At 38.2% G+C, this 144,179-nt stretch overlaps 6 protein-coding genes across 9 annotated transcripts; 3 read left to right on the top strand and 3 right to left on the bottom strand.

The window, feature by feature from the left end:
* The first annotated feature begins 41,320 nt into the window (after positions 1 to 41,320).
* Positions 41,321 to 54,378, top strand: LOC135617456 (26S proteasome regulatory subunit S10B homolog B-like). The gene is made up of 10 exons (XM_065117670.1): positions 41,321 to 41,522; positions 43,461 to 43,580; positions 50,644 to 50,780; positions 50,934 to 51,095; positions 51,206 to 51,292; positions 51,366 to 51,452; positions 51,648 to 51,785; positions 52,662 to 52,853; positions 52,978 to 53,076; positions 53,883 to 54,378. The coding sequence occupies exons 1-10, from the start codon at positions 41,420 to 41,422 to the stop codon at positions 53,955 to 53,957; spliced, it is 1,200 nt and encodes a 399-aa protein (XP_064973742.1). The 5' UTR covers positions 41,321 to 41,419; the 3' UTR covers positions 53,958 to 54,378.
* Positions 54,379 to 54,754: 376 nt separating this feature from the next.
* Positions 54,755 to 58,104, bottom strand: LOC103992091 (nucleolar GTP-binding protein 1). The gene is made up of 2 exons (XM_009411680.3): positions 58,025 to 58,104; positions 54,755 to 57,267 (listed from the first exon to the last, which is right to left on the bottom strand). Exon 2 carries the CDS (start codon positions 57,213 to 57,215, stop codon positions 55,173 to 55,175), a length of 2,043 nt encoding a protein of 680 aa, XP_009409955.2. The 5' UTR covers positions 57,216 to 57,267; positions 58,025 to 58,104; the 3' UTR covers positions 54,755 to 55,172.
* A 2,476-nt stretch (positions 58,105 to 60,580) lies between these two features.
* LOC135616174 (S-type anion channel SLAH1-like) lies at positions 60,581 to 62,500 on the bottom strand. The gene is made up of 2 exons (XM_065115359.1): positions 61,536 to 62,500; positions 60,581 to 60,952 (listed from the first exon to the last, which is right to left on the bottom strand). Exons 1-2 carry the CDS (start codon positions 62,397 to 62,399, stop codon positions 60,662 to 60,664), a joined length of 1,155 nt encoding a protein of 384 aa, XP_064971431.1. The 5' UTR covers positions 62,400 to 62,500; the 3' UTR covers positions 60,581 to 60,661.
* Positions 62,501 to 67,050: 4,550 nt separating this feature from the next.
* Positions 67,051 to 89,207, top strand: LOC103992092 (uncharacterized). Of its 2 annotated transcripts, none has more exons than XM_065117669.1 (5): positions 67,051 to 67,245; positions 70,201 to 70,400; positions 72,083 to 72,543; positions 72,941 to 73,001; positions 88,394 to 89,207. In XM_065117669.1, exons 1-4 carry the CDS (start codon positions 67,056 to 67,058, stop codon positions 72,981 to 72,983), a joined length of 894 nt encoding a protein of 297 aa, XP_064973741.1. In that variant the 5' UTR covers positions 67,051 to 67,055; the 3' UTR covers positions 72,984 to 73,001; positions 88,394 to 89,207. The 2 variants fall into 2 exon arrangements, with proteins under 2 accessions (XP_064973741.1, XP_009409957.2); XM_009411682.3 differs by lacking the exon at positions 88,394 to 89,207 and adding an exon at positions 86,776 to 86,873.
* LOC103992094 (putative D-cysteine desulfhydrase 2, mitochondrial) lies at positions 86,774 to 98,307 on the top strand. The gene is made up of 7 exons (XM_009411684.3): positions 86,774 to 86,873; positions 91,135 to 91,569; positions 91,647 to 91,689; positions 91,756 to 92,118; positions 94,158 to 94,287; positions 95,245 to 95,406; positions 97,869 to 98,307. Exons 2-7 carry the CDS (start codon positions 91,231 to 91,233, stop codon positions 98,113 to 98,115), a joined length of 1,284 nt encoding a protein of 427 aa, XP_009409959.2. The 5' UTR covers positions 86,774 to 86,873; positions 91,135 to 91,230; the 3' UTR covers positions 98,116 to 98,307.
* Positions 98,308 to 98,734: 427 nt separating this feature from the next.
* Positions 98,735 to 106,238, bottom strand: LOC103992095 (condensin complex subunit 2). 3 transcript variants are annotated; one of them, XR_010488749.1, is made up of 14 exons: positions 105,890 to 106,238; positions 105,602 to 105,703; positions 105,387 to 105,504; positions 104,647 to 104,720; positions 104,516 to 104,576; positions 104,235 to 104,435; positions 103,841 to 104,130; positions 103,628 to 103,772; positions 103,293 to 103,546; positions 103,178 to 103,208; positions 101,894 to 102,033; positions 101,072 to 101,182; positions 98,880 to 99,288; positions 98,735 to 98,836 (listed from the first exon to the last, which is right to left on the bottom strand). XR_010488749.1 is itself a non-coding variant. In XM_065117667.1 (13 exons), exons 1-13 carry the CDS (start codon positions 106,175 to 106,177, stop codon positions 99,079 to 99,081), a joined length of 2,019 nt encoding a protein of 672 aa, XP_064973739.1. In that variant the 5' UTR covers positions 106,178 to 106,238; the 3' UTR covers positions 98,759 to 99,078. The 3 variants fall into 3 exon arrangements, 2 of the variants coding, with proteins under 2 accessions (XP_064973739.1, XP_009409960.2); XM_065117667.1 differs by having other exon boundaries at positions 98,759 to 99,282; XM_009411685.3 differs by having other exon boundaries at positions 98,761 to 99,288.
* Positions 106,239 to 144,179: the final 37,941 nt, after the last annotated feature.

Here is a 144,179-nt window from a genome sequence, read left to right as displayed (position 1 = left end):
TCACTTGACTCATCGACTACGGACGTACTAGGCCACTACGCCGTAGTCCCCAGACGATACAGGGGAATCCAATCCATTGGACCTGTCTGTCCTCAGTTACCATGTACCTATAGTCCCTCATCCATCTAATATCCCAGAGACCGTATATCGAGCATGGTGCTGTCAGACCCATACGGTTTCTACTCGAGTCTCGCTCTAATCGGATTCTCCTGGAGAACTCTTTCTCTCTCAACCCGAATGACCCTGGCCAGGGATTTGTCTGAGCAAGAACACATGGGATATTCCTCTCATGACGCCGAGAGTGGATGATCCTCTATCGACACTCAATAGCCCTCGTAAGGTCGACTACCACTCCCAATGACCAGCTGTACTAGATCTGGGAATAGCCAAACCTATAAGTCTGGTATCAAAGAGTGGAGCACTCATACAGGACATCCTTGGTGTCTCAAGTCTAAGGACCAGATACACCACTAGGACTACGGAATCGTTGTCTAACAATAAGGCATCATCAACCATCCAGCATTCCGTAAGCGGATCAATCAGTGAACTCATTCTCCAATGAGCACCTGTACTGTATCCCTAGTGTCCCTACACGAGCAGCTATGAGACCAGCTGCATCCATCATATGGACGGGTATACAACACACTAGTCTATCCGGTTATCACGATGTCCCTCTCGAGTAACCTATGACCGGGATTATTTAGGATATGTGTTTAAAGGTGAATCGATCTCATTATCGTGATCTCATCACGATCCGATTCCCATTGCACAAATCTAAGGACATCACAATATATATATACATTTATGCAATAGTTATAAAGTGATATACGCCAAAATATTATAAGCAAAAAGATTATGTATCAAGTCACACGTGCCATCACTCACGTGATTGGCTTGCTGGGCACCTATGACTAGCAAGTAAGTGGTGTATTAATCTTTCCATAGTTTTTCACGAACTTACGATAGTAGCCTGTTAAACCCAAAAAGCCACGTAGCAATTTTATGTTCCTCGGGGTAGGCCAGTTTTGCATTGCTTCAATTTTGAAGGGGTCCACTATCACACCTTCCTCTGATATGATATGCCCAAGATATTCCACCTTTTGTTGAAGAAAGCAAAATTTCGTAGTGGTTGTTGTGTGTTTAAAAGGTGGTTTTCGGTATGTCTTCTTCGCACACTCATATTTGATGATACCCGGATCAAAGGTCCAGCTTTGTGAAGATTTGTGCTCCCTTTCATCTAGCAATTCATCTGCTATTGGAATAAGGTATTTGTCCTTGATGGTTATGCCATTGAGAGCTCGATAATCAACGCATATTCGCCATGTTTCGTCCTTCTTGCGTACAAGTAGCACCGGTGAAGAGTAGAGGTTGCAACTTGGCCGAATAACTCCTGTTTCGAGCATCTCTTTTATAATCATTTCTATTTCATCCTTCTGGAGATGCAGATATTGATATGGTCGAGTATTTGCTGGAGGTTTGCCTGAAAGAATCATTATATAATGATCATGCCGACGGGTAAGAGGTAGGTTGTACGGTTCGTCAAATATATCTGAAAATTCAGCAAGCAAAGGAAGTAGGTTTGGATCTTCAAATTCTATTGGCTCTCCCTTAGTTTGCTGCTCAAGTTGTACCAAAATTCTACTGCATACTTTATGCAAAACCTTCTCCATTTGTTGTGTGCAAATCGTCGTTACGTCGCCCCCACGTTTCTCGTTCAGTATCACCTGTTTCTTCTTACTGTAAAATTTCATAATTAGTTGCATAAAATTCCAAGAAATATCACCTAATGTCGTCAACCATTTAATTATGAGCATGGCCTCATGATCATCAAGAGGGAGAAGGAAGAAATATGCAATTATCTCTTGGTAAGGCCTCATGATTAGCAACAGTTTCACTTGCGGGCGCTTATGAACATACTTCAAAATCCATCCATCGGCAACCTTAACGTCAAACCTGTTGCAATTCTCGATAGGTAAGGCCATCTGGATAGTAACCTTACTGTTTAGAAAGTTATTAGTGTTGCCCGTGTCGATGAGAACAGTGATCGGTTGTTGTTTGAGAAGGCCTCCAACTTTCATCGTTTACGGGTTTGAGTAGCCGGCTAGTGTATGTACCGTAACTTCGATCGGTTGTGGCTCTTCTTTTGCATCTTCTTCTTCATGTTCAAGACTCGCTTCTGGATGTTCAATGACCTCTTCTTCTATTGGTTCAATCATAAGAAGTCTCCCTTTACTACAGCGATGCTCACGGCTCCACGGCTCGTCACAATGCCAACATAACCCCTTCGCATATCGCTCCCGAAGCTCTTCTCTTATTAACCTCTTTGGTGTAGGGACTTGGTCGATAGTAGGGGGGTCTGAGGGCTTCAATATTACTGGTTGAGGAGCGACCCTAGTCCTCTGAGCTTCATGGTTCAATTGCTCCTCTTGATGTTGTGCGAATGAGATGGCTGCCATAAGCGTATATGGTTGTTGCGCTTTAACTTCTCCTCGGATCTCCGGCTTTAAGCCCTCAATGAAGGTCCTCAATAGCTATTTTTGAGACCAATCATGAGTTTGATTAGATAACCTTTCAAACCTGGTTTGGTACTCCTGAATGGTAGAGGTTTGTCGGATCTTTGCTAGTTGTCCGTCAATATTCTCGTAATCGGTTGGTTTGAAGCGGATCAGTAGTCCTTCTTTGAATTATCGCCATGAAAAGACTCCATAAGTATGTACAAACTAGTCAAACCACTGTATAGCATCCCCTTCAAGATGTATAGTTGCAATTTTCACCATAGTTGCATCTACGGTTTTATGGTACCGAAAATATCGCTCCGCGCGCGAGATCCAACCAATCGAGCATCCTTCTTCCCATCTAGGGAAGTCCACTCTTATGCATGGATAGTTGGGGTTGGTCATAGAGCTTCCCCTCTCTTGGAAGTCATATCTTTGGGCTTGGTGCGATTGGGCAAAGCTCTCTCCTTGATGTGATTTCTTCGGGCTTAGTGGTCGGCCCAATCTGAGTTCGGTAAAGAGCGTCCGAATCTTATCCTCCATTCGTGCCTCGAAGCTTCAAATTTAGCATTGATTACGTCCTTAGATGCCATAGTATATGTCGCTAAACCTGTGATGTTAAGATCTCTCTTTTGTTGTCGGGTTAAAGGCATGTATTGGTTGAGAGAGGTGATGGTCAAAAGGGTTGGTAGATTGGTGGATGTAGGCTACGGTTTAGGCTTATTTTGTGGCTATTTTGGGTTCTGTTTGAGGGTGTGGTTTGGTGGAGTTTTAGGGCTGTAGATGAAAGTTTTGGATCTGTGATAGATGGTAGCAAAGGTTTGATAGAAATAAGTGGAAGTTGCAGCAAATATGTGCTGTCTTGTAAGAGTAGAATTGTCGTCGAAGAAACAACGGTTTCTCGACATAATTTCCACCAAAAACTTGAGAGAATTGAGGAGAGAATTGATAGAAAAATCATATTTTATATGATAGCAAGGATATCTAATTTAATCAAGAAAATTTTGGTAGTATAACAGCAAGGAAATTGGTGCAAGTTGCGATTGCAGAATTCTCGTCGAGAAATTTCAGCGGGTTACGACAAAAATTTGCAGCAACACAAAATCATTTTTAGAGATGAATTTCTTAATAGATCAATCTTAGATGGAAGCCAAGATGATCTATGAAGTGTATAAGAAATTTCATTTAAAAAAGATTGCAAATAGATGGGTTAAGGCAACAATATGCGGCTGAAATTTTCTGCAGCACAGATTTTTAAGTATAGTATATTGGACGTAAAAGATCAGTGGTTTATATTAAGAATTTTTTTGATGAAACAAAAGGGAATTCCACTGCTACGAAGTGTTAAAGCTATCATAAAAATTTCATAGAGATTTGGATAGAAACAACATAGTATAAAGATAAAACAAACAGTGCTATGAGGTTGAAATTTTATAGTGCAGATTTTCAAGTATAGCAGATTAGACGTAAAATATCAATGGTTTATATTGAGAATTTTTTGACAAAACCAAAGAAAATTTGCTGTTAGGAAATGTTAAAGATATCATAAAAATTTCATAGAGATTTGGATAGAAAAAACACAATAGCAAGATCAAATAGACGGTGCTATACGGTTGGAATTCTGTAATGTATCTTTCGTCGTAGAGATGAAAACTTTATGACGAAAAGTTTATGCAGCAATATAGGAATAATTTTTTTGGGATTTTCAAATAAGGATAACTAAATTACAGCAGCAGTAAGGTAGAAAACCATATGATGAAGGCAGCTAGTCTCATAGTTGCTCATATGGCCTTACCTATCGAGAATTGCAACAGGTTTGACGTTAAGGTTGCCGATGGATGGATTTTGAAGTATGATCATAAGCGCCCGCAAGTGAAACTGTTGCTAATCATGAGGCCTTACCAAGAGATAATTGCATATTTCTTCCTTCTCCCTCTTGATGATCATGAGGCCATGCTCATAATTAAATGGTTGACGACATTAGGTGATATTTCTTGGAATTTTATGCAACTAATTATGAAATTTTACAGTAAGAAGAAACAGGTGATACTGAACGGGAAACGTGGGGGCGACGTAACGACGATTTGCACACAACAAATGGAGAAGGTTTTGCATAAAGTATGCAGTAGAATTTTGGTACAACTTGAGTAGCAAACTAAGGGAGAGCCAATAGAATTTGAAGATCTAAACCTACTTCCTTTGCTTGCTGAATTTTCAGATATATTTGACGAACCGCACAACCTACCTCTTACCTATCCGCATGATCATTATATAATGATTCTTTCAGGAAAATCTCCAGTAAATACTCAGCCATATCAGTATCTACATCTCTAGAAGGATAAAATAGAATGGATTGTAAAAGAGATGCTCGAAACAGGAGTTATTCGGCCAAGTTGCAACCTCTACTCTTCATCGGTGCTACTTGTACGCAAGAAGGACGGAACATGGCGAATATGCGTTGATTACCGAGCTCTCAAATGCATAACCATCAAGGATAAATACCCTATTCCAGTAGTAGATGAATTGCTAGATGAAAGGGAGCACAAATCTTCATAAAGCTGGACCTTCGGTCCGGGTATTATCAAATACGAGTGTACGAAGAAGTCATACCGAAAATCGCCTTTTGGGCATATCATATCAGAGGAAGGTGTGATGGTGGACCCCTTCAAAATTGAAGTAATGTAAAACTAGCCTACCCCAAGGAACATAAAATTGCTACATGGCTTTCTGGGTTTAACAAGCTACTACCGTAAGTTCGTGAAAAACTATAGAAAGATCAGTGCACCACTTACTTCCTTACTGGAAAAATATGTCTTCCAATGGTTGTGACAGAGCCTCCACTACCTTCAACAAACTTAAGGCAGCCATAACGACGACGCCGGTGCTAGCGCTACCAGATTTCAACCGACCCTTCATCATTGAGGCCGATGCATCTGGAGACAGAATGGGAGACGTTCTCATGCAAGATGATCAATCACTCACATACATTAGCAAGGCATTGTCTCCCTCCTATCAAAACATGTTAACATATGATAAGGAGATGCTCGCCATTGTGCACGCAGCAACGAGGTGAAGATCGTACTTGATCAGGCGATGCTTTCAAATCAAGACCAACCATAAAAGCCTAAAATATCTCTTAGAGCAGAAGATATCTTCCCCCGAGCAGCAAAAATGGGTAACAAAGGTTCTTGGATATGATTATTAAATAACTTACAAAAAGGGGAAAGAGAATGTTGTTGTAGATGCGCTTTTACGGCTACCTAAGCAAACTGAATTTTTGGCCATTTCACTTTTGACTAGTGACTTCCTTGAAGATATTAAGATGTAATGACAAGAAGATTCGGAGACCAGTAAGATCATAAAAAAAATTGGAGGAAGCACCAAGCTCTGTGGCTCATTACAATTTGGACTCAAAAGAATTACACTATAAGGGATGCATTATGCTTGTGACAAATTCTACTTACGGTTAGGATCAAGAGCACTAAGAGGGGGGGGGGGGGTGAAATAGTGCAGCGGAAAACCTTCTGCGATTAAAATCGAAAACTGCTTTCGTTCGATAGAAGTAATTTTGGTAAGAATGCCGATTCGTAAATCACTTCAACTTTTGACTAGGAGAGATGCAGCAAAGATATGAATGTAGTTTGCAGTTATGATGGAAATCAAAATATAAGCGCAAACTGAAATACGACGTTCGTACGATAAAAGTGATTTCGGTATAAAAGCTGATTCGTAAACCACTTTAACTTGAGATAAGGCGAGATGCAGTTAAAGCAAAGATATAAAGTCAGTTTGCAGTTATAATGGAAATCAGAACGTAAGCGCAAACTGAAATATGACGTTCGTACGATAAAACTGATTTACGTCTTAAACCTCGATTCGGAAAGCATTGAACTTTGAAACACGTTCGTAAAGACACAGAAGGCAGTAAGCTATTGAGGAGGTTTGCAGTAAAGATAAGATGCTCAAAGTAAATGCAAACCGAGATTTAGAGTGGTTCGGTCAATCTTGACCTACTCCACTTATGGCTTCCTCCACCGACGAGGTCACCGACGTCAACTAGAGGCCTTCCTTCAATAGGCGAAGGTCAACCACCCTTTTACAGTTTCACTCCTTTTGACGGGCTTAGGAGACAACCCTTATAGAATTTTCTCTCCTCTCTTTACAACTCAGAACTTGGAAGAACAGAGGGAGAAGAACTTTTAGCCTTTACAACAATTTTGAGCTCTAAGAATCATAGAAAAAGATCAAGATTTCGGTGTAAGTTCATACACTTTCAGTGCTGAGTGGGTGGGGTATTTATAGGCCCCAACCCAGTTCAAATTTGGAGCTCAAAACTGTCAATTCCCGAAATTTCGGGATCAGGCGGTTGCACCTCCTGACTGGAGCGGTTGCACCGCCTGGCAGAGCTCGAAGACTGAGCCTCTGGGCGGTGCTACCTCCTGTCAGGGGTGGTTGCACCTCCTAATAGAGCTCGAAGACCGAGCTCAAGCGGTTGCACCTCCTGACTGAGGCGGTTGCACTGCCTGGCAGAGCTCGAAGACCGAGCTTATGCGATGCCACTTCCTGTCAGGGGAGGTTGCACCGCCCAGTCTCGCTTGAGCCCCAGGCGGTGCCACCGCCTGGCTAGAGCGGTTGCACCTCCCAGTCTCGCTCGGAGACTGAGCCCAGGCGGTGCAACCTCCTGCCTTGGGCAGTTCAACCGCTTGGCAGAAATCAGGGTCCGAATGGGTTGATCTATTCGGCCCAATTTGGGTTTTTCAGGGCCCCAATTGCCCCAAGATTAAGTTAATGGGATCACCTCCCATCTCCAACTTAATCAATGTGCTAACTACGATTTTTCCTAAGACATTTACTACAACTTGCTCCGGTGCGTCAATCACTTCTTCCGGCGAGCTTCCGGCGAACTTCCGTTGATCATCCGATGAACCCTCGGTGATGCTCCTGCGGACTTCCGGCAAACTCCTGGACTTGCGACGATTCACTTGGCGAGTTCCGACGAGCTTCTTTGGCAAGCTTATGGACTTCTCGGATTTGTTCCCGTAGAACTTCCGACGACTGTCCGAACTTCCGTCGAACTCTCAAACTCCCAACGTGATAATTGTCTTGACTCCGGCGCAACTCCTGCTGCATGTCTCACTTTTATCGTAGTTAATCCTGCACACTTATCTCAACATATAGATTAGATAACAAATGACAATTGACTTTATCATCAAAATCCGAGATTCAACAATCTCCCCCTTTTTGATGATGACAATCAATTGATAATGGAGTTAACCTTAACTCCCCCTATCTATATGTCATACTTGAGATAAGCCATTCTTGAATTCAAAACCTAAGAATTCAAGAGACATATTGATAAGTTAAAATCATTTGAACTTATCAATACTCCCATAATGATTCCCATCATGATGTATCTCTCTGAAGATGATGTCAAGGCTTGACATTCATTTTCAAATATAACCAAGTTTGAATGATGGTAATAGTAGCAATTCATCATATTGTAAGATATCAACATGTAAAGCTGTGAAGTAAGATTTTGATATCATTATATGATGTACACATGTCAAATATTTTAGCAAGTATTGCATTTCTTCACATGGTAAGATATCAACTCAAGGCATAATGCAAATTAATGCATGGCATTTGTTCATATATCTCTTGGTGATGCAAACATGGCATAATCATAGCATCAGTGTTTATAGCATCAATTCATATATTTCTCCCCCTTTGTCATCAAGTATTGCATTTCTTCACATGGTAAGATATCAACTCAAGGCATAATGCAAATTAATGCATGGCATCTGTTCATATATCTCTTGGTGATGCAAGCATGGCATAATCATAGCATCAGTGTTTATAGCATCAATTCATATATTTCTCCCCCTTTGTCATCAACAAAAAGCATGGTAGTTGTGATACCAGCAAATTATCAAGCATATAAAGGAAGGCATAATACGTAGATTGCGTTGAATACTTCTTCCTTTTTTTTTTTGTTATAATCCTTTTTGCATGAAGGAGGAAAGCCATTTGTGATACCAGCTATTTGTGAGTTTACTTTGAGTCAAAATATGTGTGTGAAACAGCTTTTTGCAAGTAAAAATACTATCATCCATATTTCAAGATGGAATTCATAAGTAGGAATCATTTCATCAAATCCATTTCAGAAAAGAAATATTTTTCATAAGAGTGTATGAGAGAATTCGATTTTTAGCATTCCAATTGTTAAGCGAATCCGAAAAATGAAATGAACTCTTTCATGCATTTGGACAAGACTATGCTATAGATTTTCAAATACAAGACAAAACATTTTTGTATTCAACACATAATTTCCAACATGTTATTTAGGCATGTAATGGCAATCAAGTGATTTGAGCATTTAATAAAGTCCAAAAAATAATTTTAACTAGTTTATGTATTCGGACACATCAACATTCCTAATTCTCTTCAAATTGTTCTTCACTTAGAGGTAAAAATATCAGCTAGTTGATGTTTAGTGTTAATATCATGGCAATGTCATGACTTATCAACTGTATTGGTATATCACTTTCTCAAATTATATTTATCATGGAAATCAAGGCACAAGGTTTTCAAAACATTTAGTTTCAATGTAAAATCTGAGATAAACAATGAGAGATGTTTGTAACTCTGCATATGCTCAAGAAAATATATATCAGGTAACTATATCAAGGATCAAGGAAAAGCCCATCATGGTGAGTAACATAAGGAATTTACAATAACATCAGATGATTATGTTCATACAAGCTCATTCATGAGGTGGAAAATTAAAGTGCCTAAACAAAGAGTCAAATTGTCGATGAATTTGTTGTAGCTCAGATAGGATTTGATCTTATCGATGTTCAAGTCGTTCTTGTCTTTGTTTGAATCGGTCCATCCGAATCCCAATATCTTCGACAGATGATATATGAGTTTGCTCAAATGGATGTGTTTCCTCAAAGGGACAGATCGGAGGAGATTGGGTACCCCTAAAGACTGGTGTTTCCGGTTCTAGTTCAGGTTGAGGGGGATCGGTTCTTCTTGGCATTCTAACCCAATTACCGTTTCTATAAAAACATCTTAATAGGTGAAGTAGATTTTTATTTATTATGCTAAACCTATCTACTTTTATTACTTCTTCTTCCGGTGGTATTAGAATATCGTAGGCTTTCATTATTCTAGTGATTATACCACCATATGGGAGCATCATGTCTTTCTTAGATAGTTCTAACATGTTTTGTTGGATAAGATAACCAAGACAGATGTCATGTCCTTTCATGATCAAATACATAGTTCCTAATTCTAATTGGCTTACTTCATCATGATGGTATTGTTTAGGGAGAATGATGCTTGTTAGGATATGATGAAGTACCTTAGTGTTTAGAGGCAGTAGATGTTCACTACTTTTAGGAACAAATGCTAAGTTGGGATTGGCAAAAATTGTTCCTAAGGCTTCAACATATGTTGTTCCATAACTCATAAGGAGTTTTGGTGAGTAAGGGTCTTACCAGAACTCTATTCAAAATATAGCATGCGGCGTTTACAGCTTCGACCCAAAAATATTTGGGTAGGCTATGTTCATTCAACATGGTTCTTGCCATTTCTTGTAAATTTCGATTTTTTCTTTCTACTGTTAGGATCAAGAGTGCAAAGAGGGGGGGGGGGTGAATTAGTGCAGCGGAAATTTTTCAGCGATTAAAACGAAAGCTGGGTGTTAGAACCCTTGCAGATTCTAAACTTGGGGTTGATCTCTTTAGGGGATCGGCTTCCTTGGAACTCTATAGGGGTTCCTCCCTCCAAGTTGCTACTCAAAGGCTGCAGAAAAGATTCATCTATTGCTTAAGAAAAGAGAAGGAATACATGGCTATTTATAGGGCTTCTAATTCCTAACTCCTAATAGGACTCCTACTTAAGACTCTTACTTCTAACCAACTCCTAATAGGACTCCTACTCAAGACTCCTATTCCCTTACAACTCCTAATTCTTCTCTAAGAAAAAACCTCCTACATGAATGCCCCTCACAATTAGGACTCTCCTAGCTAGAGTCCTAACAGAATGTCCCTCTCAATTAGGACTCTCCTAGCTAGAGTCCTAACATTTTTACATGAATGTCCCTCTCAATTAGGACTCTCCAAGCTAGAGTCCTAACACTGCGTTCGTTCGATAAAAATGATATCGATGTGAAAGCCGATTCTAAGATTACTTTAACTTGAGATTAAGCGAGAAGATGTTAAAGTAGATCTACGAAGGCAGTTTGCAGTTTATGATGGAAAGCAGAATACAAGCGCAAACTGAAATGCGACGTTCGTACGATAAAAGTCGATTTACATCTAAACGCAAATTTAGAAAGTTCTGAACTTAGAAACTTGTTCGTAAGATCGCAGAAGGCAGTAAACAGTTATGATTGAAATCAAAACGTAAACGTAAACTGAAATATGATGATCGTACGAAAAACGATTTACGTCTAAACGCAGATTCGGAAAGTTCTGAACTTAGAAACTTGTTCGTAAAATCACAGAAGGCAGTAAGCTATTGAGAAGTTTGCAGTGAAGGTAAAATGCTCAAAAGAAATACAAACCGAGATTTAGAGTGGTTCGGTCAATCTAAACCTACTCCACTTTTGGCTTCCTCCACCAACGAGGTCACCAACGTCAACTAGAGGCCTTCCTTCAATAGGCGAAAGCCAACCACCCTTTTACAGATTCACTCCTTTTGACGGGCTTAGGAGACAACCCTTACATAAGTTTTCTCTCATCTCTTTACAACTCAACCTTTGAAGAACAGAAGGAGAAGAACTTTTGGCCTTTACAACAGTTTTGAGCTCTAAGAATCACAGAAAGATATCAAGATTTTGAGTGTAAGTTGCTTCCTTTCAGTGCTGAATGGGTGGGGTATTTATAGGCCCCAACCCAGTTCAAATTTGGAGCTCAAAACTGTCAATTCCCGAAATTCCGGGATCAGGCGGTTGCACCTCCTGACTGGGGCGGTTGCACCGCCTGGCAAAGCTCGAAGACTGAGCCTCTGGGTAGTGCCACCTCTGTCAGGGGCGGTTGCACCTCTCTGCCAGAGCTCAAAGACCGAGCTCAGGCGGTTGCACCTCCTAACTAGGGCGGTTGCACCGCCTGGCAGAGCTCGAAACTTGAGCTCAGGCGGTGCCACCTCTTGTCATGAGAGGTTGCACCGCCCAGTCTCACTCGGAGACTGAGCCCAGGCAGTTGCACCTCCTGGCTGGGGCAGTTGCACCGCCCAGTCTCCCTGGGAGACTTAGCCCAGGCGGTGCTACCTCCTGGCTTGGGCGGTTGCACCTCCCACAGCAACCAGGGTCCGAATGGGTTGATTCATTCGGCTCAATTTAGGTTTTTCAGGGGCCCAATTGCCCCAAGATTAAGCTAATGGGATCACCTCCCATTTTCAACTTAATCATTAGTGCTAACTACGATAAATCCTACGACAATTTCTGCAGCTTGCTCCGGTGCGTCAATCGCTTCTTCCGGCGAGTTTTCGGTGAACTTCCGTTGATCATCCGATGAACCCTCGGTGATGCTCCTACGGACTTCCGGCAAACTCCTGGACTTGTGACGATCCACTTGGCGAGTTCCGACGAGCTTCTTTGGCAAGCTTCTGGACTTCTCGGATTTGTTCCCGCAGAACCTCCGACGACTGTCCGAACTTCCGTCGAGCTCTCGAACTCCCAACGTGATCATTGTCATGACTCCGGTGTAACTCCTGCTGCATGTCTTACTTTCATTGTAGTTAATCCTGCACACTTATCTTAACACATAGATTAGACAACAAATGACAATTGACTTCATCATCAAAATCCGAGATTCAACATCTACTACTCCATTTTGTTGAGGATTTCTTGGAGTAGAGAAATTATGGTTGTATCCATTGAGTTCACAAAATTCTTGGAAATCATGGTTTTGAAATTCTCCACCGTGATCACTTCTAATTGACAAAATCATAGACCCCTTCTCATTTTGAACAAGTTTACAAAACTTGGTAAAATATCTAAAGCATTCATTTTTCTATTTTAAGAAGTAAGTCCATATATATCTGCTATAGTCATCCACAATAACGAAGGTATATTTGCTACCTCCTAGGCTTGATGTAGAGATTGGTTCGAACAAGTCCATATGGATCAATTGTAAGGGCCTAGAGGTGCTTATTTGATTCTTAGATTTGAAACTACCCTTAATTTGTTTACCTAATTGGCAAGCATCACATACAATATCTTTGATGAACTTGATATGAGCAATTCCTCTTACAAGTTCTTTAAATGATATTTGAGTGATTTGTTTCATGCTAGCATGACCTAATCTTCTATGCCATAGCCAAGCATGCTCATTCAAAACCGAAAAACACATTTCATTACACAAATCATTGATGTCAATAGTGTATACGTTATTTTGCTTTAATGCAATCATAAACATGTTTTTGTGTGGTTTTTCAATAATGCAAGAATTAGATTCGAATCTGACAATGTATCCTTTATCACATAGTTGACTAATGCTCAAGAGGTTATGTTTTAAACCATTAACTAACAAAACATCTTCAATAAAGAAGTTGGATTTGTTACCTATGGTTCCTTTGCCAATGATTTTACCCTTGTTGTCTCCGAAGGTGACATAGCCTTCGTCTATGCTAGTGAGCTTAGAGAATTGAGATGGATCTCCGGTCATATGTCTTGAGCATCCACTATCAAGGTACCATCTCTTGCTCCTAGCTTGCGATGGTATAGGTTTCTACAAGAAAGGATGATTTTTAGGAACCCATTTGCTTTTGGGTGCCTCAAAAATAGATCTACATTGTTTATCATGTTGCATAGAATTTATTATGGTTCCTTTAGGAACCCAAATTAATTTGTTTGGACTAATTTTCTTGAATGGACAATAATACGTTTTGTGTCCAAATTTGCAACAAAAGTTGCATTTGCTTTGGTGTCGAACATGTAAGATGGGGTCTTTTATGAAGGTGGTTGGATTTTGGTGAGGATTTCTCACAAATCCAATTCCACTTCTTTTGGGAATGTGACCCTTGTTTGCAAGGATCATGTTCAGTGACTTGCTACCAACCTCGAATTTCTTCAAGGTATCCTTAAGTAGCAAGTTTTCCTTTTGGAGAGTTTCTAGATCATGGCATTTTGTGCATGAACTTAAACTATCATGATATTCAGTTTTTAACTTATCAAAATTACAAGTAAGACTATCATGCTCCTTTTTTAGCAATTTATATTTTCTACTAATAATCTCGCATTCATCAAATAAGTCACGGAAGGCATCTAATAATTCATCAAATGATAAATCTGCATCTATTAAATTTGTTACCTCCTCTCCGATAGCCATTAAGGTGTAGTGAGCAACTTACTCGGTGTTGGACTCCTCTTCTTGGGACGCACTCGAGTCATCCCATGTTGCTTTGAGAGCCTTCTTCTTTGATGTTCTCTTTTTGGCTTGGGGACAATCACTCTTGCAGTATCCCGACTTTTTGCACTCATAGCAAATAACTTGGTCCTTCTTGGGTTTAAGTTTATTTTTTGCATCATTCTTAAACTTGTTTCTTTTAATGAATTTTTTAAATTTTCTTGTTAGAAGTGTCAAGTCATCATCACAGTCCTCATCACTTGAGTTTTCTCTCAAGTGGCCTTCTGAAATTTTAAGTGTCATATCCTTCCTATTCTTTGGAAGGATGTCTTCTTGCTCTTCATGAGCTTTGCAAGTCATCTCGTAAGTCATCAATGACCCGATTAGTTCTTCAAGAGGGAAGTTGCTTAGATCTTTCGCCTCTTGAATAGCAATGACTTTAGGATCCCAACTCTTAGGAAGGGATCTTAGAATCTTATTTACGAGCTCAAAATTCGAAAAAAAATTTCCGAGTCCTTTTAGACCGTTGACGACATCCATGAAATGGGTAAACATGTCGCCAATGGTTTCACTCGGTTTCATCCGGAAAAGTTCGAAAGAATGTAACAGAAGATTGATTTTTGACTCTTTCACTCTACTTGTGCCTTCATGAGTCACTTCTAGTGTGTGCCAAATATCAAATGCGGTTTCACAAGTCGAAACACGGTTAAACTCGTTTTTATCAAGTGCACAAAATAAGGCATTCATAGCCTTTGCATTAAGAGCGAAAACCTTCTTCTCCAATTCATTACAATCGATCACTGGAAGAGAAGGCTTCGAAAATCCGTTTTCGACAAGATTCCAAAGTTCAAAATCCATAGAAATAAGAAAGATCCTCATTCGGGTCTTCCAATAGGTGTAGTCCGTCCCACTGAACATGGGTGGACGTGTAATAGAATGGCCCTCTTGGTTTTCGGCGTATGCCATCTCTCTTGGGTTTTAATCCGTTAGAAAGTTAACCCCGCTCTGATACCAATTGTTAGGATCAAGAGCACTAAAAGGGGGGGGGGGGTGAATTAGTGCAGCGAAAAACCTTCTGCGATTAAAATCGAAAACTGCTTTCGTTCGATAGAAGTAATTTTGGTAACAAAAGCCGATTCGTAAATCACATCAACTTTTGACTAGGAGAGATACAGCAAAGATATGAACGCAGTTTGCAGTTATGATGGAAATCAGAATATAAGCGCAAACTGAAATACGACGTTCGTATGATAATAGCGATTTCGGTATAAAAGCTGATTCGTAAACCACTTTAACTTGAGATAAGGCGAGATGTAGTTAAAGCAAAGATATAAAGTCAGTTTGTAGTTATAATGGAAATCATAACGTAAGCGCAAACTGAAATACGACGTTCGTACGATAAAACTGATTTGCGTCTTAAACCTCGATTCGGAAAGCACTGAACTTTGAAACACATTCGTAAAAACACAGAAGGCAGTAAGCTATTGAGGAGGTTTGTAGTAAAGATAAGATGCTCAAAGTAAATGCAAACCGAGATTTAGAGTGGTTCGGTCAATCTTGACCTACTCCACTTTTGGCTTCCTCCACCGACGAGGTCACCGACGTCAACTAGAGGCCTTCCTTCAATAGGCGAAGGCTAACCACCCTTTTACAGTTTCACTCCTTTTGACGGGCTTAGGAGACAACCCTTACAGAATTTTCTCTCCTCTCTTTACAACTCAGAACTTGAAAGAACATAGGGAGAAGAACTTTTGGCCTTTACAACAATTTTGAGCTCTAAGAATCATAGAAAAAGATCAAGATTTTGGTGTAAGTTCATACACTTTCAGTGCTGAGTGGGTGGGGTATTTATAGGCTCCAACCTAATTCAAATTTGGAGCTCAAAACTGTCAATTCCTGGAATTCCGGGATCAGGCGGTTGCACCTCCTGACTGGAGCGGTTGCACCGCCTGGCAGAGCTCGAAGACCGAGCCTCTGGGCGGTGCTACCTCCTGTCAGGGGTGGTTGCACCTCCTGACTGAGGTGGTTGCACCGCCTGGCAGAGCTCGAAGACCGAGCTCAGGCGGTGCCACCTCCTGTCAGGGGAGGTTGCACCGCCCAGTCTCGCTCGGAGACTGAGCCCCAGGCGGTGCCACCGCCTGGCTGGAGCGGTTGCACCTCCCAGTCTTGCTCGGAGACTGAGCCCAGGCAGTGCAACCTCCTGCCTTGGGCGGTTCAACCGCCTGGCAGAAATCAGGGTTCGAATGGGTTAATCCATTCGGCCTAATTTGGGTTTTTCAGGGGCCCAATTGCCCCAAGATTAAGTTAATGGGATCACCTCCCATCTCCAACTTAATCAATGTGCTAACTACGATTTTTCCTAAGACATTTACTGCAACTTGCTCCGGTGCGTCAATCGCTTCTTCCGGCGAGCTTCCGGCGAACTTCCGTCGATCATCCGATGAACCCTCGGTGATGCTCCTGCGGACTTCCGGCAAACTCCTGGACTTGCGACGATTCACTTGACGAGTTCCGATGAGCTTCTTTGGCAAGCTTATGGACTTCTCAGATTTGTTCCCGTAGAACTTCCGACGACTGTCCGAACTTCCGTCGAACTCTCGAACTCCCAACGTGATGATTGTCTTGACTCCGGCGCAACTCCTGCTGCATGTCTCACTTTCATCATAGTTAATCCTGCGCACTTATCTCAACATATAGATTAGATAACAAATGACAATTGACTTCATCATCAAAATCCGAGATTCAACACTTACATCTTCACAAGCATATTTTGGACAAAGTTATTCTATATGCAGGGTATTAAATTGAAAAGAAGTATGGCATATCACCCACAAACCGATGGCCAAACGAAAGTTGTAAATAGGTGCTTGGAGACAGCTCAAAGCCACCCACAAAATAAGACTACACAAGGAGAACTCCAGACCCAGCCAAGTGCCATTATTGATCGACGGATCGTAACTCGACGATGACGACCCACTAATGAAGTGCTAATACAGTGGGCGAACCTACCAATAGAAGATGCCACTTGGGAGAACTATGACGACTTGAAGATCAAATTCCCAGAATTCATGAATCATTAGCCTCGAGGACAAGGCTGATTTGAAGAGGGCGGTTCTATTAAGACTTTAGCTTGGAGAGTCCTAATTGAGAGGGACATTCATGTAAAACCTACCTAAGTTGACCCCTATTAAAGATGTGAAGAGGCTGGCTAGGGTTAGGAGGTTGTTTCTTAGAGAAGAATAAGGAGTTGTAAAGGAATAGAAGTCTTGAGTATGAGTCCTATTAGGAGTTGGTTAGAAGTAGGAGTCTTGAGTATGAGTCCTATTAGGAGTTAGGGTTTAGAAGCCCTATAAATAGTTATATATTCCTCCTCTTTTCATAAGCAATACATGAATCTTTTCTAAAGCCTTTGAGCAGCAACTTGGAGGGAGGAACCCCTATAGAGTTCCAATGAGGCCGATCCCCTAAAGAGATCAACCCCAAGTTTAGAATCTGCAAGGGTTCTAACATAAACCAAGCATCTTCTTAGACCTATCTGTAGGGAAATCTACGGGATGACATCATATACGCAACAAAAGAACATAAAACAAAATCCCCAAATTTTCCAAAGATGTGTTTGTCGTCATACGAACATTGGTGCGCAAAATCCATGAAACTTAAAACTGCGTATATTAAAGATTGTGTTACCTAGGAAGATCATATATCCTTGAATCCATGCAAATTTGTAGATGAGGGTGAAGGAGGTTAAGCGTCCTCCTCTCTAGCGGTGATCCACATAGTAGGACTGCGACGATGCTTGTCAAAACTCTAGGCCTGCTATTTAAGGAGGAGAAGGGGAGAGGAGAATAGGAGATGACAACCTAAAGAGGCTCTAGCCTATAAACCATTAGTTTTCTCCTATTTATAGAGGTCCCCTATCAACTTAACTATAATGGATCCTGCCCTATTGGGTATTGGATTTTCATCCAATTACCCAAGCCTCTTAGATTAGTGGATCTCTATCCAATAATCTCTCATTGGCTCTTATTAGATCTCATTTATATGATCCAATAATTCAAGGGCTTATTAGATATCCAATAAGATAGGGACTCCGGCGGATCTCATATTCAAACCTCTACTCAACGTAGCGCCTACCATATATGTGTGATTCTCTAGGCCCAATATCGAGCTGGTCGTGAGACATACCTATCAAAACTTCTTTTGGTATCTCTATAATAATTTACTCGGCTTATCGACTATGGACGTACTAGGCCACTATGATGCAGTCCTCAGACAATACAGGGGAATCCAATCCATTGGACCTATCTGTCCTTAGTTACCATATACTTATAGTCCCTCATCCATCTAATATCCCAGAGACCGTATACCGAGCATAGTGTTGTTAGACCCATACGGTATCTACTCGAGTCTCGCTCTAATCGGATTCTCCCGGGAACTCTTTTTATCTCAATCCGAATTGACTCTAGCCAAAGATTTATCTTAGCAAGAACACATAGGATATTTCTTTTATGACACTAAGAGCGGATGATCCTCTATCGATACTCAATAATCCTTATAAGGTTGATTACCACTCCTGATGACCGGTTGTGCTAGATCCGGAACTTCCATACTTATAAGTTCGGTATCAAGGAGTGGAGTACTTATACAAGATATCCTTGGTGTCTTAAATCTAAGGACTAGATATACCACTGGGACTACAGAATTGCTATCTAACAATAAGGCATCATCAACCATCTAGCATTCCGTGAGTGGATCAATCAGTGAACTCATTCTCCAATGAGCACCTGCATTGTATCCCTAGTGTCCCCACATGAGCAACTATGAGACCAGCTGCATCCATCATATGGATGGGTATATAGCACATCAGTTTGTCCGGTTATCTCGATGTCCCTCTCGAGTAACTTATGACTGGGATTATTTAGGATCTGTGTTTAAATGTGAATAAGTCTCATTATCGTGATCTCATCATGATCTGATTCTCATTGCACATATCCATGAACATCATAATATATTCAAGAAAAAGGTAATATAAAGTGATAAAATATCAAATAATAATAATAAGCAAAAAGACTGCGTGTCAAGTCACACGTGTCATCACTCACGTGATTGGCTTACAGAGTACCTATGACTAGTAATTTCTCACTTGACCTAAAGCTAATCATTTATATGTATGATCCCCATTAGACTCTTGTGACGCTCAAAGACTATTTAAGACAATAGCTTTGTTAGTGGATTTGCAATATTATCTTCGGATGGAACTCTTTCCACTACTACATCTCCTCAAGCCACGATCTCTCTAATAAGCTGGAACCTCCTCATAACACTTCTGATGAGACATAGGTTCCTTCGCTTGGGCAATTGCCTCATTATTGTTGCAATATAAAGGAATTGGCTCCTAGCTGCCCGGCACAACTCCCAGATCTGTGATAAACTTCTTCATCAAGACTCCCTCCTTTGCTACCTCTGCTATAGCAATGTCCCCCATCTCTGTGGTCGAGTCTGTAGGGAAATATAGGGGCGACATCACATGTGCAGCGGAAGAACATAAAACAAAAACCCTAAATTTTCTAATATGTGTTCGTTGTCGTGCGTAGATTGGTGTGCAAGACACGCGACACAAAAAACCACATGCGAGACAGCTATGTTACCAAGGGAGATCGTATATCCCTGAATCCCTATAGATCTGTTGGAGAGGATGAAGGAGGTCAAGCGTCCTCTTCTCAAGTGGTGATCTATATAGTAGGGCTGTAACGACACTCCTCAAATCTCCATGCCTACTATCTGAGGAGGAGAAGGGGAGAGGAGAATAGGATGTGGCAACCAAAAAGCCCTAACTTATGAGCCTTTAGTTCCCTCTTATTTATAGAAGTACCCTGTTAACCCTAATGGATCCTACCCTATTGGGTACTGGATCTCTATCCAATTATGCAAGCATCTTAGATTAGTGGGTATCTACCCAATAATCTCTTATTAGCTCTTATTGGATCTCATTCATAAGATCCAATAATTCAAGGGCGTAATGGATATCCATTAATATATGGGCTCCAACGATTATCTCATATTCAAACCTCTGCTCGTCGCAATGCCTACCATATGTGTGTGACTCTCTAGGCCCAATATCAAGCTGGCCGTGAGTCATACATGTCAAAACTCCTTCTGGCTCAGTGAATTATTATCTCCATAATAATTAACTTGACTCATCGATTGCAGATGTACTAGGCCACTACGCCGCAGTCCCCAAATGATACAGGAGAATCCAATCCTTTGGACATATCTGTCCTCAGTTATCATGTACCTATAGTCCCTCATCCATCCAATATCATAGAGATAATATACCGGGCATGGTGTTGTTAGGCCCATACGGTTTCTCCTCAAGTCTCTCTCTAATCGGATTCTCCCGGAGAACTCTTTCTCTCTCAATCTGAATGACTTTGGCTAAGGATTTGTTTGAGTAAGAACACATAAGATATTACTCTCGTGATACCGAGAGCAAATGATCCTCTATCGACACTCAATAGCCCTCGTAAGGTTAGTTGCCACTCTCAATAACTGATTGTATTAGATTTGAAACTTCCAAATCTGTAAGTCTCATATCAAAGAGTGGAGTACTCTTATAGGACATCCTTGGTATCTCAAGTCTAAGGATCAAATACATTACTGGAACTATGAAATCGATGTCTGACAACAAGGCACCATCAACTATCCAATATTTCATAAGTGGATCAATCAATGAGCTCATTCTCCATTGAGCACCTGCACTATATCCTTAGTGTCCCCATACGAGCAACTATGAGGCCAACTACCTCCATCATTTGGATGGGTATACAGCACACCAATCTGTCCGGTTATCTCAATGTCCCTCTCGAGTAACCTATGACCAGGATTATTTAAGGTCTGTGTTTAAAGATGAATCGATCTCATTATCGTGATCTTATCACCATCTAATTCCCATTGCACAAATCCATGGACACTACAATATATATACGTATATATGCAACAAATAATATAAAATAATAAAATACTAAAATATAATAAGAAAAAGAATGCATATCTTGTCACACGTGTCATCACTCACGTGATTGGCTTGCAGGAAACCTATGACTAGTAGAGTCAGCAATAGTATCTTGCTTGAAACTCTTTTAGCATATTGCTCCTCCATTCAGGGTGTACATATATCCCAAATTCAATTTGTTATCATTGACATCGGACTGAAAACTCGAGTCCGTGTAGCCTTCAACCCTAAGGCTACTACCTCCATAAAGATCCTTAATCTTTCGCAAGTACTTAAGGATACACTTTACTGCTTTCTAGTGCTCCAAGCCTGGATCTGCATGATACATGCTTGTGACACTCAGAGTAAGTGCTATATCAGGCCTTGTATATAGCATGGCATATATGATAGACCCTTACGTTGAGGCACACGATATCCTATCTATGTTTGCCCTTTCTTCAGGAGTCTTCGAGGACATACTCTTAGAAAGTAATATCTCATGTTTCATTAGTATGAGACATCTCTTGAAATTTTTCAAGCCAAACCTTTTGACAATGGTGTCTATGTACCTGGATTGGGATATGTCAAACATCCTCTTGGAGAACTATCTAGATAACCAATATATAGGATGCTTCCCCTAAGTCCTTCATAGAGAAGTGTTTAAATAACTAAGTATTTACTATAGATAACATTCCTACATTATTCTCAATGATCAAGATGTCACCCACATATAATACCAAGAAGGTGATAGCACTCCTACTTACCTTCCTTTATACATAAAGCTCATATTTATTCTTAACGAAGTCATAAGATCTGATTACCTCATCAAATCTTATGTTCCAACTTTGGGAAGCTTGCTTTAGTCCATAAATGGACCTAAGCAACCTTCACGCCTTATCTGGGTAGTTCTTGGTTACAAATCCCTCATGCTATATCATATACACCTCCTCCTCGAGGTTGCCATTGAGGAATGCAGTTTTCATATCCATCTACTAGATCTCGTAATCATAGTGTGTTATAATAGCCAATAGAATTCAGATTGATTTTAACATGGCTAGGGTGAGAAGGTTTCATCATAGTCAATACCTTGCCTTTGACAATACCCTTTAGCCACTAGCCTTACTTTATAGGCCTCTACCTTTCCATCTACTCCAATCATCTTATTGAAGATCCACTTGCAATCGATGGATACAATACCCTCATGTACTTCAACTATGATCGAAACCTTGTTAGAGTACATGGAATACATCTCAATATTCATGGCTTTTTACCACTTCCCAGAGTCTATACTCGTAATAGCCTCCTCATAGGTTTGAGGATCAATATCTTCAACATCTTCTCCTCTAATATGTCCCACATATCTCTCAAGAAGATGGGATACTTTGTTGAACTTACGTAAAGTCAGAACTTGTGTGCTAGGTACCTGAACAGACTCGGGTTGTGGAGTGGTGCTTGAGCTAGGTTCTCTAACCTCGCTCAACTCTATCACGCTCTCATTGTCTCCACCAAGAATGTATTCCTTCTTAAGGAACACCACTTTCTTGGCTACAAAGACCTTTTCATCCTTAAGATGATAGAAATAATCCCCATAAATTTTCTTAGGGTATACCACGAACTTACACTACTCCGTCCTCGATTCCAACTTATCAGGATTGTGTCTTTTAACGTGGGCTGGGCAACCCCAAATCTTAACAACCTTAAGATCATGCTTCTTCCATTTCCATATCTCATATGGTGTAGACACTACCGATTTAGTTGAAACTCTATTCAGAAGGTAAGCTGCGGTCTCTAGGGTATATCCCCATAATGAGATTGGTAGGTCAGCGAAACTCATCATAGACTGTACCATATCTAATAGTGTATGATTCCTCCTTTCATATACATTAATGAGCTAAGGTGTATAAGGAGGTGTCCATTGGGATAGAATCTCATGGTCCTTGAGGAATTGGGTGAACTCTGTACTCAAGTACTCACAGCCTCGATCTAATCGAAGAGTCTAGATACTCTTTCCAGTCTGGTTCTCCCTTAGAAAACTTCTAACTCTAGGAGGAAGAGATTCTAAATCCTAAGAGAGTTTCCAACTTTTTCTCAAGTATTCTTTTCTCCTTTTTCAACTCAATTTCATACTTTTCCATGTAGGAATAACTGGGTATTTATAGACCTCAAATGGCTTCAAAATTAGAGCAAAAAAAGGTCTCATCTCGGGTTTCCCGGGTCCTGACGGTACCATCGCCTACAGCACTGACACTAGGCGGTACCATCGCCCAATCTGATAGTACCATCGACTAGACTAGTGGTACCACTACATGACACTGGGTGGTACTACCGCCTAACACAGTCTCGGAGATTGTGTCTTAGAGATTGAGCCTCTAGCAGTGCCATCGCCTGGACCGACAGTGCCACCGCTTGGATCGGCAGTGCCACGGCCTGACCCAACTTTTGGGTCACTGAATGTTCTTTCTCTTGGCCCAAAACAACCCCACTTTAAGCCTAGTTGACCCCTAATTGAGTTAGAATGGTTACACCCGAAACCAACTTAATTATGACCTAAACTAACTCAATCTAGATAAATAATTACAAGCATAAATCCTATATTATCCGGCATATCAATGGTTCATCTAGCGCTTCGTCCGATCCTTCGGTGCATCGTCCTCTTCTTTGACGTATTGCCCAATCAGCATGTTGACTCATACAATTTTTGATCTCTTTGGTGCAATGTATAATCCTTTGGCCCGATGCCCGAACTCACGGCACGAAGTCTTCTGCCGATACATCGACCAATCCTCCGGCCCGACGTCCAATCTTCTGACATGTTCCACTCCGACCTAATGTCTGATTCCTCCTATTTTAATTGATTTGCCTTTTCTAATTAACGTTAGTCCTGCATCACTCAAAACATGGATTAGATCGTAACTTTATCAATTGGTTTCACCATCAAAATCTAAGATTCAACAATCTCCTCCTTTTTTATGATGACAACCAATTGATGATGGAGTTTAAACAAAACTCTCCCTATCAATATGCCATATTGATAGAAACATAAATTCAGAAATGAATTATGAATCCAAGCAACATGTCATCATAAAATCATGCATAATCAAAATTTCAATACATCATTCCATGCATGATAGTCATCGTAACTTCTCCCCCTTTGTCATCAACAAAAAGGAGAAGTGCAACTAGCAAGTTTTGAAGATATAATTTCAAATCAATACATTATAAATATAATTTCATGTTTTTGAAATATCATTGCATATATCATCATGCAAGCTAGCAAGTTTTTCATATATGAAAGTTAGCAAAACTTTTGCATCTTTTAAGATGTGCAAGATAGTATATTTTATTTTCTTTGTGATGTTCAAGCTAGCAAGTTTTTTGAAAAAGAATGCAAGATTTCATAATTTTAGAGCATGTAAGCTAGCAAATTTTATATCATTTTAGAACATGCAAGTTAGCAAGTTTGCTTTTCTTTGTGATGTGCAAGCTAACATGATTTGTTTCTTCTTTAATTGTGCAAGATGGTAAATTTTGGTTCTCTTTTGAGATATGCAAGCTTAGAAATTTAGCATATTTTTCATCACTTTAGAACATGCAAGCTAGTGAGTTCTTTCTTCTCTTTTGAGAAGTGCAAGCTATCAATTTTTTCTTCCTTTACAATATTCAAGCTAGCATTTTTTCTTTTCTTTGCAATGGGTAAGCTACCAATACTTTCTCCCCCTATGTTATTGTCAAAAAGAAGGGAAGAATACAACGTTATAATTATTTTCCGTTTACATCAATTTTCAAATCATGATAAAGATGAATAACAAAGATAAATTTACATTAATATTTTAATCATAAAAAAATGAAAGATCAAGTCATGAATACCAAAAGACCATGTATCATTTTTGATAAATCTCTTCTTTTGTAAATAGAAGGAATGATAGGAAATTATCTTGAAAGAAAAATTCAAGTCATAAAAAAACAAGAGTAATCAAGATAATGATAAAAAATATATATAAGAAGAATTTATGCATTTTAGAGATTTAAGTTTATCATTCAAGCTAGCACTTTTTAGTCCGCTTTTGCAATGTGCAGCTAACAATTTCCTTCTTCTTTTATAACAATGATTCAATCATATCAATAGATATACAAATCATAAATACAAGGAAATTGTATATAATAAAATTCAAATTATAAACATCAAGAAGTCTAGTGATATATCGTGGTTAATTTAAATACATCTCCCATTTTTAATGAATACCAAGAAGAATCGTAGGAGGATATTATGGAAAATCTTGATTCATAATAAACTTTTTAGTTATAATCAAAAAAATAATCATGATTCATTTGGATGAATATTCTCTTAAAAGAGTAAATCATACAAGAATCAAGAAAAATATTTCATATAAAATACATCTCATGTCACAAACATCGATAAATAATTCGATTAGATATGTTATCTCATTATTAAAACGAATCATACGAAAAGAAATCCAAAATCATCATCAAAATCACTTTTTTGAAAATTCAATGAAAGTAATATAGATAGATTCCTATAAGATTAAAAATAGCTTAAGTTCTTTTAGTTCTTAATCTTATGATTGATTTCATGCTCTAGTCTTTCATACAAAGGCCATGCATCATCATTTATAATCGAAAAGTAATATGGAAATCATTAAGATATATATTATTACTTCTTAAAACATACATAGAATTAATCTTATTAGGTGTACAAGCATTAGATTTAAATCTAACATTTTGTTCATTTATCACAAGACATGTAATTTTTATGATCAATTTTTTTAATAATTTATATATAATTTTTTAAACTAATTTAAAAATAACTCATGAAATATATCAAGTAATTTCAAAATAAGGTAAAGGAGTTTTGGTTGAGTCACTTACCTCATTCTCTAAAGCCACCAAAGCATGGTTCACAACCTTGTCTTCGGATGCACTTGTTTCATCCTCCACTATTGTCTTAAGTGCTTTCTTCTTCTTTTGTGCGAACACCTTCTTCTTTAGTTGCGGACATTCGCTTTTGAAGTGCCCCAACCGATTGCATTCATAGCAAATTGTTTTGTCCTTTTTAAGTTCGTTTTTATTCTTTAGTTATTGTTTCATGAACTTTTTAAATTTTATAATGAGAAGCTCAAAGTCATCATCACCATCACTTGAGTTATCACTCTAAGTGATATCTATTGTTCGAAGTGCTAAATCCTTCTTGTTCTTTGGAAGGTAGTTCTTGTTGAATCTCGGATTTTGATGATGAAGTCAATTGTAAATTGTTTGATCTAATCTATATGTTAAGAAAAGTGTGCAGGATTAACTACGATAGCAGTAAAACATAAAGCAGGGTTTGTACCGGAGTCAAGATTGAGATCTTATTGGGAGTTCAAGAGTTCGACGGAAGTCCGGACATTCGTCGGAAGTTCTACCGGAACCAACCGAGAAGTCTAGGAGCTTGCCAAAGAAACTTGTCGGAACTCACCAAGAAGATCGTCGTAAAGTCCAGAAGCTTGCTGGGAGTTCGCTTGAACGTTACTAAGAGTTCGTCGGATGTTCGTCGGAAGTACGCCGGAAGCTCGCTAGAAGAACAATTGACGTACCAGAACAAGCAGTATTATAATTATGTCTTAGTTATCATAGTTAAAGCATAAATTAAGTTAGGATTGGGAGGTGATCCCACTAACTTAATTAGGGGCCAATTAGGCCCTTAATAAGGCTAAATTGGGCCGAATTGAGCACCCAATTCAGCCCCTTAAAACATGGCCGGCAGTGGCATCACCTGGAAAGTAGTGCCCCATGTTTTCTGGGCGGTGGTACCACCGGCAGTAATGCTACCAGTAGTGGTACCACCCCTGTTCAGTGGTGGTACCACCCAGAGTCATATCAGCGGTGGTAGTACCGCCCAATAACGGCGGTGGTATCGCTAGTACCCCAGATTCCGAGGATGTGACACTTTTTAGCTCCAATTTTGAAGCCATTGAAGCTTATAAAAACCCCACCCTTTTCTGCATAAAAGGGCATGAAAGTATTAGCTTAATCTTGAAGTCTTAAGTCATAAAAGTGTTGTAAAATTTAGAGTTCTCCTCCTTCATCTCTTAGCCTTGTAACCATCCAAGAAAGAGGAGTGAGACTTGTAAGGGTTATCTCCTAAACCCGGGAAAAGGAGAAAGTATTGTAAAAAGGTGTTCGGTCTTCACATATTGAAGGAAGGCCTTTAGTGGATGCCAGTGACCTCGTCGAAGGAGGAATCCGAAAGTGGATGTAGGTCACATTGACCGAACCACTCTAAAACTCGGTTTACATTTACTTTAAGCAATTTACTTTTATAGCAAACTGCCTCTCCTCCTTACTGTGCTTTTACTACACCTACATACGCTTTCAAGTAAACACCTTCCAAGATCGGCTTTAATCGTACGAAGACTTTACGAAACCGATGCTTTTCATTTGTGTAATTTACATTATTGCAAATCTCCTTAATCTTCTCTTGCACTTTTACGAAAACTTTCAAGTTCAAATTCTCTTCGAAACGGATTGAATCAAAACCATTTTCGTCGGAATCGATTTTAATCGAAACAAGTCTTTTGAAATAGTGAAAGTTTTCCGCTGCACTAATTCACCCCCCTCTTAATGCCGCTCTTGATCCTAACAATTCTCATGTTCATTTTGTACCATACAACTCATTTCATGGGTCATTAAAGATCCGATAAGTTCTTCAAGTGGAAACTTGTTTAAATCTTTTGCCTCTTGTATTGCAGTTACTTTAGAATCCCAATTTTTAGAAATAGATCATAAAACTTTATTAACAAGTTCAAGATTCGAAAAACATTTGCCAAGATCTTTTAAACTATTGACAACATCCGTAAAACGGGTGTACATGTCAACAATAGTTTCGCTTGGCTTCATATAAAATATTTCAAAATCATACATCAAAAGATTAATTTTTGAATCTTTAATTCTATTAGTGCCTTCATGTGTGATTTCAAGAGTGTATCAAATGTCATGCATAGTTTCGTAAATAGAAACATGATTAAATTTATTTTTGTCTAAGGTGCAAAATAAAGCATCATAGCTTTCATATTTAAAGAAAAAGTTTTCTTCTCTAAATCATTCCATTCGTTCATTAGATGAAAAGACTTTTGAAAATCATTTTCAATGATATTTTATAATATAAAGAAATCAAGAAAACTCTCATTTGAGTTTTTCAATATGTGTAGTCCATCCCATTGAACATAGGAGGACGAATAATAGAGTGACCCTCTTAAAATCTAATAAAAGTTATTTCTCTTGGATGTTAAACCAAATGAAAAAAAACGTCCCTCTAATATCAATTGTTATTATCAATATGACACTAAGAGAGGGGGGGGGGGTGAATTAATGTGTACGAAAAATCACATCAAGTCAGAAATCTACGTACGATAAAAGCTCGTATCAAAAATGTTTAACTTTGAAAACGTTCTTAAAAGTATGCAGCTAAAGTAATGAGGAAGTAAAGCAGTTTGCAATAAAGGTAAATAGCAAAACAGAAATGCAAACTGATTTATAGTGGTTCGGTCATCGTAACCTACATCCACTCCCGATTCCTCTTCACTCGAGGCCACCGATTTCCACTATCGATCTTCGTTTAATGGGCGAAGATCAACTACCCTTTTATACTCTTTCTTCTTTTGATAGGCTCAGGAGAGAACCTTTACAACCTCTCTTTTAGACCTCACTCCTCCCTTAGAAAACTTCTAACTCTAGGAGGAAGAGACTCTAAATCCTAAGAGAGTTTCCAACTTTTTCTCAAGTATTCTTTCCCCCTTTTTCAACTCAATTTCATGTGCTTCCATGCAGTAATAGCTGGGGTATTTATAGACACCAAATGACTTCAAAATTGGAGCCAAAAAATGTCTTATTTTGAGTTTCCCGGGTCTTGGCGGTACCACCGCCTAGACTAGCGGTACCATCTCCTGACACTGGGCGGTACCACCGCCCAGTCTAGTGATACTATGCCTGATACAATCTCAGAGACTATGTTTTAGAGATTGAGCCTTTGGCGGTGCTACCACCTAACCCAACTTTTGGATCACTTAATGGGCCTTTCTCTTGGCCCAAAATAACCCCACTTTGGGCCTAATTTGTCACGGACTTAGTTGGAATTGCCTAAGTTATGAGGCACCCTTGCGGCAAAGACGTGAACTTACCTTGTGTTGCCTAAGTCATGCTTCGCCCTTGTGATATGCGTCCACAAAGATTAGCCCACTTGCAACCTCTCGCAGGTCCCGAAGGACCTATAAAAGAGAAAGTTAATTAGTTCGAAGAACGAGCGACGGACAAGTCCCGACGTCTCGCGAAAAGGGGAATCTTTACAAGCAATTCAGCGAGCACCTTATGTGCATAAGAGAAAAGAGGGAGAGGAGGAAAACAAGGACTTTAGAAGGTTGAACGAATAGCTGCAAGTCCACAAACAGTTGCTCACCGGGTGTCGGGCGCGACAACAAGTTCCCGTCAAGGTAACATACGAACTTGTGAAAGATTGTTCAACGCCCAACACTATACCGAAGCCCCATCCCCCATGGTACCACCCAGGTGGTTCCAGGGTGCTAAGATGGCTAACGTTTCACGTGCAGCAGTGAGCTACAGAAAACAGCTCATGGCACACGAAAACGAAGATGTTTTGGGCTGTTTTGCTCGACTCGGTGAGCGGTCGCACTGTAGCGCTGCAACTTATTCGAACTTACATTTTTATAAGCAAAAGGACATAAAACTAAGCTAAAACATGCTGCCACACAGCTGTACATGTGAACACAAATGACGAACGGCTCATTGAACAAAGTTGTTGCGGGCTCGTGACGACCGTTTGTGACATTCTCCCCCACTCAAACTGTCGATGCTCTCGTCGACGCTTGTTGGTAGTTGTTGATGATTGCTTCTTCATGTCGTAGAGCGTCTTTGGGCTCCCAACTGGCTTCAGTTTGGGGATGCTTTTGCCACTTCACCAAGTACTCGGTCTGCTCAGATCCAGTGGGTAGCTTTATCTTGCGGTCCATTAAAATGGTTTCAACTTGCTTCTCGTAGAAGGCTCTAGTGGGCGGTAGCCGAGTTGGAACACTTTGAGAAGCATCTTGCGGATCCGAGTGGTAGGCTTTTAAGTTACTGGCGTGAAGAACATTATGAATTTTGAACTACGTCAGCAGCTGCAACTTGTAGGAGACGTTGCCCACCTTGCTGATAATTGGGAATGACCATTTATACTTGCGCACCAATCATTTGTGAACTTTGTTCCTAAAGAATTAGAGTGATGCTGGTTGGAGCTTGACCAATACCAAATCCTTGACCTTGAACTCTTGTGATCGCCTTCCCAAGTCTGCCCACTTCTTCATTCTTTTTGTCGCCTTCTCCAAGTAAGCCTGTGTAATATCTATATTTCGGTGCCACTCCTTTACGAAGTGGTAGGCTGATGGACTACTCCCACTATACCCGATTACCATGGTGTAATGAGTTGACAGTTGTTACCCAGTAATGATCTCGAAGGGGATCTTGTTGAATGTAGAGCTCCGCTACAAGTTGTAAGAGAATTGGGCAATGTCCAACAACTTCACCCAATCTCGTTGGTTGGCACTCACTTAGTGCTGAAGATATTACTCTAGGAGTGAGTTTATCCTTTCTGTTTAGCCATCTATTTGGGGGTGGAGGCTTGTGGAGAAGTATAACTTTGACCCTAACAATTTGAATAGCTCAGTCAAAAATCGTCTCAAGAATGGAGCGTCTCGATCACTGATGATATTGTGCGGGACTCCCCAATACTTCATCATATCCTTCATCATTAGCTTGGCTGCCTCCTTTGCTGAATAGTGTAGGAGAGTAGCAATGAAAGTTGCATACTTTGAAAATCGATCAACCACCAAGAGTATCGATCTAAGTCTTCCTACTATCGGCAAGCTTGATATGAAATCCAAGGAAATGCTCTCCCATGACCTTTCTGGTACGGGCAACAGTTCCAAAAGTCCCACCAGCTTCCGTTGCTCCACCTTGTTTTGTTGGAAAGTGAGGCACGTTCGAACATATTCTTCAACATCAGTCCCCATCTTCAGCTAGTAGAAGGTAAGGCACGTTCGAACATATTCCTCTCCATGAGAGCTAAGGTTCTGTGAATGCTTGAGTGTCCCACCCAAAAGGAATCATGACACTCTCTTAAGAGTTCACGCCTTAGATTGTCCACTCGAAGAACATAAACCATATTCCCTTTAGTATAAACGAGTCCCTCCTGGACCCAAAACCATCGTGCCTTGCCTTCTTTAATGAGCTGCATTAGGGTTATTGCCTGGGGATCACTATACAAACCATCCCTAATCTTGGAAAGGAAGTTGGAGTGCAACTGACTTGCTTGGCCTCTACCCTCCAATTGTACGGCATTCACATGCTCCACTTTCCGACTCGATGCATCAGCCACGACATTTGCCTTTCCGGGCTTATACTCTATTGTCATATCAAACTCAACCAGGAAGTCCTACCATCGTGCTTGCTTTGGAGAGAGTTTCTTTTGAGTTTGGAAATAGCTCAAAGTGATATTATCCATCCTTAAAACAAATCGTGATCCAAGAAGATAGTGTCGTCAAACTCGTAGACAATGGATCACTACTGTCATCTCCTTCTCATACATCGGATACCGTCGCTCGGTCTCGTTGAGTTTGTGGCTCTCATAGGCCACCAAAGGACCCTCCTGCATAAGCACTCCCCCAATAGTGAAGTTTGAAACATCTGTATAGACTTCGAAGGCTCCCCATAGTCCGACAATTTGAGCACTGGTTCTTCAAACACAGCAGCCTTCAGATCTTGAAATATAATTTCATATTTATCAAATTAAAAATAAGTAAGACTAAAATTAAATTATAAATGTTTGATATGTACACTATTATCAATTTTAACTTAAGTATTTTGAGCTAATGTGTTAGGCTCAAAGAAGCTAAAAAATTAATTATCTTATCAAGTTGGGTCATGATAATTAGTATCATAGGGCTAAGCCTTATATGTAGATTTAATTATAAATAGGAGAGTTTATAATATCATAATTAGTCTTATAATAAGATTAAGATTAACTCACAAGATTTTGATGTATTATTATTAATTTTAATTTATATATTTTGAGTAAGTGATTTTGGTTCAACGAAATTAACAAATCAGTTATCCCATCAAGTCAAATCATGATACCATTAAATGAATGTTAAAAATATTTTATGTAAAAAACTTATCAATTATGTAAAGTTGTATATGGACTTAAACGGACTTCTCGAGCTTAGTTTTCCAAATTTAATTTTGTTATAATATGCTTTGTTCCTTCGCAAACTAAACCGAAGGCTTCAGGTAGATGATATGATTAGTACCGATGAAGATATTATTAAAATTTAAAAAATCAAAACTTCTTTATATAAATAATTTGAAAATCAAATATACATCTAATATTCTAACTCTAGCTAAAATATCTGACAATAAACTAGTAGACACGCATATTAATCAATATATTAGATTATTTGGTATACATAGAGAGCCCTTAAAAGATGTAATTCATTATTGACAACTTGTTGACAGCATTATTTATCTTACTATTACATGTTCGGATGTATCATATGTAGTTCATTTAGTAAGTCAATTTATGTTGATGCCTCGGATGTATCTTAAGCTCTATAAAAGGAATAATTTTTAACAGACTTCATTTTTCAACTAAGGAATCCCTAATGTATTGCGTATATTGGGTAGGTGATAGACATTCCCCTGGTTATTGTTTCTTTTTTTATGATACTTTGATTTGATGGAGGATTAAGAAACAAAAGTGTTCTTGTTCATTCAATTCAACTACTAAGTACTAAAAAAAATAAAATATTGTGCTCTTGCTGATACTACAGTAGAATTGGTTTGGTTATTTCAAGATTTAGGATCTCATTTTAGTCTCCAATACAATGCTAGCGTCATTCAACAACAATATCTATCATAAATGCACAAAGCATATTAAGATCGAAATGGTTAATCTCACGTTGGAAGTGGACAAGTTTAAGATTAACTTATAAGGATTTGATAAATATATTAACATTAACTTAAACTTAAGTATTTTGATGAATGATTTAGACCAAATGATGTTGATAGATCAGTTAACTCATCAGACCCGGATCTTAACAAAGATCGATTCTTTCTTTCATCTTCCTCTTTTGAGTTTTTTTACCGGTAGTAATAGGCATAATAGAAAAACCTCCTAAGCGATGAATAAACTAAAGGGTGATTTCCCTACTAATAATATTCTTGGTATTTTTTAATAATATTCTTAATTTTTTAATATATATATATATATATATATATATATATATATGCAAACTGTTTTCTCGTTTGTTACCATCTTTTCGCTTATTATAGTGTTTTTTGATCTATTATAATGTTTTTGGACACCACAGCAAACACACTATAAATCCTACTTAAAAACATTATAAATAAGAAAAATATAATCGAAATACACTAAAAATTATTTGATACATAGGAATAACATCACCTAAATAAAAATAAAAAAATTGATTTGTTATAATGTTTTGACCACCATAATAAAAATATTGTAATACTAACTTGAAAATATCTAAACAATTTTTTTACCTCAAACAAATCTAACTACTAAGCCTAAAAATATGACATCTTAATAATGTATGAGCAATAACAACTAAAGAGACATAAAAATATGATTTCACTTCTAGTATTTTTCAAAAACATTGATAGTATTTTTAATACCTCAATAAAATATCATAAATGCTATTAAAAAATATTATAAATGAGCTAAATAAAAATATTATAGCCATCTAAAACTAATAAAAAATTAGCAAAAAATTGATGAAAAAGTTTTTGAGGAGCATTTTGGATTTTTTTTTTAAATTAGAGGTACTCTTTGGGGAAAAATAAAAGAGGGATACTTTTGTAAAATATTTAAAATATGATATTTTTCTAAGAAAATCACCCTAAACTAAATGTTGAATTAAAAAGCTAATGTGATTAAATACATTAAACTACGGAGCATATATTTTGCACACATTTATTATTTGGAGATTACTATTTACAACTCATTTTTGTTATTTACCATTGCATGTTAAAAACTTCAATTTTTTTGAAGTTATTATTTTCTAAATAGATATATATATATATCCTTAATTTATAATTTAATTCTAATAAAATCTTTTTACTCCTTATCTATAATCCATTTTTCTTACCTTTTTTTTTCTCCTTCTCCTCCTTTTTCTTCTTCTTCTCCTAAAACAGACGATGAAAATGGGATGAATTGAAGATCGAAGAGGTTTATGTAAAATAGTTTTTTTTATGCTTGTTATGTGTTTTAGGATTATATACATTTTATAATAACTAAGAAAACATAATTTTCTAGGATTATATAACGTAGAAGATTATTCTACGTTAAAGTGTCCAATAAGATATGTAGTGTTAGGATCGAGATCAACACTAAGAGGAGGGGGGGTGAATTAGTGCAGCGGAAAGATTACGTCTCGATTAAAACTTCGTTCAATAAAAACCATTTCTAACGAAAACCTTTTCATAAAGATCTTAACTTGAAACCCATAAATGTATTGAAAGCAGTAAACGATCAAAAAGGTTTGCAGTAAAGATAAATTACATAAAGGAAATGCAAACCATATTTTAGAGTGGTTCAGTCAACGTGACTTACATCCACTTTCGGCTTCCTCCTCCGACGAAGTCATCGACGTACACTAGAGGCCTTCCTTCAATAGGCGAAGGCTAATCACTTTTTATACCCCTCTTCTCCTTTTCATGGGTTTAGGAGATAACTCTTACAAGCACTCACACTCTTACAGAATTCTAAAGTTAGAGTGGAGAAGGAAATTTCTAAAGAGATTACAGTAGCATTTTTCTACTTTTGAACTCTCTGTGCTTATGTGCTTTAACCATGGATGAGAGGGGTATTTATAAGCTTCAACTTGGAGCCTAAAACTTTCCCATCCCGAGTTCCCCGGGCACGGGCAGTACCACCGCCTGTGCTGGGCGGTACCACCGCCTAGTATCAGTCTAACGCTGGCACTACCTTGGGCGGTACCATCGCCTAGGTCTGGCGGTACCATTGCTTGGGGGGTAGTGCTGGTGGTACAATCGCCCAAACTGATGGTATCACCGCCTGACACAATCTTGAAGACTATGCCACGACGGCGAGACTTCTTAGGGTACTATTTGGGCCTCTTATTGGGCCCAACATAGTCCTTACATGGGTCTAGCTAGCCCCTAATTGGGTTGGCCCAAATCCAAACCCAATTACGTGCTAACTTCGAAATCTAAGACATAATCTGAGCTAAACAAGTCCGTAAGTCTATTCTTCCGGTGAGCTTCCAACGATCTTCCGGCGAACTTCCGATGATCTCTCGACAATGTTCCGATGGACTCTCGACAAGCTCCTGGACTTCACGATGATCTTTTTGGCGAGTTCCGACGAGCTTCTCTGGCAAGCTCCGAGACTTCTCGGCTAGTTCCGACAGAACTTCCGATGAACGTCCGGACTTCCGACGAACTCTCGAACTCCCAACGAAATCGCGTCCTTGACTCCGGGACTTCATTTTGCTTCATGCCTTGCTATCGTAGTTAATCCTACACGTGTAAAATATACTTTGATCTAGATAATTAATACTAAGCATTAATCAAGTTGTTTGGCATATCATTGGTCCCTTGACGCTTCGTCCGATTCTTCGGCGCATCATCTTCTCTTGCGGCCTATTGCCCAATCAGCCAGTTGACTCCGCAACTCCGATATCCTTGGCATAATATCCACTCTTCTTGGCCCGATACCCGAATCCATAACCCAAAGCCTTTTGTCGATACGTCGACCGATCCACCGGTCTGACGTCCAATCTTCTAACATGTTCCTCCGGCCCAACATGATTTTTTCTACTTTAATTATCTCATCCTGATCGAAGCATCCTGTGTCACTCAAAACGTATATTAAAATATAAACACATATTAATTGGTTTTATCGTCAAAATATGAGATTCAACAATCTCCTCCTTTTTTATGATGACAACCAATCGACGACGGAGTTAACCTTAACTCCCGGAGTTTAAACACCTATTAATATGTCATATTGATAGAAACTCTTGGATTCAAAAATACAAGCAACATGTCATGATCAAATCATGCATGACATCAACATACTTCTCCTCCTTTGTCATCAACAAAAAGGAGAAGTTTCGCTTTCTAGGTGTTTGACATAACAGTTTCAAATCGTTGCATAATAAATCTTCAAGTTCTACCATCATGTGATTTTGCTATCATCATAGATATGCAAGGTAGTAAGATAGCAATTTCTATAACATACAAGCTAGCAAATTTTACAACATTTTAGAACATGCGAGCTAGCAATTTTGAGATGTTCAAGAAAGCAACACTTGCTTCTTGAAATATGCAAGTTGCAAGCTAGCAATTTTTTACTTCCTTTGTAATGTTTGAGCTAGCAATTTTGCTTCCGTTGCAAAGTGCAGGTTAGCATGTTTTCCATCTTGAGATAGGCAAGATAGCACTTTTGATATACAAATTTATAGTATGCAAGCTATCAAATTTTACATGTAAAAAAGTTAGCAAAATTTTACATCTTTTGAGATGTGCAAGATGGACTATTTTACCTCTTTTTAAAATGTGTAACTTGGCAAACATTGCTTCTCTTGAGATTTGCAACATAGCACTTCTTGCTTCTTTTTTTAGATTAGCAAGCTAGCAAGTTTGCCTCTTTTCGAATTGTGCAAGCTAGCAAATTTGCTTCCTAGCAAGTTTTGCTCCCCCTTTATCATTGTCAAAAAGAAGGGAAGACCCTTTACATCAATTTTCAAATTATGACAAAGGTAAGGTATCAATCTTATTTGTGCATCATTATATTTTCAAATTAAAACATGCACATTTTCAAAAACCTTACATTTCATTTTTCATGCACGATACCAAATAAATCAATCATCATTATGAGCATATCATACATATTAAGCATTTATCAATATTTTAATCATGATACCAAACATTCATCATTTAAAGCATTCATGATACACATCATATGCATCACATATATCATCACAATAAAAAGCATAAGTATTGCATGCATCATTCCAAATCATAAATATTTCAAATCACGATGGTATTAATTTATCAAATTGTATCCTACCATCATAACTTTTCCCTCTTTTATCATTATAAATAAGAAAGAATAAGGGAAGAACATAATAGTGTAAAACATTTCAATCATTTCAAGGCATACAAGCCATAAATATGTCACGAAAGATAAGACATCTTGAATTACAAAAGACATTATTCATTTTATCAAATCTCTTTTTTTTATAAATAACAAAATTTATAAGTGTACAAAGAAGAGATCTTGATTTTTAAAAAAATCTCAAGTAGTAAATCCAAGAAATCAAGATCATAATTTGAATACAAACTCATTCAAATTCAAATTGTCAAATCAAAATCATTTTCAAGAGATTAATAAAAAGATGATCAATAGATTCATCAAAGTCAATAAGATAGAGAAAAAGAATTTTCAAGAAAAATACTTTTCTCTTTTTAGTTATTTCAATTCATGTGATTTACTTCATCCAAGCATGCCCATTTTTAATGCCAAATAAAAACACATATATCATCAATCGTTTAAGATCGAAAAATAAATTTCATTATAAAAACAATCAAGATCAATAAACCATAAATTACTTAAAGATCATCATGCATAATTTTGAAATTTATTAATAAGCATGATCATTATGCATCAAAACATGGTTTCAAAATATTTAATGTTTTCATTGCATAATTACATCATTATGCATCATCAAAATTGATTCCATAAAGCATTTTCGATCAAGATCATTTTTGTTTGATATAGTCATGCATTTTTCTTTTTAGGTGAATCAACTTTTCATGCTTAGTTTTCCATACAAAAGCCATGGATCATCATTAAGCATGATATCAAACTTCTTAATATTTTCATTAAGACATCAAGCATGGTTTCAATCAAAATTGAAAATTATCAAGATACACATTATTTATTCTTGAAAAAACATACATAGGATCATTAGATTTAAATCTAACATTTTGTTCATTTATCATAACACATGCAATTTTTATAATTATTTTCAAAATTACTAGCATGATAAACATTATTCCTATTTTTTATATTTTTATTTTTAAAGATACAATTTACAAAAAAATAAATGCATCATGAAAAGCATCATGTAATTTTGAAATAAATTAAGGGGGTTTCAATTACCTTATCGTCGAAAACCGTTAAGGCGTAGTTTGCCACATCGCCTTTATTGATTTTCTCCTCATCTTCGGAGGAGCTCGATTCATCCCAATTTATGTTATTCTTGCGTTCAAAGCAAGTAGTTTCATTCTTTTTGTTCTTTAATTTTTGTCTCATGAACTTTTAAATTTCTTAGTTATGAGTTCATGTTCACTATCACTTAAGCTTATGTTCGAGTGGTCTTCAAATGTTCTAAGTTCGAAATCCTTTCTATTCTTTGGAAGGTGGTTCTCAAGTTCTTTACATGCATTGCACATTATTTCATAGGTCATTAAAGACCCTATAAGTTCTTTGAGTGGAAAATAGTTTAAGTTCTTGATTCTTGAATAGTCGTTATTTTCGACTCCCAATTTTTAGAAAGCGATCGTAAAATCTTGTTAACGAGTTCAAAATTCAAAAAACTTCTACCAAGTGCTTTTAAACCATTGACGACATCCGTAAAACGGGTGTACATGCCAACAACAGTTTCACTTGGTTTCATTCAAAAAAGTTCAAAATTATGTAATAAAAGATTGATTTTCGAATCTTTTAGTGTTTTTGTGATTTCGAGAGTATGCCAAATTTCAAAAGTCGTTTCACACATAGAAATTCAATTAAACTTATTTTTGTCTAAAGCGTAAAATAAGGCATTCGTAGCCTTTGCATTTAAAGAAAATGTCTTCTTCTCCAAATCATTCCAATGGTTCATTGGAAGATAAGACATTTCAAATCTATTTTCGACTATATGCCATAAGTTCAAATCCAAAGAAAGCAAGAAAACTCTCATTCAAGTTTTTCCAATATGTGTAGTCCATCCCATTGAAAATGGGAGGACGAATGAGAGAGTGACCCTCTCGAAAGCCGTAAAGAATCATTTCTCTTAAGTGTTAAACCAACTGAGAAATCACAAGGCTCTGATACTAATTGTTAGGATCGGGGTCGGCACTAAGAGGGGGGGTGAATTAGTGTAACGGAAAAATTACATCTTGATTAAAACTTCGTTCGATAAAAATCGTTTACGACGAAAACCTTTTCGTAAAGATCTTAACTTGAAACCCGTTTGTAAATGTATTGAAAGCAGTAAATAATTAAAGAGGTTTGCAATAAAGATAAATTGCACAAAGGAAATGCAAACCAGATTTTAGAGTGGTTCGGTCAACGTGACCTACATCCACTTTCAGCTTCCTCCTCCGACGAGATCACCGGCGTCTACTAGAGGCCTTCATTCAATAGGAGAAGGCCAATCACCTTTTACACCTCTCTTCTCCTTTTCACTAGTTTAGGAGATAACCCTTACAAGCACTCACACTCCTCTTACAGAATTCTAAACTTAGAGTGGAGGAGGGAATTTCTATAAAGATTGCAACATTTTTCTACTTTTGAACTCTCTGTGCTTATATGCTTTAACCAGGGATGAGAGGGGTATTTATAGGCTTCAAGTTGATTCAAACTTGGAGCCTAAAACTTTCCCATCCCGAGTTCCCCAAGCACGGGCGGTACTACCACCTGCATTGGGTGGTACCACCGCCCAGTGTTAGTCTGACGCTGACACTGCCCTGGGTGGTACCACCGCCCAATGTCAGTCTGACGCTGACATTGCCTTGGGCGGTTGATAGAACCCTTGCAGATTCTAAACTTGGGGTTGATCTCTTTAGGGGATCGGCCTCCTTGGAACTCTATAGGGGTTCCTCCCTCCAAGTTGCTGCTCAAAGGCTGCAGAAAAGATTCATCTATTGCTTATCAAAAGAGAAGGAATACATGGCTATTTATAGGGCTTCTAAACCCTAACTCCTAATAGGACTCCTACTTAAGACTCTTACTTCTAACCAACTCCTAATATGACTCATACTCAAGACTCTTATTCCCTTACAACTCCTAATTCTTCTCTAAGAAAAAACCTCCTAACAGAATGTCCCTTTCAATTAGGACTCTCCTAATTAGTTCTAACAGAGTGTCCCTTTCAATTAGGACTCTCCTAGCTAGAGTCCTAACAGAATATCCCTCTCAATTAGGACTCTCCTAGCTAGAGTCCTAACAAAATGTCCCTCTCAATTAGGACTCTCCTAACTAGAGTCCTAACAGCGGTACCACCGCTTGGGGGGCAGTGCTGGGCGGTACCACCACCTAGCTGGCCCTTAATTGGGTTGGCCTAAATCCAAACCCAATTACGTGCTAACTACGAAATCTAAGACATAATCTAAGCTAAACAAATCTATAAGTCTATTCTTCCGGCGAGCATCCGACGATCTTCCGGCGAACTTCTGACGATCTCTCGGCAATGTTCCGGCGGACTCTCGACAAGCTCCTGGACTTCACGACAATCTTCTTGGCGAGTTCCGATGAACTTCTCTAGCAAGCTCCGAGACTTCTCGGCTGGTTCCGACAGAACTTCCGACGAACTCTCGAACTCCCAATGAAATCGCGTCCTTGACTCCGGGACTTCATTTTGCTTCATGCCTTGCTATTGTAGTTAATCCTGCACATGTAAAACATACTTCGATCTAGATAATTAATACTAAGCATTAATCAAGTTGTCCGGCATGTCATTGGTCCCTCGACGCTTCGTCCGATTCTTCAGCGCATCGTCCTCTCTTACAGCCTATTGCTCAATCGGCCAGTTGACTCTGCAACTCCGATATCCTTGGTGCAATATCTGCTCTTCTTGGCCCGATGCCTGAATCCACGGTCCGAAGCCTTCTGTCGATATGTCGACCGATCCACCGGTCCAACGTCCAATCTTCTAACATGTTCCTTCGGCCCAACATAATTTTTTCTACTTTAATTGTTTCATTCTGATCGAAGCATCCTGCGTTACTCAAAACGTAAATTAAAATATAAATACATATCAATTGATTTTATCATCAAAATACGAGATTCAACATGGCGGTCGAAAGAATAGCATACACAAATATGAACGTGGAGAAGGAAAGAAAAAGATGAGAGTATAAGTAAAATTAAAGAAATTATGAATAATAAAATATTATTTTATTATTTTTAAAGGGATTATGAGTAACTAAAGGATTGTAAATAGTAAAATAAAGTTTTAAATAGTAACCTCCCATTGTTTTTGTTGATATTTATTTGTGACACATGGAAATCATTGTTGGTATCGGATCGGGTTACCGGGTTATCGGGTCGGAGGACACACCGAAGTCGATAGAAACCGATCCGCACTCGTGTTCCGTGTTATTGGTCTCTCTGTCCGCCCTCCCGTCACATCACTCCGCCACCTCCACGATCGACCGACCTAGAAGGAGAGGGGGGTAGAAAGCGCTGCCGCAGCCACGATCGATCCGAGTAAGAGATGAGCGACGGCGGAGATGATGCTGTTCGGCGACGGAACGCGGTCGCTGATTACCGCAAAAAGCTCCTTCAGCACAAAGAGCTCGATTCCAGGCTCAGGACACGTGCGTATCCGGATCAGCCACGATCAGCCTTTTCGTCTTCTCTCCCTCTTCGGTTCTTGTCTTTTCGCTGCCCGAGTGATGAATTACTTGATCGTCGTAGTTGTTAGGGTTTGGAATCTTTTCCGTTCTTCTTGTCGCCCTTTTCTTGTGAATAAAGAAATTTCTGGATTACGCGGAGATTTTTTGTTGTGAGTAATTGAGTGTAAACTTTGAAAAACGGGGGTTTTATAGGTTGTTATTTTGGTGGAATTAGAGAAAAGCTAGGATTTTACTAGTTCTCTTTGGTAGGAGATTCATTCTTTTTTCTTGATTATTTGATAAGATGTATCGGATATTCATTCTGTGGTTCCTGATGCTAGAGGTGGATTATTTCAAGTCTAGGTTTGTGTAGGACAAGGTGGGCTCGGAGTTATGCTAGTCAGTGAGCTCTTAGAAAAGAGAAGAAGATATGCTGAGCAGGCAGGGAGGCGTTTGTTCTTGATTCAAGTTGGTTCTGGAGATTTAGACCTTAGAATTGAGTTTTTCTTTTTTTTTCTCTCGTTTAAAAATGGGTGCTGATTGTGGCATTCATTCAGACCGTTTAAGTATTTGAAGTTCACTACTGCAAGATCCACATGGAAATAGGAGGAATGGAGAAAACTCAAACTGTCTTGAGGTTTAGGCAACTATTGGGGTTAGAAAGGGGCCAAGTCTTGATAAATACAAAGAGTTAAGTAGAAGCAACTTGTTAGTATAGATATGAAGGATTTAGTTGGGAGGATGTTCGTGAGAACTATTCCATAGTATGAGTCCATTTTTTTTCATATATAACAAGGATCAAGAAGCTGTGAAACTTCAACATATACAAGTAGATCTATGACTCCCGATGATACATTGAGTTAGAGAAAAGCAACTTATTAGATTAGATACGTAGAGGATTTAGTTAGGAGATGTTCATGAGAACTATTCTCTAGTAATATTCCAATTTTTTGTTTCATGCATACCAAGGATTAGTGTGCATCGTTCAACATGTAGACTATGATCAATGTGATTGCATATAGTGCACATCATTTGGCTTCCCATTAGTGAATTCTCATTTCGAGGAGGCATGAAAAATTCATCTAGAGGTAGTGAACTATGATTCAGTGCTAATCTATGATGCAGTTTTACTTTGACAGGGAATTTCCTGATTTCACTTGAATCACTTATTCCTCGCACCATGACCAGTCATATATTTTAGATACTTTCCCAAATCTTACTAAGTTTCTGTTAGAATAATTTGTTGCATGCCTTTTAGAAGTCAGTATTGGTGCATGAAAGTCCCATCATCTTATGAAACTTCTGTACTAATGGACTTGGCTAATGGAAGTTTATGATAGGTGGCTTTTCTTTCTACTTGTACTTAATTTTCCAAAATAGTAATATTAATGCCATAAAGAAACCATGCCCTAATGTGTACAGGGACCACAATGTATGCAGATAGGCTGCCTGCTGGTATGATCAATAGTTGCCTGTACAAATAAGCATGGTGCTTACTTCCAATCAATTGCAAGTTCAAACTATAAAATTTACATATTTACATGTTATACAAATGCCTTGCTTATTTGTTTATTATTTGCAAATATCAACCAGTGAAAGCTGCTAACTAGGCTAAAATCTCAATGCTATCAGCAGCAGCATCTTTTGTCAAGAATAATGGACTTGAGATAGTCTATGGTAGGGGAAATTGGTATTTTATAGTTTTTCTTTAATCTATGATTAATCGCTCTGTATTTTTTGTGTTGAAAATTTTGTCGCATTAAGCTTGTATGATTAGCTCACATGCTGACTAGTCACAAGTAACATTTTGGTAGGTGATATTTTTTTGTTAATTGACTGTTACGGCTTGGTAAAGATTTGAACATCACAAACAAACTCTTCTTACCTCTATGATAATGCGTATGATTGAATTGAATGCAGTGAGGGAGAATTCGAGGACCTCAAAGAAGGAGTTTGCTAAAACTGAAGATGATTTAAAGTCTCTCCAAAGTGTGGGGCAAATTATTGGAGAGGTTCTTAGGCCACTTGATAATGAGCGATGTGGGTACTATTTTGTCATGCCTTTGAATGTCCTTAATGATATATTTCTTTGTTGACTTACAGAGGTTTCTTTTGCAATATCTTCTGAAGTTCAGATTGGAGATCACAAATAATTTTCCCAGTCCTGCCTTGAACAATCTATCATTTCTTATGTCTTCCTAGTGCCATCATTTATTGCATATTTCACAAGATTGGTATTGATATCGGGATTGACCCTGGACGATACAGCTATGATTGACAAGATTGATTGATGTGACTGAATTGAACTGAAAAATCAAAAGAAAATTTTAGAAAAATTATAAAATATTATCTGAAATGCTTTGAAGTTATATGCTAAAAATTCTTTTATATTTAGAATTAATAAAATGTCTAGTTTCATAAGTAGACATATGAATAGCACTTCATATGCCAATTGAAAAATAGTAGAGAATAATTTATACAAAGATCTTAATACGGTAGATCTTAATGATTTGTATGAATGTCATGCAAAAGACAAAATTAATTCACATGCAATTTTGAAGATAGCGATGAACCCCATGATAAATTCAATGCTTCATGTGAAGTGTTAGGTAATACAAAATTACAAACACAATCAAAGAAAATTTTTATGCAGAAAGTGCCTATGGTATTCAAGTTTATTGCAAATATGATAACATCTTCCTTCTATTTTATTACATTTTTTAACTTAAGAGGTAATTAGGTGTTACATTTTGTATTCAATATGCTTCCAGCATCGTTTTCACTTGATTTTATGGCCATGAATGATGAACATTTCAAAAATGGTGATGGCTTATGAATTTGATGGTTGCAACAAATATCAAATATAGTAGTGTCCCCTGTGCTTTGTGATCATAGTCTATCTTTTTTGCCCTCTACCTGCATCAACTTCTCTCTACTTCTTCCATTCTTCTCTATTATCACCTAGAAGCAACTAATTGGCCAATTCTGATTGAATTTGATTGGTTTGAGTGAACTCTTACAAATTTCTTTTTATAAGGTCAAGAAAATCAGCTAAGATTGGATTGGTCTGGGGTGATTCTTGTATTGTTCAAATGTATACCAATAACTGTAATTTATTGTTCTTGTCCAAATTGTTCTCTACAATGGTTAGTCTGTCTCGGGTTAAGGAGATAATTCTTAATAACAGTGTCCTTGACGAAGTATTGAAAACCAATTAAATCAGTCTGTATTGACTGGTATTTATCAATCTGCCCAAGAAAACCAACACCCAAACCCAGCAATTTTGCTCGGTCCATTTGTGTGTGCGTGTTTTTTTTAGTTTTGAATCTTGACAGTGTTAGCTATCTTTCCAATTAACCTTTCTTTCTCTTTGTCCCGATTGTGCCGCGTGCCACTCGCTGCGCACCGCCGTTGGTTGCCACTAGCTATCTTGCATCACTCACCATCTCGGTACTTCTCTTCCTCCTCTCCTCCTTCACATTGTCTCTGCCTACTCTTCCTCCTATTCTGCTATTCTTCTTCTCCTCCTCTTTTCTTGGTGCTGTTTGACCAGTATGGATCAGGTATCTAGATCCAGAACTACGGTCCTACATAGAGAATCACCAATGGATTCTCTTTACATCCATTGTATGAAGAAGTTCCACCAGAAAAGTCAACATTTTTCTGGATGTATGTTATATTATTAAAAGTAGAGCACCTTATAAGCTTTCTGTAGAGGTTTCACATGCTCTTTGTAATTGCCTTTCATTGTTCACAGAGTCTTACCAAGCTCTGTATGGAACATTGTATTGGTTTGGGAATTAATTGTGTGATTGCATATTCATTGCTTTCCATGTAGGCTTCATTATTCATTGGTATTGAAATTCTCTTGAAGGAAATGTAGTTCAATACAAGAGAATATAAATTTTCTCATTCATTAATCTTTTCTGTATGCAAAGGCTGATTACAAACTGTACAACTAAGAAAATTGATTCTTTACAATATTTTATTTTAATTCATTTCCTATAATATGGATTGATTTGATACTAATTGAGTGACCCAAAATAGGGGATAGTTTCCTTTAATTATGGGATTATAAAATCCCTTAATTATGGGATTTAGAATCCCTTAATCATAGGATTGTCCAATCATTCCCAACTTGCTAGTTAGATCCTCATAAGAACTTTGAAGCCCTTTGGTAAAAATATCTGCTAGTTGCTTCTCTGTAGGAATATAAGGCATGCAGACAATTCCTTCTTTAATTTTCTCCTTTATGAAATGTCGATCAACTTCAACATGTTTTGTATAACCATGATGCACTGGATTATGAGCAATGTTGATAGCAGCCTTATTATCATAGTATAGTCTCGTAAGAGTTTCAGTGGGTATTCGTAAATTTTTTAGAAGCATTTTTAGCCATAAGAGTTCACAAATTCCTTGTGCTACTGCTCTGAACTCTGCTTCAGCACTGCTTCTAGCAACAGCTGTCTACTTGCTCCTCCAAGTCACCAAATTCCCTCCAACAAATGTACAATATCTTGAAGTCGATCTCCTATTTCTTATTGATCCTGTCCAATCAACATCAGTGAAGGCTTCAATTCTCATATGATTGTCCTTTTTAAATAACAATCCCTTGCCCAAAGTCTTTTTTAGATATCTAAGGATCCTATATAGCGTTTCTAAATGTTCTTCATGTGATGAATGTATAAATTGACTCACTACACACACTGTAAATGCCAAGTTTGGACGAATATGAGATAAGTTAATTAACTTGCCTACCAATCCCTCATATTTGATTGCATCTCCTGTGGCTCTTTGGGAAAAGACATCCGAATATATGATGAAGATCTATTGGAGTGTCTACAGGCTTACAACCAAGCATCCTTGTTTCTTTTAGAAGGTCAATGTGTCTTTCCTTTGCGAAACAAATATCTTAGTCTTTGATCTCATTATTTCCATGCCCAAGAAATATCTTAATTGGCTAAAATCTTTAATTTCAGACTCTTTGGCTATGATATGCTTCAATTTTTCCAATTCTGAGGTATCATTGCCTGTTAGGATAATATCGTCCACAAACTATAAGAATAGCAATATCAACCTTTTCTGAGTGTTTATAGAACATTGTATAGTTCGAGTGACTTTGAGTGTAACCAAGGCCACGAACTAACCTTGTGAACCTCTCAAACCATGCACGTGGTGATTGTTTGAGACTATAAAGAGATCTTCTCAGCTTGCACGTATTATTCAAGCCATACAAATTCTCAAAGTCGGGAGGTAGATCCATGTGTACTTCTTTCAGTTCTCCATTGAGAAAGGCATTTCTCATGTCTAATTGTTGTAAAGACCATTCAAAATTAGCTGCAACAGATAACAATACTCGAATTGTATTTAGTTTTGCAATCGAAGCAAATGTTTATTGATAGTTAGTACCATATGTTTGAGTAATTCCTTTTGCTACCAATCTGGCTTTCTATCTTTTAATAGAACCATCTGCCTTATATTTAACAGTAAACACCCATTTGCATCCCATTGGATTCTTCTCCTTTGGCAGATGCACCACACTCCAAGTATCATCCTTTTGAAGAGCTTTCATCTCCTCCATAACCACCTCTCTCTATTCTGGAATTAATAGAGCATCCTATATATTTTTTGGAATTTCAAATCCAAAAAAGTGAAAGCTTTATGATGTGACACATTTAGATATAGGATGCATCGTACAAGATCTAATTCCTTTTCTAATAGCAATTGGAATATCAAGATCTGAGGAAGGAATAGAGTTACCTGTGTCTATGTCTGGATTTGTTGTCAGTTCAGACTCTTGGCAGTACACAGGAGGGTAAACATCGACCTTTTCTAGATTCCGCTGTCTTGAATACATGCAAAGCTCAAGGGCAATCATAGTGATATCTCCACCTAAACCAGACTGTCCAATAGTATGGTGTGGCGTTGGAAATTTGGGTTGTGGAGTTAGAGATTTGGATTTAGGAGTATCAATAGGACTTGTTAGTTATTAGCTAGGTAGGTTTGGTAGAGTGAAAGCAGGAGACGAATTTGACAAGGAAATAGGGATTGGTAGAGACAGTTCCCAAACACAATCTTCTTGGGTAGAATTCTCCCACCGAAGATGAATTTTTTGGAAAATATGTTTGGTTTTTAAAGAATGTGACATCCATAGTGACAAATATTTTTGTCAATATAGGATCATAATATTTGTAACCCTTTTGAGTCGGGGAGTAGTCGTTGAACACACACTTTAATGCACGAGATTCAAATTTATTTCGATGATGGTTATGGATATGGACAAAAGCAATGCATCCAAATACCTTTGGTGGAAAAGAGTTGAACAATCAAATGGTGTTTGAAAATTAAATATTCTGACAGACATTCGATTAATCAAATATGAGGTACAAAACTTGTATTTTTGCTTGGAATTGATGTCGGATCATGGTATGAAAGTTCTTGAAAGTTTTTTGAGCATCAGATTTTTCTTTAAAGAGGTAAACCTAAGATACTCATGCATGGTCATCAGTAAATGTTATAAACCACTTGGTTCCAAATAGATTTGTCACTTTAGAAGGACTCCAATTGTCACTATGTATAAGACTAAATGGATTGGATTCTTTGTAAGGCCGAGAAGGAAAAACAATGCGATGGTGTTTAGCAAATTGATAAATTTCATATTGAAATAGTGAACTATTATTGTTTTTGAACAATGAAGGTAAAAACTTTTGCAAATAAGAAAAGCTTGGGTGACCTAGTTTATAGTGCCACAACATTATTTCAATACTAGGAGTGTTACTATTTATTGTCAACTGAGCTTGTCCATTTGAAGCAGTGTCCTCTTTAAGATAATAAAGTCCTTCACTCTCTTTAGCATTGTCGATTTTCTTCCCCGAATACAGATCCTGAAATTCATAGTGAGAAGGAAAGAATTTAGCAACACAATGCAAATCCTTTGTGAGTTTGCTAATAGACAATAAGTTACAAGACAAGTTAGAAATATGAAGTACAAAATTTAATACAAAGGAATCTGAAATTCCAATTGTGCCTTTTCCTACTATTGAAGAAAGTGATATATCAACAACTTTTCTTTTAAAAGTTTCCAAGACAAGGTGTGTAGGAGGAAAACAAGTGTGAAAGGCTAGTCGTATGGTCTGTTGCACCTAAATCTACTATCCAAGGAGCCTTAAGACCAAAAGAAGCAGACAAAGCTGTGAAACAATTACCTTTCTTGACCAAAGAGCAAGATGATGAAGGAGAAAGATTAGGATTTTGGCACTAGTTTAGAAACTTAAATAGTTGCTCAATTTGTTCCTTACTGAACAGAGGTGTTTCGGCTCCCTTCAAGGTGGTGGCAAACTGATTGTCGACTTGAAATCCTTGGCTATTAGCCTTATCTAGAACTCAATTGTTCTTCCAGTTTGCTGGTTTTCCATGTATCTTCCAGGAAGTTTTTCTTGTGTGTCTTGGTTTATTGCAAAAACCACACTACTTTGCCCTTATCATCTCCTTTCCTTTGATTATGTTGCACAGCGTTAGCAGAAGAATTAATTTCAGCTGTCATAATAAGTGCAGAATTTTCTGCAACCATAGATGGAGTGGAATATCCCATCATGACTTGTCTTCTACTTTCCTCCCTTCTAACTTTGGAGAATGTAGCTTGAATAGATAGCAATGGATCCTTCCCCAATATCCATCCACTAACTTCATCTAGTTCCTTGTTTAAGCTTGCCAAATATTGAAGGGCTCGATTCCTCTCAAGCATTTTTATGTATCGAGCACTATCAACCCACATGATCGCTCAAAATCATAACAAATATCAAGCTCTTGTCAGAGTGTCTTCAAGGTATTAAAGTATTTTGTAACACTAGAATTATCCTGTTTAAGCTCTTTGATATTGTTTATAATCTCAAATACTTGGGTTGAATTCCCCATATCTAAATATCTTGACCACAACATCCCATAACTCCTTTGCTGTTGATAAAAACTTATATGTTTGGCTAATTTTTGGTTCCATAAAGTCTATGAACCATGATATGATCATGGAACTTTTAGAATCTCATACATCGAACTTGGGATCATCCTCTGCAGGTGCCTTTTTGGTCTGATCAAATAGTTGATATTTCCTCTTCCTTGAATATACAACTTAACGAACTGAGACCAACAAAGAAAATATTGTCCGATGAGTTTATGCGTTGTAATCAACAAGGATGGATTGTCACCCAAGCTGTTTGTTGGAGATGGAAGCATTGGTTTTATCTTCTCTCCTCCAGATAGAGTAGCAGAGGTTCCTCACAAGCAAACAAGGAAGAAGAAATAGTTGGGGCTGATATGGAGAGTGGCAGAATAGAGGAAAAAACCTTCAGCAATTAAGGCTGAAATAAAGAAGAAAAACGATTTCTGTAGGAACCAATCCTTGATACCATGAACATAAGAGTATAACTTTTTTCAGTCATTAATCTTTTCTGTATAGAAAGGAAGACATATAAGCTGATTACAAACTGTACAACTAAAGAAATTGATTTTGTACGATATTTCATTTTAATTCATTTCCTATAATATGGGCTGATTTGATATTGATTAAGTGGCCCAAAATAGGAGATAGATTCCCTTAGTTATGAGATTATAAAATTCCTTAATTATGAGATTCAGAATCCCTTGATCATGGGATTTTCTACAGTAGTGGTTTGTGACGAAGCTAATTCCCTTTACCTAACCATGTTCTTTGTTTCGCCTAGCAATCTAACATTGGAATATGGAAGTTTGGAATAAGTAATTAGGCATTGAATAGATTTAACAAACAATTCTTTAAACTAGTCATCTCTAAAATCGAATTCATCTTTTTGGATTGGGCAAATGACATAAGCATTTTCTAAAAACTTAGATGGATTTAGAAGCTTTTCATAAAAATAAGATTTAGATGTCATCATGTACTTCAGAGAGACAGAAGTGGCTTGATATTGAGGCTCAAACTTCCATAATCCATTAATGATTCCTTCTAGCATCTCTTGACACCTTGTAATTTTGTTGTACAAAATTTCTTTTTTCAAGTATACCCTTGGTTAATGACATTGGCTAAACTGATTGTGAACCATCTAAGGGGCTGAATATGTTTATGAACCAGTTATTGTGAAGGCGAGCAGTGGCCCAAGGTATGTTGTTGGCTGCCGCAGCAAAGTGGACAAAGAGAAGCTGACAGCTGGAACACGGGTGGTTCTTGACATGACTACTCTTACCATCATGCGGGCTCTTCCACGAGAGGTTGAATATCATATATTGTTGCATGTTTAAGGTTTACTAATATGTGATGGCATTTAGTAAAATTATTGTTGTATCAGTATTTTCTCTTATCATGGATTTTAAAGAGCAAATATCGACATGCATTTGTGTTTTGTGCTCATTACTTGGTTGCAGGTTGATCCTGTTGTGTATAACATGCTCCATGAAGACCCTGGGAATGTTAGCTACTCTGCTGTAGGTGGACTATCTGATCAAATAAGGGAACTGAGAGAATCCATTGAGCTGCCTCTTATGAATCCTGAGCTCTTCCTTAGAGTAGGAATTAAACCTCCAAAGGTTGGTGTAGATAATTTTATTACTGAGTATCTACCTTTTAAGAAGACAGAACCTTGAATATGATTATTGTCATGTTTAACCTCTTTAGACAACTCATTTTATGAGTGCAGGGAGTCCTACTCTATGGTCCTCCAGGAACTGGAAAGACATTACTGGCAAGAGCAATTGCTAGCAATATTGATGCAAATTTTCTTAAGGTAAATTATTGTTAAGACTTAAGACATTCTGCTATGCTTTTTATATTTTTAACCTTTTGATGTTCATGAGTAGGTTGTGTCAAGTGCCATAATTGACAAATATATAGGCGAAAGTGCACGGTTGATCAGGGAGATGTTTGGCTATGCACGTGATCACCAAGTAATTATCTGCCTCTTTGAATTCCTTTGACCTTCTCTTTTTCTGGTTTGGCATGTTTAGTCAATTAACATGGTTAAAATATAATAACCTCATCTTTTGCCTGGTTGATTTGCTATAAGATTGCTTGCATATGAATTCATCTTGCACTAAGTGTATCATGATCATGGATGTGAATTGTAAATTTATGCATCTCAGCCTTGCATTATTTTCATGGATGAAATTGATGCCATTGGTGGCCGCCGGTTCAGTGAGGGAACCAGCGCAGATCGTGAGATTCAACGAACCTTGATGGAACTACTCAATCAGCTGGATGGATTTGATCAACTGGGAAAGGTATAACTCATTATTCTAGCAATATTGTTAGTGCTTGTAACTGTTGTTGTAATCGAGTATTACAAAATTTCTATTCGTTAGATTTATTTTCGAAGTTGTAGGGACTAAGAAGTAAGAACATTACATTCTTTTAGATCTCTTGTATCTGGACTTATTTGTCCAAAATTTGCAGAATAATAGTCCATATAGAAATATCTTATGGACTTTATATCAAAAATACATGGACCCTTCTCATGGTCTTTTATCCTGTCCATGAAAAGGACAAATCGTTATGCTACGATAGGCTTTAGTGGATATGTTTGTTTAAATGGCAACTATGATGTTTCTTATAAGATGTCAGAACTCTCTAGTTAAAAGCTTTTTTCACAAATTTTCTGTCCAGATTATATATTGATATTGGACATAACTTAAATGAGAAACCCCTTCGCTTTTTATTTGATTTTCTAAAATATGGGGGTTTTGGTTTTGGTTTCTGTTTTATAGTTAAGGTCAGAGAAAAGTTTTTGGTGGTTTGACAGTATAGAGTTGAATTTTGAATTTATTAGTTTTGGCTGTTAAACTTTTTTAAAGATCAAGAAAAGGAGAAGAAGGAAAGAGGAATTTTGTAGATCGAGCAGTGGATTGGCAGTATAACTATTATATGGAGCTCCAAGGAAACTTAGATGACTAGGCAATGCACTCATTTCGTAGTAGCTAGATTTATATTTGTGGTTAAGAAAATGCAAATTATCATATTTTAATGGCCTTTCTTTTGTATTTATATTATCAAAATATGAGCATTTTTCTATGTATGCCTTAATAAATTACTTTACGAAGAATTGAGTACCATATGTATCTTGGTTCCTAAGTGACGTTATCTTTTCCTCATGGTGTTAGGTCAAGATGATTATGGCGACAAATCGACCTGATGTACTGGATCCAGCTCTTCTTCGTCCTGGTCGTCTGGACAGAAAAATTGAGATTCCATTACCAAATGAACAGTCGAGGATGGAAATTCTCAAAATTCATGCTGCTGGTATAGCAAAACATGGTGACATCGACTATGAAGCAGTTGTAAAACTTGCTGAGGCAAGTTTGTTTTTCATCCTTGCAAAGCATATTGTGGTCACAAGCAAATTATAATTACTTCCATTTTTTGTTTGTCTCTACACTCGTTAAACCTGTTTTATGAGTAAACTTCCCATTTTTCCAGGGTTTTAATGGAGCAGATCTTCGTAATGTGTGCACAGAAGCCGGTATGTCAGCAATTCGTGCAGAACGTGACTATGTTATTCATGAAGACTTTATGAAGGTAATTTACCCTTTATCATGAAGAATAATTTGGACCATACGAGAAAATCAAATCCAGCTGTTTTCCAGTTGCTTGAAGCTAGTCAGCACAAATCATATCTTCATTTCTAATGACTTTGGTGAAGAATGCCAAACTGAAAGTTGCACTCGGAAACTATTTGATTGAGACATCTATCAAGTCTCTTATTTTATTCCAAGGAGTTCTATTTGATGCATATAGAATTTCACATTTCCTGTACTTTGTCGTTATACCTAAACTGTTTGATAGGTGATGGCATCTGTCTTGAAGTTTCTTATGGCGCTTTCAGTAGACAGTTACTGCCTGATGTGAGACCATTGTTCTTTATGCTGTCATTTCTCATTTAGTTATATTTTATTAGGATAAATTTCTAAAATTCAACATCTAGTTATTTTTAGAGGTTATAATCCGACCAGTTGTCTCTGCATGTGCCAGTTGATTTATGTAATATAATTAGTTCTCTTTAAGATATGTGATGTACCAATTGAGGACTCGGAATTCTTGCCGTTGGCTGTCTTCAACATGGTTGCTAGTTGCTACAGTTATTTCTGTCAATATAAACTTGTAAACTTTGTTAATGTTGTGTTAAAGTCATACTTTCATCCTTCAATGGACAAGACAGATTAATATGATGTTCCTTCATTGAGTTTCTTAAGTTGTAGCCTTCTTCTATATGAACTAGTGCATTTAAGTTTTGAATGCATGCTTATCATATTAATTTCCTCATCGATGAATCAATCACAAGGCATGATGCTAACACATCTTTTTGCATCTATTGATTTTCTCAGGCTGTCAGGAAACTCAATGAAGCAAAGAAGCTAGAATCGAGTGCTCACTACAGTGCTGATTTCGGCAAGGATTAGGTAGCCTATTAATTATACCCTTCCTAGGATCTTGGTGGTTTATGTCTCGCTTGTAACTTGATCAACTACTTGCTTCAGTTGTTCTTTGAATTAGAGCTCAACTGTTTGGTTCTTGCATGATTTCCTAATTTATCTGTCATCTGGAGAGGGGATTAGCATCACACTACGTGTGTTCCAAGGCGTAGTTTTAATCTGGTCGAAGAAGTATCAATTTGGATCACTGTTCTTGTACACAGCATCAGACTTGGTCGATTGTGATCGACAGACCCACCGATGGGACTTGAGATTTAGAGCTGGGATCATCTCTATGGTTGGGGTTAGGGTCGTAGGTCAAGACAAAGGTTATGCGGATAAATGATTTATGATTCGAGTATTACTACTCTTTTTAATGTGAATTTATATATGATTTATGATTTACTGACGTGAGAGGAAGTTTATAATGATTTGTGATTTTTGGCCAATGGCGCATTCAAGGATTTTGTCACTATGATTTGTTGTTATACATGGAGCAACATTATTTGTTGCATATGTTTACAACAGAACCTAAAGCAATAGATAGGTTTTGTTCGTTAGACACTAACACTGCTTTATTCTGGCATAATAATATTCAGGAATCTCTTTGAGATCTTGCCGAGTGAGCTGCGCACGTCGAATCAGCAAAACACCAAACTCTTTTGTCATACGGATGGAATCCGTGTGAAAAATTGATTATTAGGAAGATACATACGTGAACCGGTGGCGTCTAGCATCGTCTGCTATCCAAAGCAGAAATCTTATCCAACATCGGACAATTCATATTCATAATCGCAAGAAAGATAGAAGGGAAAAATGTCCACAAACACATCATTCTCATCCATGATAATATGCAGATGACATTCCACCTGCATCAGACATTAATAATGGTTTATCAACCACAACCAACCAACCATACTCTTCTAGATTCCACCTTTTCAAAAATAACAAATTAGAAAATGAAAAGGACGACGAGTTGATACTTTTCTTCTCCAAGCGCTGCTAGTCTTCGAAACTGAATGAATACTCGGATAACGAAAATGATGCCTGCTAGTCTTTCAAAATTGAATGCTTAAATAACAAATATAAGTGATGCCACCTCGAAACTGAATGCTCGGATAACGAAAATGATGCCCGCTAGTCTTTCAAAATTGAATGCTTAAATAACAAGTAAGAGACGGCACCGCACATTAGCATATCACTTTAGCGCCTGCTGGTCTTCCCAATAGAGCGCTTCCCAGAGAACAAATGCTTTGGCTTCAGGTTCGGAATTACTCTATCAGCTTCTCCCTTGCGTGCAGCCTTATTTCTCACCTTAACTGACTTCTTAGCTATCTTGAGTGCCTTCAGTTTCTGAGCAGAGTCTTTGAACCCTTCTCCAGGGGTGACTTCACCAGGTGGCCTTGATTTTGACCTTGACCTGCTTGCTGACCTTGATCTTGACCTGGTACGCAGCTTCTTGTTCGACTGCTCATCATCGACATCCATAGCTTCTCCATCTTCACCTTCTTTGCCAAGTGACCTCTCCCGTTTACGACCTTTCCTAGAGAGGGACCTCCCACGTGCACGATTGATGGCGGCAGTAGGGTCTATTCCCAAAGCAGAGAGCTGTCTTCCCATCCTCTCAGACGTGTACTTTTTGTCTTTATCAAACTTCCTAGGCACAATAGGACGGCTCTCGGCAGTGCTCTTCTTCATCCTGTGCTCTTGGATGAGCAGGTTCTTCTTCCTTCTGATCTCAGCGAGTAGTCCTCGCTCTTCCTCGGTCAATTCTTCTCCATCCATCTCAAAATCTCCTCCATCTGCCTCTGCATCAAGACGAAGACCCTCTTCTCGTTCCAGCTCTTCCAACCTCAGCAAGATGTCAGGATCAATGAAATCATACACATTATGCCCATCTAGAATCTCTGGCATAATGTCCTCTTTCCATCCCTCATTAGCCAATATATAATGCTTCCTTAGGCTAGCAGAATAAACACCAGCTCCACCATTCTCTTCTTCGAGATCTTTCTCAAGCTTCCTCTTTTCCTTCTCCTCATTAGCCTTCGCTCTAGCTTCCAGAACTGCTGGAGGAATACAAGGAGGGCGTTCTTTTGTGTCACGGGGCTTAGGAATTGCAACATGAAACCTGTTCAGACAATCATTGATCTTTTTTGACTTCATCTTTATCTCCACCCGCTGATTTAAAAGCCTCTCACAAGCAGCATTCTTGACAGCTATGACTCCCTCGTCTGTCATGGTACTCATAGTCAACAAGACTCCCTCATCATTAGAGTCTCCGCCTTGGGCTATTATAGTTTTGGCGGCCTCAGCTTTCATCTCCGTTACCAATTTCATGTCCTCTTCAGAGAGCCCTTCCAGTGACTGCAGATCAATCTTGTTACAAACAACAATAAGTGGCTTGTTCATGAACAGTGACTTGATGCTGTGGAAGAGAGCTGCCTGCTGCTCTATGCTATAACCACAGGATCCAGATATGTCCAAGAAGAATAAGACTGCAGCCTTTAAGTGCGCCAAAGCTGTGATACTGCACATTTCTATGATGTTTCTGTCCTCAAAAGGCCGGTCTAGAATCCCAGGAGTATCAATCACCTGGTAGCGGAGGTATTTGTAATCTGTGTGACCAACAAACAGCGACTTGGTAGTGAAAGCATATGGCTGGACATCAACATCAGCCCTAGTGACCTTGTTCATGAAAGAACTCTTTCCCACATTAGGATACCCACAGATCAAAATGGTACGGGTGTTCGGGTCAATTGAAGGGAGCCTAGACATATGCTGCCGTATCTGCTCCAAATAAGCCAAACTAGGGCTGATGCGCTTTATCACAGTGCACATACGACCTAGAGCAGCGACCTTCAAGCTCTTGCACCGGTACAATGAGTCTCCATACTTGAGTAACCTAACATAATCTTTTGCAATCTTCCCAATGATGTTCCTAGCCGTGTTAACCTGGCCCAGAGCAAGCTTGTAGTGGTCTTTGTTGTATAGTACATGGAGCAAATCTCCGTAAAAGGGGTGGATGTCATCGAGCCGAGGGAACTCATCAATGATGGCGGACAGTTTCTCATGGAAGTTCTGCTGGGTGAACTTCACCTTTCGCATGTAGAATTCACGGAGCCGGGAGATGGCATATCCTTTGTGGACGACAGTTGGGGTTTGGCGCTGTGTGCGGGAAAGAATGATGTCAATGAAGTCCTTCCCAGAAGGGACAACAGTTATCTTTTTGAAGTTGTACTGCACCATCCTCCCAATCAGTTGTCCACACCAAATTCTTGTGTTTAAACCTTTGGCTTTCCTGAAAAAAAATGCAGTCTGTAAGATATCTGATCAAGATAATACATATCTACATCTGAGTTGACAAAGTCTAAGGCTATCCAAAAACCTTGTCATTACATCTTAGTTGCATACCTAGGTGAACTGACAGATAAGAGGAACAGTTATCAGAAGTATGAACAATTACAAATTATAGATTACCTTCTCTTGCCAATTACAAAAAATCATGAAGAACATTAACTGAAATGACACTGCTTCTGCATTCCGTTCAATTGATAACCCATATATCCGAAGTAGATCGTAAGATAATAATTCATCAAATTCAAATTTATCACAAGGCTTATGTCTTGCCTAATAGCATATACCTAAATATAGATAAAAGGGAAATACAAGAAATTCTGTATGCCACAATACCAATTGTTCATATAGACCACCAGGACAGAAAAGGACAAGTTTTTTGTTCCCAAAATCGCATTTGATGATCATCCTCCAAGTGATACTAATCCGAACTAAGAGATACGCGGAGATTACCATCAAAACAGCAATTTTGATCCTCTCATAAAAAATTACATGTGGGGTTAGCACCACACACATGATCTAGGAGACGACCTAATCATTAGTGTGAAGTGGAAATAACGACGCCACACCCAAAAAAAAAAAAATTCCAATATCAATTCTCAGAATCGCATCGAAGGAAGCGGAAATCATGTCACGAGTGATTCGCAAAGAGAGATCAGATTCGTCAATGAAAAGAAAAAGAAGAAGAGAAAAGGTATCACCTGAGAAGTACAGCGGACTCCAGCCGCCGGAAGGAAGAAGGTTAGGGTTTTGCCCAAAACCGCTCGGAAAAACAAGTCGGGCGCTGAAAGGGCTCGCAACCTTTTATAGTGGGTTTTTGTGGTCGGTCCGAACCCACAAGACTAGCGGGTATCGGATCGATAAGGTTTTCATATCCAAAACATGAGGATCCACATAGATTCGGATCAAACACCACATTTACACACGAGCACAGAGAACCGGCTTCTGTGCGTGGACGAGTGGTGTTAACGGATCTACGGTGAGGATTCAAATATAAGCTTTTGGGTTATCGGGTTTGGGTAGTCAGGCTCCGCCGACGGTCTCAATCTCATCTATCGAGGACAGCGTCGGACGACGTGGGCAGTTAACCCCACGTAGGAGAATAGTTGTTACGAAGATTATGAGGTTGGTTTGGGAAGAATACATTTGCATTATTAATTAATATATAGTCAAAAAAAGTTTTCCTTTTGAGTGAATATATAATTATAGAATAAATACTCTTTAAATATGTATTAAAATATATTATTGGGTAAAATTAAATTTCAAAAGTTTATTAAATATTTTATGATAAATTTATCTATCATTCTAATGTTTTTAATATTTATTAAAAAATAAAAATATTTTTTATTTAAATTACTAAGTAAATAAATAAAATAAATAAATGTATGTATGTATGTATGTATGTATGTATGTATGTATCTTATAAAAATTTTGTATGGCCCAAATATATAATAAATAAAAAATATATTCATATAAATAAATAAATAAATTTGATTATTAAAGTCAAAGTCATTCGTTCATTTATAGTAGCATCAACGATTGATTAAGAAAAAGTTGTGTATCTTTTTAGGAAGCGCATGAAGGCAATATGTTTCCAAAAAAAATTAAGAAAAAAAGGTTGTAATCATTGTGTTGATTCCAGTTTTTATTTTTTCTATAATAGATTTTTTATTTTGACCTGCTTTTTTTTTTCCTTAAGAGCTTGTGCAGTTGTCCCTCCCTTGTGACTTTGAGAATCCAAGAGATTCCCTGTTTGATCTGATCCTTTGTCTGACATCTTGATAGATAGAAAGAAAATAAAATTCCTCATTCTTCTCATACTACAAAACTGGAGTTAATTCTCATACTACGAGAAGCTGCAAATGACCGACTTCAAACCCTACCCTAACCTTCAGGACTAAGCATGTAACCTTCAGTTCTTTCGAGACAGCTTCGACCACACGGTAAAATGCAGTGCCACGAGTGTCACAGGAAAAAACTTAGCCAACCTCGAGAAGAAGGCTTTGCTTCAAACCCAAACCTTAACTACTAAGAATATATAACTTTTTGGGTACTGATTTGTGCAGTGCTTGCAGAATTGTTAGATAACTAACTTCGAGAAAGAAGATGGTAGTGATGTATGTGCAGCATGAAGACGGTGAAAGTGAAGGATGTTCAACATTTTAAGGTGAAAATGTTGAGCACTTTCAGTTCTCCCACCATCACACCACTTTTTGCTTCGATACTTTGTATGTTCAGAGTTAAGTCTTGTATTTTTTTTTTATTTTTATCTTTGATTAAAAATATATCATCGTTTAGACTTGTACCGTACTCGAGTTTCGATCGTATATCAAGCCTATCAGCACAAGATTGAATTGATTGATTAATTTTTTTTTATTAATAGTTTAATTTAATTAATCAATCATCTAGTTCCATTGACGATGTTGGATGAAAGAAAAGAATTTAGAGGACTAAATAAAATCGCAGATATTAATAATAAAAAATATATCAGATTTAACATGGTTCAATGACTCTTGAGTTATCTTCACTCAAGCATAATTTTTTTTTTATATATTTTTACATAAAATTTAAAATATATATATTTTTTTCATCCTCTCTAGACACCATGAGAGAAACTCATAAACACTCAAAAACTTAAAAATTAGAGAAATCGTTTGTTGCATGATATATAAATAAATAAATAAGAATATCTAATGAGTTAGAGAAAAATAATCAAGTGGTGATGTATGAATTACTTATTATTCATCCCCAAAGAGCACCCACCTCTAAGGAATTTGCAGGATTCGACAAGTCACCTTAAAAATTTTCTTTACTTTTGGACGAGGAATGCAGTCTGTGCAGAGGCATCATCCAGTCCAATGAGCATATTCTCAACCATTGCGCATATCATGTTCATGGCCGGAGATGGATTTCACATGGTGCTGCTCTCCTGCAGCTTTTGCCTAGGGAAATCAGATCTAGATGGAGAGCTTTGTCTTCTTCTTCTTCTTCTTCTTCTTCTTCTTCTTCTCCTGTAGATGGTTCCGACCTCACTGAATGCTGTTTAAATTGTTATTTTAGGTAGCAACCAAAAATATCCTTTTGTTTTAATTTTCTTTTGCAAGTTCCTCCATAATATTTTCTGAATTCCCTTTTAATTAATTATTAAACGCCAATTATGATTATTCCTTCATTCCATCTCAAAGATTAAAAAAATAAAATAAAACCTGCTTTTTTTGCCCCCAGAAATTAACAAATAAAATGTTAATTAATTTACATACAACTCGTTCGTCATCAAAATGGTTACAAGATCCACCGTATCCATCGAACAGTCTCATCTACACCGATCTCCACTTCTCTCATGTATATATATATTGCCGAGACTCCTGTGCATCACGCTGCGGTGCAAACGGGTCGTCGCCGCCGGGAAAGAGGTCGCCGGCCTTGACCGCGGTGAAGACGACGAGGGCGACGGTCACCGTAACGGAGAGGACTGCGAGGATGAGCATTAGGGCGTTGGATGCTCCTCCCTTCACCTCCTGCGCGTACTCCGTCGCCGCCAGCGCCAGCACGGTCAGAGGGAACGAGTACGCCCACCATGCCACGTTGAACCGCCTCATCGACCGCTTGAACAGCGCCGGCCTTGAAACCTGCACGGGCCATCGACGTCCACGTCAGAAACCAATAGAGAGATCCATGCATGCGTCGACTTGTTCGACTGATGAGTTGGGAGGGTGGAAAGGGACTGCAGAATTCGAGTTCTCGACCTTCTTACGTGGACTGTGCTACTTGGTGGCCTTACCATCTTTCCGTTCTTTATTGCCAACGCTATCTGCTAACGTGTATGCGACGCAACTTTGCGTCTTCTGCACCCGCTTTAGCCTCAAGCTTTTACTTTTTGACTTTAGGTCGCGCTTTTCCTTTTCGGTGGATCAAAGCAGTCACGAAGGGAATAAACTAATGAACGTGTTGAAGTCGCATAACTCGTCTAAAGTTGATGATGCCGGATTACAGGAAGTCATTTGAGATATCTCGGCAATGCATCAAGTGTTTGTTCGTCCCTATTGATGGTTGATTCGAGCAACCGCGTCAAATCAGAACTCTAGATCCAATGTTCTTTTGGTTGATAACGACAGTTTTGATCCGTGTCCTATGAAGATTTCTCTCCCATTTCCATGCCTTCACCGTCGACAAAGAAGAGCCATGCATGAGAAGAAGTGATGGGGTGATTACCAGGGAGGCAAAGAGGAAGAGGGAGAGGAAGAAGAGCATCTTCGAGCCCGTGTCGAACGATCCGGAGATGGAATCCCAGGCCAAGCTGGCCATGCTGGGGGCGGCGATGAACAGGAAGAAGACGGGGCGAAGAATCGATGGGAGGCTGCTGCTCCCGACGAAGCGCTGGTACAGAGTCACGAACAGCACGAGGTAGTGCGCCATGCCGAGGGAGAACATGAACGTCGCGATCTCCTCACACCCCATCCTCGCCGCCGCTCGCGACCCGACCAGGTTCCCGATCACCGTGATCTGGCTCGTCGGGTTTGCCACCATCGACAGGAACCTCCTCCCCTTGGTGAAACATTGGCCGTAGATCTTCACGTCGAGCATGAGGATGGGGACGGCGAACACCCACCAAAGCACACGGTACAAGGCTGCGCCCGGGTGGAGGAAGGGGACGGACTGGAGCAGGAGGAGCCACGAGATCCATGGCGTGAAGAGGTAGTTCACGCCGACGTGGTGAGAGAACTCCGCCTGCACGCAGCGGAACCTGAAGAGGCAGCGGAGGCCATAGAGCACGGAAAGCGTGGCGAGGATGAGGAGCGCGACGGACCAAAGGAGGACGTACGTGGCGGAGGGGAGCATGTGGATCACCGTGCGGAGAGCGTGGGAGTCGGTGCTCGGCTCGCTGAGGGTCTTCCAGAGGAGGGCCTGGCAGCAGAGAGACAGGCTGATGCGGAAGTAACCGGCATGGAAGCCGGTGAGCTTGGACAGAGCTTTCATGGTTGCCAAGTTGAGCACCTCGGTTGGAGCTTTGCAGGTTGACGAAATGGCGGCGGCGGCGGCGGCCGTGATAGGGAGTTGCTGCTCTTTTCCCTTCATGAATGAAGACAAGATAAGAAAGAAGAGGAAAGAGGGAGAAGGTGATAACCTATCTAACTCTGTGGATCTCAAGCTTATGGCCACACTAAATTCTTGCACAAACAAGAGGATATATATAGATTGGAATGAGTTCTCTTTCCACTGTTGCTGTCTGGAACATAGTGATCCATGTCCTTGCCATGTTGGACTTTGAAGCTCGGAGAAAAAGAAGGCGAATTTGTTTTTGCTTTTGGAGATAATATATGGAAATTGGGTCCAAACTTTAGAATATTATGAGGTCATTTGGCAAAGAGAATGTCTGGGAAGGTCAAACGCACGTGGAGGTGGGTGAGTGTGGTACACGTTGTTGGTCGACGTGTATTGGATACAGCGCACCATTACTTTTGCTAAGCTATGAGATTTAGCGCAGTAAACCTGTAATTTTGGTGAAATTTTAGAATTGTGCCGCGGAGTCAAACTGAGTACCAATTGTTTGACTTCTGATGTTACCTTAAAAGCAGAAGATAATTACATCAAACTGAGAACAATGTTTAGCTATAAGACTGTCAGATATTGAGGTTTCAAGAAGCTTTTTTATCTTTTCCATTTAGGATTCTATATATTTATTCTTTCAAAAATTTAAGAACAGCACATTTATTCCTCCACATTGTAAATATATCATATAGACACCTCCATATACTTTGACATCACGTATATATCCCTTTAGATATTTAAATTCTTCACCCTACATGTCTAAGTAATAAATTCAACATTTAATTATTATTATTATTTATAAAATTAAATATTATTAATTAATTTTGATAATGATTTTTTTAAAAAAAAATTAATGAATTAGTTAAAAAATATATATAAAGAATGTATAGATTTTTCATCGTCACCCCCCCCCCCCCCACTCATGTCGTGTCTAAATGAGAAATGAGATGGAGATGAGAGATAAGATAGCATGAAGAATAAGGGAAACAATGTTCTATCATATCTTATCATATTGATATTCTTAAACAAGATGATAAATCTTTATGAGGCATAAGATAGAAAGCTGCATAAAGTCCTTGCTATAAATTCTATTAATCCAGCAGTCAAAGCTCGAATTTAGGCTAAGATTACAGCACAAATTCATCTATCAATTCCTTAAGGAGAAAAAATTTTCAAAAACACCTTCAATACCAGTCTCGATCACAAATCGAAAAGGATGAAAGGTTATCTTACACCTCTGACATCCTACAGCACTATTTTAGATCTCATAATAGATCTCTACCGATTGTTCGATGATGACTAAAGAAACATGTTCAAACTTTAAGAATTTATTATTAATGTTGAACAATATCAGAATATCTGAATATTTGAGCTGCAGCTCTTCAAAGTCCTGCAAACTGTCAGGTTGAAGTAAGGAATCAACAGATAGCAATCTGACCTAATTAACACCTAACATAATCAACAGATAAATATTCAAAATATGATTTTATTAACAAGGTGATTGCTGCATAGCATCATGCTGGAAAGAATGATTGTATGCTATGTATGTTTCTTCCTCTTCTGCTCCTTCTTCGCTAAGCATGATATTTTTTCTTGAACATAGTAGGGAGTAGCTGGTGAACGATGATACATCACTTGTGTTTCACATATCAACAGGTACTTAAAAGCAACACTTCCACCATCACAGCATGCTCTACATGAGCATCTGACAACAGTAGTTTCAGTTATTTCCTGCATAAAGAGCTACGTAATAGTTTTGTTAAACGATACTGAGATAAAAGAGGCACTGCATGTGTTCATTTGATATGTTCATTGCCGTACCAGTTAAGCCAAGGGAGACAAAGTGCTCTGCCCATGCAGGCATGGAGGGATGAAGTGAAGTGGACAGCACTACTTTAGGTCAGTATCAACTGGTTAGCACTGCCTTAGGATTACACGTCAAACTTTATCACACAAACACCACCATCATTCATGAACAGGAGCCTACTTCCCTTAGCTCCACATCTGATAAATAATATATATATCTTCATGAGTTGTGCCACGAAGCTCTTGAATGTGTTCATAGTGTGATCATTTCTCTCTTTGACAATCATGTTCAGATGAAGTCCAGAAAAGAAATTCATCCAAAATACACAAAATCTAATGTCATTGACATCTACTTAACCTGTTTTGGTCAAAAAAACAAGAAAAAGTATGTTAAGTAATCAAAGATCTTAAATAGGAATGTTGCTGTATTATACCTGTCCAAGTGCAAAAAAACCCTGTTCAGTCTAGATTACAAGTTTAGTTTTGATTATATATAAAATTTGTTATTTTACTGTAAGAATAATTCAGAATAAATCTAAAAATAATTGAAAAGTAGGGAATATTTCACCGTGTCTGAAATATTTTATTGCCTGATCTGATTTGATGATATTATCCTGAGATATGATTTAAATGTAATCAAATAACCTACCTAGACTAGGTAATTAATAGGATTTCTTAATTTTAAAATATTATTTCAAAATTTCTCGATTAATTCCTAGATTTACTAAAATTCCTTCCCCTTCCCTATATAATGAATGACCTGATTGAGTTGCTAAGAGGTATATTCTCTGATTTTTCACTTTTCTTGTAAGTTATATATTTTCATAATAATGATAAGCATAGTCTGATTTGATAAATTTTTATTAATTTTAAAATTATTTTATTATTGTATTATACTTATCCACATGTAAAACCCTTATGTAATATCCTAAATTTAATAAATTCGGAATAAAATCGAAAATAAATAGAAAGTAGGGAATATTTCACCCTATATAGAATATTTTATTTCGTTCAACCTGATTTGATTATATTTTTATTCTTAGATATAATTGAAATCTAATCAAATAACATAGTTTAGATAATTAATAGGATTTGTTAATTTTAAAATATTTTAAATTTTCTTAATCGATCTATTAAAATTTTTTTCTTCTATATAATGGCTCGTGATGCCCTCCCTATTGTTCACCGTTACCATATCTTCAATCAAAAGAAATCAAATATTTATTCTGAATTTAGTGAATTTATGATAGTACATTAGGGTTTTACACATGGATTGGTATAATATAATAATTTTAAATTTTTATTAAAATTAGATTGGGACAAATTCTCAGAAAAAAAAAAAAAAAACATTGATTATGTTTACCCCAACCTCCATATATCTCCCTTGTCTCTATGGACAATGAAGACCCCTTGTCCCCACCTCCAAAAGAAAAGATTGAAGGTAAGATTGTGTAGGCTGTCCTTTCTCTTTCTTCGCTCATCGATGACACAAGGAAGTTTATAAATGATAGCGAAGGCATACCCCTGCCCCCTATGATTAATAGTGAGACCTATGGCAATCCCTTGAACCATGCACCGATAGCATGGGCTGTCCCCTCTCCTTTCTCATCCACGATCGACAATAATGAGAGCCTACGAGTGATGGAGGTGGTTATTGAAATCTGGTAAGAGCATGACCTCTACTGTTGGTTGCCTCAGCACACGATCGTGTTTACCACCATGGGCGATGAGTGATTAGCGAGGCGGAGGCGCGATCAGAGGTTAGACAGAGTGTGAGGATCAATAAAGGTAGAATAATTAATTTTTTTTTAAAACAATTCTATGAAAATTTCTTAAAGTTGGAGCACTATTTAAAAAATTCTTAAAGTTTGTTTGTTCAAAAATTCACCTATCAGACTATACCTATCATAACCATGAAAAAAAAAAGATTTACATAATAATAAAAATGGAGAGTTAGAGGACCTACCTCTCGAACATTGGCACCTCTCTATTTGAGTCGGAACCTCGCTCCACTCACCGTGGGATGGGGACAGGGAGCAATTTAATTATATCTAGGATTCAATCAAGAAAAAATAAATAATTTTTTAAATTAACAAATCCTATTAATTACTCTATCTAGGTGATTTGAGTAGAATTAAATCATAAGGAGATAAATATCATCAAATCAGGTCAAAGGGAATAAAATATTCCACGTAAAGATGAAATATTCCTTACTTTCCAATTATTTTCAAGTATATTCCGAAATTAATAAATTTAGGGGAATATATTTAGCCGCTTTCATAAAGTCCAAGTGATGGAAATCAAAATATGGAATGTATGATGCAATCGATTAGCAAAAAGAAAGCATGCACATTAAGCGGACAATGTTACAGTGTCGTTATGTAAAATGATAATGTCTATTACAAGATGAAGGAAAAAAAAAAAGGGAGAAAAATTGTTTAAGATGTTTAGTGTCTGTCCGAGCTCAATTTTCATTGGTAGATACCAACTAGTCTACTTGCTAAATATTTTAATTATTGATAGGAAAGTCAATGCATCATTCTGCAGTTGCTATGTCTTGGATTCAAGTCCATACAAAGAATATAGAATATTTTGTATCAAAATTTAACGCAAGCAAAACGAGTTCTCAGAGAGAGAGAGAGAGAGAGAGAGAGAGAGAGAATATGTGAAACTAAAAATTAGAATAAATTCCTCTCATGGGAGGTGAGAATTAGATTTTGGGTTCCATAAGTACTGATTTTTCATTTAAATTCTCTATAGATTTCTTCACATTCTACATTATTATTGAAACCGTTGGTTGAAAGTAAAATAAATAGAATTATATATATATATATATATATATAATTATATAATTTGTATCAGGTATCAAAGAGAAGGATGACTTTGCAGTACGGAGGAGTCGTTATCCCGCCGTGGAGCATCGGCGGCACTCCAATTAGGGCACGCAAGACGACGGCGCCCTTCGTGGTGGCCCTCTGCCATCCTCTCCACCGCGACGCCGGCTCACGCCAGCTGCGCATTCAACTCGACCAACTTCGCGCCGAGGCGGAGGCCACCCGCTCCAAAGGTAACCCTTTCCCTCTCTCTTCCTTATATGCGAGTACTACAAGATGAAACTGTGTTCTATGCCATGGTGTGATCCAAAATTTGTAATTTTTATGATTTCTCGACGAGGAATTCGCGTCAGGGAATCTGGATTTAGAGACCGGAACGAGCATATTAAGTCACGTATCATGTCTCTGCTTCTTATGTTACTATAATTTTGATGATTGAATATGTAAGGGGGAGAATTCAAGTCCAGAAGCAAATTTGTGGGAAACCGGCGGTATAATTCGTTTTCCTGCTGTTATGTTTTTTTTCTTCCTTTTACGTATCTTGTTCAAGAAAATGTGACTGATTCTTGAGTAAGAAAGAGCGATAGATGCAGATAGGAAAGAGCAATAGGTGCCTTCACAATTAGTGTGACTTATACCAAAGTCCCAGAAAAATTGGTGAAACCTGATTTTCCCCTTTTTTTGGACACCCAATTATCCTACTAGATTCACCATTGATCCATAGGCTGTACTTTGTAGCTCAAAGCCCAGAAATAGTGTCAATATTGGATTCTCTCCTTCCTTATAATGGATTGGTAAATTTGGCAAGAAGGAGAAATTAGTAGCCAAATTTTGAGATGACTGCCCTAAACAAGAAATAAGATTAAAAAAATTGTTAACCAAATAATTTTCCCTACTGCATTCTTGATCTCCCTTTCGTATAACATAAGGACTCATCTATGCTCTCCCAACACTCTAGTCCTTAGGTAACACCTACGGTCTGCTAATCTCCATGAAATAACTGCATATCTAATTAGATTCCATTAACTACGGAATAAGTCCATCCTAACTTCTATTGCAGCCCATACCAAATAACTACCTTCCTAGATGCCCATGCATGCAAGAATTAAAATTGCATTAGTGTTTTCATTGTGTTTCTTAAATATCAAAAGGTTTCTGGTTTTCCAACTACAACATCATATTTGAGAGACTGATGAATGTACTCAAGTCCTAAAGGGCTATTGGTTGGCATTGCCAAAGTGAAATTTTTGCTAGCATTAGGAGCACTAAAAGTTGTAGACCAATTATATATTCAATTTTCTCCCAGTTAATGTTTCATGTCTGACGATCCAATGAGAAGCATACCAGTTGTGTTCTTCCAATTATTTCACCTTCTGATTTGAATTGTTGAGGGGACTACTAAGATTAAATGAATAAGAAAATTTCATGAAGTTCTGTGGGAATGACATCATTACTCTTCTTAATTCCAACTATGTGGTAGACCAAGTAGTCTTGACTATATGAACAAACCAAGCATCATCAGACCTAGCTTTGATATAGGATGAAATTTCAGCATAAATTAGGCTTCGACAGCCATGAAATTAGAGAACAGAATTTTCTGAAAATTTATTATTTAATTTGATTTTGTAGAATACGAAACTCAATTGCATGGTTCGATGGTTGTCTTGTCCTTTATAGTTGCTATAATTAATTCAACACAATCATGAATACATTATGAATCTTTTTGGTTTCCTTTCATGAGATTGTAAATTGTAATTTCGTACTACCAACTCAATCTTTGTTGCAACTTCAGACCAACATCAGGGGCTTGGGGTTTTAGCAAGATAGGAGTTAGGGGTTGTACTGGTGTGACAACCTAAGGGTCACATTATTATTATTTAAGTTTCTTGGTTCATTCATTATTCTCCCCTCTATGCCATGTTGTTCCTCTCGGGAGAATGGTTTTGACACCAGCATAAATACAATCGTCTATTGGATCATGTTCAACCTCAGTAAATATTGTGAGCGGAAATAGTCTCATACTGTCATGACTCGATTGGATGGGTTAACCAAATCATTGACTTAATAAGACTAAACCACTGGCTCAAAACATTTATGCCTAATTTCTCAATCTAATTACTAGAAATCACACCATCAGTTAGTATTAGAGGAAGAAGAGGGAGAAAAAGAGGGAAAGAAAAGGAAAGGAATAGAGAAAGAGTAGGAGGAGCATTATTGATTGCAATTACCACATGCAACAACTATAAGAGGAACAAAAGATGTGGACAGCGAGAGAAGAGGAAGAATGAGATCTCAAAAAGTTGGATTCTATTATTGTCATTGTTGCATGACACTACTGTCATACTACAGAAGGATAGTGAGATAGAGGGGAAGCAAAGAGAGTGAGGAAAAGGATAATCATAAGTGTCTTAATCCTATGTCACACAAGATCAAGTTTCACGTAAGAATCCTCTCCAATTGTATTTTATAGTGGAAATATCCAATTCTAACTATATGAGCCTGATAACTGTCACCTTACATGGGGTCCAACAACCTACAACTGCAGACTGCTCGATGAAGATGGGTTTTCATAACAATTAGAGAGTTTCCTAGCTATTTTTCCTCCCTCCTACTCTCCTCTTTCTCCTTTTTATTTTTTTAATCAAGCATATTTATAGAATATGATTGAGTATTTTTATTTCTTTTTTCCTCTTTTTTTTTCATTGTCTAAATATTTTTTGATTCGTCTTGACCTGGTCGTTTTTTTCTGACCGAACTTGATCTTAAAATATAACCTTGGATACGATCATTATTTTAGAGTTAGATATGATGAATTCACTATTGATCTTAAAATATAACTTGGCTACGATCATTATTTTAGAGTTAGATATGAAGAATTCACTATAGGCTGGTGCTTCTTTGGAGTAGCAAAGGGCCAGCCATCTCAGGAATCTGAAGTACATATTCTTAATAGGAACCACCGACGAGTTTTTTGTGTGGTTTCCTCTGCCATTGGGCATTGTCAGGTGTTAATCTAGCTACATTTCTGTTTCTTATAGTTCCCAAGTATTCTTTCTTTTTCTTGTGAACATGTAAGTGAAAATCTTCTCAGGTGTCGCACTGATTGACCATATTTTCAACTAGATTGAACAATATTTATGGCTCATATGCAGATTATTGATACTCTAAAGCATTCTTTCTTGTGCCAGCCAATGCTGCACGATTGAGGCTCATGCGTCTAACAGAGGCAGCTGAGAATCTTCGAAGCAGAGCTGCTATGAGCATCCAAGTTGGAAAGGAAACTGAGGCAAGGGAGCTACTCATACAAAAGAAGAAGTTGATGCAGGCCTTAAAGAAATCAAAGAATCGCATTGAGGTTCTTGATAAGCTTTCATCAAAGATTAATGAGGTGAAAATTCATGATACCACCAACTCATGGGGGGTTAATTGTGTATATTCACCTTATTGTTAAATAAGTTTGGTGTTTTCCATCTAATATTTTTGTTTATCACTATATTGTTTATTACTTTATTTTGTGGAGAAAGTATCTCTATTTATGATAAAGTAATTTTGTGTTATAGGACTCATATGAGTTCTTGTAAAGTAGTCACAGCAATAGGAATCCATGAAATTTAAGTCAGTCCACATGCAGGACTACACACATGATGTGAGCTTGTATTTTCTGGGAGGACCCTCCTTGAGAATTACTGAATTTGTAAAGATTGTAGATATAAATTAGTCTGACACGGTTTGCTGTCAGAAGTTGCACTCATGTCTGAGCCATAAACTACAAGTGATATCCTGACAAGCGTAGGTTGGTTCTTGTTTTTATTTTTCATTGAAGAAACTGGATAAGTGATATTAGTTCATTCTTTTTTATTCTTGCTTGTATTTGGATCTTAAGTTGGAGATGTACTTGTGTTAAATGTTGAAGCTTAGCTTTCCACCTTTAAGGTCAAAACACATCAGAATATCTGTTTCCACTTGTGGTCATATAATAATCACTACCAGCCACAATAAATGTACTCTTTGGTCTTGTGGAAAATGTGTTCAATCTTCCAAAGGTTGTTGCAGTCATCCGCAACATAAGTAGCTGGGTAGTTGGACACCGTATTGTCATAGACTTAGTGGGTTTTGCATAAGTCGTGCAGCATCCTTGCATGTCCGTTCGTAAAGGTTAGTCTCCCCATAACCTTGCAGGGTCCCATAAGGACCTACAAAAGAGAAAACGGGTCAATAGAAGTGTTAAATTCAAATTCTACAAGCATACAATTTTGTAAACACTTGATAGACAATGGAAAATATAAAGATGGACTTCGCAAGCTTTGAACGATTGTACAATAAAGCGTCTAAGGCAGTCTGCCATGCGCAAAAGTCCCCATGCACAAGTGCCCATATGACACTATCATAGAGCCAAGCGACAAATCAACTCAAAACACGACCCATCTAACCTTGTGCCACCCGGGTAACTCCAAGATGCTGGGATAGCTAATATTTTTGGTGGAAAACATCCAATGGCTGCTAAAGGCCTTGTTTTTGGGTTGTTTTGCCTCTATGTGATTGCTGCACATATGCTGCATTTACAAGCTTGAAATGGAAATATAACCCAACAAAAAATAAGGTTGCCACGCATACTATAAGCTGTGCTATGTTTATAAGCCTAAAACAATAACGAAACCCAACCAAAATGGGGCTGTTAAGCCCACTGCAAGCTCCTTATATATACTATATAAGACATGAACAAAATCGAAAAGCATGACATACAGAGACATTACGTCGAACACATTCCTTATGAACTGTCCATGACAACACGTGGTAGATACTAGGAAGTAAGGTTTGCATACATGTAACTTGCAGCCTAATAAAACTTCTTTGTTCTGCACCTCTTGTGCATTTAGGGCATCATCTTACATGCACATCATGGCAACTTCTACACTGGCAATCCTTTATTTAAATTATTGTGGTTATTATTTCCCAGGAAAGATCTTCTGGCTATTCTTAAAGGGAATCTTTTTACAATTTCATCATATACCAATTTTGTATGTTAAATCAGCTCTATATGGTGGACTTATGTGGGAAAAACTGCTTTAGGCAATTTCTCTGAAGGAAACACAACTAATTGGACAAGTTGCCATTCAACCTGAAGATAACATATCAGATTCCTGTGGACAGATTCATTTTGTTTCCCCAAAAGAGGATACTGTTGAAGTATCAAAGTCAAAAGACTCTTCAATTTTATCAGAACAATGTGAGCATCAAGATCATGATGTTGGAAATTATGAAGACAAACCATCAGGAGACAGTGGACAACCAACTTTTCTGGCATCTGTGAGCAGTGACATGTCGAATTTTCCGAAGATGGTTGACAGTTCAGAAGGCTTCCATGAGCACATACTCGAGAATATTGATATGCAACTTAAATTACTGGAAACAGACATTGAAAATTTCTTAAGGTCTCAATCCGTGACAGAAGAAACCAAACAGAAGCAGATGAATGAAAAACTAGAGAAACTATCAGAGATACTCAAGCATGTACTCAGCATCAGAGAAAGGTAAGTTTTAATTGACTTGTGATATTGCTTGTAGTAGTATCTGAGAGGTTGTATTGATACGTCCAAAGAAGAAATATAGATGCATTAATCATACAATGTAAGCCAATTAGCGTTGGCTGTTCGAGGAAAGGTAGAGAAGACAGTAAAACCTCATTCCAAACATTATTAAGAGATTTTACCCCTCTTAATTTGACTAGTGATATTATTCTCAATTGGACTCATAGGCAGGGAAAGATTCCTATAACCAATTACAAATAGTTAGAATAATACTGTTAACTTTTATTGTTTATGTAGAATATAAAAGCAGAAAATTCTTTGGAGAGCATTTGATAGGCTTTTGCAAAGGACATTTTTGTTGGTTACCATCATTCTCAGATTGATGTTCTGCTGATCTCAGGATCGCAAGCATGGTGGAAACTAGAGCAGATGATGGGAACTAAAGCTGGGAATTCATGATGGTATATAATTTCTCATACTTTCTAATTTCTTTTGCATTTAGTTTGCTACTTTGGCCTTTTTGGTCTTGCGGGATAGACACTAGGTATTGCATATTTAAAGTTTAAGCTATTGTATATTTTTATACAATGAGTTCATTTAGAAATTACTGCTAATTTGGTTGTCCTGCTAAATTTCCCATGCAAAATAGTCAGATTTGTAGAGGTGAATGACAGTAGGATGGAGGTCATTCTTAGGGTATATTGACAGGAAAAATTTTGGTATACGTGTTGGCATAAGCAACTAGAACTCTAAGATTATCTGTAGAAGTTTGATATGGTAATGAATTTATAAACTGATTCATGAATGTTAAGCCTCAGTGTTGAATATCAGATTCCTTTTGAGTGGTATGGCTTTTCCTTGAGCCATACTCGTGTATATGAAGAATATGGCAGATGATGTGAATTCAATTGGACAATTTTGCAGTCATATGTTTTGTATTTACATTTTAGTCATTATATCTGAACACGAGAATATAATTTTTCTTATTCATACTTGTTTCTTTATATAAAGGAAGACATATATAAACTAACTACAAAATGTACGACTAAGATAATTGATTCTATGTAATATTTCATTCTAATCTCTTTTTTATAATATGAGCTGGTTTGGTCCTGATTGAATAACCCAAAACAGGGGATAGATTCCCTTAATCATGGGATTCAAAATCTCTAAATCATTGGATTTTGCACACTCTCTCTCAAACTGACTTGAAGATGTCAATCATTCCCAGCTTGCTAGTTAGATCCTCATAAGAAGATTTTTGAAGCCCTTTGGTAAGAATATTTGCTAGTTGCTTCTCTATAGGAATGTAAGACACGAAGACAATTCCTTCTTCAATTTTCTCCTTTATAAAATGTTGATATACTTTAGCATGGTTTGTTATATCATAGTACACTGAATTATAAGCAATGTTAATAGTAGCCTTATTGTCACAGTATGGTCTCATAGGAGTTTCAGTGGGTATTTATGTTAGTTATAGATGTCCTACAAGCCAATCACGTGAGTGATGACATGTGTGACTTGACACACAATTTTTTTTATTATTATATTTTGGCATTTATCACTTTATATTTCTTATTGCATATATATATATATATATATATATATATATATATATATATATATATATATATATATATATATATATATATATAATGTCCTTGGATCTATGCAATGGGAATCAGATCATGATGAGATCATGATAATGAGATTGATTTGCCTTTAAACACAGATCCTAAATAATCCCGATCATAGGTTACTCGAGAGGGACATCGAGATAACCGGACAGACTGGTGTGTTGTATACCCGTCCATATGATGGATGCAGCTAATCTCATTGCTGTTCGTGTGGGGACACTAGGGATACAATACAGGTGCTCATTAGGGAATGAGTTCACTGATTGATCCGCTTATAAAATGCTGAATAGTTGATGATGTCTTATTGTCAGGCAACGATTCCGTAGTCCGAGTAGTGTATTTGGTCATTAGACTTAAGACACCAAGGATATCCTATATGAGTGCTCTACTTTTTGATACCAGACATGTAGATTTGGATGTCCCAAATCTAGCACAATCGGTCATCGGGAGTAGCAGTCAACCTTATGAGGGCTATTGAGTATCGATGGAGGATCATCCATTCTTGGTGTCATGAGAAGAATATCCTATGTGTTCTCGCTCAAACAAATTCTTGACCAGGGTCATTCAGATTGAGAGAGAAAGAGTTCTCCGGGAATATCCGATTAGAGCGAGACTCGAGTAGAAACCGTATGAGTCTGACAGCATTATGTCCGGTATACAGTCTTTGGGATATTAGACAGATGATGGACTATAGGTACACAGTAATTGAGGACAAACATATCTAATGGATTGGATTCCCCCGTATCGTCTGGGGACTACGGTGTAGTGGCCTAGTACGTCCACAGTCGATAAGTCGAGTGAATTATTATGTAGATAATAATTCAATGAGCCAGAAGGAGTTCTAATAGGTATGACTCACGGCTAACTCGATATTGAGCCTAGAGGGTCATACACATATGGTAGACATTACGATAAGTAGAGATTCGAATATGATATATCCGTCAGAGCCCCTATTTTATTGGATATCCAATAAGCCCCTGAATTATTGGATTTCCAATAAGTCCTTGAATTATTGGATCCTATGGATGAGATCTAATAAGAGCTCATGAGAGATTATTGGATAGAGATCTACTAATCTAAGAGGCTTGGGTAGTTGGATGTAGATCCAATACCCAATAGAGGATGATCCATTAGGGTTAAATTGATAGGGGATCTCTATAAATAGGAGGGTTTCGATAGTTTATAGGTTAGAGTTTTTTGCTTCCTTTTCTATTCTCCTCCCCCTCTCTACCTTAGAGCAGGTTTGGAGTTTTAAGGAGCATCATCGCAGCCCTACTGTATGAATTACCGCTAGAAAGGAGGGCGCTTGACCTCCTTTATCCTTATAGAGATATGTAAGGATTCAGGGATATACGATCTCCCTAGGTAACACAATATATCTCATACATGATTTTCTATTTCGCGGATTTTTACGCATCAATCTTCGCACGACGACGAACATATCTTTTGGAATTGGGGATTTTGTTTTTGTTCTTCCGCTGCGCATGTAATGTCGTCCCCAAGAATTCTCAATAATTTATAGTTCTTTTAGAAGCATTTTTAGCCATAAGAGTTCACAAATACCTTGTGCTATTGCTTTGAGCTTTGCTTCCGCCCTACTTTTAGTAACAACTGTATGCTTTTTGCTCCTCGAAGTCACCAAATTATCTCCAATAAATGTACAATATCTTGAAGTTGGTCTCCTATCACTTACTGATCTTGCCCAATTAACATCAGTGAAGGTCTTACTTCTCATGTAATTGTCCTTTTTGAATAACAATGCCTTGTTCGGAGTCCTTTTCAAATGTCTAAGGATCCTATATATTGCCTCTAAATGTTCTTCACGTGATGAATACATAAATTGACTCACTACACTTATTGTAAATGTCAAGTCTGGGCGAGTATGAGATAGGTAAATCAACTTACCTACCAATCTCTAATACCTGACTACATCTACTGTGAGACTTTGAGATGGATATCCACAACTTTACAACAAAGCCTCCTTGTTTCTTCAGAAGGTCTACGATGTATTTTTATTGTAAAATAAATATTTTATTTTTTTATCTCGCTATATCCATGCCCAAGAAATATCTTAGCTGGTCAAGATTTTTAATTTCAAACTCTTTGGTTAGGATATGCCTTAATTTCTTGAGTTCTGAGACATCATTGTTTGTTAGGATAATATCGTCCATATAAACTATAAGAATAGCAATATCTCTATTATCTAAGTGTTTATAGAATATTGTATGGTTCGAGTGATTTTGAGTGTAACCATAGCCATGAACTAACCTTGTGAACTTCTCAAACCATACACGTGGTGATTGCTTAAGACCATAAAAAGATCTTCTTAGCTTGCACACCTTATCCAAGTCATATAAATTTTCAAAGTCGGGTGGTAGATCCATGTATACTTCTTTACCTAGTTCTCCATTGAGATAAATATTTTTTACATTTAATTGATGTAAAGGACATTCAAAATTAGTTATAACAGATAATAATAATCGAATTGTGTCTAGTCTTGTAACCGGAGCAAATGTTTTTTGGTAGTTAATACTAAGGTATACAATTTCAAATAATACCGCTCGTACCGGGCAGTACGTATCAGTCCGTCAATTGACCGGTACACGGATCGCCCGTTACCGAACAGAATATATATATATATATATATTAATATATATATTTTTTATATATAAATATTTTTATAAAAGGCGACGTCCTCGAGGCGACGTGACGTCGCCTTTTATAAAAAAAAATAATATATATATATAATCTTTTATATATAAATATATATTTATTAATTTATATATATGTATATATATAAACGAAGCGACGTCGCCTCGCTTGGGAGAAGAGAGAGGCGACGTCGCTTCGGCGACATCGCTAAATTATATATATATATATATATATATATATATATATATATTTATATATGGTACGATATTTCAATCCTTGGTTAATATCATATTGTCATGAACTTAGTTGGTTTTGCCTAAGTCATGCGGCACCTTTGCGTGTCCGTTCGCAAAGGTCAGCCTCCCCGAAACCTCCTATGGTCCATTAGGATTGAGAAAAGAGAAAACGGGTTAGAGAAAACGTTTCACTTGGGATCCACAAGCAACCATTTTAGCAAACACTTTGTAGCTAATAAAAATTACAAACATAAACTTCACAAGATCTGAATGGTCGCACAACAAAGGGTCCAAAATAGTCCACTACAGATCGAAATGCCCACAAGTGCCCACATGACACAATTTTGGTTTACAAGTCTAAAGCCACCAAAGCCAACCAAAATGGGGCTGCTAAGTCTACTATCAACCCTCTACCTGCTGTGCAAAGCATGAACAAAACCAAAAGACCTGGATATACATGAGCATTACATCAAACACCCCCATTTACAACTTTGTCCATGATATTCTCCCATACTTATTCCTTCGACGTCCTTGTCGAAGCCTTTGTAGACGTTGCATCTCCTCACCTTTATTGAGTTTTCAATCTTCTGCTCCAGTTGCTCTCCGTCGTTGTTGTTGAGTAGTTGAATTTTGATCCGCCATGTTGCTTCAACTCGCCAATGACTCTGACTTTGGTGTGAGGTTGGCTGAGTTGTGCTGATCTCTATTGGTTCTTGCGGATCCTTCAGATGAAGGAAAAGACTATCCTTGGTATGCGTTAGTCTCTTAAACACCTCATGTCGCTTGAACTGGGTGGATGCTTGTTGGAGCTTTAACGAGCATCGCATCACAGGCTTTGAAGATTTTGAGTCCTTCCTCCATAAAATTTGTGCATCGATTATTTTTTCACTTAGTTGTCACTTCCAAGTAGGTTCGCATCACTTTCGCTTTCGATTGGTATTCTGTTGGGAAATGAAGCGGACAATTTACTCTCAATAGCACTGATCACCATTGGTGAGGATTTGACAATTATTGTCTTCCATTAAGTTTCTTCGAAGGGTCTTTGAACCTGTATAGAGCTTCTCTATTAGATAAATAAGAGAATTGGGGTATTTGATTTCGCCTATTCTCTTAAGAGTTGAAAAAGCAAAAGGTTACTTGACTTCGCCTGCTTCCTCGAGGGTTGTACCCTATGCATCGAGTTGGTTACTAGCCTCACCTGCTCTTTGCTTACACTTCTGAAGCACTCGAAGGGTTTGCACTCCTTGCGTTGAGTTAGCTACTGCGATTCACCTTCTCATTACCATCGAACTTCTGGAATGCAAGAAGTTTTCAACCTAGCTTGGAGCAAGTCTTTAATAGTTTTGGTCGCTTTTGGGATTGTACCATCTTCTTCATCATCTCTGTCGCTTACTCCTTTGAGTAGCTAAGGTACAACACCATGTACTGCCTACTTTGTTCTTTGGTCGAGCATTCTTGCGTTGACTCGAAGTCCCCCACTTTCGGCTATCTTGATGAGAAGCTCATTAACACCGGTCTTATGAAGTTACCTGACCTTTGTCCTTTGGCTTTGTCTCGGTATTTGAAGTTTGCCGCTCCATTCTCTACCTCGTCTGCCTCTTTCACGACCAAGCGCTCTCGCTCCATGAGAGCAAGGGATCGATGACTCTGCGGAAGTCTTGCCTCTACGGTACCATGGCGTTGCTATGCCCATGGCACTACTATCCGTTGCCTTGCATCTGCGTCTCTTTCTTTACGATCGGTAGGATCCGTTTTTGTGGCACTATGGTACTCCTCCGAGTCCACCTCCATTCTAACCGATGCTTGGTTTTGGATAGCTGAGTCCCTTTGGACTTGTCGTTGCTTCCTCGCCCCTTTCGATCACTTGCTTCAACACCTTTATGTTTACCGAACAATTCCTTTTGGTCGATGGAAAGACAGACTGCAACTCTCATGTATGGTCTCCGCCATCATATTGCAGGGCTCGCGTCGATTATGTGCTCCTTAGCTTCCTTGGTAGCAACGTTCGCTTACTCGACCTTGTCCTTTGACTTGTCGGGCTCTCTTAAGCGAATATGAGCTCTGGAGCAGTCTAACTCTCCAGCCGCTCCGATCATACCACTGTATGATTAAGTCCCCTTATGAGATTCACTAGTACTTTGCATTTATAATTCTTCCTCGGTGGTACATAACCCTTATATGCTAATGACGAAGGTTTTTATCCGATGCAAAATTCGATGCACGCATGGAAGACCCGCCTTTGTAGTACCATGACATTTGCTTATTGAATCCATAGTCCTTCTTGTCGTCATGTTGTTCACCGAAATGAAGCTCCCAATAGCTTTCGATCATACCTCTGTATGATCCAGTCCCTCGCGGGACTGGTCCCATGTGTGTCACATTGCCTCGAACTATTCCACCACGATCCACTGCACTATATCGCCTCTTGGTGACATCTCAATTGCATTATGATCATTGTGGGATGAACTTGGATTGTGATCTTTCTATGCTTGGCCTCTGCCAACATATCGCAGAGCCTCTGCCCCCTCCGAGTATGTTTGCTCCTTTGGCAATCGACCTTCGTCCACCCGCTATCGCATCACACCCGGTCGAAGTATAGCTCTAGGATAGTCTGTCGTCTAGCAGCTCCCGAAATCCACCGACTTTGCTGAAATTGGTGCATCATTATTTGGATTCTAGGACTCTGCCCCCACCAACACAATCTTCGCTACGCATAGCTTCCTTCATGGCAACTCGAATGACAACACTGTGACATACTTTTCAAGAGTATCCGCCTCTGCACCTTGCCAAGGCCTTCTGACCCCAACTTTGCCTTCGCAAATTGAGTTGCCTTGGTTCCTTCGTCAAATGCTTCTTCGAGATAAGGTCCATGTGCCTCGAAGCTCCCTTCGTCTTTGACACTATGCAAGATGAGTCTCGCTCAATCAAAATGAGGGACTCATGGAACGACATGATCCCGCTCTTGCCTCTACAAAAGTTCATGTTCTTGACCTTTGTCCAAGGAGAGCTTCGTGCCTCCGCTCTATGTTCCATCTTCTATACCGACTCCTTTCATGCGGCTTGGGTACTTCACCAAGTTATATACAAGTTGCTCCGCTCGTCGGTTTGCATTGAGTTGATGGTGGACCTCGCGTCCATCATTCCACAGGTCAGCCCTTTGCTGAGACCGATCTCTATATCGGCTCCAAGTGTGCCTTCATTTGGTGTTGTCTTAGATCGCTCCCTCACTTAATCTCGCAGTACGTCCACCAATGCATTACCTCATGCAAGATCATGTGACGACTCCTCGCTGCTCGCTCAGTCCGTTAAGCTTTGTGGAGTTATTGTCTTGAGGTACCCCCTGTTTAACATGTGCAGTTCGTTGCACATGGTTCTCCTTCTGGAAAACCGGGAGTTATCCCTCCTGGATGTATGTCCCGTTGGAGCAATTTTTGTCTTCGTATCCTTCCCTCTAGAAGTTTCGGAGACCACCATCCCCTTGGACTACTCTGCCTTGCTGAGCAAACTATGTATTGTTTCGCCCCCGCCAACGCACTTGCTAGATTGCGATTGCATGCCAATACAACCCTCGTTGCATCCCTCGAGGCCTAGCAACATGTTGAACTTGTTGCACACTTCAGCCTCCCACGGATGTATTTTTTCCATGCCAAAGAGAGTTTCAAAGCTCCATGGCGCTGAGTTTCTATCGCCTTGGGATGGCCATGAACATTCCATCATCCACATACAAACCCTTGCATGAAACCGAATTCTTTGAGTTAGCAATTCCCCTTACCTCTATGAGCTTTGCACAACTCGTTCGGTCATTGAGCAACCCATCTCACTTTGCACGGTCTTATTCTTTACCAAATGCCCCGCTTACCTTAAGCACTGTCAAGTTTAGTTGCCAACGTCGAGCCGTAGCTCGAACTCAGCCATCCTGACCTTTGTGCGCTATGCATTCTTCCCAGCTTGCTTGTTCTTGTGGTGCCTCTCGCGTGAAGGGTTGGCCATTCCTTTGAATGCTAATCTTGGATGCTCGCTCCTCTGAGCGACTCATTTCCCTATATCTCCATGCCCGTTTCCCCTAAATGGTCGTGCGTGCTGGCTACCCTTGACGTAGCCGGCAGTGATTTAAAAAGGCGCTCGCCTAGGCGCTCGGGCAAGGCGAGGTGAGGCCCGAGTGCCTCGCTAATCTCCCAAGCGGAGCGCTTCAAACAAGTGCCGCTTGGGCGCTTGCCCGAGCCCAGGCGCTGGGCGCTTCGGGCGAGCGCCTGGGTTAACCAAGGCGACTGAATCAGGATTTTAGGTCTGGTTCGGTCTCTGATGATTAGTTGGTTCAATCGAACCAACTAAAATCGATATAAGTGAGAACCCAACCCTAACCCTCGCCGCTGCCGCTCCCGATCCCGATCTCGCTGCTCGCCGCTATCGTTGCTCGCAAACGCTTCCGTTGTCGTCGCTCACCGCTGTCGTTGCTCGTAAACGCTGCCTCTGTCGTCGCTCGCGCCTCCCGCTGCTCGCCGCTCCTGCTCCCGCTGCTCGCCGCTATCACTGCTCACAAACGCTGCCTCTGTCGCCGCTCGCGCCTCCCGCTGCTCGTCGCTCCTGCTCCCGCTCCCACTGCTCGCCGCTATCGCTGCTCGTAAACGCTGCCTCTATCGCCGCTCGCGCCTCCCGCTGCTCGTCGCTCCTGGTCCCATTGTCGCTGCTCGCCGCTGTCGCTGTCGTCGCTCGCGCCTCCCGCTGCTCGTCGCTCCCGCTCCCGCTCTTACTCCCGCTGTCGCTGCTCGCCGCTGTCGCTATCGCCGCTGTCGCTATCGCCGCTCGCGCCTCCCACTGCTCGCCGCTCCTGTTGCCGCTGCTCGCCGTTGTCGCCGCTCGCCGCTGCCGCTTCCTCTTTTCTCAATCAGCAGGCTCAGCACCCCTTTACATTTCCTTTTAACAGTATACGTATACCGTTAATATTATTAAGTTTATTTAAAATAATTAATTTTTAATACTATTAATAGATTAATAATATATTATTTTGATTTTAATACTGTTAATTTTTATTTATTTGAAATTATTGCTAGGTTTCTTAATATTGTTAATTTTATATCTTAGATTTTCTTAATTTAATAGCATATTTATATTTAAAATTTTAAATAATTATATTTATTAATTATATTATATATTTTTATATTTTAGTGCCTCGCTTCGCTTGGGCGAGCGCTTAGCCCCTCGGACGTTTTTGGACCTTGTTGCCTTTTGGCGCCTAGCACTTTTTAAATCACTGCGTAGCCCCGTCCCCAACGTTTGTATGCTATGTGTTTTTAAGTGTGCTTGTCTTGCTTTGACACCAAATGTTACGAACTTAGTTGGTTTTGCCTAAGTTGTGCGGCACTTTTGCGTATTCGTCCGTAAAGGTTAGCCTCTCGAAAATCTCCTATGGTTCCTGAGAACCTATAAAAGAGAAAACGGGTTAGAGAAAACGTTTTACCCAGGATCCACAAGTAACCATTTCAACAAACACTTTATAGTTAATGCAAATTACAAATATAGACTTTACAAGTTCTGAACGGTCGCACAACAAAGGATCCAAAATGGTTCACTACAGACCGAAATGCCCATATGACATAACCTTCGTTTACAAGCTTAAAACAGCCACCAAAGCCAACCAAAATGGGGTTGCTAAGCCTATTGTCAACCCTCTACATGCTGTGCAAAGCATGAACAAAATCGAAAGACACGGATATACATGAGCATTATATCAAATACCCCATTTATAACTTTGTCCGTGATAATATGTTTGAGTGAATCCTTTTGCAACCAATCTGGCTTTGTATCTTTCAATAGAACCATCGACCTTATATTTAATAGTAAACACCCATTTGCTTCACATTGGATTTTTCCCCTTTGGCAGATGCACCATGCTCCAAGTATCATTCTTTTGAAGAGCTCTCATCTCCTTCATAATTGCCTCTCTCTATTCTAGAATTAATCTTATATATTTTTTGGAACTTCTAAACCATACAAGTGAGTTGTAAAAGCCTTAAAGGCCGGAGACAATCTATTATAGAACACATCTTTAGATATAGGATGCATTGTACAAGTGGAAATGAGAACATCAAGATCTAGTGGCAATGAGAACTTAAAGATCGGAGGAAGGAATAGAGTTACCTATGTCTGGATATGGTTCAGACTCTTGGTAGTACTCAGGAACTTTTCTAGATTCCACTATCTTGAATACACACGAGCAATAATAGTGATGTCTCTCCCTTGAACTAGACTGTTCAATAGCAGGTTGTGGTGTCGGAGATTTGGGTTCAGGAGTATCAACGGGAATAGCTGGTTGTTGGCTAGGTAGGTTTGGCAGAGGGAAAAAAGGAGATGAATCTGACAAGGAAATAGGGATTGGTAGAGATAGTTCCAGAAACAATTTTCTTGGATAGAATTCTCCCCCTGAAGAGGATTGTTTGGTTTTCAAAGAATATGATATCTATAGTGACAAATATATTTTTCAATATAGGATCATAACATTTGTAACTCTTTTGAGTTGGGGAGTAGCTAGTGAACACACAGTTTAATGCACGAGGTTCAAGTTTACTTCGGTGATGGTTATGAATATGGACAAATATAATGCACCTAAATATCTTTGGTGGAAGAGAGTTAAACAGTTTTACATACGGATAAATGATCAAGATTGTTTGAAAATTAAATATTTTGGTAGGCATTTGATTAATCAAATATGAAGCAATAAGAATGACATCTCCCCAAAAATATTTAGGAACACAAGTGGTAAATAAAAGAGAGTGTGCTACTTCAAGTAGGTGTCTATTTTTTCGTTCTGTACATTTTGTTGGGGTCTATCAACACATGAAGATTGGTGGATTATTTCAACTCTGACAAGTAGGAACCGAAAATGATATTAAAGTATTCTCTACCATTGTTAGTTCTTAAAACTTGTATTTTTGCTTGAAATTAATTTTGGATCATGGTATGAAAGTTCTTGAAAGTTTTTTCAGCATCATATTTTTCTTTTAAGAGGTAAACCTAACATACTCTTCTATGATCACCAATAAATGTTATAAACCACTTGGTTCCAAACAGTTTTGTCACCTTAGAAGATCCCCAAATGGCACTATGTGTAAGACTAAATGGTTTGGATTCTTTGTAAGGCCGAGAAGGAAAACAGTGTGATGGTGTTTAGCAACTTGACAAATTTCACATTGAAATAGTGAACTGTTATTATTTCTGAACAATGAACGTAAAAGCTTATGCAAATAAAGAAAGCTTGGGTAGCATAGTCTATAGCAAGGTTTGAAATATCGTACCGTATCGACGTTTCGACATTCGCTCGGTACGGTACGATACTGTATACCGAGCGGTATATCGTTCAGTATATCGGACGGTATATATATATATATATATATATATATATATATATATATATATATATATATATATATATAAAAGATTTTTTATATAAAAAATATTTTTATAAAAGGCGACGCGACGTCACCTTAAAAAAAACACACACACACACACACACACACATATATATATATATATATATATACATATGTATATATATATATATATATACATATATATATACTGTTCGGTAACGAACGGTTCGTATATCGGTCAATTGATGGACCAGTACGTACCGCCCGGCACGGATGATATTATTCGAAACTGTATACCTTAGTTTATAGTGCCACAACATTATTTCACTACTAGTAGAGGGAGTGTTATTATTTATTATTAACTGAGCTTGTCCATTCCAAGTAGTGCCCTCTTTAAGAGAATAAAGTTCTTCACTCTCTTTAACACTGCTAATCTTCCTCCTCGAACACAGGTCTTGAAATTCACAATGAAAAGAAGAGAATTTAGCAACACAGCGTAAATCCTTTGTGAGTTTGCTAATAGACAACAAGTTACAAGACAAGTTCGGAACATAAAACGCAGAATTTAGTGTAAAGGAATCTGAAATTGCAATCGTGCATTTTCATGTTATAGAAGAAAGTGATCCATCAACAACTTTTATTTTAGAGTTTCTAGGATAAGGTGTGTAGGAGGAAAACAAGTGTGAAAGGTTAATCATATGATTTGTTGCACCTGAATCTATGATCCAAGGAGCCTTAAGACCAAAAGAAGCATACAAAATTGTGAAACAATTATCTTTTTTGGCCAAAGAGCAAGATGATGAAGGAGAAGGATTAAGATTTTGGGATTGTTCAGAAACTTAAACAGTTGCTCAATTTGTTCCTTACTGAATAGAGGCATTTCGGTTCCTTTAGAGATGGTGGCAGATTGATAGTTTACTTAAAATCCTTGGCTATTAGCCTTATCTGGAACTCGATTGTTCTTCCAGTTTGCTGGTTTTCCATGAATCTTCCAGTAAGTTTCTCTTGTATGTCTTAGTTTTTTTTTTTTCAAAAATCACAGTAAACTTTGCCTTTATTAACTTCCTTTGATTACGTTGCACAACATCAGCAAAAGAATTAATTTCAGCTATCATAATAAGTGCAGAATTTTCTGCAGCCACAGATGGAGTAGAAGATCCCATCATGACATGTCTTCTACTTTCCTCCCTTCTAGCTTTGGAAAATATAGCTTGGATAGATGACAATGGATCCTTCTCCAATATCCTTCCATGGACTTTATCTAGTTTTTTGTTTAAACCTATCAAAAATTAAAAGGCTTTAAGCATTTTTATGTATTGAGCACTATCAACAGCACATGACCACTCAAAATCATAAAAAATATTAAGCTCTTGTCATAGTGTCTTCAAGGTATTAAAATATTTTGTAACACTAGTATTACCTTGTTTAAGCTCTTTGATCTTGTTTGTAATCTCAAATACTTGGGCTGAATTCCTCATATTTGAATACGTCTCAACCACAGCATCTCATAACTCCTTTGCTATTGGTAAAAACATGTATATTTGATCAATTTCTAGTTCCATAAAGTTTATTAACCATGATATGATCATGGAATTTTCATAATCCCACACTCGAACTTGAGATCATCTTCTGCAGGTGTTGTGATTGATTCGATCAAATAGTTGATCTTTCCTCTTCTTTGAATATACAACTTTGCGGACTAAGACCAATGAAGAAAGTTTTGTCCGTTGAGTTTGTGCATTGTAATCAGCAAGGATGGATTGTCACCTAAGTTGTTTGTTGGAGATGGAAGCATTGGTTTCATCTTCTCTCCTCCAAACATAGTAGTGTAGGTTCCTCACAAGCAAACAAGAAATAAGAAATAGTTGGTGCTGATCCGAAGAGTAGCTAAATAGAGGAAACTTTTTTATCAATTAAGGCTGAAAGAAAGAAGAAGAACGATTTCTCTAGGAATTGGGCTCTGATGCCATGAACACAAGAGAATATAATTTTTCTTATTCGTTTTTTTTTTCTATATACAAAGGAAGACATACATAGGCTGATTACAAATAATTGATTCTATACAATATTTCATTCTAATCTATTTCCTATAATATGGGCTGCTTTGGTCTTGATTGAGTGGCCCAAAATAGGGGATAGATTCCCTTAATTTTGGGATTATAGAATCCCTTAATCATGGGATTTTCCACAATATCATCTACTTGTTTGGCTTTAATCTGCATATGTTTTTGGCATGTTTTTGTACCTTTTGTTTGAGTTAATCTTATGCATTCAATATTCTTTCTTGTTTATATTAATTTTTCTTCTAAATGCGTATATCTCAATAAAACTCTTTTCTAATAGATGTGTGAAAATGGGGAGAATAGAAGTGAGAGGACGTGTAAAGTGAAGCACTAGAAGACCAGTGCAACAAAACCAAAGGCTAATCCTGTATCATATAGGTAATTAGTCCAAGTTCATTTATTTAAAGAGTGAAAATTTTTATGCAAGTAGAGAAATTCTGTTGAACATTCAAGCTGATTTTGGCTTGTGGCAAAATTTTTTATCATGTTTCCATTGTAAATAGATTCATACTTTCTCCGAAGGAAAGAGATGCCTGACCTATCATCAAAAAAGGAAGGATCATGAGCCTCCATGTTACTTCTAATGGAATGATATTATGGAAGTGAATGAGGAAAAAAGAGAAAACAAGGGATAAGGCAAAAGGGGGAACATACAACATAAAATAGTCTGACATTCCTGACATGCAATTAATGTGGACAGTGATAATTTTAATGGCAAAAAAATCAATAAACCCTCTCATTTAACTGTAAACCCCAAATATTGTCCAAGAAATGTTCATCACTTTTCTCTAACCAGGCTTATTTAAAACCACCATGCTTTTAGTTGTAAATCAGTGTGATTCATGAGTATACATGTAAGCTGCATGTTTTGGAACGTTTGAGGGGACATTTGTAACTGGTGGAGCACGACAAAGCTTCCCACCTGCTGAGTAACAATGGATATTGATTTAGATCTAGCATGTCTTGAAGAAAACACTTGGTCTGAAGCTAGTTATAATGGAGAAACCCAGTCAAAAATCCATATTTTTGCTTGGTAAGTAGCCATTTACAAGGTGTAGACTAGATATTGGTTTTACACTACCATATTAAGATAAGGATCATGATAGAGAATGATCCATTATTACATTTAGGTTGTATACTTGCACCTAAAAAATCAGACAATTGAATCTGTGGAGTCAATAATCGATGGAAATATTCAAGAGATGTTCATATCATTAATTAAAGACAGGTTCGACTCTAATTGACATGTGAGGCCTTATAATTGTGCTGTTAAGTCTGAATTGAATCTGTTGGTAGTTTGATAATCGATGCAAATATTCTGGATACATTCATAATATAGTGGAAGATTAAATTTTATTCGACATATTATAAATTGGATAAGTCTGTATTTTACTGATCATGGTAGCTTGGAAAGCAGCTTTGAACAAATCTAAGAATCAGTACTTAAGGGGGAGCCACACCAAGACCCTTTCCAAATTTGACTATTTCTACTCACCCCAAAACATAAGTGAATGAGTGTGTTGTGGCTCTTGCTTGCAGCATGTTTTTCTGTAAGTACAACCAAACAAGGTGATCACAGTCTTTATTCCAATTACACCTGTGAATACAAAGGTAGTTAATAGACTTTTAAGTAGCATGCTCGCTTCTGGGATTAAGATGTCACCAGTAGTTGCCCATTAGGATGATATTTTGATGTATAAGTGATAAGATGCCAAGCCGTCTTCTGGTTTAGATCTATTACTGTGTGACGAGGAAACCTTTGTATTTCCAGTTTCTGTCCACAGGAATCATTTTCAAACTTTGTCATTTACTTTGATGTTTAATGAATTCCCATGTGTAGTTTGTAAGATATATAAGGATGCAGTTTATGAACACCAAGTGCCTTGTGGTGGATACAGTTTTTGCTTGCTGAGGTGCCAACCTGCTTCCAGTAATTAGTAGAAGTGGCAACTGATCATGATCTGTATGGTGTTTATGGTCTCTAAAGGGCAGACCAACACAGTTCCATCATCTGGAGTGATCCAAATAGGTTTGCCAAAGCCAACCCTCGACTCTGTGAGTAGCTGAGATAAATCATTCTGGACTAGCATGATTTTTTTCAGGTAAACAATCATTGGAGTATGTGAAGCAGTCTGAGGTTCTTAAGTTGCTATTGGCCATCCTGGCAGAATACGATTGCGTCATCAGCAAACTTGATCATATGAACTGCCCCGATTACACATTCTATTGCAAGCCCTGAAAATAAGATCTCCCTCCGGCCCTGCAGCAAAAGGTGATAAAGGTCGGTGAAGAGGAAGAGAGAAGTTGGTATTAAGTGAGTCACCTTGCCTTGATTCCTGCTTGCATCTATACCACCATCCAGAAAATCCATGCATGAAAATTGTCGATTTGTTTGAACAAAGAAGAGAAACAATCTGACTCGTTTAGCTCCAAATTTGGGAGAAACTGCAGTATTGTGGCTGAGCCAAATGCCATTTTATAAGTTCAGCTTCAGAAAGGTACGGGTTTACGCTCGAGATTCTCTTGTAAGGGGTTAGATTATGCGTTGTCATGAAATAATCTCCATCCCATCTGTGCTTAACAAAGTCATGTTTGTAATAGAGGATTTTGTTAATATGTTCTCAACCTCTTATTTTTGTTTTTTTTTTTGCTTACAACATATTGCTTTAGATTGTCATCATTTATTTTTCGATTAAAAGATTTGGACAGAAATATATGCTAGACAGTAGATGGTCATTTTTCATGATACATTGGAGATTATCTTTGAATGCTTTTAAATTCAACATCTGGATATTGTAAAGAATTCCATATATATTCATAAAAGCCAGGAGAAATAGCAGTCATTGTATGATTGTATCAGGTCAGTTGGATGAATGCAGATCGAGTGTTATTTGGTTCTGTAATACAAGCCACAGCCTAAGATACAAAATTACTTACCAAGATCAGGTGCTATAGTAACCTTTTTATGAATGTTTTTTTTTACATTAATCACTTTACTAAATTCAGCATGAACTTATACGTAGAGCTAAACAAAAAAGAAAAAAGAAGAGACTATTCTGGCACTCTAAGTCAATCAAATATTGACGCTCACCACCATGTAAGCCTTTTTGTATCTAGATTTCAGTGCTATGCTTACACCTTTTTGAATATAGATTTGGATACGATGCATGTGTGTTTTTATTTATTTATTAATCAGTTTAGTGTTCAGTATAGCAGCAGACGAACTCCAGTGAGCTGAATTAGGTACTTTTTTGCACCAGTTTTAGTAGTTAATTGATGCTGGAAATTACATGCATAATTGTTTTTTCACTGAGTTGAATTTAGAAAGTATAAGTTCAAGCTCAACCTACGTTTGCTGGAGCTACATCCAATGATGAGAATTCACATTTGGATTCTCCTAATGGTTTTGGCGGAAGCTTCTGATATCTTTGAACCTTAGCACCACATTAGAAACTTCCAAGGTAAGATGAGTATTATTACAAGTCATTCAGCGATAGCTGTAGTTGGTTGTTCACAGCTGGGTATCGACAGGGACATTTCCCGTATGGCAAACGGCATGAGAAAGGTGTTGCCATCTTTCTGGAGCGGTCAGCAAATTGATGCATCATATGGTTGTTCATTGTTTTAACAAGTTAATGTCTAACATATTAACCCTATTTGGTAAGAAATTCTTGGAATATGTCTACTGTTATGGTTAATGTCCAAGATTTTGCAAACTTGGATGCAAGTAAAAGTGAATTGAGAAATCAATGTGGAAATTAGGAGCTACAAAAATTATATATATATATATATATATATATATATATATTATAAGATTTTAGATGTTTTTCAAAACATACGCTTCTTTTATTTTTTTTTCAAATAATATCTTTAATTTTTAAAAAATATATAGAACATCTCTTAAAATTCGCTCATCAATCTTTTTTGTTTATTCTTTTAATCAGTTTCCAACTGTTATGAGGTTTTCATTTGGCTCGTTTTATAGTATTTTTTAATAACATTTACAGTGTTTTATTTGTGTATTAAAAATATTATTAAAAAATACTATAAATATCATCATATTAAGCCTTTTTTATTGTCATTCATCATAGATAATTATAATATCATATTTTTAGGCTTCTAGCCAGTTTGATTGAGGTTAAAAGTCTATTTATATTATTTATAGTATTTTCAAATAGATTTTAAGTGTTTTTGTTGTGATGGCTAAAATACTGTGGCCACAGACTAAAAAACTGTAATAAGTGAAAAAAATTTTGAGGGATGGTTTGAGTATTTTTAAAATTAGGGAAAATAAAATAAGGGTATTGATTGAAAAATAATTAAAATATAAATATTTTTTAGAAAAATTACCTAAAGATTAATATGTAAATCTATACGTGGATATTTTGAATAAAATCGATTTAATGTTATTTTCAATAATAATAAGGTTTATATTTTAATGTGACTTGAATAATTGTTTTTTTTTTTGTTTAAACTTATCTCTTATCTGCTGATGATATATATATATATATATATATATATATATATATATATATATATATATATATATATAATATTAATTTTTGAAAAAAAAAATTAATATAGCAAATGATGTTTTGATTTGAATATGAGATTTATTCTTTAATTTTAAATTTACCAGGGAGGATAATAGAAATGACAGCAAAGACAAAAGGAGGACCAGAGTCGTCAAACAAACGCTGCTGCCACTTCGAAGCGCGCAGTCGCGGCGAAGCGGATGTTGCTGTGCCGGTTCACAGTCCCACCTCCACGGCCGCGGCCCCTTGTCTCGAGGCTTAATCTCGTCCGCCGCTGCTCCTCTCTCCTCCACCGCCAGTGGATGCTGCCCTCCCCGGCCGCCCCAATCCACAGCATCTCCCTCTCCTCGTCCTCATACTCCAGCGACCTCGCCCCCGTCTTTGGTGGCCCTGCTTCGACCGTCGAGGTCAGGGACTTCGATGCCCCGTTCTTCTACTTGATCCGGGACGACCTCTTGCATCCCCTGGTCAACGGCAACAAGGCGAGAAAGCTCGATGCCCTCGTCCCGCTCCTCCGACGCCACTCTGCTACCGACCTGGTGATTCCCTTTTGGCGCTTGTCTCATCATTTGCATCGAAATCATGAGCATTATTGTTTTCATGATTTCTTTGGTAGGTCACTTGTGGAGGCTGCCAAAGTGCTCATGCCGCTGCTGTTGGTAGGATCACCCTCTCTCCCTCCCCTTTCAAGATTTGAACTTGATTGTCGATGGGCTTTGGTGCAGCTGTTTGTTGTGCGGAGAGGGGGCTAAGGGCGCACCTGTTGCTGAGAGGAGAGCAGCCGGAGGTGCCCACCGGCTACAATCTGGTGTCGTTGATGTATGGGAGCGTGAACTACGTCGAGCGCTCCACATACGCGAGGAGGGAAGAGATGCTTCTGAAGCACGCCGAGTCGGTTGCAGGTGGTGAGGGGAATGTCCTCTGGGTGGATGATATTCTGAAGAATTCTAATGGTTTGAATTTGGAGGAGAGTGATAGTGTGCCTATGGATGGCCGTGGAGATCCTCTTTCGGAGTGTTCAAGTGAAACGAGTTTGAGAAGAGTTGTGATTGTCAATGAAGGTGCTTGCAGTGTCGTAGGATTATTGGGTAGGCTGATTTGATCATTATCTTGAAAGCAAATTCTCTTTGATTAATGTCATCGAACGAATCCATTCTTATGCTTGTGAATTCAAAAGTGCTTTTATTTGGTCCTTAGGTAGTATGATCATTTCATGTAATTCCTTACATAGTGTTTGTTCTATTTCATATGAACAATATGTCATATTGCATTGGTTAATAGAATTGGGTAGATTTATGTGGTTCATACATATAGTCATATATTTCTTATCTTGCAAACTTTCTTTTAGATACATATTTTTATCAATAATAGGGAAGCGTATTTTTTTTATCAGAATCCATCTTCCTTTGTCTAATCACTGATGAACTATGAAGGACAGCGTTCTTGAGTTAATCTATATGCTACGTGGTTGTTACCCAAAGAGTCTGTATTGCAAACACTTTATCAGAAAGGTTTCACAATTTATACAGCTTTGCTAGTAATGCTATGTTGTTTATCCAGCTTGTAATCTTAGTTTCCTGTTGTCAATTTTCTGTTTTGAATAAAAAACTCATATATTGTCAATCTCTATATGTTGCATCTATCTCAAGGATCCAACTTTCCTCTAGAACTCAACCTCTCATACACAGGGGCAGCCATCATATGATTGGATATTTTCCTTTACAATCTAGGCATTTATAATTCACATGGTATACTCCATTGATAAAAGCTTTTTTCAACTTGTTTTAGTTGGACAATGTCTGCTCATTGATTCAGTTGGTGTAGTTCCTCTCTTCCTACACTTTTGCAATTTTAGTATCTTATGCATGATTTTTTTGTTGTGTTCTAACCATTATTACGAGCATGCAAGGTTTAGAAAACTTTCGCTTTTTCTGTTTTTACAGGCCAAGTAATTTAGGTTGCATGTTTGAGTTGTTTTTGGGAATTCAACATTGAAAAGATAATATAAAAGAAAAATATCAACACTTGAATGAAAGTTGAAATTTATAGAAAACAACAAGTGGTAACCACAGTAGCACATTAAGAGAAATAATGTACCATTCAATACTGAAATTTATACTCTTTGGAAAGATAGATATTACTCAACTAGTAATAAACTGTTTTTCAGACAAGACCAATTTATATCTTACAATCTTTCTCTCAATAAATTCCCTCATCACCAGGTTTTGTAGTCTCTTTGCTAACTTTGCTGCCAAGTTTACCCATGTTGGCACAATATTTTTCCATGCTGTACCAGCACTAGATAATGTGTCACCAACCAACAAACTGGGTATGCCAGTAGCACTTAAATGCTTGGTTCTATATTCATGTCTAACATTGAAAAAGTATTTCAAAATTTTGAAGAAACAAGTAACCATTTGTGCCAATTCTTAAAAAAAAACTAATTTTCCAATCAGCTTCTGTTGAAACATACTGATGTTGTTAAATTTCCCATGTGTTAGCTGCATCTTCAAATCCTTATAATCATCATGTACATATTTGCATATTAGCTGTAATATATAAGTAGGTAGAAGATTTTTTTTTCCTTCAATTTTAAAAAAATTGTGCATGAAGTGTTTGCAAAGTGATTTGTGGATGAGATCATAATTTATGAGAGGCTGGAGAAGAAGAAATGTGAATAATAAATGGATGAAACCAAGATAAAATGTTATTATTGTTATGTTCGTAGTAGGTTTGAATCTTGCATGTGAATAATAATAGCATCAATTCTTATGGAACCGAAGTAGCATAGATGCAGTTAACCTGTTCTGTTGTTCTTCTTTGCCCCCTTTAAATGATGCATATAGTAACCCTGTTAACACTATTGTATCTTTTAGTGGTTTATCTCTTTCTTCTATTTGCTCCCATCTACAGCTGACATTTTGTAGCTGTATATTCTTATCTACTAAGTGATATCTACAATCATAAGTCAACATATTTTTTTATACATTAAAGAATCAAACTTACAGCTCTTATTTTGTCATCACTCCTATTCTCTCACATTTATTTTGCAAGAATTTGATGCTTTATACATCAACAGATGACCAGATATCTGCACCAGACTGTCTGTTCTGATTTTATCTTATAGGTATCATCCGGCTAGTGAAATACCTTTCTCAAGCTCACGTATTTGGAAGAGATCAGCAAATTGTTCTAGTCCTAGATTCGGGTACTGGAACAACAGCTATTGGTTTAGCTCTGGGGATCATATATTTTGGGTGCGCTCAAAATCTTAGTGAGGTTTTCTTTTTCCAGACATTACTTTTCTGCTGTTCAAGTTTTAGTTATCCTGCTTTTTCCAAAACTGCCTGTTCTATTGCACCAGTAGGAAACCTTGAGAGAGTTCATTTAGTTTGGACTGGAAACTTATGTAGTTTTAGACATTAGATATCAGGATTGAAAGTTTGGTTTGGATTTTGAACTCAGAACATATGATGCAAGGGCAGAATATTTTGCTGCATTGCTGATCTCATTACCTCATTCCATTAATAGTCTGGTTGACAATTGGTTTATGTCATGTTCATGTCAAGTGAGATGTGTTTACCGAATGTGGATTGTCAACACAAAGCCACTTGTATGATAATCATGTCACGACATCAAACCTATTCAATTCGTCAATTTGCAACACAATCTATTCCATTTAAGTCAATTTGCAACCTTAGATTAGGTAAAAAATGTAATGGTAGCATTGCTTCACAATCCATTTATGTTTGTTAGACAGGACATGATAAACTTGCTTAACCTTATCAACAGCATGATTTCCCTTTATTATACAAGTATGGTGTGTGTTTAACTCATGTAGGACAATTTAAAATATTTAATGTTTTTATTAATACTCAATTCAGATCAGCAGGTTCAAGTTATTGAGTCTGAACCCATTCTTATTTATCAACATTCTATTGATCAAAACTGAGTTAGTTCCAAGTGAACCTGGTAGGTTCACATCAGTTCATATTGGGTTGGCTGACACTGTCAAGAATTATGCCTTGTGCCTATCTACTTTCATGCTGTATCATCTCTTCCTTTCTGGCCCTTCTGTAACTTTTGGCATTTGGCTGTATTGTTGCTATGTTTTTATGCTTGTATCATCATTGCATAGCATATTAAGATCTGATAAAAAGTTGTTTTCTGATCACATTTCTGCTCAATGCAATATTTTCATTTTTTTTTAACAGGCTTCCATGGAGAATAACTGCAGTCACGCTTGCTGATAGCCGGGACTGGTACAAGGAGCGTGAGAAATGCCTCATATCAAATTTCAAGAGTATTTATGGGTTAGAAACTGTTGAGCATAATGAGGGAATCATTCACTGGGTTGACCGTCTTCATCCGAGGAGGTGACTTTCTTCTTTAGATTTTCACCATTGTTTGACTATGTTCTTCGTTGCATTATAATGGTCTTGAAAAAGTTTTTTGCTAGGAATTCGTCATTCTAATAGTGCTTGCATTATAATAGTACTAATCTTCTTGTACCTCCATTGTATTAATGTTTTGTTTGACATGAAATTAATTTGTACAGAAACTAACTCAGTAATCATATAATGGCATGAGAATATTGTATTTGCTCAGTTTTGATGTTCGATCATGAAAAATCTGGTTATGTGCTTATAACAGTGGCTTATTGTGGTTCATATTGAACCTCTAAAATGTTCATTGGAACCAGAAAAAATTGCATATTACTTTGAGAAGCACTTAGATATAATTTTTTCCTATGTTTTAAGCATGGATTTATTAGGTACGTTTGAACTTGTTGGCATGCATGACATGACTTTAAGTTAATGACATGGTACTGGAAACAAATTTCAACTATCCACACCTAACACAGTAATTTAAAAAGCACTAGGCGCTAAAAGGCGTCAAGGTTCCAAAACGCCTGAGGCGCTAGGCGTTTTCCCGAGCGAAGTGAGGCATTAAAATATAAAAAATATATAATATAATTAATAAATATAATTATTTAAATAAAAACATGATATTAAATTAAGAAAATATTAAGTATAAAGTCACAATATCACATTAACAAAAGTCTCAAAATTCAAAACAATAAATAAAGTTAGCAGTATTAGAATTGAAATAATATATTATTAATCTAATAAGTAAAAAATACTGTTAATAAGTATATTGTTAGTGTTAACAGTGTACTGAGTCGAGTGTGAGAAGAGAAGAGACCGAGGCTACTGACTGAGAGCAATGGTAGTGGTGAGCAACGACAGTGGCAGTGGCGAGCATCGACAGCGGCTGCAGAGAGCAGCGATAACGGAGAGTAGCGACAGCGGCATCAGAGAGAGGTAGAGCGAAGAGCAGTGACAACGAAGAGTAGTGATAGTGGTAGCGACAATGGAGAGAGGTAGTGGTAGTAGAAAGAAAATGTCGGTGGCGGGAGTCAGCTTAGGGTTGGGAAAGTCACTAGGGGCAACGGAGAGAGGCTGATATCGGTGCTTTAGTTGGTTCAATTGAACTAACTAACACAAATGCGACAGAACCAGACCTAACATGTTGGTTCGGTCGACTGATTTAACCCAGGCGCTCACCCGAAGCACCCGGTGCATGGGCTCGGGTGAGCGCCTAGGCAGCGCCTCTTTGAAGCGTGCCGCTTGGATAGTAAACGAGGCACTTGGGCCTCATCTTGCCTCGCCTCGCCTGAGCACCTTTTGAAATCGCTAACCTAACAATTAGTGGATGACATGAAATATAAAAATATGAAAAGGATGATACGACATGAATAAGATGATCTAGAAGTTTTTGTCCTATTTCGAATTAGATAGACATCCATTAACCGAATACATATAACTTGATGTTTGTTTCCTGATTTTCCTAAGTTCAGGATGCAAATTTGTCAAAAAAATGGAGTGCATTGTGTTCTTTGATTTTGTATAACCGTTAACCCAAACCTACTGAGATATGGAGACTTACATTGGCAATAAGCATAACCTTTAAGATAACACCGAAGAGTGTTTGCTGACAGTTCCTGTAATGCCATCCAGAGGACTAGGGAATTCACTGGTAATCACTCTAGTGTCTCCTTTTAGATTATTATTTGTTTGCTTTTGCTGGATGGTTAATAATTTTTTAGTGCTGATTCTTGACTGTTTTGTACATTGTCTAGCTATGTGGATAGTGGAAATTCCAAACTAATAGAACTCTGATTTCTCATAATTAGTCACTGTTGATAAGATCAGGATTGAAGAGGCAACTTGTGGGCTATGATATTAAATTGTTAGGTACAAGAGAAGCACAGTATTTAACTTTAAATAACTAATTTTAAGAGAGATAACATGTAGATAAGCCTTTTCTTGAAGTAGAAAGAATTGACCTATGATATAAAAAATGGCTATAAAGCAAAAGAGAAAGTAGGTAAACAATTATTGTTCCTGTATCTTCAATAAGAAAAATGATTTTGTTCGTCTACAGAAGAGTGCTTTGGTTCTCCCCATACAAAAGAAGCATCTGCTTGAACCTAACCAAAGTTCACAGTGGTGGAGATTTGGCATTGGGGAAAAGAGGAATCAAGTTGTAAGTAATAGATGAAATATTGCCAGAATTGATTAAAGAACATGAAGAACAGCTACTGGCAGTTAAATTGCTACCAGTTATCCTTGTCAATATCCTTTTAGAAAAGAACCAAATGACGGATATACATTCTATTTTGAAGAACTTTGATTTCAATAGAAACCTTTGGGATATAATCAACTAATAATGTTTATATTATTAACTAATTTCTCTTACTAATAAGGAAGTGCAGCATATATTTGTTGGTCGTCCAGATATTCTTTTTCCTGACTCGTTATTATGCATATGTAAGGTTTGGAAAGGTACTAAATGGTGAAATTGATTTGTGCCGGCGAATTGCTCAACAAACTGGTGTTCTTTTGGATCCTATCTATACTCTGGCTGCTTGGGAGCATGCTGTTCTCCTTGCTGATGCAGAAGCCGAAAGTCATGCTAAAGTAGTGATGCTTCACACTGGTGGCACTCTTGGCTTGTTTGGATTGGCGCAAAGGTATGTATCTGACTTCAGATCTGGGGTACCCACTGTGCATACCTTGTAGCAAAACAAATTTCTGTGGTGATCAGTTTATCAGGCCATTGAAGCATTATCTCATAGGCATACAGTATGGAGAAGATATTGGTAGTTTATTGCAATGTTCATCTCACCTTTGTCACTTGTCCTTTGAAAACAAAGAAAAAAAGAGTTGATAGAGTGACCTGAAGCAAAATATTGGTTTGATCTAATTGCATAACTAATGATTGTCGATAATTGTGTGTGGTGCAAACCTTTTTTTTTTTTGTGTATTATTACATGCAAGGCTTAGAGAAGGCAATAAAATGTTGGGCATAATTTGTGTTATATACAATTTTGTTATTACCATCATGAGACATATCACCATAAATCCAAGGCAGATGACACGAAAAGAGAGCGTTTTGTTGTATCACAAACCTTTTAACTTTCCTGTACCTCTTTAGCCTTTCCCCAAATGCGGAACTCGAAGTTGCACGATTGCAGTAGGTTGGTCTACTTCAAATGCAAAGCTAAACTTTCACTTTCCAGATCTAGATGACCACTGCTGCAGCACACACTTGGAGAAAGTGGAGTTGATTCTAAACCCTAGCGAGGTTAACTTGTCATCATAATCCATAATCCATGGTGTCAGAATTAATACAAACATGGACAAGACGGCCAATTCAGAAGCAAAAAGATTTTGATTGCCTCTAATTAAACATTATTAAATATTTTTTAAGAATGCTTCGCAAATAGATAAGGCTATAAACCTTGTACATGTTAATTTATCATACAATGCATAAGGCTATAAACCTTTTCATCCATCAGATGGAGCTTTAACAAAGAAGAGAAATTGAACAAGCAACACGTACCAGTACCCGGAAAACCCTAACTAACATACACCAACATCATCTCCTAGTACATCAGCATCTTACAACTTGAGCTTCCACAGTTGAAATACTCCTGTGCCATGGGAACAGGAAGTGCACTGTGACCATTCGGGTGGGTAGTATCACTTGACAAGTGCCGAAGAGGGAATGTGTATATCAAGTTCATCCAAACTAGGATGATCATGGATGCTGAGGGAGTACTCATTAGCTAAATGCAACAGACAAATGAAAATTAGATGTGGCGAGATATCCTTGGCAGCAGCTGCTGGGCAGTCAGTGGGAAAGTGTTGCAAAACCTGCCTCAGAGAAACTGTGGCTTCACAATCCTGTTTCTGCAAATAAATACTAGCAAATATGAGATCTGAGAGCAAAATCAACCCAGACCACGTAGGAAAGGAAAAGAAATGTGAAATTTGCAACCCAAGACTCAATCAGTTAGTTCTAAAAATGCACTAGACAAACTTGAAATGACAAATGTAACCTATTTCTAACAAGAACTCGATGGTTTTTAAGATTATTAATCAACACTTTAATCAATAACTGAGAAATCAAATTCTATTTTGAAATTGTGGAACTTGGTTCACAGGCTCAGCAAATTAAGAGAGGCCGATCAAAGCAGGGAGCGCTAATGTGACCCATCAAGGATCGGCAGGGGCGCTAACCAAAGCAGGGAACTTGGTCCTTTACTGCGATGGCTTCCATATACTTAAAGCAAGGAGTGAGAGCAAAGCTGACCCACCAAGGGTCAGCAGGGGCGCTAATCTCCTATTATGTTGGATCCATGAACATGTTAATTCCTCCAATACCTTATAAACCAGATTTCTTTAATCCTTGTAGTAAACTTTGTGCCTTTGCCTTGATTCCAGGTCAGGTCTAGTCAACCATCAATTTCGAACAGTAGACAGAAATAGTGTTACGATAGGATATAGGCATTCTTGTATATTACCATCTCATATAAAAGTTACGGATATAACAATAGAGTAAGGCCTTGAATCATAGCCTGTCTTCATGTTACAGTGATCACAGTGATGAGGACAAGATATGAAATGCATCAACTCTAATGTGTTTTATAAGAATTTAACCTTAAGTCACTTAACTGGACAAATAAACAAGCTACAGTGATGAAATATGAGGAAATACAGATTAGAAATTCATTTTTTTCAGTCAGTGGAAGAAAAATACCACTTATAGTACCATCTGGGGAATGTAGCAGATTGTTCCGTTTGGTTTGCTACAGGAAGAGAGAAATAAAGGAGGACCAACAGGAGAAATAAAGAATATAAGAGATGAAGAAAATAACAAACGAAGTAGAAAACGATTATACCCAAATTCATTCCTAGAACTCTTTACCTGGGATTTCAGGTCTCACACGAAACACACTTTGCACATGGATGGAATTAAACATCCTTCAAAATTTGCTTCCTAATAACTTGAAGGTTTTTCCAAGTCTATATGTAGCTAACAGAAGGGCTTAAAAAACAAAAGTTTGACTCAAAATATAACTCTAAGGGCTCCCTAACATAACAGCAAAAGATATGTAAAAAATTATCCATAAAAAAAAGAAAAAAAAGTAAGTACAATCTGACTTGACTCTATATGGATTCTAAAAGATGACTCTGCTGTGCAAGCAGCTTCCTGCCCTTCTGTGTCATGTAGTATTGCTGAATTTATATATTTATATTTCTATCTGCTGTCAGTTGTGCATCTAAAGCATGAAAATGAACACAATCATTATTTGCTTATTCAAATTTTTCTGCTATGTCAATGTCAATGGTTATTCATTCAAAAACTATAACATCTTGTGCTATGTCAATGGTTCGTCCTATGATTATAGAGAGAAAGAGAGAGTATAATGGAGTAACCATTTTCAATGGATGATGAGATTCCATTAGTACAGAGCCAATTTCCATGAACTTATTGAATTTTCCCATTGTTAAAAAGAAAAATAATGCTGTTACATTTTGAGAAACATCAAATCTGTAAGTGGTTGGAAAAGTTGTAAGAAAGATACATGATATTGCAACAAATATTCAAGCAAAGATATCCAACTAGCAAGGTATATATTCCCCTTATCGCAAACCAACCTCAAAATAAAGAAAAAAAGACAGGACTTACCACATTAGAGGTTTGAACCGAATCTTGTATATGATTCCAGAGCATATCTTTCAGTGCATGAACATCAACTTGTTTAGATACCTTATCATATTGAATATCCACCTTCCTTACCTTCAGTTCAGAATGAACAAAGGTTAATATGATACGGTACAGTTAGCAACATTTCCAAAAATGATAAAGCCTATAGGATGTACATGAGACCCTCACAGCAAAGAACCAACGTAACAAGAACAAGGCCTTCATGTCAGCAACTACTTAGGGCCGTATTTTATGGAATTAGCAGCAATACGATATTCTTAATCTGGGGCTTCTCAAAAAATGGAATATTATATAAATGACTCTTTCAGATTGAATGTGGCAGATTAATACAGTTGATGGGAAGAGATTTCAGCCTCATCGGGTTTACAGTCAATTTCTGAGGCCTCAAGTTTCTCATATAAAGTATTTGATCAAGCTTTAGCTTCATAAGCTGCATAAAGTCCTCACTTCAGACAGGACATTTTAGGAAAGAAGAATATTTGGATTGCAATGTTTAAGTTCAAATCCTTCAGATATAACAGCAAGTTTTTTATGCATCAAATGTGATTATAGCCAGAACCTTAATTTCAGGCCTATTTGTTCACATGTTCTCCTACAAATGAAACTTGATGAAGATGCCTTAGTGAGCATAGTGATCATCTTGCTTCTATAGATGCCTTGGCAAGCATCCGCACTTGCAAAAATGGCAGAACATGAGTGATGTAAAGTATCCTTCCATTCTTGTGGATAAGCAGTACATTGGAAGTACCGAAGGACTTCAATTCTAAAAGTGAGAGTACAAACCTGGCGTGGTTGACAAACAAGACTCCCTGGATCGTCTGCATCACTACAGGCAGTCCCATCATCAAAGTTATCATATGTTGTGCTATCATTATCCCATGATGTTAATTGAGCAGAGCTCTCATCATCTTGTCTTGGTTCATCTGTGCAAACATTTGTTTAGCAATCAAAAGAGAATCTGCACATAATTTGCCTTTTACAAAGCAAAGACTAAATTTCCTTTTAGTATGAAATACAAAAACAATAAGGCCAAGAAAAGCAAAGTAGTTAAACTGATTTATGTGGTAGTTGGCTTCTTATTCACATAAATGTTTCTATAGCAAGTTATTAAATCTAATTGAGACCATAAAAAATTAGATTTGATATGATAAATGATAAATCACTAGTAAAATAGTGTGATCTACTACAAAAATTCATGATCTAAGCAATTAAGAAAATGATGTCCCATATTACCATGAGTAGGCCTATATGTTGATTAAGCTTGAGAAGAAAGGTACCAACACCTCTCCTAACAGGATTATGAGAGGAATGGGAGCACCTCCTTTAATGGAAAATTCCTATTATGAACCTATTGGAAGAGGGAATAAATAATAAGGGGTACCCCCTTTGTCTCTTATGTACAAAGAGAGACTTCAACTTCTCTCTCCTACAAAAACAGTTAATAGATCAGTTGTCTTTTTCTTTCTCTTTCAGCTCATGTCTCTCTCATCTAATTCTTGTTGTTCCACTCCTTTTCCCAGAAGTTTTTCAACAAATAGTTAATAAACCTAATGGTGTTCTAGGGTTTCTAGATTGAAAAGATTGTGCTACCCAATTCCTTGTAAAGTGTTTCTAAGCAAGGACAAGAAATAAGGATTAGCAGGCATGCCTCAATGTTATGAGAAGAGAGAAGTTGTATAAACTTCTTAGGAAAAGTTCAGACTGGTATTGCAGCATATGGTAAGCGAAGTACATGTTGATGAGAAGTAAAAACTTTGTATGCGTAGGCATTCTCCTTAGGTGCTTCAATTGATCACTTTTGTTGGCTTTATATACCACAATTCTCATTTGAACCAAGACAAAATTCTTTAATTATAGGATATATTTCATAATTACATTTCTAAGCCACAAAATTTGCTGATCATCGCTTTAGCTATGGAGAACTGCAGTAGCAAAGTGTCATAAAATAAGATAAGAAGTTTCAATATATTAAATACTCAACTACACTACAAGTGGAAGAAATTGAGAGGACGAATTTATGAAAGTGATGCATCATAATAATGCACATGAAGGAAAAACAAAACTTACCAGAAAACTTTCTTCCTTTCTTTCCTAGACACTAAAAAGAAGTTGAAAGAATTGTCAATTAAGATGGATAAAGTGTTTTTGCAACAACCAAATAACTTTTGACACCTCTACTTACCATAACATTGGGAAGTAGAAACAACTTGACAAGACTTTCGGGTCGGTAATGACAATCTTCTGGAAGTGTGATAACAACTGTTGCCTTGTTCACAGGTAAAGTTAATGATTTTGGATTCTTGGGAGGTGCAAAGATATCTGAGATATCATTTTCCAATGATTTTGTGAAATCAACATCACGAGCTTCCTTTCGGTTCCTTGGCTTCCTGTTTACTATTTCTGAATTGGTATCCGGTGGTTGAACTTGTTCTGTACCTACAATCATTTCCTTAAAATAACTGAGCTGGCCAAACTAAGACTGATAAAGTAAAAGTAAATCAATTCTTGGGTATCTACCTTTGACTTTTCTATATTTCCAATGATCAGGTCCTGCCCAAGCATTTGATTTTGAAGTAAATCCCAAGCCTAGAGACAAGAAATCAGCAATTTTCTCAAACTTTTCTTCCACAATAGGACCACCAAAGGTGCAGTCAAAATCCTCCTGTGTAACAATGCAAATATTTAATAATAATAATATACTACAAGTTTAGCATAATTTGCAAAACATGCCTCCTGGTGGCTTGTAAAATTCAGGTTTGTGCTAGTAGAGTTGTCATCAACTATGCTCAACTGATGATCATGATCAAGGTTCCAAGGTCCACAATCATCATCAGATGCAATTTCACCCAGCTCTATGTGGTTGTTCTCAGGTACATAATCGTCAACCAATGGCACTTGAGCCGAACAATTTATGTCAGGTGGTCTACGATTATCTTCATCAAACTGATTAACAATATCCCTCAGTGTTGGTGAAATATCATTTGTTGCAGGCATATAAATCATCATTTTCTCAATGTAATCTGCATAAAAGGAAGTGTTTTTTTTTTCAATTAGCAAAAACCTCACAAATATATAAATAGTCGTTAAATTCACAATATAAGTACTTCATAACATGTATCCATACCTTTAGCAAATGAAAGATCAATAAATTCAGGTTGGTCATTTTCAATTCCAGATGACATGCACTTTTCTGGGTACTCAAATGAATCAAAAAGTACACGACAACCACCATAAACTCCAAGGTTGTTCAATAGAAGACCCTTAGCTCCACCTTCATCAAATTGTGCAGAAGTCTGATGATACAGAGGATCAACAACGAATGCCACTGAATGTAAGATTCACTAATTAGTTTCAACTTACGTATCAAATAATTCTTGGATTCATAGCAGAAGCATTAAGCGTTACCATCAAACTTTTTCAAATTAAGCGCGTCGAAAGATGACTCCAATGTCAACAGAGGTGACATCTGCAGTTATTAAGTGGGGTGAGCTTAAAGCAACATCCTAAAAACTAATTATTATAGGAAATATAAGTACCTTTCTTTCCAGGTCCTTCTTAGAAAGGCCATCTGCTTGTGCAGTATCAATGTTATCAACTGTTTCCATGTTATCTGTCATTGGATATTGTAACATTGGTGACTAAACACTATTAGCAACTAAATCACTGACATATTTTACCCTGAATTCATAAATAGTTACAAGAGAGGTGAGGATGGATGATTTTCACACTTAAACTAGCATATTTAGATGTGGGATGAGTTTGAAGTAGCTATCTGTGGATTCACTCAGACAGAAGGAAAGCAAACTCTAGAGTTGGCATTTCATTGTTAAAATTTTCTTTTTCTGTAATATTATTTAATTCTGCTTTTCAGTTATCTGGAAGAGAAAGGAATCATAGGTTAGATAAGAAAGAATGGACCAGCCATGTTGCTGAATTTCTCTTTATCAATAACCCAACAACCACAATGCCTAATAGGAACTATAGATATGCAGACACAGGAGCTAGGCTGCAAGAGCAAAAAAAAAAAAAAAAACCTGATAACTTCATCAAGGCCTTGTAACAATAGACAAGGAATTAACACTGTATCCACTTCCTAACATAGTTCTTAACTTTCTTTTTGATAAGAAATTCTTCATATAATGATAGTTATTAAGCTAATTGTCTTTGAAATTTTAAATAGCACCTTGAAGAGAATGCTTTTAGCAATCAAACGTTAGAGTTGTCTGATTTTTAATCGTTTTAGCTATGAAAAGGTCTAGCAGCAGAAGATCCTAACCATTATCTTCTTCTCGGCCAGCTCGATTGATCCCTCCAAGAACCTTATATGCCTCCGAGTGCACTGAATCAACTCTCATCGAGTATATCTTCACCCCAGCTTCCAGAGTACAACTTGCCTAACCAATTTTACATTCAGAAAAGATTCGTTTTACATGCCATTAAGATGACGAAACATTAGAAACTCATTAAATTCGAGGAGGGAAAGGGGGGGACCTTTTGGAAATTGGTCTCATCATCGTCTTCAGGACTAACCCTGATGATCTCACTGAGGTGATCTATCAGGCCCAGCTCCCATGTATTTTTCTGGTTAATTTTCTGCATAAAAAAACAATTTTAAAATTAAAAGGAGAACTCAAAAGGAGATGCGTAATCGAGAAAGGAAAACCGAAACCCTAGAACTTTCATTTATCCAAGGGATAAAATGACAGTGAAAAAAGAAAGAAGAAGAAGAAGAAGAAGAATTGATCCAAGCAATGTGAATCGAGAAGAAAGGCGGCGGACGTTCTCGCTGGCGAGCTTGATGCAATTATGAAAGAGATCCATGATCTGGCTGCGGTCCATGAAGTCGCTGGCCACGCCGGAGGAGAAGGAAGGGTTGGGGGCGGAGGACCTGCGTCGGACGGAGGCGGCGCGGGCGGCAGCGCGTGCCTGGGCGCGCTCGAGCTGGTCGTCGTTGGAGCCGAGGGGGAACGGCGGGGACTGCAGCCGGGAGGCCATCGGGGTCTTCGGCGCAGCGGCCCGGGGCGCCTTGGACAGCGGAGTGCGGTGGCCGTAGTCATCATCGCCCATTTCGAATGGATCGGAGCAGGGCGGTGGCTCTCGGACTGGAATTCGAGTTCCCTCTCTTTTTCTTTGCCTGTGGCGGTTCTTGTAATTTCGAAACGATTCTACTTGTTGGAGATCCCCTGACGATACACGGGCCGAGTTTAGTGGTTGGCCCGGTCTAAGATTGTTGGGCCGGGCTACGAGTGTCGAGCTGTGTGGGTAATCTTGCCATCAAGTCTCTCGTCTGTGGCGGTTCTTGTAATTTCGAAACGATTGTTCTTCATGTTCAATACACGTGACGATACACGGGCCGGGTTCAATGTTGGGCCGGCCTAAGCTCGTTGGGCCGTGCTAGAGCGTTGAGCTGTGTGGGTGTATTTGCGTGTGTGCCTGTGTTTTTTCTCTTTTGAAGAACAACGGAATTCAAATTACTCATAATGTCACACAAGTTCAGATTCAGAGCTAAAATCCTTCTCATTCCAACAGTGAGAAAATTCTTATACTCTTGCAAAATTAGTCGAGCTTCTCTATTTATTTATTACATATGATTGTAAGATCCCAAGCTTAAATCCTATCTTAAATGGTTATCTTTTGTTAAGAAAAATAAAAGAAAACAACATCTAGTAATAGGAGAAATCCATAGTTCTTCTTGGCTGGCTCTTACATAAATCTAAAAATAAAAAGTAAAATCCATGCATAACTTATATGTAGGACATTGGATAGGAAATATTATTCCATTGAATCTCGAGAACCATTCAACGACATATAACTTCCCTCATAGTAATTTTAACAAAGAAATTTTGATCTTAGAAAGTCAAGATTATTTCTAAATATCAATATTATTACTTTTTTTTTAACATATAGCTTTGTTAATTCTCGTCCAAGTCCGAGAGGTAGATATTTTCTACAAATGTTTCATGGATTAAGATTCTATATTTAACATTAAGAATGTTTAGACACATGATATTATCTTTATTGAGCATATGCAAAATGTGCTTCCCCAACACATCCTGTTTAGCTAGATGAAGATTTCTAATGCCAAGACCCCTATTCTCTTTAGGGTTGGCATTATGATCCCAAGTATTACAATTCTTCGAGGATATCCCATTGTCCCAAGTATTAAGCTTTTAAATATTTTTTAAAGAAATCTAAGAGTTCATAAAGTACGATATTTATAATAGAATTTATACACTATTGTCCAAGCTTATGAAAGGAAACTCTTTTTTGCCACCTTGAATTTTGTTATAAGGCTTGAAAACCAATATCTATTGGAATATTTCAAAAAGTTTATCATTAGTTGTGTAAGTGCTAAGATAACTCCTAAGCAAGTGTCATTCCCTAATATTAAGCAAGATTGCACATATGATATTTTAGCGTGTGGGTCATAATCTTTCAGAAAGCATATTGATTTAGCTTCGTTGACTTTAAGACTGGTTAGTTGTTAGGAAACAAATATGTTAAAGTAAAATAATTCTTTTCACTATTTGTGTATGGGTTCCTCAAAATATCAACTTGATATCAAAATCACATGTTAACCAGAACATATAAACAGTAGAGCAATAAATCAATCACACATTGACATTAATTTTTTAACGTGAAAAACCCAATGCGGAAAAAACTAAGGGACCGTAGTCCACTATCAATAGTCATGATAACATGTTTACAATAAATCTTCTTTAAAATAGCAAGAGGATCACAATAACATCAAGATTATATATCTTAGCTCAAGAATAATATATCTTCATCATATAGATGGATCTCATCATAAGAGAATTTTAGGTTTCACAAAATGGATATCGCAGAAAAATATCTCAGAGAGAGTAAACTATAGATCAACACTATTAGGATTGTAGAGCTTGCTACAAGGATTTTCCACATAAAATTTGGGTCAAAATTGATAAAGTTAAACCCCCTATCGTCAAGCAGAAAACTCAGAAACTTTATTTTCTCTCTCTTTACGTCGTTATTCTCATGCTGCATGAACGCACGTCGCTACACAAAACCCTTTTCTTTTGCTGCCCTAAACTGAATGCCTCTTTTTACTTTTAATTGCTGATTTGTGCTATAAGTCCAAATCATTAGTTCAAGCCCACATATAGGCTAGACTTAATAATTCTTTCCCTTCTGCTTATATGGTGGGCTGTACCAAGCCTGCTCTTCACCTACGTATTTCAAGTTTCTCCTTAGGAAAAGACTTTGTCAACATATCTGATCCATTCTCATTGGTATGCACATTTTCCAATTGTAATTCTTTCAACTCAAGCACATCATAAATCCAATGATTGTTAGGATCGAGAGCACTAAGAGGGGGGGGGTGAATTAGTGCAGCGGAAATCTTACAGCGATTAAAAACCAAAAGCTGCGTTCGTTCAATAAAAAAAAAACTATTATGATGCAAAAGCTAATTCTCAGTTTGTATCTAAGTGCAGTTTGCGTCTAAGCGCAGATTGCGTCTAAGCGCAGTTTGCGTCTAAACACAGTTTGCGTCTAAGCGCAGTTTGCGTCTAAACACAGTTTGCGTCTAAGCGCAGTTTTACGTCTAAGCGCAGTTTACGTCTAAACTCAGATTTACGTCTAAACGCAGTTTTACGTCTAAACTCAGATTTACGTCTAAACGCTGTTTTACGTCTAGACGCAGATTTACGTCTAAACTTTGAAACTCGTTTGTATACTCGCAGAGAGCAGTATGCAGTTGAAATCAAGACGTAAACGTGAACTGAGAACTGATGATTGTGAGAAGAAAGCCGATTTACGTCTAAATGCAGTTTTACGTCTAAATGTTGAAACTCGTTCGTAAAATTGTAGAGGACAGTTTGCAGTTATCAATAGGATCAAAATGTAAGTGTAAACTGCAAAGAAACTCTTTCGTAAAAGCACCGAAGACAGTTCTGCAGAATCAAACGTAAACGTAAACTGTAATGTACGAAAATACGAATTTACGTCTGAATGCAGATTCGGAAGAACAGCACTTAGAACTTGTTCGTGAAAGCGCAGAGAGTAGTAGTAATGGAGGAGGTTTGCAGTAATGATAAAGTGCTCAAAAATAAACGCAAACCAGAGATTTAGAGTGGTTCGGTCAGCCTTGACCTACTCCACTTTTGGCTTCCTCCACCGACGAGGTTGCCGACGTCAACTAGGGGCCTTCCTTCAATGGGCGAAGGCCAAACTGCCCTTTTACAGTTTCTCTCCTTTTAACAGGCTCAGGAGACAACCTTTACAGACCTTTCTCTCCTCACTTTACAACTGAAAACTTGAAGAACAGAAGGAGGAGACTTAAAGGCTTTACAACACTTTTGAGCTCTTAGAATCACAGAAAAGATCAAGATTTCGGTGTGGGTCTGTTTCTTTTCAGTGCTGAATGGGTGGGGTATTTATAGGCCCCAACCCAATTCAAATTTCGAGCTCAAAACGATCAAATCCCGAAATTCCGGGATCAGGCGGTTGCACCTCTTGACTGGAGAGGTGGCACCTCCTGGCAGAGCTCGAAGTCTGAGCTCAGGCGGTTGCACCTCTCGATTGGAGAGGTGGCACCGCCTGGCAGAGCTCGAAGACTGAGCTCAGACGGTTGCACCTTCTCTGTCAGGGGTGGTTGCACCTTCCTGCCAGAGCTCGAAGACCGAGCTCAGGCGGTGCATCTCCTGACCAGAGAAGTTTCTCTTCTCTGCCAGAGGTGATCGCCCCTTTCTGCCAGAGGTGGTTGCACCTCTCTGCCAGAGGTGGTTGCACCTCTCTGCCAGAGCTCGAAGACTGAGCTTAGGCTGTGCATCTCCTGGCCAGAGAGGTCGTACTTCTCTTCCAGAGCTCGAAGACTGAGCTCGGTGATTGCATCACCAGGCAGAGCTCGAAACTTGAGCTCAGGCGGTGCTACCGCTTGACAGAGGAGGTTGCACCGCCCAGTCTCGCTTGGAGACTGAGCCCTGGGCGGTTGCACCGCCTGGCTGGAGCGGTTGCACCTCCCAGTCTCGCTGGGAGACTTAGCCTGGGCGGTGGCACCTCCCTGCCTGGGCGGTTGCACCTCCCACAGCTTCTTGGGTTCGAATGGGTTGAACCATTCGACCCAACTTGAGTTCTTCAGGGGCCCAATTGCCCCAAGATTAAGCTAATGGGATCACCTCCCATTTCTAACTTAATCACCGTGCTAACTACGATTAAATCTAAGACAATTTCTGCAGCTTTGCTTCGGTACGTCAATTGCTTTTTCCGGCGAGTTTCCGGCGAACTTCCGTCGATCATCCGATGAACCCTCGGTGATGCTTCTGCGGACTTCCGGCAAACTCCTGGACTTTGCGACGATCCACTTGGCGAGTTCCGACGAGCTTCGCTTGGCAAGCTTCTGGACTTCTCGGATCTGTTCCCGCAGAACCTCCGACGACCGTCCGTACTTCCGTCGAACTCTCGAACTCCCAACGTGATCATGAACTTGACTCCGGCGCAACTCCTGCTGCTTGTCTATCTTTCATCGTAGTTAATCCTGCACACTTATCTCAACACATAGATTAGACAACAAATGACAATTGACTTCATCATCAAAATCCGAGATTCAACAATCTCCCCCTTTTTGATGATGACAATCAATTGATAATGGAGTTATCCTTAACTCCCCCTGTCTATATGCCATAGTTGAGATAAGTCAACCTTGAATTCAAGACCTAAGAATTCAAGTGACGTATTGATAAGTTAGATCAGTTAAACTTATCAATACTCCCATCATGATACCTATCATGATGTATCTCTTCAAGGATGATGTCAAAGCTTGACATTCATCATCAAGTTTGTATGATAGTGTTTGTGACTATTCATCATGTAATTGAACATTATCATTTAAAGCTCGAAGGACTATTACATGATGCACACATATTATCATTCTAGCAAGTTTGCATTTACTTCACAAAATAGGATATCAACTCAAGACATAATGCAAACTATAGCACATGTTTCATATATCTCTTGGTGATGCAAGGATGGCATTGTGCAAACATTATTTATAGCATCACTCAAGGTATTTCTAATCACAGTGTTTCATATATCTCTTGGTGATGCAAGGATGGCATTGTGCAAACATTATTTATAGCATCACTCAAGGTATTTCTAATCACAGTGTTTATCAATTCATATATTTCTCCCCCTTTGTCATCAACAAAAAGCATTGTTATACAAGGAAGACCAATTTAGACGAAAGCTTATAGAGGGATTTTACATAGATTGCTTTGAAAACTTCTTCCCCCTTTTGTTATAATTCATTTTACCCGTAAAGATATTACAGAATGACATACATATTCAGGAATCACTTTATCAGATTTATTTCAAAAAACTCATTTTTCATGAAAGTGTACGAATAAATCTGTTTTATAGCATTCGAACAACTAAGATGCATTTGGACAAGATTTTGTTACAGATTTTCACATATAATCATAGAAAATGGCATTCATGTGATCTGATCATTCAATATAGTCCGAAAAATAATTTTAACAAGTTTATTTATTCGGACACATCAACATTCCTAATCAATGCACAAGGTTTTCAAAACTTTTAGTTTCAGAACACAATATTCTTATCACATATAAAAAAAAACGATATGATTAAAGTTCGAGATAACCTTTACCACAAAGCACATGTCAAATGTTTACCACAATAGATGTTTACAACCAGCATGTCAGAAGTAACATAAGAAGTTTACAACAACAAATGTTCATACAAGTTCATTCATGAGGTGGAAAATTAAAGTGCCTAAACAAGGAGTCGAATTGACTATGAATCTGCTGTAGCTCTGATAGAATTTGATCTTGTCGTTGTTCAATCCGTTCTTGTCTCTGTTCGAATCGGTCCATTCGAATCCCAATTTCTTCGACGGATGTATGAGTTTGCTCAACTGGACGTGTTTCCTCAAGGGGAAGGATTGGAGGAGATTGAGTACCCCTAAATACTGGTGTTTCCGGTTCTGGTTCAGATTGAGGGTGATCTGTCCTTCTAGGGAGTCTAACCCAGTTACCGTTTCTATAGTAACATCTTAGTCGGTGAAGTAGATTTTTGTTTATTATGCTGTATCGATCTACTTTCATTACTTCTTCTTCTGGTGATATTAGAATGTCATAAGCTTTTATTATTCTAGTGATTATACCACCATATGGGAGCATCATATCTTTCTTAGATAATTCTAACATGCTTTGTTGGATAAGATAGCCAAGACAGATGTCATGTCCCTTCATGATTAAGTACATAGTTCCTAATTCTAATTGACTCACTTCATCATGATGGTATTGTTTAGGAAGGATTATACTAGTCATGATATGATGAAGTAATTTAGTGTTCATAGGTAGTAGATGTTCACAACTTTTAGGAACTAATGTTATGTCGGGATTGTCCAAGATTGTTCCTAAGGCTTTAGCATAGGATGTTCCAATAGTTTCATCAACCCATGATCCTCTAAAGTAAAGTCCTATGCTTTTCATGGGAATGCCTATCATATCACAAATGAATCTATTAGTGATTGAGATGTGTTGTCCTAAAAGATAGGTGGACATCCTTTCTTCCTCATCTATTTTTATGTTATTGTAAAACAATCGAACTAGTCTAGGATAGATGGGTTCATTAATCTGCAAGATTGGAAGTAGATCTAGGTTTGCAAACCATTGGATAGTTTCTAAGTTTCTAAGTTCATGTATGTCTACGTATTTTCCCTTATGGATGCTTCTAAGTTCGAAAGAGGGAAATTTTTCAGCATGGTTTTTCGAATCAAAGAGGGTGAAATCAAACTCTTCTACTAATCTCCTCTTTCCCTTGTCCCTTGAGGATCTTCTAGATCCCATAACTACAACAGTTTAGAGGGATAAAGATGAGCAAGAGTGAATGGAGAGCAAAACAGAATTTAAGAGGTTCTTAGAGAATACCTTGGTTGATTCTTCAAAAGAGAGAAGGATTCTTGATGTTTTGCTCCAAAATGGGAGGTATTTGGGAAGCTCAACGGGGTGAAGTGGAGATGGAGGAGGTTTGGGGGAGTAGAGAAGGGAAGGGAAGTGAGCTGGGGTCGGTTTCACAGCCGGCCCTAGTGTGGGTTTAAAGGGCAGAGCTGCTGGCGGTTGCACCTCTGGCTGGAGCGGTGCAACCTCTGGCAACCCGTGATAGCTGGAGGTGCCACCGCCAGCTGGAGAGGTGCCACCGCCTGCAGCCAGTGAGCACCTAATATGATTTGATTAGGGAGCTTTTGCCTTGAGGAGAGTTTCAGAGCAATTAATGTTTGTTACATGATTTCGTATGAGTTTTTTATTTAAGGAAGAAGCTCTTGTACGATCAAGATAGATCTTTTAACGTGCATACGTATGTTTGTTTGGTATCCCTTTTAAGATCATGACATATTTAGTTTCTACAAGAATTAATTCGTAGATGAACGGGTTTTGAAGATCAGGGGGGTATGTGAATTTGGATTTCATACGTTTCTAATAAGGTTGTATCGAATTTGTGATTTCACAACTTCCACTTGTTACTTAAGCGTTGCGAGTTCCTTTTTGATTCTTGGTTTATGACCATTGAGAGTCAAGGAGCAGAATATCATTTCTTGCTCCGGCCTAGACTTTTAATGTTTTTATAGGAAGGGATGATCTTTAGGAACCCATTTGCTTTTGGGTGCCTCATAAATAGATCTACATTTTCTATCATATTGCATAGAGTTTATCATGGTTCCTTTAGGAACCCAAATTAATTTGTTTGGACTTATTTTCTTGAATGGACAACAATGTGTCTTGTGTCCAGATTTGCAACAAAAGTTGCACTTGGTTTGGTGTTGAACATGTAAGATGGAGCCTTTTATGAAGGTGGTTGGATTTTGGTGAGGATTTCTCACAAATCCAATCCCGCTCCTTTTTGGAATGTGACCCTTGTTTGCAAGGATCATGTTTAATGACTTGCTACCAACCTCGAATTTCTTCAAGGTGTCCTTGAGTAGCAGGTTTTCTTTTTGCATAGTTTCTAAATCATGACATTTGATACATGAATTTAAACTATCATGATGTTCGACTTTTAACTTATCAAACTCACAAGTAAGACTATCATGCATCTTTTTCAGCAATTTATATTTTCTACTTATACTCTTGCATTCGTCAAATAAGTCATTGAAAGCATTTAATAATTCATCGAAAGATAAATCAGCATCTATTGAATTTGTTACCTCGTCTTCGATGGCCATTAAGGCGTAATGAGCAACTTGCTCGGTGTTGGACTCCTCTTCCTCAGATGCGCTCGAATCATCCCATGTTGCTTGGAGCGCCTTCTTCTTTGTTGTTCTTTTCTTGACTTGGGGACAATCACTTTTGTAGTGTCCCGACTTTTTGCATTCATAGCAGATCACTTGGTCCTTTTTGGGTTCAAGTTTATTTTTTGCATCATTCTTAAACTTGTTTCTTTTAAAGAACTTTTTAAACTTTCTTGTTAGAAGTGCCAAGTCATCATCACAGTCCTCATCACTTGAGTTTTCTCTCAAGTGGCATTCTGACGTTTTGAGTGCCATATCCTTCCTGTTCTTTGGAAGGATGTCTTCTTGCTCTTCATGAGCTTTACAAGTCATTTCATAGGTCATTAGTGACCCGATTAGTTCTTCAAGAGGGAAATTTCGCAGATCTTTTGCCTCTTGAATAGCGGTGACTTTAGGATCCCAACTCTTAGGAAGGGATCTTAGTATCTTATTAACAAGCTCAAAATCCGAAAAGCTCTTTCCGAGTCCTTTTAGACCGTTGACGACATCCGTGAAACGGGTAAACATGTCGCCAATGGTTTCACTCGGTTTCATCCGAAAGAGTTCGAAAGAGTGTAACAGCAAATTGATTTTTGACTCTTTTACTCTACTTGTGCCCTCATGGGTCACTTCGAGTGTGTGCCAAATATCAAATGCAGTTTCACAAGTTGAAACACGGTTAAACTCGTTTTTATCGAGTGCACAAAATAAGGCATTCATAGCCTTTGCATTTAGAGCGAAAGCCTTCTTCTCCAAATCATTCCAATCGATCATTGGAAGAGAAGACTTTGAAAAACCATTCTCGACAAGATTCCATAATTCAAAATCCATAGAAATAAGAAAGATCCTCATTCGGGTTTTCCAGTAGGTGTAGTCCGTCCCATTAAACATGGGTGGACGTGTAATAGAATGGCCCTCTTGGTTTCCGGCGTAAGCCATCTCTCTTGGGTTTTAATCCTTTTGAGAGTTAACCGGGCTCTGATACCAATTGTTAGGATCGAGAGCACTAAGAGGGGGGGGGTGAATTAGTGCAGCGGAAATCTTACAGCGATTAAAAACCAAAAGCTGCGTTCGTTCAATAAAAAAAAAACTATTATGATGCAAAAGCTAATTCTCAGTTTGTATCTAAGTGCAGTTTGCGTCTAAGCGCAGATTGCGTCTAAGCGCAGTTTGCGTCTAAACACAGTTTGCGTCTAAGCGCAGTTTGCGTCTAAACACAGTTTGCGTCTAAGCGCAGTTTTACGTCTAAGCGCAGTTTACGTCTAAACTCAGATTTACGTCTAAACGTAGTTTTACGTCTAAACTCAGATTTACGTCTAAACGCTGTTTTACGTCTAGACGCAGATTTACGTCTAAACTTTGAAACTCGTTTGTATACTCGCAGAGAGCAGTATGCAGTTGAAATCAAGACGTAAACGTGAACTGAGAACTGATGATTGTGAGAAGAAAGTCGATTTACGTCTAAATGCAGTTTTACGTCTAAATGTTGAAACTCGTTCGTAAAATTGTAGAGGACAGTTTGCAGTTATCAATAGGATCAAAATGTAAGTGTAAACTGCAAAGAAACTCTTTCGTAAAAGCACCGAAGACAGTTCTGCAGAATCAAACGTAAACGTAAACTGTAATGTACGAAAATACGAATTTACGTCTGAATGCAGATTCGGAAGAACAGCACTTAGAACTTGTTCGTGAAAGCGCAGAGAGCAGTAGTAATGGAGGAGGTTTGCAGTAATGATAAAGTGCTCAAAAATAAACGCAAACCAGAGATTTAGAGTGGTTCGGTCAGCCTTGACCTACTCCACTTTTGGCTTCCTCCACCGACGAGGTTGCCGACGTCAACTAGGGGCCTTCCTTCAATGGGCGAAGGCCAAACTGCCCTTTTACAGTTTCTCTCCTTTTAACAGGCTCAGGAGACAACCTTTACAGACCTTTCTCTCCTCACTTTACAACTGAAAACTTGAAGAACAGAAGGAGGAGACTTAAAGGCTTTACAACACTTTTGAGCTCTTAGAATCACAGAAAAGATCAAGATTTCGGTGTGGGTCTGTTTCTTTTCAGTGCTGAATGGGTGGGGTATTTATAGGCCCCAACCCAATTCAAATTTCGAGCTCAAAACGATCAAATCCCGAAATTCCGGGATCAGGCGGTTGCACCTCTTGACTGGAGAGGTGGCACCGCCTGGCAGAGCTCGAAGTCTGAGCTCAGGCGGTTGCACCTCTCGATTGGAGAGGTGGCACCGCCTGGCAGAGCTCGAAGACTGAGCTCAGACGGTTGCACCTTCTCTGTCAGGGGTGGTTGCACCTTCCTGCCAGAGCTCGAAGACCGAGCTCAGGCGGTGCATCTCCTGACCAGAGAAGTTTCTCTTCTCTGCCAGAGGTGATCGCCCCTTTCTGCCAGAGGTGGTTGCACCTCTCTGCCAGAGCTCGAAGACTGAGCTTAGGCTGTGCATCTCCTGGCCAGAGAGGTCGTACTTCTCTTCCAGAGCTCGAAGACTGAGCTCGGTGATTGCATCACCAGGCAGAGCTCGAAACTTGAGCTCAGGCGGTGCTACCGCTTGACAGAGGAGGTTGCACCGCCCAGTCTCGCTTGGAGACTGAGCCCTGGGCGGTTGCACCGCCTGGCTGGAGCGGTTGCACCTCCCAGTCTCGCTGGGAGACTTAGCCTGGGCGGTGGCACCTCCCTGCCTGGGCGGTTGCACCTCCCACAGCTTCTTGGGTTCGAATGGGTTGAACCATTCGACCCAACTTGAGTTCTTCAGGGGCCCAATTGCCCCAAGATTAAGCTAATGGGATCACCTCCCATTTCTAACTTAATCACCGTGCTAACTACGATTAAATCTAAGACAATTTCTGCAGCTTTGCTTCGGTACGTCAATTGCTTTTTCCGGCGAGTTTCCGGCGAACTTCCGTCGATCATCCGATGAACCCTCGGTGATGCTTCTGCGGACTTCCGGCAAACTCCTGGACTTTGCGACGATCCACTTGGCGAGTTCCGACGAGCTTCGCTTGGCAAGCTTCTGGACTTCTCGGATCTGTTCCCGCAGAACCTCCGACGACCGTCCGTACTTCCGTCGAACTCTCGAACTCCCAACGTGATCATGAACTTGACTCCGGCGCAACTCCTGCTGCTTGTCTATCTTTTATCGTAGTTAATCCTACACACTTATCTCAACACATAGATTAGACAACAAATGACAATTGACTTCATCATCAAAATCCGAGATTCAACAATGATATCTCATATCAATATGCTTGGATCTAGAATGATATGTTGAATTCTTGGAGAGGTGAATGACACTCTGATTGTTATAGTAAATAGTATATACTTCCTTTTTCAAGCCTAATTCCTATAGAAACTTTTTCATCCATAAAGTTTCCTTACAGACTTCAGTAATTGTTATGTATTCTGCTTCTGTGATTGATAGAGCAATACAATTTTGTAACTTAGACTGCCAAGAGACTGCTCCCTCTACAAATGTCATCAAGAACCCTGAAGTGGACTTCCTGAAATCAGTATCACCTATCATGTTTGCATTTGTGTACCCTTCTAACATAGATTAATCACTACTAAAACATAAACACAACTTAGAAGTACCTCTTAGATATCTTAATATCTATTTCACTATTGCACAATGTTCCTTTCCGGAATTAGAAGGAAATCGGCTAACAACTCCAACTGCATAAGATATATCTGGCATAGTACAAACTATAACATACATCAAACTGTCTACTGTAGATGAGTAAGGTACTATGGATATTTCTTTTTTTTCTTTCTTACATGTAGGACATTGTTTCGAACTAAACTTGAAATGACCTATAAGTGGAGAACAAACTACTTTGGCTTCACTCATGTTGAATCTTTCAAGAACCTTTTCAATGTAGGTCTCCTGAGATAGTCAAATCTTTCGTTTCTTCCGATCATGAAGCATCTTCATGCCAAGTATTTGTTTCACCGATCTCAAGACTTTTATGGTAAAAGACTTACTTAGCTCTCTTTTAAACTTTTCAATTTTACCAACATCATGGCTAATAATCAGCATATCATCAACATATAGCAGGAGAATAATAAAATCATCATCTGAAAATTTCTTCATAAATACACAATGATCATATGTAGTTCTATTATACCTTGGCTCATCATAAAGGAATCAAACTTCTTGTACTACTGTCTAGGTGCCTATTTGAGTCCATATAAGCTTTTCCTAAGCTTACACACTAGATTTTCTTTTCCCTTGACTTTGAAACCTTCTGGTTGCTCCATGTAAATTTCTTCTTCTAAGTCACCATGAAGAAATGTTGTTTTCATATTAAGTTGCTTAACTTCTAAATTCAAAAGGGGCAGCCAAACTAAGAAAAACTCGGATAGAAGACATTTTCACCATAGGAGAAAATATTTCTTTAAAGTCAATACCTTTCTTCTGATTGAATCATTTCACAACTAGTTGTGTCTTGTATCTTTGTTGTGAGCTATTATTTTCATTCTTCAATTTGTAAACCCACTTATTCTTGAGAGTTTTCTTCTCTTTATGCAACTTTACCAAGTCATAGGTGTGGTTCTCAAGCAAGGATTTTATCTCTTCTTGCATGACTTTAACCCACTCATTCTTATGCTCATGTAAAATAGCTTCTTGATAAGTTTCTGGCTCTCCCCCATCAGTAAGTATAACATACTCATATGGAGGGTATCTGGTAGATGGTTGTCGCTCTCTAGTGGATCTTCTCAATGGAATCTCAACTGGTGGTGGAGGTACTTGTTCAGTTGGTTCAGCATCATCAACTGTAGGAGTATCATCACTTATATTCTTACCATAATCTTCTTGTTCATCTTCCCCATGATCATCATAAACTAGGTGAAGGAACTAGACCCAAACTCATTGTTCATTGGACCCAATCATCAAACAACTAGTCTGCAAGAAATACAACATCTCTGCTTCTAATAATCTTCTTGTTCATTAGATCTCATAATCTGTACCCAAACTCTTCATAGCTATATCATAAGAAGATACATGCTTTTGTCTTATTATCAAGCTTGGACCTCTCATATTTGGGAATATGAACAAATGTTTTACACCCAAAGACTCTCAAGTGATTATAAGATATATCTTTTCCTTTCCATACTCTCTTTGGAATATCACCTTTCAGAGGAACTGATGGAGAAATATTTATGAGGTCAATTGTAGTTCTCATAGTCTCCCTCCAAAATGACTTCGATAACTTGGCGTGGGAAAGCATACACCTAATCCTTTCTGCCACACCGTTCTACTGAGGAGTTTTAGGAACTATTTTCTTAAGTCTGATAACATGGAACCTGCAATAATTCTCAAAATGACCCATGTACTCACCACCATTATTTGATCGAACATATTTTAGCTTTCTGCTAGTTTCTATTTCAACACTAATATGAAACTCCTTGAAAACATTGAGTATCTAGTTTTTAGATTTCAAAGCAAAAGTTTACATTTTTTTAGAATGATCATCAATAAAAATAACAAAATAAAGAGCACCTCCAAGAGTTCTAGTTTACATAGTATAAACATCAATATGAACTAAATCAATAACATCTAATCTTCTAGATGATGGATATGTATGAAATGTAACTCTACGTGTTTTTCCAGCTAAGCAATGATCACAAGATTTAAGAGATGTATCTTGTAACTCTGGTAAGAACTACTTTCTAGCAAGAGTTTAAAGTCCATTCTCATTGATATGACCAAGCCTCTTGTGCCAAAGATCTATACTTTCACTCTTCTGAATTGTATTAATATATCTTTTATATAGCTTAGCTTCCATGATATAAAAAGAGTTAAGCTTCTTTCCTCTTGCCACAATTAAAGAACCTTTACTGAGTTTCTATTTGCTTTCACTAAAATAATGTGTAAATCCCTCATCATCAAGTCTACTTGTAGATATCAAGTTAAGACGAATATCTGGAATATGTCTGACATCTTTGAGTATCAATTTGCTCCCAATACTAGTCTCCAAGCAAATATCTCTAATACCCACAATCTTCGATGTACCACTATTTCTCATTCTGACATTACCAAAATCACCAATAGTGTAAGATCTGAAGAAATCACCATGAGAAGTAATATGAAATAAAGCGTTAGAGTTAATTACCTAGTTACTGTCCTGAGCTGCAAGACTAACATAACCGACATCACAAACAATAATGATATCACCTTCAACTGTATTGGTTTCTTTCTTTTATTCTGTTCTTCTCACTTCCAAAACCTACACTCTTTTTTCATTTAACTTGGCCTGTTACAATGGAAACATTTGATATCTCTTCTAGACTTGAATCTTCTTCTATAATCATGTGGATTTCTACTATGGCTTTTTCTACGTCTTTCTTGTTGTTCGGTAACAAATGCCCCAGAAGAAGATTCACACTGTTCTTTTATTTTGGCATCTTCATTTAGCAAACTGTCTTTAACCATATCTATAGTTAGAGTTTCCTTTGGTATGAAGTTACAAATTATTACCACATACGTTTTCCAACTTTCTGATAAAGAGCTAAGAAGTAATAATCCTTGCATCTCATCATCTATATTCATTTTCATAGCAACCAGCTTATTTGTAAGACTCTGAAATAGACTTATATGCTCAACAATATTACCACAATCTTTATACTTCAAATTTACTAGCCTTCTGAGAGGAAAAATTCTATTTCCCATTGTCTTTTTCGTAAAGAGGTTTTCTAACCATTGCCAAACAATATCAGCTCTGGTTTCATTAGAAATATGCTCATGCAAGTTTATGTCTATTCATCTTCTAATATAAGTAATAGCTTTTCTATGTTGAACTTTCTATTCTTCATTGTATATAGTAGAAGGTTTATCTTTAACCTTAATAGACTTATACAAATCTTTGCAATAAAACAAATCTTTCATCATACGCTTCCAAGTGGTATACTTTGATGAGTTCAATTTTATCATACTATCTGATTGCTCTATTTCAATCACATAAGAAAAACTAGCACCAAATAACATATGGCTCTAATACCACTTGTTGAGAGAAAACCTATTAAAGCGGAATAATTTTTTTCCCTCTTTGTGTATCAAAATGGGTTCCTTATCAAAATATCAACTTGATATCAAAATCATATATTAACCAGAACAGTATAAATAATAGAGCAATAAATCAAAACCCAATGCAGTAAAAACCACGAGACCGTAGTCCATTTCAAACTTCCACTATCAATAGTAATTATAATTGGTTTATAATAAATCTTCTATAAAATAGCAAGAGGATCACAATAACATTAAGATCATATATCTTGGTTCAAGAATAACATATCTTCATCATACAGATGGATCTCGACATAAGAAAATTTTAGGTCTCACAAAGTGGATATCATAGAAAAATACCTCAGAGAGGGTAAACTACAGATCAACACCGCTAGAATTATAGAGCTTGCTACAAGGATTTTCTATATAAAATTTAGATCAAAACTAACCAAGTTTAACCCTGATCATCAAGTAGAAAACTTAAAAATCTTACTTTCTCTCTATTATTTTCTCTCTCTCTCCGCGTTGTTCTTACGCTGCCCGGCACGTCACTGTACAAAACCCTTTTCTTTTGCTGCCCTAAACTCATGCCTCCTTTTACTTTTAATTACTGATTTAGGCTATAAGCCCAAATCATTAGTCCAAGCCTATATATGCGTTGTACCTGACGTATTAATATAATTTTGTTAAGGTCATGGCATGACATACTATTACCCTTAATAGTGATAATGATATCATGAGTATATAATAAGTGTGAGATCTTAATACCATTACTGAAGGGATAATTTATTTTTCTTTCAACATATTTAGAATAGAAGAAAGAAGCTATTAGACAATAATGGAGAGGTACAAGGACAACGAGTCACTTTGCCTAATATCTCTAGATCCACAAAATCATTTAGAAATAATATGATTGATATTATAAGAAAAATAAGAGGAGTTAATATAAGAGTCCATCCAATTTACAAACTGATAGAAAAATTCATCATTGCATCTATATGATCAAATTCTAAGAAAGCCTATCATAAGTTTCTTTAAAGTCTAGCGTTACCATTATTTTAAAAAAAATTATCTTTAGAATTAGACATGGTATAGACAAGCTCATTCGCTATGCATTAACCAATAGTGTTAAGTAGAGAGGGATCTCTTTGGCTAGAAAACAAACTCTTCATTTTATATTTGTAAGAATGTATACAACTTTAACTAAATTGCATAATATAAAGATATCCAAGAACAAAAAGAGGAGGTATCATGGTACTTATACCTTGTATATGAATAGATTAATTAGGTAGAATGATATTGGCAAGAGTAGGTCTAAGCCTCATGATAATCAATTTGGTAAGAATTTTGTAGGAAACATTATAAAGGGCAATCAAATAAAAGCTAGAAATTTAATTGGATTATATTTCTTAGGAAATAAAATCAAAAAAGTTTTGACACAACTAAGTGGAATATAAGAATTCCTATTAAGGGAATCAAAAAAAGGAAAATTTTAGTTTTTAATGACATTTCAAATAATGACGATAGTATTCAATAATGAATTCATGATGTCCAAGGGACTCATAGTATGACTAAGAAGAATGAACCGATAATGATATATCTCATAATACACAAGTTAGGCTAATCATGTTAGGTCGATATGATAATGTTGGACCATACTAAAATGTTGGTCTAGACCAATAATTTTTCTGTCAACTCTTGTGGTGTGATGGATATGTGAAAGAATTAAAATTCATATCTAACATCTTATTTCAAGAAAAAAAAAGACTACATAGGTGAAAAAAATACTATCTTACTTAAACAAAATTAATTTTAAAAGATTTGTCCCTGGCTTGCATATAGTAGCTTTACAAGTCAAGTTTTCAAGAGATTGTGTTATCCTAACAAGTTTTATGAAATAAAGGTGTCAACTAGCTTAATTGGTAAAGATTTTAACTGTATATTACAAGGTTTTGAACTCTAATTCTGCCTTCATGACTTACTATTTGCAAACTAAATAATATTACTATTACCTTTTTATCAATCATAATTCAATAAGTGAAATCCAATTAAATCGATGATGACAATGCATCGATTTATACAATATGATTTCTAAAAAAAATATTTTCTAATTAAAGCACTTAATCTTTGGATTATGTAACAAACAATAGCTAGGAAACAAACACAATATAAAGTGACTTCTTTAAGTTTCTCTTTTTCCATTTTCATCTTATTAGAATGCTCGAAATTCTTAAAGACTTTTTTAGTTGGAAATGAATAGGCACTAACTTGACTATTGAAGGGTTTTATCCAATGAATATGATATTTTTTTTCTCCCGAAGAAAAATTCTTACTTCGATCGAGTCGTGACTCTCGGATCTCATCCCTTTAGGGCTTCTTCCCTTCTATATGACATGATAACACTTGAAAAATGATCTAAGTTGGATTAATTTTACAAATCAAGGTGATGGTTAAAATTGATTGGTGGTAGAAGGAGAAATTTTGAAGAAAGAACCTACTATGATGCCTCCTCGATTAGAATTAGTCCAAAGCATCTTAGGAAATTTAAAGTCAGATATGTCGTCAATGATCGATCTAATGCCATAACAGCTTCCTCAAAAAAAGAAAGGATTCAGTTCAATTCAACCAACCCTACCTAAATCTATAAGTCCTATCTTCCATGAATGATTGCAAGAAATGGACAAACATGTTGATGACTTTGCAAGATCTGACTTGAGAAGGAGCTCATCTAAATGGATCTCCAAAACTGGTCTCTTTTTACCTGACTAACACAAGAAGAACATGTTATCTCTAACTTATGTTTCTTCGACTTGGAGAATTTTGATGGAAGGAAAATAGTCCAGATTGAATCGATCCACCCATGATGGATCAGGTCAATTCGGTCAGCATAAGTAATTAGAACATGCCACTTTGATTTCTGCCCTCTAATTGTAGGAAAGAATAATGGAGGAGTTACACTATGTAAGTTCTCACTGTCTTCGTCGGAGGAGGTACAAAAAAATGATTCCTCGAATGAATTAATTATGATATTATTACCTCCTCATGCTAGAATCCTATAAATAGGGGTTGAGAGAATTGCAAAAGGGATTTGAGTGATCTTAGAGTATTCTTGAATCTGTGCTCAAGGTATTTGAGTGATGGAATAAAGAGTATTTTCTCTATTAGTGATTATTCTCCGGATCCACAATATTAAACCAAAAAATTGATGATTATAACTTGTTGGAACACAATTTTCACATAAGAGAAGGTTACTAGTTTTAGGATTTAATTTTCTTACATTTTTACTAGAGCTCGAGTGTGTTGTTTCCCGATGTTTTTTTGGTTAGTTTACTTTTAGCATTATATGTCATAAACATGTTAGCATGAATTAGAGTTTTATGACTTGCTATTATTATAAAGGAATGTTGTATGAACTCAAATATTATGCATATAAACTGACCCCAATTTTTAAAATAATCTGTGTGATTATTTTAAATGTGTTTCTCTCTTCTTTTTTTTTTTAGATTTTCTATGACAAACAATCAACTTTAAGTTCGAATTTATCATAAATTAAATTTTAGTTTGTTATTTGAAACTTATGTTCATCAAAACTACTGTTGATATAAAGAACACCCCAAACAAATTAGTAGATTGAAAGATATGATATTTAAAAAATGGGAGTTTAATTTTTCAATTCTATAAAGAAAAATATCTTAGAGTTATTATATATATATATATATATATATATATATATATATATATATACACGCACACACACATTTTATGTCATGCTGTCATGCTTATATTTAAGATATAGTAAATGTTAATAAAAATTCTTCTATTGCCTCTAGAATTAATAATTTTTTATGCTACTTCAATTAATGGAATTAGACATTGGACTAATAAAGGATGATTGGGAGCAAAAGTGAACCTTTGATTTTATTTTCTAATGTTTAGTTTCATTAATTTAATTTGAAATATAGTGACAAAATAAATATGTATTCATATGTCAATGTTACTAGCAACTAATATGCTTACTATATCTTCATGTAGTATATAACATTATGATATGAAAATATAAAAATATTATGGTTGAACTTAACGAGGGAGAAATTGAACGGTGACAATTATGAGATTTGACACTATAAAATTTAAGATGTACTTGAGGATTTCTGATAGTGATACTTATTAGACATGGAAGAGGAATAATAAAAGTGAAAAGATTCAAATAGTGACCCAACAAGTGAAATCGTCTTGGCATAATCTTTGAAATTATGTTAGGTGATGATATCGCCAGATTAGGTGGTGGTACCGTCTAATGGCAAGGTGTCAGGCGATTATTGTCCAATATCACTACTGTAGGCGATGGTACCGCCCAACACAAGTGGTGGTACCGCTAGGACTCGGGAAACCCAAGATAAGACTTTTTTAGGCTCCAAGTTTGAATCCACTTGAAGCTTATAAATACCTCTCTCATCCCTGGTTAACATACACAAGATTAGAGAGCAAAAAAGAAGATAAACACTATTGTAATCTTGTGAGAACTCCTCTAAAAGCTCTAAGTGTTAGTCTTGTTTAAGAGAGGAGTGAAGGGGGTTGTTAAGGTTTTCTCTTGAACCTGTCAAAAGGAGAATCGAGTTGTAAGGGTAGTTGATCTTCACCCATTGAAGGAAGATCATTAGTGGATATCAATGGCCTCAACGGAAGAGGAATCAATAGTGGATTTAGGTCACAAAGATCGAACCATAATAAAACTTAGTTTGCATTTCTATTCTTGCTATTTACCTTCCAAACTACTGCTTTACTTCCACTACACTTATGAATAAGCATTCAATTTTAAATTATTTTTTGAGATCGATTTTTATCATACGAAGTTTTTTTGAACTGACGTGATTTATCCGCTGCACTAATTCAACCCCCCCTCTTAGTGCCGACTCAATCCTAACACAAGCCTCACACCTCTTCTTGGATGATTACAAAGCTAAAGAGAGGGAGGAGGAGGACTCTTTCCACTTTTACAACACTTTTAACCCCCCTTAGAGTTTTTTTCACAATTTGATTACACTTTGTTACCCTTTCATGTAGAAAAGGGTGAGGTATTTATAGGCCCCAATAACTTCAAAATTAGAGTCAAAATTTGTCTCATCTTGGATTTTCGGGATACTAGCGGTACCACCACTAGTACTAGGCGGTACCATCGCCTAACACTTTGACATTTAGCGATATCATCGCCTAGTCTAGCGGTACCACCACTTGACAGGTCGGTACCATCGCTTGGTAGATAATAATTACCGGGGGCACCATTGCCCAGTCTGGGCGATACCACCGCCTAGACCACATGGGAGACCGTTTCCTAAGCGGTTCCATCGCCCTTGGTCAATTCCAACAAAACTTTTGATGAACTCTCGAACTCCCAACGAAATCTCGATCTTGACTCTAGCACTTCATTTTGTTGAATCTCGTATTTTGATGATGAAACTACTTGATATATGTTTATGATTTAATCTGCGTTTTGAGTGACGCAGGATGCTTTGATCAGGATGAGACAATTAAAGCAGGAAAATCATGTTGTGCTGGAGGAACATGTCAGAAGATTGGACGTCGGGCCGGTGGATCGGTCGACGTATCGACAGAAGGCTTCGGGCCGTGGACTCGGGCATCGGGCCAAGTAGAGCGGGTATTGTGCCAAGGATATCGGAGTTGCGGAGTCAACTGGCCGATTGGGCAATAGGCCGCAGGAGAGGACGATGCGCCGAAGAATCAGACGAAGCGTCGAGGGACCAATGACATGCCGGACAACTTGGTTAATTGCTTAGGATTAATTGTCTCGATCGAAGTTTTGTTTTAAGTGTGCAGGATTAACTACGATGAAAGATAGACAAGCAGCAGGAGTTGCGCCGGAGTCAAGTTCATGATCACGTTGGGAGTTCGAGAGTTCGACGGAAGTACGGACGGTCGTCGGAGGTTCTGTGAGAACAGATCTGAGAAGTCCAGAAGCTTGCCAAGCGAAGCTCGTCAGTGTTGAATCTTGTATTTTGATGATGAAACTACTTGATATATGTTTATGATTTAATCTGCGTTTTGAGTAACGCAGGATGCTTTGATCAGGATGAGACAATTAAAGCAGGAAAATCATGTTGTGCCGGAGGAACATGTCAGAAGATTGGACGTCGGGCCGGTGGATCGGTCGACGTATCGACAGAAGGCTTCGGGCCGTGGACTCGGGCATCGGGCCAAGTAGAGCGGGTATTGTGCCAAGGATATCGGAGTTGCGGAGTCAACTGGCCAATTGGGTAATAGGCCGCAGGAGAGGACGATGCGCCGAAGAATCAGACGAAGCGTCGAGGGACCAATGACATGCCGGACAACTTGGTTAATTGCTTAGGATTAATTGTCTCGATCGAAGTTTTGTTTTAAGTGTGCAGGATTAACTACGATGAAAGATAGACAAGCAGCAGGAGTTGCGCCGGAGTCAAGTTCATGATCACGTTGGGAGTTCGAGAGTTCGACGGAAGTACGGACGGTCGTCGGAGGTTCTGTGGGAACAGATCCGAGAAGTCCAGAAGCTTGCCAAGCGAAGCTCGTCGGAACTCGCCAAGTGGATCATCGCAAAGTCCAGGAGTTTGCCGGAAGTCCGCAGAAGCATCACCGAGGGTTCATCGGATGATCGACGGAAGTTCGCCGGAAACTCGCCGGAAGAAGCGATTGACGCATCGGAGCAAAGCTGCAGAAGTTGTCTTAGAGTTAATCGTAGTTAGCATGATGATTAAGCATGAAAATGGGAGGTGATCCCATTAGCTTAATCTTGGGGCAATTGGGCCCCTGAAAAGATTCAAAGTGGGCCGAATGGAGTGAACCATTCGGACCCTGATTGCACCAGGAGGTGCAACCGCCCCAGCCAGGAGGTGCAACCGCCTGGGTTGTGGGGTTGGGAGGTGCAACCGCCCCAGCCAGGAGGTGCAACCGCCAGGGCTGCGAGGCTGGGAGGTGCAACCGCCCCAGCCGAGAGGTGCAACCGCCCAGAGCTCAGTCTACGAGCTAAACTGGGCGGTGCAACCTCCTCTGCCAAGAGGTAGCACCGCCAGAGCTCAAGTTTCGAGCTCTGCCAGGCGATGCAACCACCGAGCTCAGTCTTCGAGCTCTGGCAGAGAGGTGCATCAGCCTGAGCTCGGTCTCGAGCTCTGCCAGGTGATGCAATCACCGAGCTCAGTCTTCGAGCTCTGGCAGAGAGGTGCATCAGCCTGAGCTCAGTTTGGAGCTCTGCCAGGTGATGCAACCACCGAGCTCAGTTTCGAGCTCTGCCAGGTGATGCAATCACCAAGCTCAGTCTTCGAGCTCTGCCAGGTGATGCAACCATCGAGCTCAGTCTTCGAGCTCTGGCAGAGAGAAGCAATCGCCTGAGCTCAGTCTTCGAGCTCTGCCAGGCGGTGCCACCTCTCCAGTCAAGAGGTGCAACCGCCTGATCCCAGAATTCTGGGATTTGATCGATTTGATCGTTTTGAGCTCCAAATTTGAACTGGGTTGGGGCCTATAAATACCCCACCCATTCAGCACTGAAAAGATACAGATCTACACCGAATTCTTGATCTTTTCAGTGATTCTAAGAGCTCAAATTTGTGTAAAGTTCTAAAGTTCTCCTCCTTCTGTTCTTCAAGTCTTGAGTTGTAAAGAGAGGAGAGAAAGGATCTGTAAAGGTTGTCTCCTGAGCCTGTCAAAAGGAGAGAAACTGTAAAAGGGCAGTTAGCCTTCGCCCATTGAAGGAAGGCAGCTAGTTGACGTCGGCAACCTCGTCGGTGGAGGAAGCCAAAAGTGGAGTAGGTCAAGGCTGACCGAACCACTCTAAATCTCTGGTTTGCGTTTATTTTTGAGCACTTTATCATTACTGCAAACCTCCTCCATTACTACTGCTCTCTGCGCTTTCACGAACAAGTTCTAAGTGCTGTTCTTTCAGAATCTGCATTCAAACGTAAATCGTGTTTTCGTACGATCTTCACACTGCAGTTTACGCTTACATTCGGACTCCATTTATAACTGCAAATTGCTTTCTACGTAAAACGCTTTTCCAGGTTCAAAACTGCTTTTAAACGCAAAACTACATTTAGACGTAAATCTGAGTTTAGACGTAAATCTGCGTTTAGACGTAAAACTACGTTTAGACGTAAATCTACGTTTAGACGTAAAACTGCGTTTAGACGTAAATCTGAGTTTAGACGTAAACTGCGCTTAGACGCAAAACTGCGCTTAGACGCAAACTGTGTTCAGACGCAAACTGTGTTCAGACGCAAACTGCGCTTAGACGCAATCTGCGCTTAGACGCAAACTGCACTTAGATACAAACTGAGAATTAGCTTTTGCATCATAATAGTTTTTATTGAACGAACGCAGCTTTTGGTTTTTAATCGCTGTAAGATTTCCGCTGCACTAATTCACCCCCCCCCCTCTTAGTGCTCTCGATCCTAACAATTGGTATCAGAGCGGGGTATTTCTCGTTTCGGATTTACACCCGAGAGAAATGGCTCTTCAAGAGGGCTTTTCGGTCTTTCGTCCACCATTCTTTAACGGATTGGACTACACTTATTGGAAAACTCGAATGAGAGTTTTCTTGATTTCTCTAAATATGGATTTATGGAATATCGTTGAAAACGGTTTTCAACTTCCCTCTAAACCGATGAACGAATGGTCGGATTTAGAGAAGAAGTATTTTTCTTTAAACGCAAAGGCTATGAATGCCTTATTTTGCGCTTTGGACAAAAATGAGTTCAATCGGGTTTCTTTGTGCGAAACGGCTTTCGATATTTGGCGCACTCTTGAAATCACGCACGAGGGAACTAGTAGAGTCAAAGACTCGAAAGTTAATATTTTACTACATGATTTCGAGCTTTTTCATATGAAACCAAGCGAAACCGTTGTTGACATGTACACCCGTTTTACGGATGTCGTCAATGGTTTAAAATCACTTGGTAAAAGCTTTTCGGATTTTGAACTCGTTAACAAAGTTTTGCGCTCACTTTCTAAAACTTGGGATTCAAAAGTAACTGCTATTCAAGAATCGAAAAACTTGAACCAATTTCCACTTGAAGAACTAATTGGTTCATTGATCACATATGAAATGACGTGCAATGCACGTGAAGAACTTGAGAACCACCTTCCAAAGAACAGGAAGGATTTGGGACATAGAACATTTGAAGACCACTCGAGCATAAGCTCAAGTGATGGTGAACTTAAACTACAAATGAAACGAAAATTAAAAAGCAAAAAGAATCAAACTACTTGCTTTAAACGCAAGAAGAAGAACAAAAACTGGGATGAATCGAGCTCCTCCGAAGAAGAGAAAGTCAACAAAAGCAAGGCGGCAAACTACGCCTTAACAGCCTACAATGATGAGGTAATCGAAATCCCCCTAATTTATTTTGAAATTACTTGATGCTTTCATGATGTATCTTTCTCTTTTAGTTTAGAATTAATTTTCTTAAAAATTACATGTTAAAAAAAAAAAAAATTATTATGATCATACTAAGTAATTTCAAAAATGATAATATTGCATATTTTATGATAAACAAATAAAATGATCTTGATTGAAAATATGAAATCATGGTTAAGAAGTAATAATGTGCATTACGTTAATTTCCATTGTTATTTCTCGATTTTGATTAAAGATCATGTTTGATTTGAAGAAATGCATAATGATGAAATTAAATATTTCGATTGACAATTTCATGCATGAGATATACATGATGATTTTTGTGATTGATGGTTTTATGATGAAATTCATTTTACGATCCTAAACGTTGATGCATGTTTTCATTTGACATAAATGAAAAGGCATGCTAACATGAAATCGATCACTTAAGATGAAACACTTAAAAAAGGGGAGAAATATATGAATTGATGCTATAAACACTATGCTATGATTATCCCATGCTTGCATCACCAAGAAATATATGATTGCTATCATTGCTATATGCCCTGTATCAAGATATCAAACAAAATCTTGCTTCACAGTTTTACGCATTGATATCTTACCACATGATGAAATGCTACAATTGATGAACACTTGAAATGTAATCCTCTATCTTATTGATTTTTCAATAAATCTATGCTTGTCATACATGAATTTATTGAATGTAATTTTGAGGATGATTTCAGATTTGACAAATGCTTGATTCGTATTTACGATATAAGATACACTTTAAATATGAATCATGCATCAATCATGTTAAATGCTTCAATCATTTTCTATCTCTAGAGTTCTCGATTTTGATGAAATACAAGTGATAAATTCATTTATGATATCTTGTAAATCACTTGAATTATGAATGAGTTTTTTTTTATGATGCGTTAAAAGAATCACTTAAAAAGAAAATGCTTTTCCCATCTGATCGAGATTAATGATTTCATGATATTTTGTGAATCTCGAAATTAATTTTAATGACTTGATTATGAATTTCAAGTTAATGATTTGATTTGAATCATAATCTTGATCTTGCAAAATTGAAGTCACAAATAATATCCTGTGGTATTCATGAATTGATACTCACAATATGAAAGCATTGATATTCATGACTTGAATTGGATTGAAACATTGTATGCTTAAATTAATCATTCTCCTATGTTTCAAAAATTCCTTAAATGCCTTATGTGATGATTGAAAACTAACTTGCTTTATGATGAATCACGAATCATAACTTGATCTATGATGCCTTGAAATGATTAAAATATTTAATACTTTTATGCTCTACCCCCTACTTTCTTCTTGTTTTCAATGATAAAATGGGGAGAAGTTTTGATCATGCATGGTAGGATATAATTTGACAAAATTGATACCATCATGATATGAAACATTTATGATGTGCAATTATGCATGCAATACTTGCTTTCTAATTATGATGTGAAGTATTGCATATGATGTAAATCATGATCTAAAATGCTATGAGTGCCAAGTTACACATTTTGAGAAGAAATTGCTATATTGAAACATTAATGTAATTATGAATGGTGATATGATATCATGCATGTAATACTTCAACTTATGATAATGATGCATGCAATGATAAAATATTCATGATGAAAAATTGTCTTGACATTCATAACTTGATTATTCATCCTTTGTCATGATTTTGAAATCGTTGTAAAAGGAAAAAAGAAGTACAAAACTGTATTCTCTCTTCCTTTTTTACAATGACAAAGGGGGAGATAGCTAGCTTGTACAAGTCAAGAAGATGCAAAAACTTGACTGCTTGCTTGCCTATCTTAAGTAGCAAAGATTGCTAACTTGCTCATTTCAAGAAGAAAAATTATCTTCTTGAACATCACTATCTTGAATATCTTAGTTGAAGCAAAACTTGCAATTTGCACATTGCAATAGGAAGCAAGAATCATGAGCTTACACAAGAAAGCTATCTTGTATTTGCTTTCGAAATTTTTGCTAGCTTATATATTGTGAAACTTGTATATCGTAAAAATTGCTAGCTTGTTGGTCTAAAGAGAAGCAAAAAGTTGCTATCTCAAAAGAGGCAAAAATGCTAACTTGCGCATCTAGCAAAGTGAGCAAAATTTTCAAGAAGCAAGAGTTGCCTTCTTGAACATCTCTAATTTGCTAGCTTACATGATGTAGAACTTGCTATCTTATATGCTATAAAACTTGCATATCTAAAACTTGATAGCATGAATGTTCTAAGCATGATGAAATACTTGCTAAATCTTCTAGCTCCAAAGATTGCATTATGATAAAACTTGATACTATGTTTTTCATGCAATGAATTGAACCAATATCACAAACACTTGATTGTGGTACTTCTCCTTTTTGTTGATGACAAAGGGGGAGAAGTATGTTGATGACATGACATGTGATGCATAAGTTTATGCATATGTTCATGTTGACGTGTTGCAAGTATTCATGATGAATATTGCAATGACTTGAATTCAGGTTGAATTCAAGGTTCTATCAATATGGCATATTGATAGGGGGAGTTTGTTTAAACTCCGGGAGTTAAGTTTAACTCCGTCATCAAGTGGTTGTCATCATCAAAAAGGGGGAGATTGTTGAATCTCGTATTTTGATGATGAAACTACTTGATATATGTTTATGATTTAATCTGCGTTTTGAGTAACGCAGGATGCTTTGATCAGGATGAGACAATTAAAGCAGGAAAATCATGTTGTGCCGGAGGAACATGTCAGAAGATTGGACGTCGGGCCGGTGGATCGGTCGACGTATCGACAGAAGGCTTCGGGCCGTGGACTCGGGCATCGGGCCAAGTAGAGCGGGTATTGTGCCAAGGATATCGGAGTTGCGGAGTCAACTGGCCAATTGGGCAATAGGCCGCAGGAGAGGACGATGCGCCGAAGAATCAGACGAAGCGTCGAGGGACCAATGACATGCCGGACAACTTGGTTAATTGCTTAGGATTAATTGTCTCGATCGAAGTTTTGTTTTAAGTGTGCAGGATTAACTACGATGAAAGATAGACAAGCAGCAGGAGTTGCGCCGGAGTCAAGTTCATGATCACGTTGGGAGTTCGAGAGTTCGACGGAAGTACGGACGGTCGTCGGAGGTTCTGTGGGAACAGATCCGAGAAGTCCAGAAGCTTGCCAAGCGAAGCTCGTCGGAACTCGCCAAGTGGATCATCGCAAAGTCCAGGAGTTTGCCGGAAGTCCGCAGAAGCATCACCGAGGGTTCATCGGATGATCGACGGAAGTTCGCCGGAAACTCGCCGGAAGAAGCGATTGACGCATCGGAGCAAAGCTGCAGAAGTTGTCTTAGAGTTAATCGTAGTTAGCATGATGATTAAACATGAAAATGGGAGGTGATCCCATTAGCTTAATCTTGGGGCAATTGGGCCCCTGAAAAGATTCAAAGTGGGCCGAATGGAGTGAACCATTCGGACCCTGATTGCACCAGGAGGTGCAACCGCCCCAGCCAGGAGGTGCAACCGCCTGGGCTGTGGGGTTGGGAGGTGCAACCGCCCCAGCCAGGAGGTGCAACCGCCAGGGCTGCGAGGCTGGGAGGTGCAACCGCCCCAGCCGAGAGGTGCAACCGCCCAGAGCTCAGTCTACGAGCTAAACTGGGCGGTGCAACCTCCTCTGCCAAGAGGTAGCACCGCCAGAGCTCAAGTTTCGAGCTCTGCCAGGCGATGCAACCACCGAGCTCAGTCTTCGAGCTCTGGCAGAGAGGTGCATCAGCCTGAGCTCAGTCTCGAGCTCTGCCAGGTGATGCAATCACCGAGCTCAGTCTTCGAGCTCTGGCAGAGAGGTGCATCAGCCTGAGCTCAGTTTGGAGCTCTGCCAGGTGATGCAACCACCGAGCTCAGTTTCGAGCTCTGCCAGGTGATGCAATCACCAAGCTCAGTCTTCGAGCTCTGCCAGGTGATGCAACCATCGAGCTCAGTCTTCGAGCTCTGGCAGAGAGAAGCAATCGCCTGAGCTCAGTCTTCGAGCTCTGCCAGGCGGTGCCACCTCTCCAGTCAAGAGGTGCAACCGCCTGATCCCAGAATTCTGGGATTTGATCGATTTGATCGTTTTGAGCTCCAAATTTGAACTGGGTTGGGGCCTATAAATACCCCACCCATTCAGCACTGAAAAGATACAGATCTACACCGAATTCTTGATCTTTTCAGTGATTCTAAGAGCTCAAATTTGTGTAAAGTTCTAAAGTTCTCCTCCTTCTGTTCTTCAAGTCTTGAGTTGTAAAGAGAGGAGAGAAAGGATCTGTAAAGGTTGTCTCCTGAGCCTGTCAAAAGGAGAGAAACTGTAAAAGGGCAGTTAGCCTTCGCCCATTGAAGGAAGGCAGCTAGTTGACGTCGGCAACCTCGTCGGTGGAGGAAGCCAAAAGTGGAGTAGGTCAAGGCTGACCGAACCACTCTAAATCTCTGGTTTGCGTTTATTTTTGAGCACTTTATCATTACTGCAAACCTCCTCCATTACTACTGCTCTCTGCGCTTTCACGAACAAGTTCTAAGTGCTGTTCTTTCAGAATCTGCATTCAAACGTAAATCGTGTTTTCGTACGATCTTCACACTGCAGTTTACGCTTACATTCGGACTCCATTTATAACTGCAAATTGCTTTCTACGTAAAACGCTTTTCCAGGTTCAAAACTGCTTTTAAACGCAAAACTACATTTAGACGTAAATCTGAGTTTAGACGTAAATCTGCGTTTAGACGTAAAACTACGTTTAGACGTAAATCTACGTTTAGACGTAAAACTGCGTTTAGACGTAAATCTGAGTTTAGACGTAAACTGCGCTTAGACGCAAAACTACGCTTAGACGCAAACTGTGTTCAGACGCAAACTGTGTTCAGACGCAAACTGCGCTTAGACGCAATCTGCGCTTAGACGCAAACTGCACTTAGATACAAACTGAGAATTAGCTTTTGCATCATAATAGTTTTTATTGAACGAACGCAGCTTTTGGTTTTTAATCGCTGTAAGATTTCCGCTGCACTAATTCACCCCCCCCCCTCTTAGTGCTCTCGATCCTAACAGTCAGAACTCGCCAAGTGGATCGTCGCAAAGTCCAGGAGTTTGCCGGAAGTCCGCAGAAGCATCACCGAGGGTTCATCGGATGATCGACGAAAGTTCGCCGGAAACTCGCCGGAAGAAGCGATTGACGTACCGAAGCAAAGCTGCAGAAATTGTCTTAGATTTAATCGTAGTTAGCACGGTGATTAAGTTAGAAATGGGAGGTGATCCCATTAGCTTAATCCTGGGGCAATTGGGCCCCTGAAGAACTCAAGTTGGGTCGAATGGTTCAACCCATTCGAACCCAAGTAGCTGTGGGAGGTGCAACCGCCCAGGCAGGGAGGTGCCACCGCCCAGGCTAAGTCTCCCAGCGAGACTGGGCGGTGCAACCGCCCCAGCCAAGAGGTGCAACCGCCCAGGGCTCAGTCTCCAAGCGAGACTGGGCGGTGCAACCTCCTCTGTCGAGAGGTAGCACCGCCAGAGCTCAAGTTCCGAGCTCTGGCAGGCGATGCAACCACCGAGCTCGGTCTTCGAGCTCTAGCAGAGAGCTGCAACCTCTCTGGACAGGAGAAGCACAGCCTGAGCTCGGTCTTCGAGCTCTGGCAGAGTGGTGCAACCACCTCTGGCAGAGAGGTGCAACCACCTCTGGCAGAGAAGAGAAACTTCTCTGGTCAGGAGATGCACCGCCTGAGCTCGGTCTTCGAGCTCTGGCAGGAAGGTGCAACCACCCCTAACAGAGAAGGTGGAACCGTCCGAGCTCAGTCTTCGAGCTCTGCCAGGCGGTGCCACCTCTCCAGTCGAGAGGTGCAACCGCCTGAGCTCAGACTTTGAGCTCTGCCAGGCGGTGCCACCTCTCCAGTCAAGAGGTGCAACCGCCTGATCCCGGAATTCCGGGATTTGATCGTTTTGAGCTCGAAATTTGAATTGGGTTGGGGCCTATAAATACCCCACCCATTCAGCACTGAAAAGATACAGACCTACACCGAAATCTTGATCTTTTCTGTGATTCTAAGAGCTCAAAAGTGTTGTAAAGCCTTTAAGTCTCCTCCTTCTGTTCTTCAAGTTTTCAGTTGTAAAGTGAGGAGAGAAAGGTCTGTAAAGGTTGTCTCCTGAGCCTGTCAAAAGGAGAGAAACTGTAAAAGGGAAGTTTGGCCTTCGCCTATTGAAGGAAGGCCCCTAGTTGACGTCGGCAACCTCGTCGGTGGAGGAAGCCAAAAGTGGAGTAGGTCAAGGCTGACCGAACCACTCTAAATCTCTGGTTTGCGTTTATTTTTGAGCACTTTATCATTACTGCAAACCTCCTCCATTACTACTGCTCTCTGCGCTCTCACGAACAAGTTCTAAGTGCTGTTCTTCCGAATCTGCATTCAGACGTAAATTCGTATTTTCGTACATTACAGTTTACGTTTATGTTTGATTCTGCAGAACTGTCTTCCGTGCTTTTACGAAAGAGTTTCTTTGCAGTTTACACTTACATTTTGATCCTATTGATAACTGCAAACTGTCCTCTATAATTTTACGAACGAGTTTCAACATTTAGACGTAAAACTGCATTTAGACGTAAATCGGCTTTCCTCTCACAATCATCAGTTCTCAGTTCACGTTTACGTCTTGATTTCAACTGCATACTGCCTTCTGCGAGTATACAAACGAGTTTCAAAGTTTAGACGTAAATCTGCGTTTAGACGTAAATCTGCGTTTAGACGTAAAATTGCGTTTAGACGTAAATCTGAGTTTAGATGTAAACTGCGCTTAGACGCAAATTGTGTTTAGACGCAAATTGCGCTTAGACGCAAACTGCGCTTAGACGCAAACTGTGTTTAGACGCAAACTGCGCTTAGACGCAATCTGCGCTTAGACGCAAACTGCACTTAGATACAAACTGAGAATTAGCTTTTGCATCATAATAGCTTTTATTGAACGAACGCAGCTTTTGGTTTTTAATCGCTGTAAGATTTCCGCTGCACTAATTCACCCCCCCCCCTCTTAGTGCTCTCGATCCTAACAATTGGTATCAGAGCGGGGTATCTCTCATTTCGGATTTACACCCGAGAGAAATGGCTCTTCAAGAGGGCTTTTCGGTCTTTCGTCCACCGTTCTTTAACGGATTGGACTACACTTACTGGAAAACTCGAATGAGAGTTTTCTTGATTTCTCTAAATCTGGATTTATGGAATATCGTTGAAAATGGTTTTCAACTTCCCTCTAAACCGACGAACGAATGGTCGGATTTAGAGAAGAAGTATTTTTCTTTAAACGCAAAGGCTATGAATGCCTTATTTTGCGCTTTGGACAAAAATGAGTTCAATCGGGTTTCTTTGTGCGAAACGGCTTTCGATATTTGGCGCACTCTTGAAATCACGCATGAGGGAACTAGTAGAGTCAAAGACTCGAAAGTTAATATTTTACTGCATGATTTCGAGCTTTTTCATATGAAACCAAGCGAAACCATTGTTGACATGTACACCCGTTTTACGGATGTCGTCAATGGTTTAAATTCACTTGGTAAAAGCTTTTCGGATTTTGAACTCGTTAACAAAGTTTTGCGCTCACTTTCTAAAACTTGGGATTCAAAAGTAACTGCTATTCAAGAATCGAAAAACTTGAACCAATTTCCACTTGAAGAACTAATTGGTTCATTGATCACATATGAAATGACGTGCAATGCACGTGAAGAACTTGAGAACCACCTTCCAAAGAACAGGAAGGATTTGGGACATAGAACATTTGAAGACCACTCGAGCATAAGCTCAAGTGATGGTGAACTTAAACTACAAATGAAACGAAAATTAAAAAGCAAAAAGAATCAAACTACTTGCTTTAAACGCAAGAAGAAGAACAAAAACTGGGATGAATCGAGCTCCTCCGAAGAAGAGAAAGTCAACAAAAGCAAGGCGGCAAACTACGCCTTAACAGCCTACAATGATGAGGTAATCGAAATCCCCCTAATTTATTTTGAAATTACTTGATGCTTTCATGATGTATCTTTCTCTTTTAGTTTAGAATTAATTTTCTTAAAAATTACATGTTAAAAAAAAAAAAAATTATTATGATCATACTAAGTAATTTCAAAAATGATAATATTGCATATTTTATGATAAACAAATAAAATGATCTTGATTGAAAATATGAAATCATGGTTAAGAAGTAATAATGTGCATTACGTTAATTTCCATTGTTATTTCTCGATTTTGATTAAAGATCATGTTTGATTTGAAGAAATGCATAATGATGAAATTAAATATTTCGATTGACAATTTCATGCATGAGATATACATGATGATTTTTGTGATTGATGGTTTTATGATGAAATTCATTTTACGATCCTAAACGTTGATGCATGTTTTCATTTGACATAAATGAAAAGGCATGCTAACATGAAATCGATCACTTAAGATGAAACACTTAAAAAAGGGGAGAAATATATGAATTGATGCTATAAACACTATGCTATGATTATCCCATGCTTGCATCACCAAGAAATATATGATTGCTATCATTGCTATATGCCCTGTATCAAGATATCAAACAAAATCTTGCTTCACAGTTTTACGCATTGATATCTTACCACATGATGAAATGCTACAATTGATGAACACTTGAAATGTAATCCTCTATCTTATTGATTTTTCAATAAATCTATGCTTGTCATACATGAATTTATTGAATGTAATTTTGAGGATGATTTCAGATTTGACAAATGCTTGATTCGTATTTACGATATAAGATACACTTTAAATATGAATCATGCATCAATCATGTTAAATGCTTCAATCATTTTCTATCTCTAGAGTTCTCGATTTTGATGAAATACAAGTGATAAATTCATTTATGATATCTTGTAAATCACTTGAATTATGAATGAGTTTTTTTTATGATGCGTTAAAAGAATCACTTAAAAAGAAAATGCTTTTCCCATCTGATCGAGATTAATGATTTCATGATATTTTGTGAATCTCGAAATTAATTTTAATGACTTGATTATGAATTTCAAGTTAATGATTTGATTTGAATCATAATCTTGATCTTGCAAAATTGAAGTTACAAATAATATCCTGTGGTATTCATGAATTGATACTCACAATATGAAAGCATTGATATTCATGACTTGAATTGGATTGAAACATTGTATGCTTAAATTAATCATTCTCCTATGTTTCAAAAATTCCTTAAATGCCTTATGTGATGATTGAAAACTAACTTGCTTTATGATGAATCACGAATCATAACTTGATCTATGATGCCTTGAAATGATTAAAATATTTAATACTTTTATGCTCTACCCCCTACTTTCTTCTTGTTTTCAATGATAAAATGGGGAGAAGTTTTGATCATGCATGGTAGGATATAATTTGACAAAATTGATACCATCATGATATGAAACATTTATGATGTGCAATTATGCATGCAATACTTGCTTTCTAATTATGATGTGATGTATTGCATATGATGTAAATCATGATCTAAAATGCTATGAGTGCCAAGTTACACATTTTGAGAAGAAATTGCTATATTGAAACATTAATGTAATTATGAATGGTGATATGATATCATGCATGTAATACTTCAACTTATGATAATGATGCACGCAATGATAAAATATTCATGATGAAAAATTGTCTTGACATTCATAACTTGATTATTCATCCTTTGTCATGATTTTGAAATCGTTGTAAAAGGAAAAAAGAAGTACAAAACTGTATTCTCTCTTCCTTTTTTACAATGACAAAGAGGGAGATAGCTAGCTTGTACAAGTCAAGAAGATGCAAAAACTTGACTGCTTGCTTGCCTATCTTAAGTAGCAAAGATTGCTAACTTGCTCATTTCAAGAAGAAAAATTGTCTTCTTGAACATCACTATCTTGAATATCTTAGTTGAAGCAAAACTTGCAATTTGCACATTGCAATAGGAAGCAAGAATCATGAGCTTACACAAGAAAGCTATCTTGTATTTGCTTTCGAAATTTTTGCTAGCTTATATATTGTGAAACTTGTATATCGTAAAAATTGCTAGCTTGTTGGTCTAAAGAGAAGCAAAAAGTTGCTATCTCAAAAGAGGCAAAAATGCTAACTTGCGCATCTAGCAAAGTGAGCAAAATTTTCAAGAAGCAAGAGTTGCCTTCTTGAACATCTCTAATTTGCTAGCTTACATGATGTAGAACTTGCTATCTTATATGCTATAAAACTTGCATATCTAAAACTTGATAGCATGAATGTTGTAAGCATGATGAAATACTTGCTAAATCTTCTAGCTCCAAAGATTGCATTATGATAAAACTTGATACTATGTTTTTCATGCAATGAATTGAACCAATATCACAAACACTTGATTGTGGTACTTCTCCTTTTTGTTGATGACAAAGGGGGAGAAGTATGTTGATGACATGACATGTGATGCATAAGTTTATGCATATGTTCATGTTGACGTGTTGCAAGTATTCATGATGAATATTGCAATGACTTGAATTCAGGTTGAATTCAAGGTTCTATCAATATGGCATATTGATAGGGGGAGTTTGTTTAAACTCCGGGAGTTAAGTTTAACTCCGTCATCAAGTGGTTGTCATCATCAAAAAGGGGGAGATTGTTGAATCTCGTATTTTGATGATGAAACTACTTGATATATGTTTATGATTTAATCTGCGTTTTGAGTGACGCAGGATGCTTTGATCAGGATGAGACAATTAAAGCAGGAAAATCATGTTGTGCCGGAGGAACATGTCAGAAGATTGGACGTCGGGCCGGTGGATCGGTCGACGTATCGACAGAAGGCTTCGGGCCGTGGACTCGGGCATCGGGCCAAGTAGAGCGGGTATTGTGCCAAGGATATCGGAGTTGCGGAGTCAACTGGCCGATTGGGCAATAGGCCGCAGGAGAGGACGATGCGCCGAAGAATCAGACGAAGCGTCGAGGGACCAATGACATGCCGGACAACTTGGTTAATTGCTTAGGATTAATTGTCTCGATCGAAGTTTTGTTTTAAGTGTGCAGGATTAACTACGATGAAAGATAGACAAGCAGCAGGAGTTGCGCCGGAGTCAAGTTCATGATCACGTTGGGAGTTCGAGAGTTCGACGGAAGTACGGACGGTCGTCGGAGGTTCTGTGAGAACAGATTTGAGAAGTCCAGAAGCTTGCCAAGCGAAGCTCGTCAGAACTCGCCAAGTGGATCGTCGCAAAGTCCAGGAGTTTGCCGGAAGTCCGCAGAAGCATCACCGAGGGTTCATCGGATGATCGACGGAAGTTCGCCGGAAACTCGCCGGAAGAAGCGATTGACGTACCGAAGCAAAGCTGCAGAAATTGTCTTAGATTTAATCGTAGTTAGCACGGTGATTAAGTTAGAAATGGGAGGTGATCCCATTAGCTTAATCCTGGGGCAATTGGGCCCCTGAAGAACTCAAGTTGGGTCGAATGGTTCAACCCATTCGAACCCAAGTAGCTGTGGGAGGTGCAACCGCCCAGGCAGGGAGGTGCCACCGCCCAGGCTAAGTCTCCCAGCGAGACTGGGCGGTGCAACCGCCCCAGCCAAGAGGTGCAACCGCCCAGGGCTCAGTCTCCAAGCGAGACTGGGCGGTGCAACCTCCTCTGTCGAGAGGTAGCACCGCCAGAGCTCAAGTTCCGAGCTCTGGCAGGCGATGCAACCACCGAGCTCGGTCTTCGAGCTCTAGCAGAGAGCTGCAACCTCTCTGGACAGGAGAAGCACAGCCTGAGCTCGGTCTTCGAGCTCTGGCAGAGTGGTACAACCACCTCTGGCAGAGAGGTGCAACCACCTCTGGCAGAGAAGAGAAACTTCTCTGGTCAGGAGATGCACCGCCTGAGCTCGGTCTTCGAGCTCTGGCAGGAAGGTGCAACCACCCCTGACAGAGAAGGTGGAACCGTCCGAGCTCAGTCTTCGAGCTCTGCCAGGCGGTGCCACCTCTCCAGTCGAGAGGTGCAACCGCCTGAGCTCAGACTTTGAGCTCTGCCAGGCGGTGCCACCTCTCCAGTCAAGAGGTGCAACCGCCTGATCCCGGAATTCCGGGATTTGATCGTTTTGAGCTCGAAATTTGAATTGGGTTGGGGCCTATAAATACCCCACCCATTCAGCACTGAAAAGATACAGACCTACACCGAAATCTTGATCTTTTCTGTGATTCTAAGAGCTCAAAAGTGTTGTAAAGCCTTTAAGTCTCCTCCTTCTGTTCTTCAAGTTTTCAGTTGTAAAGTGAGGAGAGAAAGGTCTGTAAAGGTTGTCTCCTGAGCCTGTCAAAAGGAGAGAAACTGTAAAAGGGAAGTTTGGCCTTCGCCTATTGAAGGAAGGCCCCTAGTTGACGTCGGCAACCTCGTCGGTGGAGGAAGCCAAAAGTGGAGTAGGTCAAGGCTGACCGAACCACTCTAAATCTCTGGTTTGCGTTTATTTTTGAGCACTTTATCATTACTGCAAACCTCCTCCATTACTACTGCTCTCTGCGCTCTCACGAACAAGTTCTAAGTGCTGTTCTTCCGAATCTGCATTCAGACGTAAATTCGTATTTTCGTACATTACAGTTTACGTTTACGTTTGATTCTGCAGAACTGTCTTCCGTGCTTTTACGAAAGAGTTTCTTTGCAGTTTACACTTACATTTTGATCCTATTGATAACTGCAAACTGTCCTCTATAATTTTACGAACGAGTTTCAACATTTAGACGTAAAACTGCATTTAGACGTAAATCGGCTTTCCTCTCACAATCATCAGTTCTCAGTTCACGTTTACGTCTTGATTTCAACTGCATACTGCCTTCTGCGAGTATACAAACGAGTTTCAAAGTTTAGACGTAAATCTGCGTTTAGACGTAAATCTGCGTTTAGACGTAAAATTGCGTTTAGACGTAAATCTGAGTTTAGATGTAAACTGCGCTTAGACGCAAACTGTGTTTAGACGCAAACTGCGCTTAGACGCAAACTGCGCTTAGACGCAAACTGTGTTTAGACGCAAACTGCGCTTAGACGCAATCTGCGCTTAGACGCAAACTGCACTTAGATACAAACTGAGAATTAGCTTTTGCATCATAATAGCTTTTATTGAACGAACGCAGCTTTTGGTTTTTAATCGCTGTAAGATTTCCGCTGCACTAATTCACCCCCCCCCCTCTTAGTGCTCTCGATCCTAACACATTTTGCTTTATACCTTGATCACTATCGTAGTTAATCCTGTATACTTTTTTCAACATATAGATTTGATCAAATAATTTACCAATTGATTTTATCATTGAAATCTGAGATTCAATAATATATACATATATATATATATATATACATATATACATATATATGTATATATACATTTATACATATATATGTATATATATATGTATATATACATATATATGTATATATG

This window comes from Musa acuminata, chromosome BXJ2-7 (genome assembly GCF_036884655.1).
Source record: "Musa acuminata AAA Group cultivar baxijiao chromosome BXJ2-7, Cavendish_Baxijiao_AAA, whole genome shotgun sequence".
Lineage (NCBI taxonomy): Eukaryota > Viridiplantae > Streptophyta > Magnoliopsida > Zingiberales > Musaceae > Musa > Musa acuminata.
Note: the sequence above shows the minus strand (reverse complement) of the source record. Positions and strands in the feature narration are given on the sequence as shown.

What these genes read in the sequence shown, in the direction of transcription:
- LOC103992095 (XM_009411685.3), bottom strand. Translation starts at nt 106,177, where the DNA reads ATGGGCGATGATGACTACGGCCACCGCACTCCGCTGTCCAAGGCGCCC. An exon ending in AGAAGGACCTGGAAAGAAAG is followed by an intron (nt 104,577 to 104,646) that starts GTACTTATATTT and finishes TAATAACTGCAG; the next exon opens with ATGTCACCTCTGTTGACATT. An exon ending in GAAAGGAAGAAAGTTTTCTG is followed by an intron (nt 102,034 to 103,177) that starts GTAAGTTTTGTT and finishes ATGTTTGCACAG; the next exon opens with ATGAACCAAGACAAGATGAT.
- LOC103992092 (XM_065117669.1), top strand. Translation starts at nt 67,056, where the DNA reads ATGACTTTGCAGTACGGAGGAGTCGTTATCCCGCCGTGGAGCATCGGC. An exon ending in TTTCATCAAAGATTAATGAG is followed by an intron (nt 70,401 to 72,082) that starts GTGAAAATTCAT and finishes AAACTGCTTTAG; the next exon opens with GCAATTTCTCTGAAGGAAAC. An exon ending in GTACTCAGCATCAGAGAAAG is followed by an intron (nt 72,544 to 72,940) that starts GTAAGTTTTAAT and finishes TGCTGATCTCAG; the next exon opens with GATCGCAAGCATGGTGGAAA.
- LOC103992094 (XM_009411684.3), top strand. Translation starts at nt 91,231, where the DNA reads ATGTTGCTGTGCCGGTTCACAGTCCCACCTCCACGGCCGCGGCCCCTT. An exon ending in GCCACTCTGCTACCGACCTG is followed by an intron (nt 91,570 to 91,646) that starts GTGATTCCCTTT and finishes TTTCTTTGGTAG; the next exon opens with GTCACTTGTGGAGGCTGCCA. An exon ending in CAGTGTCGTAGGATTATTGG is followed by an intron (nt 92,119 to 94,157) that starts GTAGGCTGATTT and finishes TTTATCTTATAG; the next exon opens with GTATCATCCGGCTAGTGAAA.
- LOC103992091 (XM_009411680.3), bottom strand. Translation starts at nt 57,215, where the DNA reads ATGGTGCAGTACAACTTCAAAAAGATAACTGTTGTCCCTTCTGGGAAG.
- LOC135617456 (XM_065117670.1), top strand. Translation starts at nt 41,420, where the DNA reads ATGAGCGACGGCGGAGATGATGCTGTTCGGCGACGGAACGCGGTCGCT. An exon ending in GCTATGCACGTGATCACCAA is followed by an intron (nt 51,453 to 51,647) that starts GTAATTATCTGC and finishes TATGCATCTCAG; the next exon opens with CCTTGCATTATTTTCATGGA. An exon ending in CAGTTGTAAAACTTGCTGAG is followed by an intron (nt 52,854 to 52,977) that starts GCAAGTTTGTTT and finishes CCATTTTTCCAG; the next exon opens with GGTTTTAATGGAGCAGATCT.
- LOC135616174 (XM_065115359.1), bottom strand. Translation starts at nt 62,399, where the DNA reads ATGAAGGGAAAAGAGCAGCAACTCCCTATCACGGCCGCCGCCGCCGCC. An exon ending in TCTTCCTCTTTGCCTCCCTG is followed by an intron (nt 60,953 to 61,535) that starts GTAATCACCCCA and finishes TGGCCCGTGCAG; the next exon opens with GTTTCAAGGCCGGCGCTGTT.